This window comes from Nicotiana tomentosiformis, chromosome 8, assembly GCF_000390325.3.
Source record: "Nicotiana tomentosiformis chromosome 8, ASM39032v3, whole genome shotgun sequence".
Taxonomy (NCBI): Eukaryota; Viridiplantae; Streptophyta; class Magnoliopsida; order Solanales; family Solanaceae; genus Nicotiana; species Nicotiana tomentosiformis.
This window is the reverse complement of record NC_090819.1, coordinates 3710469-3854647: the sequence shown is the minus strand read 5'-3', so window position 1 is coordinate 3854647 and position 144179 is coordinate 3710469. Positions and strand designations below refer to the sequence as shown.

Genomic DNA, 144179 nt, shown 5'->3' with positions numbered 1-144179 from the left:
TGATTGGTCGAAGATCACGGCATAAATTTCGGTGACTGGTCAAGGATCGTGATGTAAATCTCGAAACGGATCAAATCAGAAATGGTTAATTAGCTAATCATGAGATTTTCTTCTGTAATTAGAACTATACCATAAGTGGGATTCCTCTACTATATAAAGGGAGGTCCTAATCATTTGTAGACCACGGTTCACAGAGATAAAAGCAATATAATTTTCTTTCTCGTTTATACGATTGTTCATCAGCTTATTATATTTTAATTGTTCTTGCATCAACCAGTTTACTTTACTTTATAGTTTATTTCTGTTATTAATCCTCTTATTTATCAATTGGTATTAAGTGAAATCACGTGTTCTTAGAGCCATACTATAAGTTTAATTGTTATCCAATTTTAAGGGTAAATAGTTTGGCATCCACCGTGGGGCATAAGATAATAGTGATTGCTTAATACTGATTCTGATAACACACACTGCTTTATACTTGTTCTCGTAAGAAACTGTGTTTTCAAGATAAACATGTCAAACTCACAAGCAGCACCTACACATGGTGACAACAACCTCGGATTTCACGGGAAAAACGACAACATAGCCGCCCCAGGAATCGAGGTGCCTCAGGCCGACCTCGAGGGAGCACAAATTGCAAATCCCATCGATGTCAGTTCACATGTCTCCCTAAATGCAAATTTGGGCGTTGAGCCCGAAGATAGTATACGCAAGGAAGTTCGATCAGGTGGTCGAGGTACGTAGAGCGGAGAAGATGGTGGAGTTAGCCTCCAATTGATATTCGAAATGTTACATGCTCAACATGTCGCTATAGCACAACTACAAAATCAACACCGTACACTGAGTAGGATCGAACCAGAAGTCGTTCAAAGGACCGAGCCTGTGCCAGAAAAGTCGAATGCCAACGAATCAGGGACTGACCCCGGCATTATGAAAATGTTTGAGGAGCTCACTAAACGGATTAAATCGGGAGAAAAGAAAATCGAGGCAAATGACAAGAAAGTAGAGACATACAACTCTCGGGTACACCAAATACCGGGGGCACCGCCAATTCTAAAGGGTACGGATTCAAAGAAATTCGTACAAAATCCTTTCCCTCCAAGTACGGCACCGAAACCTATTCCAAAAAATTCCAAATGCCAGAAATTCCTATGTATAATGGGACCACTGACCCTAATGAGCATGTCACTTCTTATACATGTGCAATAAAAGGGAATGACTTGGAAGACGATGAGATTGAATCTGTTTTACTGAAAAATTTTGGAGAAACCTTGTCGAAAGGAGGAATGATATGGTACCACAATTTGCCGCCTAATTCCATCGATTCCTTCGCCATGCTTGCAGACTCTTTCATAAAGGCATATGCCGGAGCGATAAAGGTTGCAACTAGGAAGTCGGACCTCTTCAAGGTGAAACAAAAAGACAACGAAATGTTGAGGGAATTCATATCTCGGTTCCAGATGGAACGCATGGAACTACCATCGGTCACAGATGATTGGGCTGTTCAAGCCTTTACTCAGGGTTTGAACGAACGAAGTTCGATGGCATCACGACAACTAAAACAGAATTTGATTGAATATCCAGCGGTAACCTGGGACGATGTACATAATCGGTACCAGTAAAAAATCAGAGTCGAGGATGATCAATTGGGGACCCCTTCCGGTTCCGTTTATCCAAACATGCCCATTGCCAGAACTCAAAGTTATATCGATAGAGAACCCCGGTCGAACAGAGATCAGTATTAACCATACAACGCAGATCGTAGAAAAAGCGGCCCAGGACGCAATCCCATCCGAAATGATCGAAGGAACGATCGAGGACAGGGATCTCGAGGGCTCATGAGCAAAAGTGGCTTAGATAAATATGCCGATCCCACAGAAGCACCACGATTATCAGAATACAACTTTAGCATCGACGCATCAGGTATTGTGTCATCCATTAGGAGAATCAAAGATACTAGATGGCCCAGACTCCTACAAATCGATCCATCACAAAGAAACCCTAATCAAATATGCAAATACCATGGTACACATGGTCATAGAACTGAAGACTGCAGACAACTAAGGGAGGAGGTGGCCCGTCTATTCAACGAGGGTCACCTTCGAGAATTCTTGAGTGACCGAGCTTAGATCCATTTTAGAGACAAGGATGCAAACAGGAAAAACGAGCAGGAAGAACCACAGCACGTGATTCACATGATCGTTGGCGGGGTCGATATTCCACAAGGGCCCATGTTCAAACGTACTAAAGTATCAATCACCAAGGAAAAACGAACTCGAGACTATGTGCCAGAAGGCACTTTATCATTCAATGATGAGGAAGCAGAAGGGATCTCACAACCCCACAATGATGCTTTGGTAATCTCTATCCTTATGAATAAAATTAAGGTTAAATATGTTTTAATTGATCCAGGAAGATCGACCAATATTATTCAATAGAGGGTCGTAGAGCAGCTCGGCCTACAAGATTAGATCGTACCCGCACCTCGGATTCTCAATGGCTTCAACATGGCGAGTGAAACAACTAAGGGTGAAATCACCCTACTAGTAAATGTAGCCGGAACTATTCAAGAAACAAAGTTCCATGTGATCGAGGGCGATATGAGATACAACGCACTACTCGGAACACCCTGGATTCATAACATGAGGGCGGTCCCCTCAACCCTTCACCAAATGATGAAGTTCCCAACACCGGATGGAGTAAAAACGATGTATGGGGAACAACATGCTGCAAAAGAGATGTTTCTGATCGATAAAGTAATACCGGTATCAGCGCCTTCGTCAATAAAGGGATTGGAGTCCAAAGAAAAATAGGAAGCTAAATAGCAACCACAACCACCAGCCTCGACTCAGTCGGAGAAGCAGGGAAAGGACGAGGACGAGGATTGCTGGATCCTTCGATCCTTCATAATCCCCGAGGATTCCGACGCCACCAAATTGACTGTCGAGGAACTGGAGCAAGTCATGCTGATCGAGCATCTACCCGATCGAAAGGTATACCTGAGTACGGGGTTAACCCCCAAGCTCAGGGAAAATTTCATTAGATTTCTTATCGATAATATGGATTGTTTTGCTTGGTCCCACCTAGATATGACAGGGATCCAGCCGGAGATCACTACACATCGACTGAGCTTGGACCCTAAGTTTAGCTCGGTAAAACAAAAGAGAAGGCCTCAGTCCGAGGTAAAACATGCATTCATCAAGGATGAGGTAACCAAACTTCTCAAAATAGGATCCATTTGGGAGGTAAAATATCCCAAATGGTTAGCAAACGTAGTCGTAGTCCCTCAAAAGAGAAATAAACTTAGAATGTGCGTAGACTATAAAGATTTAAACAAAGCATGCCCTACTAAAGACTCTTTTCCTCTGCCGAATATCGATCACATGATCGATGCCATGATCGACCACCAGATCCTTAGTTTTCTCGATGCCTACTCCGGGTATAATCAAATACAAATGAACCCGGAGGATCAGGAAAAGACTTCGTTCATCACTAAGTACGATACCTATTGTTATAATGTAATGCCGTTTGGACTAAAAAATGCTGGTGCCACTTATCAATGCTTAGTAAATCGGATGTTCAAAGAACAAATAGGTAAATCAATGGAGGTTTATATTGATAATATGCTAGTTAAGTCCCTGCGAGCAGAGGACCATTTGACACATTTGTAGGAGACCTTCTATATACTAAGAAAATACAACATGAAGCTCAACCCGGAGAAATGTGCATTCGGGGTCGGCTCGGGCAAGTTTCTCGGCTTCATGGTATCAAATGGGGGAATCGAAATCAACCACGATAAGATCAAGGCAATCGAAGACATCACAGTCGTGGACAATGTTAAGTCCGTACAAGATTAACAGGGCGCATAGCCGGCCGATTCATCTCGAGGTCTTCATATAGAAGTCACAGGTTCTTCTCACTGCTCAAAAGGAAGAACAATTTTGCATGGACCCCGGAATGCCAACAAGCATTAGAAGAATTAAAGTGGGTACCACTCGAACCCGCCACTGCTTCATACCCTAAAAGCGGACGAGCGACTCTACTTGTACTTGACAGTCTCGGAAATCACGGTAAGTGGGGTCCTAGTTCGAGAAGGGCAAGGTATGCAATTCCCTGTTTACTAAGTTAGTCGAACTTTAGGTGAGGCCGAGACTCGGTATCCACACTTAGAAAAATTAGCGCTTTCCCTAATAAGCGCCTCTAGAAAATTAAAACCATATTTTCAGTGTCACCCCATCTGCGTGGTGACTACTTATCCTCTTCGCAATATTTTGCATAAGCGCAAACTTTCGGGCCGATTGGCCAAATGGGCCGTCGAGATTAGTGGGTACGATATCGAATATCAACCCCGAACGACCATCAACTCTTAAATCTTAGAGAACTTCGTGGCCGACTTTATGTCAGCCCTCGTACTCAAGGTTGAAAAGGAACTATTAATAAAGTTGGGTACATCATCGGGGGTGTGGACCCTCTTCACAGACTGTGCTTCGAACGTGAATGGGTCTGGGTTAGGCATTATTTTGAAGTCACCCACGGGTAATACAATTAGACAAGCTATCAAAACTGCCAAGTGAACTAACAATGAGGCCGAGTATGAGGCCATGATTGCAGGTCTCGAGCTAGCTAAAGGTTTGGGAGCAGAAATCATCGAGGCCAAATGTGACTCCCTGCTTGTGGTAAACCAAGTCAACAGAACCTTTGAGATTCGAGAAGATCGAATGTAGAGATACTTGAACAAACTACATGTGACTCTACATCGGTTTAAAGAATGGACCCTACAGCATGTGCCTCGAGAACAAAACATCGAGGCCGATGCCCTCACAAATTTGGAATCATCAGTTGAAGATGACGAGATTAGCTCAGGGACTATCGTGCAACTTTCAAGGTCAGTAATCAAAGAAGGCCACGCCGAAATCAAGTCCACAAGTCTCACCTGGATTGGAGGAACAAATATATCGAATACCTAAAGAACGGGAAGCTTCTATCAGATCCTAGGGAATCGAGGACTCTACATACGAAGACCGCATGATTCACATTGGACGAAGACGGAACACTGTATAGAAGGATGTTCGATGACCCATTGGCAATATGTTTAGGACCAGGAGATACCGACTACGTCCTACGAGAAATCCACGAGGGCACCTGTGGAAATCATTCCGGTGCCGAATCATTGGTTCACAAAGCAGGATACTATTGGGCCGATATGTAAAAGGATACAAAAGAGTTTGTTCGAAAGTGCGACAAATGTCAAAGATATGCGCCGATGATTCACCAACCCGGAGAGCAACTCCACTCAGTCTTATCCCCATGGCCATTCATGAAATGAGGAATGGATATCGTCGGCCCTCTACCATCGGCCCCAGGTAAAGCTAAATTTATTTTGTTTATGACTGACTATTTCTCTAAGTGGGTTGAAGCACATGCTTTCGAAAAAATTAGAGAGAAAGAAGTCATAGATTTCATCTGGGACCACATTATATGTCGATTCGGGATACCTGTCGAGATCGTATGCGACAATGGAAAGTAATTCGCTGACAGCAAAGTGACAAAGTTTCTCGAAGATCACAAAATAAAGAGGATCCTCTCAACGCCATATCATCATAGTGGGAACGGACAAGCTGAATCGACAAACAAGACCAACATTCAAAATCTAAAGAAAATATTGAACGACGGTGAAGGAAAATGGAGAGAAATATTGCCCGAAGTCTTTTAGACGTATCGAACAACGTCAAAATCCAGTACAGGGGCAACACCATTCTCTTTAGTATATGGTGCCGAAGCTCTGATCCCAGTTAAAGTCGAACAAACCTAGCATCAAGTTTTGATATGCAACAGAAGAGTCAAATCACGAGGCTATGAATACAAGCATCGAATTGCTAGATGAGAAACAAGAAGCCGCCTTCCTTCGGATGGCACAGAAACAATGGATCGAAAGGTACTACAATCGAAGAGCCAATCTTCGACACTTTAAAATCAGGGACTTGGTTCTGAGGAAGGTCACTGATCACGCCCAACTATGCCTAGTAAAAAGGACTAAGCAGTCGCTGCAAATATAACCCAGTTCAAGTCCGGAGTCGAATCCCACAGGGAATTAACGTATTTACTACAACTTTAAATAATGCTAATGATAAGCTCAGACAACTTCAGGATGCAAGAGTTTTATGAATAATCAGTGGAATTTAATTAGCTAAGGAAAAATGATAATAAAATTAGCAATAATCAAGACTAAAATTGAATTCAAGGGTAAAAGGATCTAGGGCTATTGATTTACCCAATTGCAGGATTAATTCTTAACTCTTTAGCTATAATCTCGCCGTAATACTCTATGAGGATTATGGGTTCCGGGCTACCATAATTACCTCTCGATCAATTACGATAATTTACTAGAAGTATTCTCTCGAACTACTCTAGTTAACAATTTATGCAACTCAGAATTATCCCACCAAAGCTTCGTTATTTCTAACCCCACTTTTAAATTCAAGTAATTAATCTCTTAACTTACCCAAAAGTGGTGTTGTTCAACAATAATCTAACCAAGTGTTCTTTCTCAAGCAACACAAGGTAACTAAACATGATTAATTGAAGGCCCTTCCAATTAACCACAATACAATACGTAGTTGAACAATCATAGAACAAACATGGCTCAATTATAATAAAATAGAGTCAAGACTTCATCCAACAATTGGTTCCATCAACCCTAGATAATATATTTAGCTACTCATACTAATGGGAAACAAATCACTAAAATAATTCATAATCAACAAATAGAAGTATGAAGAAGAAGATGAAAACTCTTAGGAAATTATCCATCTTCTCTCCCTCGTTCTTGCCTCTAAAATCTTCTAAAAACAGCTATCTCCCACTTCTGGGCGAGTTTAGGTTTCATATAGGTTTAGGTTAGTCGCCTGAAAAATTACATAATTAAACCTGCGTGTTTGGCTTTCGTCCGCCCGTCCGCGGCCGCAGATTCGACTGCGGATCTGGCCGCGGATTTCCACTGCCTCACTGCCTTGAGTTCGAGGACCAATTCGCGGCCCACTTCGCGGCCGCGCACCTGGAGGGGTCATCTCGCTTGCTTTTCTCGCTCCTTTTCGACCGGGCTAACCTTCGATTGGCCTTTCACACTCCATGTTGACTCCTAAACACCTGTTAGCTCCCTCCTAGCTCGGAGTAGCTCCTGCAAAGCATCAAATTCTTAATTAGAGTATTTTATTATCGTTTAGCATTCAAATATCAATAAAGTGCGGCTAAATTAGAGTGTAAGTAGTGTCTAAATTGCATAAATATAGCCTACTATCAACACCCCACACTTAACCCATTGCTCGTCCCTGAGCAATCAAACCACACTCTAAGAGGCCTAACTTCACTGAGCGACTTCCCTACTCGTCACACCAAGAATATTTCACATAAATTGAGGACATTAGTGCAACATCTACACCTCAAGAGTTGATTCCCTCTAGCCACGCAATATTCCTAACCGACTTACTTACTCTAATTCATAGGTCCAGACTTACCTTTTCTTCATGAATCAAGTGCCTGCTCACAATAAAAGAGACTCATTTCACAATCAGTAAAATTCACACATACTAAGGAACTTTAAAAGGAACAGAATTCACTCACCCTCAGAAATGACATTCTTGTGCCACAGAAAACGCACCATAGGCTTGCCCGTAGTGTACGACTCTACTAATTGAGCTCACTCAGTCTAGGATCAAGTAGGACTTTATTTGGATGTAATGTAGGCTACGGGTTGAGTAGGATATATTTAGTAACTACACCTCCCTAAGCACTTTAATATATTTATTTTACAATCAAGTCTACACCTAAGTTAAACCAATATTTTCATATTTAACACCACATATACCACCCCACACTTCTTCTTTGAGCACAATCACCTTGAAACCCACCAAAGAATTATTACTAATCAACATGATACACTATTAACAATATTTTTTTTTTCATAAGTGGCTTTTCTAACAAGATATACCTTTCTTCTCATTTCCCTAGTTCCACTCAAAAGCTCCACCAACTACCCCACACTTTATCATTTGTAAATTCATAGTATTTCAAGTGCTTACGAGAGGTAAAGGGTTCAAAAAGATGGTCAATTCAAACAAGGGATAGGGCTTGTAATGTGGTTGCCAAGGAAACAGAATTACAGGCCCAACGGGGTTAACTATGGTACATAGAAAATAGGTGGGTGGAGTATGTATATATATGGTTTAACAAAGAAATGCCTATATCACTTTCCAGACTAAACAAGACTACCATTTCGCTTTGCAGACACACGGGGTAAGTTCTAGGCGTTAAATGTCGTGCACAGAATATAACAAGCTTCAAACACACATGGCACATGACTCATTCCAGATTAGATCATCAAACACTCAGATCATGGTACTTAAGCCAAATTAAGAACATACATTTTAAGGCCTTTTTACAAGAGTCAACAAATGAGCCTAAGTGTCATACTAAAGCAGCCGCTATATTCAAGGCATAACGAAATTACGGGATCCTATTCTAATTCTGCCAATAGCCCATAAGTTCCTAACTAAAAATAAAAAGTTAACTACACCCGGTTCAAACATAACCTTTGGAAAAGAACCGTGGTTTGAAGAAAAACCAAGGGGAAATTGATACACTACTACAAAAGAAAAGTTTTTTTTCCCCGACTTTAGTCCCTCAAGAAACCCATCGAATGATATCCATCGTCGGACCAAGTCGAAATTGATTTATACAAATAAACTACGAAACTATCTACATACAACATACAATAAAGTATCCCCCACCCCATACATAAAAAGATGGCATGTCCCCATGTCATACAAAGTAAAGTAATGTGAGGTAAAGGAACTTTCCTGGTGGATCAGACTTGATCGGAGACAGTGCCAGGGTCGAGATGATATGCTCTCCCCAGCGCACACATCCAGTCCATGATTTACTTTTCTGACTTCGCATTTTGGGTGGCCAAAGTATCAACTCTGGTCCCCAATTCCGTGATGGAAGTGCGCAGTCCTACCATGTCTTGTTCTAGGGCTGTCATTCGCGTGCTCCGTCTGCCCTGGGATGGTCCTTCAGCCACTGCAGCTTATTTCTATGGGGGTGAGCCAGGTTCAACCTCCTCCTGCCCTTCATCGCCCTCTTCCGATGTATTAGAATTGTCACTATGAGTTGCCCCTGGTGCCACCAGGTCTTTCCCGATGTTCACTTTGTCTGCCCAGAACTTTGCTTCTTTCTTTACCATGCCATCCGCATTTGAATTCTCAGGCACCCTTGTTGCCTGGCACAATCTAGTGATCAAAGAGAGGAAAAAGAACCCATACCTCTTCTGTGGTGAACGGACGAACATCTCAGACTGAATAACCTTGGCCACATCAAAGTCGTGGCCATTCACGAAGCACCATATCAAGGCAGCTCTCGGACCATTTACCTCAGTGGTGTTGTGGGACGGAAGCAAGCTACTGTTGATTATGTACAACCAGCATTTTCCTTCAAAAGTGAGTGAGGAAGAGTGTAGTTTCGATCCCGGCACAACCCACACTACCTCTTTGTCTGGTGTACAGATAGTTCTGAAAAACATGTTCCATGTGATGGGTTCTCTCCTGTAAGTATCATAGAAATCCTCCTCCCCATTGAATTCAAGCAATCGATACACTCTCCTGATAGCTTCTATTGAGGCATCCACACTCGTGTGTCGCACAGTGCATATTCTATCCTCATGTTTGGGGCAGTTGGCATAGAACTCCCAAACAAGCATCAAGTTACCCTCCTCCGGCTCTTCGAAAAAGCTGTCCAATATGCGCCTGATCAACTCCCGATATATATTAGGGCACTCATCCTGGAGGGACGCCCTGTCAATACCCCTTTCTGGTACAGGTTTTTAGTGGCCTTCAAACTGAAACGGTCTTGGGCAGCTCTGGAGACAAACCTGGTATGATCAAACTGAGCTACACTGGCCGGTGCCCGTCCCCGAGATGAGCCTCCATGACCACTTGATGGGTCTACGGTAGCGCGTTTCTTCCTTGAAGGTTGCATGTTACCTGGACCGCCCCAAATCTGCGCCCCAATCCGCGGTCGCCGATTCTGGGAAGAGGGGCGCCAAAAATCCGCGCCCCAATCCGCGGTCCAATCCGTGGTCGCGGACGGGGGACAGAACACAGGCCAAAATCAGCGGCCATATTCGCGGTCCAATTCGCTGTCGTGGATCTCCGTCTCCAGCCAATTTTTGTCTTTGCCGTATTTTTATCTATTCTCGGGTTAATTTCGACCCCCGAATCCTTCCGATGCGCATAATATTTGCCCTGCACACTAGTAGATCGGTCAAAGTTGTTCAAAATCAATTACAACAACCAAAGTAAGAAATTAATGGTTTGCCTCCCAAAAAGCGCCTAAGTTAATGTCGGGGCCTGACGATTTACAACAAACCATGGGTTGCCTCCCAGGAAGCGCCTGATTTAATGCTGCGGCATGACGCAGTCTTTTATTATCACTCCTCGTTCGCGTACTGGGGCCTTCCAAAATTATCACCACTCTATCCCCTTTCTCTTCGACCATTCCAAGGTAATGTTTCAGCCTTTGCCCATTTACCGTGAACTTGTTTGTCCCATCTTCGGATTCAATCTCTACAGCTCCACTTGAGAGCACTTGCACCACTCTGAAGGGTCCTAACCATCGGGACTTCAACTTAACCGGAATCAATCTCAATCTCGAGTTGTATAACAACACTAGATCTCCGGGCTTGAAGTTCCGATCTAAGATGTGCTTATCATGGATCATTTTCATCTTTTCTTTGTATAATCTAGCATTCTCAAATGCATAGAACCTGAATTCCTCGAGCTCATGTAACTCACTGACTCTGCTAGTGCCTGCGGTCTCTATATCCATATTCAACTGTCGCAGTGCCCAAAGTGCTTTATGTTCGAGCTTTACCGGAAGGTGGCATGCCTTTCCAAACACCAACTTGTACGGTGACATACCAATTGAAGTTTTGAATGTTGTGCGGTATGCCCATAATGCATCATCCAGCTTCTTCGCCCAATCAGTCCTTGTTGCATTCACTATCTTTGTCAGGACACTTTTAGTTCTCTATTGGACACTTCAACTTGCCCGCTCGTCTGTGGGTGGTACGGTGTGGCTACTTTGTGGTGAACTCCATACTTTTCCAACAGACGTGCGAACGTTCTATTGCAAAAATGGATTCCACTATCACTGATTATAGCTCTGGGGGTGCCAAAACGTGTGAAGATGTTTTTCTTTAGGAAACTTGTTACCCCTTTTGCATCATTGGTTGGGAGAGCCACCGCTTCGACCTACTTAGAGATATAGTCAACCACTACCAATATATATTTGTTACCATATGAGCTGACGAACGGCCCCATAAAGTCGATCCCCCACTTGTCAAAAACCTCCACTTCTTGAATTGTGGTCATCGGCATCTCGTGACGGCGAGATATGTTGCCTGTCCTTTGGCATACTTTTGACCCAAGCATGGGCATCCTTGAACATGGTAGGCCAATATAATCCCGATTCCAACACTTTTGCTGTTGTTCGGATTCCTCCAAAGTGTCCACCATATAGTGAAGCATGGTAAGCCTGCAAAATAGAAGGTTGATCTTTCTCGGGGATACACCTCCGGATCATGTTATCTACACATATTTTAAACAATAGAGGTTCGTCCCAATAATAGGCTCGACAATCGCGGAAGAACTTTTTCTTTTGAATTGAGGAGAGTTCATAAGGTACAATACCGCTTGCTAAATAGTTAGCAATTTCAACATACCATGGCGTCTCCTCCATTGTCACAGCAAGTAACTGTTCATCCGGGAATGTCTCTGTTATGTCTTCAACCTCCATTATCTTTTCAGCTCCTTCCAATCTTGAGAGGTGGTCTTCCACTTAATTGTCCGTCCCCTTTCTGTCACGGATTTCCAGATCGAATTCTTGTAGCAACAGAACCCAGCGAATCAAGCGTGGCTTCGACTCCTTTTTTGAAATCAAGTACCTAATTGCTGCATTGTCAGTATAAACAATAACTTTTGAACCAATTAAGTACGACCTGAATTTGTCGAAGGCAAACACTACAACCAGCATTTCCTTTTCCGTTACAATGTAATTGAGCTGTGCACCGCTGAGTGTCCTGCTTGCATAGTAAATCGGGTGCATCATTTTGTCTTTGCGTTGCCCCAAGACTGCTCCTATAGCATAATCATTGGCGTCGCACATGAGCTCGAATAGTTGCTCCCAGTTAGGTGCCACTATGATGGGTGCAATCACCAATCTCTTCTTCAGCTCCTCAAAAACCAACCTGCAATCATTAGAAAGCACAAAGGGCTGATCCTTTTCAAGCAGCTTACATAAGGGGTTAGCAATTTTGGAAAAATCTTTAATGAATCGCCTATAGAACCCGACATACCCAAGGAAACTTCTCACTTCCTTTACCGAAGTGGGCGGTGGCAGCTTCTCAATCACATCAACCTTAGTATGGTCGACTTCAATGCCTTTGCTAGACACTCGATGCCCCAAGACTATTCCTTCCTGTACCATAAAATGGTACTTTTCCCAATTCAGCACCAGATTTGTCTCTACACATCTTTTGAGCACTCTTCTTAAGTTGTGAAGACAATCTTCAAATGAATCCCCCAACACGGAGAAATCATCCATAAACACCTCCATAATATCCTCCACTATGTCAGTGAAAATGGCTAACATGCACCGCTGGAATGTAGCCGGTGCATTGCAAAGTCCAAAGGGCATTCTCCGAAAGGCAAAGATGCCATATAGACAAGTGAAGGATGTTTTCTCTCTGTCTTCCAAGGCTATTGAGATCTGGTTATACCCCGAGTATCCATCCAAGAAACAAAAGTGGGACCGCCCAACTAACCTGTCCAATATTTGGTCAATGAAAGGCAATGGGAAATGGTTCTTTCGAGTGGATGTGTTCAATTTCCGATAGTCCATGTAAATCCGTCACCCCGTTACTGCATGAGTCGAGATCAACTCGTTATTCTCATTTTGTACGACTGTCATTCCTCCCTTTTTCGGCACACATTGGACAGGACTGACCCAGTTGCTGTCGGAGATGGGGAAGATGATACCCGCATCCAGCCACTTGATCACTTCCTTCTTTACTACTTCCTTCATATTCGGGTTCAACCGTCGTTGATGCTCCCTGGAAGGTTTGTGCCCCTCTTCCAAAAGAATCTTGTGCATGAAAAATGCTGGGCTGATACCCTTTATGTCTGCCATAATCCAACCAATAGCAGTCTTATATTCTTGCAATACCTGGAATAGTTACTCTACCTGCACAACTAGCAAACCAGATGATATAATAACAGGCAAAGTAGAATTAGGCCCCAAGAAAGCGTACTTGAGATGCGCTGGAAGCGATTTCAAGTTCAGCTGTGGTGGCTCCTCTATTGATGGTTTTGCAGGTGGTGTTGCTCTCTCTTCTAAGCGTATGGGCTCGAACTGAGGTTCCCTTCTCTAGAATCCTCGACCTTCGAGAGCCATGACCCACTCTGCCAACCCTTCACAGTCCATCTCTTCCAAATTTATCAAGCATGCTTCTAGTGGATCCTTGACATTTAGGGTCTCATCCTCTTCTTGCAGTATCACATCCACGACCTCCACTAGTGAGCAGTTTGCAAATTCACTGGGTCTCCTCATGGATTGTGGAACGTTGAATATTATTTCTTCATTGTTCAACCTCATTTTCAACTCTCCAGTCTCACAATCAATTAATGCTCTCCCAGTGGCTAACAATGGCCTTCCCAGAATGATGGGTATCTCTTCATCCACCTGATAGTTAAGAATAACAAAGTCTGCAGGAAATACAAATTTCCCCGCTTGCACAAGCACATTATCAAGAATTCCTGTCGGTCTTTTGACTGTGCGATCGGCCAGTTGCAGCAACATTGAGGTCGGTCTAGCTCTACCAATACCCAGTTTTGTATAGATTGCCAAGGGCATCAAGTTTATGCTGGCTCCCAAGTCACACAATGCTCCAATAGTGCATGGGATAATGAAGCTACCTGGATCAGACACCTTTTGGGCCATAAGTCTTGTCACTACCGCGCTGCAGGTCTGTGTCAGAGTTACAGTGGACAGGTCCTGGAAGTCAAATTTCCGCGACATCAGGTCCTTCATCATTTTTGCATACCCTGTCATTTCCCTCAAAGCATCCATCAATGGAATATTCAATTGAATCTATCGAAGCATTTCCATGAATTTCCTGTATTGATCATCTTTCTTTTGTCTTGCCAATCTCTGAGGGAATGGTGCAGGAGTCAACCTCTGTCCACTACTTGATGTCTTTTCTTTGTTGGAAGCTTCAGGCACAAGAGGTGCCACATGTTCTGAGACTTGTTCACCGTCCTTCTCCTTACCCTTGTCAACCTGTGCTTGTTCAATGACAGCCTCGGTGAGCTCTGCTGACTCATCTGCCTCTAATATAACTGGCGTAGTTGGCGTAATCTCTCTCGTAAATTGAGCAACTTCTTGCTCTCTGTCTAAATCTCTTCCATTCCTATGACTCACTGCCATTAGCTGATTTGGGTTCTGTTCCTTTGGGTTACTATTTGTATCTGCAGGCAATATTCCTTGGGGGCAATTGTTTAAGGCCATAGACAGTTGTCCCAGTTGAGTTTCAATGCCTTTGATTGCTGAATCATGTGCTGGTAACTTTTCTTGCATCTTACCATTTGTTCCAATGAGTTGTTGCAACATACCCCTGATTTCTACCATGTTGTTGTCCTGTTGTTGATGAGGTGGTTGGTTGGCCAACTGTTGCTGGTGCTGCTGATTATAGCCTTGCTGCCTTTGATAAGGCACAACTTGACCTTGTGGTCGTGCGCCTCCAGAATTGGGGTTGTGTTGTGGCAGGTTGGTTCTGTACTGCTGGTTTGGTGCTGGTCCCCATTGTTTCCCACCTTGCCTCTGACCTCCAAAATTATTGACATAATTCATGTCTTCTCTGAATCCCTGATTGTCATTCTCTCCACTCCACGAGCACACATATGACTAGTTCATGCAAGGAGTGCACAATCCTCCATCCATTGTATCAATAATGTGCACTTGCTTTGTACACATCTCATCAATTTTCTTTGTCAGTATGCTCATCTGAGTCATGAGAGTGTCTATGTTCTCTGCATGGGAATTGTTTGGGTCAAGAGCAACATAATGCACTATTGGTGTAAGTTTCGTACCTCTAGCCATCCAGCCTGAATTTTGAGCCATCTTGTCAAGAAGAATCTTGCACTCTGTGAATGTCTTGCTCAAAAATGCACCCACAGCTAAAGCATCTACATTAGCCTTCAAACTATCTGCTAAACCCATGTAGAATCTCTGTCCCAGCATCTGATCTGGAATGCCATGGTGTGGACACTTCACTAGCATACCATTGAACCTCTCCCAAGTTTCTTTCAAGGTCTCAGTTGGTTTCTGCCTGAACTGCAATATCTCATCAATCTGCCTTGCAGTCTTGTTGGGAGGATAAAACTTGTTTAAGAAATGTTTGACTAATTCTTCCCAAGTGGCAATGGAGTTTATTGGGAGCAAATTCATCCAAGTTTGAGCCTCTCCAGTCACAGAGAATGGAAATAGTAATAGCTTGATGGCTTTAGGAGTCACATTCGGTTGTCTTTGGGTCACACATATTGATAGGAAATTCTTCAAATGTTGTTGTGGGTCTTCAATGTATGACCCAGAGAACAATCCCTTATTTTGCAATAGATGCAGCATGTTGTTGGTGATCTGGAATGTCTCCGCTTGTATCTGAGGTATAGCAATGGCTGTGGTTAAGTTATCAGCAGTTGGTTGTGCCCAATCATAAAGAGAAGCTTCTGGCATAAGAGGTACCACCACTCCATTGTTTGGGTCAACCCGATTATTCTGATTGTTTTCGTTGACATCGTCCACGTTGTCCATTTCAATTTTGAGTGTGTGTTTTTGTTGTAACCGTTTGTTCTTCTTGTTGGCTTGATTTAATGGCCTGAATGCTTTCTCGGGATCTGAGAGTCCTTCAAAAAGTTCACCAGTCCTCAAAGAGCTTTTAGGCATACACCTGAGTCACAGGAGAATTCAAACATGAGAATTTCAATGGAAAAATTTAAACACTGTAAGAAATTGATCTAAACTAAGAATCCTAGCAATTATTCTAAGTTGTAATAAATAACACCGTTAGTTCCCCGAAAATGATGCCAAAATTTGATCACGCCCAACTATGCCTTGTAAAAAGGACTAAGCGATCGCTGCAAGTATAACCCGGTTCAAGTCCGGAGTCAAATCCTACAGGGAACTAACCTATTTACTACAACTTTAAATAATGCTAATGATAAGCTCAGACAACTTCCGAATGCAAGAGTTTTATGAATAATCAGTGGAATTTATTTAGCTAAGGAAAAATGACAATAAAATTAGCAATAATCAAGACTAAAATTGAATTCAAGGGTAAAAGGATCTAGGGCTATTGATTTCCCCAATTGCAGGATTAATTCTTAACTCTTTAGCTATAATCTCGCCGTAATACTCTATGAGGATTATGAGTTTCGGGCTACCGTAATTACCTCTCGATCAATTACGATAATTTACTAGAAGCATTCTCTCGAACTACTATAGTTAACAATTTATGCAACTCAGAATTATCCCACCAAAGCTTCGTTATTTCTAAACCCACTTTTAAATTTAAGTAATTAATCTCTTAACTTACCCAAAAGTGGTGTTGTTCAACAACAATCTAACCAAATGTTCTTTCTCAAGCAACACAAGGTAACTAAACACGATTAATCGAGGGCCCTTCCAATTAACCACAATACAATACGTAGTTGAACAATCATAGAACAAACACGGCTCAATTATAAAAAAATAGAGTCAAGACTTCATCCAACAATTGGCTCCATCAACCCTAGATAATAGATTTAGCTACTCATACTAATGGAAAACAAATCACTAAAATAATTCATAATCAACAAATAGAAGTATGAAGAAGAAGATGAAAACTCTTAGGAAATTATCTGTCTTCTCTCCCTCATTCTTGCCTCTAAAATCTTCTAAAAACAGCTATCTCCCACTTCTGGGCGAGTTTAGGTTTCATATAGGTTTAGGTTAGTCGCCTGAGAAATTTACATAATTAACCCTGCATGTTTGGCTTTCGTCCACTCGTCCGCGATCGCGGATTCGACCGAGGATCCGGTCACGGATTTCCACGGCCTCACTGCCTTGAGTTCGAGGACCAATTCGCGGCCTAGTTCGCGGACGCGCACCTGGAGGGGTCATCTCGCTTGCTTTTCTCGCTCCTTTTCGACCGGGCTAACCTTCGATTAGCCTTTCACACTCCATGTTGACTCCTAAACACTCGTTAGCTCCCTTCTAGCTCAGAGTAGCTCCTGCAAAGCATCAAATTCTTAATTAGAGCATTTTGTTATCTTTTAGCATTCAAATATCAATAAAGTGCGGCTAAATTAGAGTGTAAGTAGTATCTAAATTGCATAAATATAGCCTACTATCAGTCACCCTTAATACTCGAGACCCAAATGAAGGAAAACTTGGCCTGAACTAGGAGGGACCGTATCAGGTCCTCGATATCATCGGAAAGAGATCCTACAAACTTGGCACGATGAACGGCGAACAGTTACCAAACAATTGGAATATATCACTCCTTAAACGATATTACTGCTAAGGTACGACCTTCTCTATTGTCATTTATATTTCATACTAACCATTTACAGGTGTTTAATCAAAGACATCGAAGGATTCTTCAAACACAGTCCTTAGGTCTGAAAGCACGCATTGCACTCTTTTTCTATTAGGCCGTTTTGTCCCAAATGGGTTTTTCCGGTGAGGTTTTTAATGAGGCAACTATTGTTCGTGTAAACTTAGAGCAATTCAACAGTATCCGAGGCTCCTTTACAATCAACCTCGAATACTGGGAAAATACTTCGTGTCGACAGGGTCTCGATAAGCAAATTTTCTAAGGGTCAAATAGTTGAACGAACCATGCCCATGTAGATTACTCGAGCCCTAATGGCAAACATGTATGCATGATAATCTATTGAAAAAAGTATTTTTCCTTGCCAGATATTTCATGCAACCCTCGATCGAATTACTAAAACCTCGAGATCGTAAGACCTTAAAAAAGGCAACCCTCGATCTTATAGGCCACGGTCACTCCACTCGGGGACTGATACTTCGAACAAGTTCGAAGTATAACAGGGGAACAAGCCCTAAAGGCGAACCCCAAGATTAAGTCTACAGCCAAATTAACACGATTCGTAGACGTCTGATTTCCGTTATAAAACAGGCCTTCGAATATTTTCATAAACCGGTTAAAAAGGCTACCCTCGACTGAATTACTAAGGGTCTCAATAATATTGACCCTTGAACATAACGAGGGTACAAAGTCGTTCGAACTCTCGAACAAATTCTTTATTTCATGCTAAGGCACGACAGATTTTATATGATTAAACAATAAACTTTTCAAGCCGAAAAGAAGGAGAAAGCCATTCTTTTTACTATGGCCGTATCGGCCTAATTCAAGAGCCTAAAGGGCCATTTTATTTTTGAGTTCTAGAAATCATCCTCACTCAATTAGAACCTAAGGGTCACCCTACTCCGAGTTCGAGCAAGTACTCGCTCTATTATAAAAACTACACTAGTCCGACTTCAATCAAATTGCCTAAGCCTCGAACTTATGAACAAAATTTTCATAAGGCATGAATGAAACAAAATTTTCACAAGGCAGAAAATGAAATAAAGACAAGTCGGACAGAGATCTTTATATATATGAGAATATTTACAAGGTCTGATCAAGATCCTACACAAAAAATCAAAAGTAAAAAATCCTAAGGTTCCTAAGTTTCTCCGGGAGCAGCTTCTTCTTCATCGAGATCCCCCCTCTCGGACCCGCTCTTTCTCTCGGCGTCATCATCATCATCGGAGGAGGCCAGCGCTCTAGCATCGGCTTCATGCTCTCTAGCCTTTATTATCTCGTCGGTAAGATCGAAACCTCGAGCGTGGATATCCTCGAGGGTTTTCCTCCGAGATTGGCATTTGGCGAGTTCATCAATCCAATATGCTCGAGTTTGAGCGGTCTTAGCTGCCTCTCTTGCTTGGACTTGAGCGGCTTTTGCAGCGGCCCGGTAGACGGCCACGATCGCATCTGCCTCGGATTTAGCCTTTTCAGCTTCAGATTTGGCCTTTACAAGTTCGGAAGCCAAATGAGCTTCGAGCTCCCCTATTTTCTTTTCCTAATCCGAGATCTTCTCCTTCATGCTTCGAAGCTGACTTTTGGCCGATGACAATTGGGATAAAGTAGTCTCTTTTTCTGTAGCGAAGCGGTCCATGCCTTCTTTCCACTCCAAGATCTCCGCCTTCATCATATTGACCTCCTCGCGGAGCTGCTCGATCCTCTCAACCTTCTGCTGCGACTGTGAGATTAAAATATTACCACCGTTCCCGAATCGAGCCCATGAGCTTTTAAGATTTTCATTACCTACTCGATCAGGTCAGTCTGATCTTGGTGAGCTTTGGCCAACTCGGCTCGGAGGTCCTTGGTCTCCTCTTCTTTTTGCCCACAGAGAAGTCTAAGGGCATTTCTCTCCTCCGTGAGCCCTCGGAGGTCGGCCTCATACCGACTCACCTCAGCTCGAGATCGAGAAAATACTTCCCGGTGAAGCGCTGAGGCCTACGCATAAAGAAGAAAAGAAGTTAGTCAAGAAGAGAAAAATGAACACAAATGTAACACCAACAAGGGGAGTTAAGTCTTACCCGATTCAGAGCTTGCTGTGCTTCATTGAAAAGGCTCGATGTCTCGCTCGAGTCCTTCCTCGAGACCTCCAAGTCACTCAGGCCAGTAGCATCTTCAACCCCAGTAAAGTAATCACGGAAGGGATCTTCCCTTCCGTGGGCTCCTTTGATGGAGAGGGTCTTCAAGGCCCGAGCCTCTTGAATCATCTCCTCAGAAAACGAGGGGAGCAGCGGGGAGCCTCCAATTTCTATTGCCCCAAGTGGATCACTTGGTGAGTTCTCTCCATCTCGAGGGGCCTCGAGACCAGCCCCTACAGTCGTACCCATCGTTGGCTCATTATGATAGGAGGCATTTTCTATCCTCGATGACTCGGGGACTTTGCCCAAGTCTCTTCCTGAAACCCCCTCATCTCAAGACGAAGTCTCTGCAGTCTTCACCGATTCAGTGGATTTTGGGGCCTTGGTGCTCATTCCCACTCGGGCCACTAGCCCGGAGTCATCTTCTTCCTCTTCTTCATCGTCATCCCTTAGACGCCGAACAAAGTCTTCGGTCAGGAGGATTATGTTCCTCCTCGGCTTACGAGCCTTCTTCTTCTTAGGTTCTGGATCCTCGAAGGTTGAGATCTTTTTCCTCTTTTTATCCTTCGCCGGTTTCGGTGCCGGGATCGAAGTCTCCTCCTTATCAGATAAGGGCCTCATGACAGCATCCTTGCCAAGGCCTATATGAAAGAAATTAAGAGACGCTTTAACAAAATCATCAAAGACGTGGAAAATGGGCTTACCATGATTTTTGGCCTCCCACCAGCCCTTTGATAAATCGCGCCATGAGCACACGACATACGTAGAGGTCGAGGCCAGGTCCCGAACCCAGCTCTTGAGGTTGGGAATTGCACCAGGCATCCAAGCGATCGCTACATCACGAAAAAGGATATCAATGAGAAGAAGCAAAGGAGCAAAACAATAAATATGAGCTAACAGTGGGATTGTACTTACGCTTCATATTCCATTTCTCGAGAAATGGCATCTTCTTGACCGGGATTAGGTCGGAAGTCCTCACTCGAACGAACCGACCCATCCATCCTTGGTCCTTGTCCTCGTCTATGCTCGAGAACAACACTTTGGTAGCCCGGCATTGGAGTTTTATTAACCCGCCTTGATAGAGGCGGGGGTTGTATAACCTGATGAGGTGGTCAAGGGTAAAAGGCATCCCCTCGAATTTGCTCATGAAGAATCGGAGCAGAATAACAATTCTCCAAAATAAAGGACGGATTTGGCCTAGGGTTATTTGGTATTGACGGCAAAAATCAACGATGGCGGGGTTGAGGGAGCCCAGCGTGAAAGGGTAAGTATAAACACTTAGAAACCCTTCCACATGGGTGGTGATGTCCTCTTCGGGGGTCGGGATCACCACCTTTTTGCCCTCCTAGTTGCAGTCTTTCTTTACCTGCTTAAGGCATCCTTCGGTTATCGAGAATATATACCTCGACACTGGCTCGAATCGACCAGGAATCGATGAGACTTTATCAGTTTTAAAGTCGGAAGTGAGAACGCACCCCCCAGGAATACACTCCTCAGGGCGCGGCTCCACCGGTATTTTGTCGCCGGCCGGCCGCGATGAAGAAGTGTTTTTCTTTTGAGGAACAGTTTATGATGTTTTCGCCATTTGAATCTGAAGTTAAAAATAGATGGAGATGATAAGATTTGGTTTTCTAAGAAGAGGTTAGCAATGGGAATCGTAGATTTACAGATGAAGAACTTAGAAGATGTAAAAAGCTTTGGAAATTGGAAATTTGAAAGTAAAAGTTTGAAATGGTGAAGAGAGGAGCTATTTATAGATTTCACAACGACGGTTCAAAATTGGCGGTGGCCGACCATCGACTGACGCACATTTAATGCCTTGGTAACTGTACAGATGGGACGTTTTGGTCACTTCCATCGCTTGCGTCACGAGGATGACATCATGACAGGTCGAGATAGAAAAATCGAAGGCTCAATTTGTTTCTTATCATTACACTCCAAAACAACGAGGGGACTATCTGTATACGGTTAAAACCGGGCCCACCCGATTTTGCTATTTGACTGAGACTGGGAGATTGCATCGAAGGGCGGCCTCGTAACGGAACAGGCTAAATCACAAGGACTAGATACCAAGTTCAGAACCGAGGTACTTGTCGAGATCGAGGCTAGTAGCGATCGAAGCCAAATGAGGCAGACATCGAGCAAGATCGAAGATAGCATAATAATAGAAAGGCGAGATATCCGTGATTGGTCGAAGATCACAGCGTAAATCTCGGTGACTGGTCGAGGATCGTGGCATAAATTTTGGAACGGATCAAATCAGAAACTATTAATTAGCTAATCATGGAATTTCCTTCTGTAATTAGAACTACACCATAATTGGGATTCTTCTACTATATAAAGGGGGATCCTAATCATTTGTAGACCACGATTCACAGAGATAAAAGCAATATAATTTTCTCTCTCGTTTATACGATTGTTCATCAGCTTATTATATTTTTATTGTTCTTGCATCAACCAGTTCGAGGGTATCCAGACTCGAGGGCTGAGTTCCATTCTAACACTGATTTACTTTACTTTATAGTTCATTTCTGTTATTAATCCTCTTATTTGTCAATCGGTATTAAGTGAAATCATGTGTTCTTAGAGCCACACTATAAGTTTAATTGTTATCCAATTTTAATGGTAAACACCTTGTTCTTCTTATCTGTACTAGTCGTTAATACTCTGAAAAGCTACACAAATCTTTATTTTCTTGAAATCTTTCTGGAGATATACCAAACTGTGGCACGAGAAAACAATTATTCAGCCTCATCAGAGCATTCCAAATGTTCCAAGTAAGGTCCCATGACAATTACAGATAGTGAAGTACCAAAATAGCCCTCAAAGTGGATGGTCTTGAATTTTTGTCTCCACTTGCCCAGGCGAAGTGCACAAACAACCATTCTTAGGGATACTATTTAGGAATTATCCAATACTTATTTTATCCTGAAATTTTGAATAAAAATCTTAGTTTCAGGATAATTTAGGATATTTGTGTCCAAAAAAAATGAATTGAAAAATTGAAATTCATGATGCATTTGTTGGTATTCTGTATTCGAAATCAGAAAATTAGAGAAGTAAAGAAATATTAGTTCAATAAACAAAACATAAAATAATTTTCGAGCCCACAAGTTGCTTATGTGTCCTTAAGGAATTTAATCCCTTTATTGTTGCCCAAGGTTATTGATTACTTCCTCCCAAGATAGAACAGAAAAAGTATTCTGTAATACTGGCAATCGAAATTACAGAACTTCAGCGAACTCAACAAACAGAGCAAAACTAGACACTTTGTTTATTTGAAAAAACAATGCAACAATATAGAAAAGAGGGGAGTGGATGAAAAATGAGGCTAAGCTTCTAAATTTATAGACAATGAAAGGGTGAGATGAAGATGTGCAATTCAAAAGGTGTCTCTTCCATTTTTCATTTACATCCCTTAAAAAATCTAACAACATTGACTAATTCCTAAATATCAGCCATTTAAAGTGGCTACTTGGTGTCATTTCTAGCGCTCGCTCCATGGACAGAACTTCAAGTTTAAGAAGTGTTATCCCTTGCTTGTTCCAGGGCAATATTTTTAACTTTTAACCTTGAAATTCTATCCATATGATAAAAGTGGATCAAAAGTTAAAAAACCACTCCCAAAAAGTGTCATATTTCTGCAATTTTTGGATAAAAATTGAGAGCATAATGGGGTAATAACGTACATGATGATTTTGCATCACAAGGCAATGTATACTCATCTTCTTTAGCAACACAAGAGGAAACCTGCAGGAAATCGTTTAAATTAAAATTATTTTTAAATATAAAAATATATTATTATTTACGTTAAATAGAAGTGAAAAGGAAATTAATACCTTCCAAAGACTGTTCCTTCAAGTTTTATATTCTCCATTGTAACGTAGACGCCTGATTCGCTGCGCTGAATACCTCAAGAATGTTATTGTCCTTTTACATCCATCCAAAGACAAATAATGTCAAATCAACCCATTAGAACAAAAAAGAAAATTGAGTGAAGTACTAAGAATTGTTTGGTTCACACACTTTAGAATAATGGGTAAAATTCATAAATAGCTACTTTTCAGCCTATATAATTGAAAAATAACTACTTAATTATTTAAAATTTCAGGTCAATGATAGTTTTCAAAAAAAAAAATACAAGGCTGAAATGTGGCCAGTAAATGCTATTTCTACGGAATATAATAATTCCCTACATTATTTAAAAAGGCGAAAATACATCTCTCGCATCCAATGACGAAGCCACATGGTCACAAGGGTGGTCAGTTGACCACCCTTCGTCGAAAAATTACACTGTGTATATAGGTAAAATATTACGTTTTAGAGGTATATAATACTGAACACCCTTTGTCGGGATTTGTTTTTCACTTCTCTCAAATTTGAATACTCTTAGAAAAATTCCTAATTTCGCCACTGCTCGCATTCTATGTTTGGATCATGGGTAACTTAAGAAAAACTCACTAGCTCTGAGGCATTTGGCGGAGTCAAGAAGTTTACAAAAGGTACCAAATAAAAAAATAAATATATGAACAAAATAAGGAGAGTCAACTTATAATATACTCATAGCCTAAGGCCATCTCCAACCCTTGCCTCCATTTTTTTCTTCAAAATGGAGTAAAGTTAGTTCAACCATTACTCTATTTTTTACTCCAAAAAAGAATATTCTATTTTATATCCTTCTCTCTCTTCAATATTATATTATTATCTTTTATTTAAATTTTATTTTCTTATTTCTATTAAAGAAATTCCATCTTTTTATCTTTTTTACATATTCATCACATATAATTTATATCATTTCTTATATAACCATTTAATATAAAATTATTTTATACCATAAATTTTTAAATAATATAATTTATAAGCAAATATTATAGATTATATATATATTAACGGATAATTAACTTACAATTTTACATAAATATAATAAATGCACGAAAATTAGTTTATCAAAATTATACGTCAAAGTTAAGATGTAAAATTAATATTATAAAAATATTACATAAACATAATTAGATATATATAAAGAGATAAATTAAAAGGATTAAATAATAAAAATAATAATAAAGTAATAGGAAATAGTAATTGAGGAGATGAATAGTCTCACTTCAAATTTGGAGTGACACTATTCATCCCCATTTTGCAGCAAAAAATACAGCATCATTGGAGACCAATTACTCCAAAACTACTTGCATTATAGCAAATGCAGTTGGCGTTGGAGATGCTCTAAGGAATAGCTCCACCACTACATGGAGCATTACCCAAAAGTAATACTCCTCTATTTCAGTTCATGCGACTACTCTCTTTTTTTATAATGAATAGAATATTTTTATACTTAAAAATAATTTAACGTTAAACTTTAGTCTTCTCAATTTAAATATCTTCCAATAAAGTAAAAAAACCAACTTTATTTGTTGGTATTATTTATAATGCAAAGTCAAATATTTCTTTGTGGTCCCTTTTCCTTCTTTACTTCTTTGTCTTTTGTGAAAGACAAAGTATCCCTTATTGGTTGTGAAAAGTCTTTTCCTTCTCTTTATATTGAATTGCTCTTTGTTGGGCTTGTAAAGAGCTAGTAAAAGAAAGTGATCTCGCGCACATGAGAAATTGGTCCCGAAGGCAAAATAGGTCGATTTGCTCCCCTGCGCGCGAGGTATACGTGAGGCCTAATCCAAATCTGATTTTGCTAAAATTTATTTCTTCATTTTTTGAGCTTACCAGAAAAGTGTCCAAATACATGCTTACCAGAAATTGTCCAAATTCATTCTCTTTGAATTGAATTTTGTAACGTCTAATTTATTACTTTCTAACAGCTATAATTTAATTTGTTGTAACTGCTACTTGAATTCTTGTAACTTCTACTTGAATCTCTAACATCTTTTTTATTTTCATAACCCCCAATTTAATTCTCCTTCTTGTAACAGCTCTAGCATCTTATTTATATTAGGAGCTGTTTTGTGAAGTTTTTAAAACACAGAAAAACACCTTCATCTCTCTTTTTCTTCAACCGAATTCTAAGCAATTGTTTTGTGCAAATTCCAAACTTCCAGCCGTGAGAGCACGTGTTTGAAGGTGCTATGGAACTTTGGAGAGCGACCGGTATTAACAATTTGTACCCAGTCGGGCCGAAATTATTTTCAAGACAGTGGCTTGCCACGACACAGTATTTTTCGATAAGTTATTCTTGTTTCCGTCTTGTTCTTTGTCAATATTATCTACTCATTTTTCTTATATTATTTTCCAATAAGCCTTCATTACCTTGGAGATGACCATTGTCAAAAGTTCAAAACCCAAGCAGATGGCAAGAAGAGAGAAATGCTGTTGGGAAAATAAATATATCCCGTCTAGGAATAATATCCATGGCAAATAATAATAACACAAGAGAGTAACAATAACACCAAATCTTTTAACGGGATAAAATATAATACCCGAGTGAAGCAATATTACCACTATAATATTACAACTTAGTAGTGTCAAGAGACTACTACAACTTCGAAAGAAATAACACTCTTTATTTTAAAATACCTCACTACAATAATACTGTCACTCACTATTTATCTCACAGATAATAATCTGTGGATTACTCTCATTGCTTTACTTTTTCTTAGTTTCTCTTTGTTTTTGGTATGTTTTAAATGAGGCAACATCCTCCCCTATTTATAGTTGAACGAATGCTCACCAAAAATCTATTCTGTTGCCTACTTGCCAATTTGCAAGATTGTAAATTGGTTATAGCCGTCCAAGTTTATATCAGCCCACTCTTTTTTTATTTCAACCAATCAAATCTCTTTCTTTTCTAGCAGCCCACTCTTCTTTATTTCAACCAATCACATCTTTTTCTTTTTCCCCCTTTTTTTTTAAATATTTATTTTATTTAGGGAATGGTCCCACAAATCTCTCCCTTAATTTTGAATTTTCTTGGTCATTCCAAGTCTTGATCTCAGCCTCTGAAAATCTTCGAACTTGAGAGATTTTGTGAAGATATCTGCAGCCTGGTCATGAGACTTCACATATTTGAGCTTGACTTCCTTTTTGGCAATACATTCTCTGATGAAGTGATACCTTGTATCTATATGCTTGCTTCGATCATGATACACCGGATTTTTGGCGAGTGCCTGTGCAGATTTGTTATCAATACAAATCTTTGTAGCTTTAATTTATGACAAATTGAGCTCCTTCAATAATTTTTTTAGCCAAATAGCATGACAGGTACATGATGTTACTGATATATATTCGGCTTCACAAGTCGAGAGAGTAATAATTGATTGTTTCTTTGAACTCTAAGAAATAACATAATCACCCAAGAAAAATACAAAACCAGTTGTGCTTTTTCTATCATCAATAACTCCCGCATAATCACCATCACAAAATCCTATAAGTTTGAAATCACTAGAAGAAGAATAAAATAGCCCAAAGTCAATCGTACCTTTTAGGTAACGAAAAATTCTTCTAGTGACTTTCAAATGGGTGGAGGTAGGAGCTTCCATGAACCGACTTACTACTCCAACTGCAAAGAGTATATCTGGCCTGGTACAAGTCAAGTACCTCAAACATCCCACAAGACTTTTAAAAAATATGGGATCCACATTTTCTCCTTCATCAAACTTGGATAATTTTATCCCACTCTCCATCGGTGTGTTCACGGGGTTGCAATCGAGCATGTTGAACTTCTTCAAGATCTCATTCGTATAGCTTTCTTGAGAGATAAAAATTCCATCCTCTATCTGCTTCACTTCTAGGCCCAGATAGTATGACATGAGCCCTATGTCTGTCATCTCGAACTCTCGGGACATATCTTTCTTAAAAACTTCAAACAAACTTGGGTTATTACTCGTGAAAATAAGATCATCAACAAAAAGACAAACAAGTAAGATATCTCCATTAATATGAATTTTAAGGTAAAGAGCATATTCATGGAGACAACGAGTAAACCCATTGCCTTGAGAATACTTGTCGATACAACTATTCCATGCTCGTGGGGCTTGCTTTAATCCATATAAAGCTTTCTTCAACTGCAACACTTTATCTTCATGGATTTTTACCACGAAGCCCAATGATTGTTCAACATAGACTTCTTCTTCAAGATAGCCATTCAAAAAGGCTGACTTGACGTCTACTTGATGGATCATCCACTTCATTCGCGCTGCCAAAGAGATCAGCAAATAAATCATCTCCATGCGGGCAACAAGTGCATAAAATTCTTTATAGTCAATGCCTTGCCTTTGCTTGTAGCCTTTATCCATTAGTCGTGGCTTGTATCTCTCCACATCTCCATCAACATTCATCTTTGTCTTGTATACCCATTTTACTCCAATTGCACGATGACCCTTGGGAAGAGTTATTAACTCCCAAGTGTTGTTCTTCTCTATTGTCTCGATCTCCTCATACATGGCTTGTCTCCATGTTTTGTCTGTAATAGCTTCATCAAAGTTCATTGGTTCACTATCAGCAAAGAGACAATATAAAGAATCAAAATTAGTAACTTCTTCTGTGTCATCATAGAGCTCTTGAATACTCCTTGTCCTTTGCGGTTGCTCATTTGAACTTTGTTGAGAAGAAGGAGATGCAACATTGGTTGGAGAAGGAGGTGAAGTTATATCCTGCACAAGTTCCACGGTTTCTGGTTCTTCTTCATCGCCAAAGTATGGAAGAAAATCATATGAAGTTTCTTCTTGAGCTTCCCAATTCTATGCTAATTCTTCATCAAATTCAACATCACGACTCACCACCATTTTGTCGCTACTTGGGTTGTATAGCTTGTAGCCTTTTGAACTCGTATCATAGATAACAAACACATGCTTGACACTTCGATCGTCAAACTTCGCTCTCCCTTGATGTGGCACATGAGCATAGGCTATACTCCCAAAGATTTTCAAGTGCTTGACACTTGGATTTCTTCTACTCCATACTTCTTGAGGGGTTTGATCTCTAACATTCTTTGTTGGAGACCTGTTGTTCAAATAAACTGCACAAGATACAGCTTCTGCCCAAAATTTCTTGGGCATATTTTTAGCTTTTAACATACTTCTAGACATATTAAGAATCATTCGATTCTTTCTCTCTGTAACTCCATTTTGTTGGGGTGAATAAGGTACCGTTAGAGGGCGACGAATACCATGAGATTGAAAAAAATTATTAAATTCTTTTGAAGTGAATGACAAAAATTATTAAATTCTTTTGAAGTGAATTCGCCTCCTCTATCGGACCTTAAAGCTTTTATTTCATAGCCACTTTCTTTTTCTACAAGTACTTTTGAAAATTTTAAAAGCAACAAAAGCTTCAGATTTTTGGTTCAAGAAATAAACCCAAGTCTTTCTACTAAAGTCATCAATGAAGAGTAGAAAGTATTTACTTTTACCAAAGAAAGGTGGATTGATTGGCCCACACACATCAGTGTGAACAAGCTGGAGCGGTTTGGTTGATCTTGACATGGACTCCTTTGGAAAACTCCTCCTTGCATGTTTTCCAAGAAGACAAGCTTCACACAATTGATTGGGATGGTTGATTGATGGTATCCCATGCACCATGTTCTTTTCTCCCATTGATTTGAGCGCTTCAAAATTCAAGTAGCCAACACCATGATTCATTTTGTACATATTGGTTTTCAAACACTTTGCATCAATTATTTTAAGATTCAAAGAAAATAATCTATTATTTGCCATATGCACTTTAGCAATTAGAATTCCACCTGAATCTCTAAGCCAAAGATGCATATTTTTCATGTGGATGTCATATTCCTTTTCAAGAAGTTGGCCAAACTCAAAATAATACTTTTTAATTTTGGCACATAATAAACATCTTGAATTAGCTTGTGACTACCATCTTTACAGGAGATCAGAATCGTACATATCCCTTCGATTTGAATCTTTGAGGCATCTCCAAAGTACACATTACCTCTCACCATGTTATTGATCTCCACAAATTTCTCTTTGCATCCACACATATGATTGCTTGCTCCATTGTCCAAATACCACGAGCTGCAATCATCCTTGTCTTCTTCCTTGAGTGCCATCAACAACGTTGACTCATATTATTCTTTCTTGTCGTCAACAAGGTTAGCTTTTTCTTCAACATTGCTACGACATTCCCAAGAATAATGGCCAAATTTATGACAATTATAACACTTAATTTTTGATTTGTCATACCTTTGTCCATTATTTTCTTAGTAGTAGCCACGTCCTCTTCCTCCTCTATGTCCACGACCACGACATCTGAATGTCTGGTGGATTTTAACTTCATTGTTGAAATTGTTACCGTTACTTCTTCCTCTTTCATGACTGCCACTGTCTCGTCCCCGTCCATTACCTCGATAGCTATTTTCACCTTTATAATTCTTGAAGGATGCCTGAGTTTTAAGAAGTTGCTCCAATGACACTTCTTGTCTCCTTTTAATCTTTTCTTCGTGGGCATGTAAAGAACCCTCCAATTGCTCTACTATCATAGAGTCTAAATCTTTAGACTCCTCAATAGCACACACCACAAAATCAAATTTAGGTGTTAAAGTGCGAAGGATCTTTTATAGCACACGGACATCTTCTATGTCCTTCCCGTATTTTTTTAGTTGATTTACAACATCCTTCACTTTTGAACAATAATCCGAAATGCATTCAAATTCTTTCATTTTTAAAACTTCAAAATCAGCCCTTAGAGTTTGAAGTTTTACCTTTCTCACCTTGTCAACTGCTTGAAGAGAATTTTATAAAATCCCCCAAGCTTCCTTTGAGGTGGTAGCATCTGCCACCTTCTCAAACATGGCATCATCCAAACATTGGTGGATGAGCGTGAGGACTTGTTGATCCTTCTTCCGCGTCTTTGCCAAGACCTCTTTTTCATTTTGAGGCAGAGTTTCCTCATTATCGGGTTTTGCATACCCTCTGTCTACAATTTCCCATACATCTTGAGAGCCGAGAATGGCTTTCATACGTAGACACTATTTCTCATAATTATCTTTTGTGAGACGGGGGTACTGAAAAGATAGCGTACCATTATTTGCCATGGCTCTGATACCACGTTGTTGGGAAAATAAATATATCCCGTTCAGGAATAATATCCACGGCAAATAATAATAACACAAGAGAATAACGATAACACCAAATCTTTTAGCGGGATAAAATACAATACCCGAGCGGAGTAATATTACCACTATAATATTACAACTTAGTAGTGTCAAGAGACTACTACAACTTCGAAAGAAATAACACTCTTTATTTTAAAAAATCTTATTACAATAATATTGTCACTCACTATTTATCTCACAGATAACAATCTGTGGTTTACTCTCACTGCTTTGCTTTCTACTTAGCTTCTCTTTGTTTTTGGTGTGTTTTAAATGAGGCAACATCTTCCCCTATTTATAGTTGGACGAATGCTCACCAAAAATCTATTATGTTGCCTACTTGTCAATTTGCAAGATTGCAAATTGGTTACAACCGTCCAAGTTTACACCAACCCACTCTTTTTTATTTCAACCAATCAAATCTCTTTCTTTTCTAGCAACCCATTCTTCTTTATTTTAACCAATCACATCTCTTTCTTTTTTCTAATTGTTTATTTTATTTAGGGAATGGTCTCACAAATGCTCACTCGCATCATTCTTTTCCACAACTATTTGCAATGTCAAGAAAAAACTTATACAATTCACTGTACAATAATGTTGACAACAAACACCTTTGGGCATTCATAACAACCCTTCAGACGATGATAATTAGCAAAAATGGATGCGAAATTAAATATTCCTCCCTTCCATTTTATTATGTATATATATGTACTTTGACCTGGCATTAAATTTAATAAAAAAAATACTTTTTAAGTTTGTAATCTAAAATAAACCATAGTAACATCATATATCATGCAGGTCCACACATACACGAGATTTTTATAATTAGAGGTAAGTGTATGAGCAGGAGAAAGTTACCTTGAATATATATTTAACAACTTCAAAGTAGAGACCCTTATTGACATCCCCTCCAGTGAAGATAACGCCTTGAATATGATTAGATTAAGTTTCTGCACAGAGACATTGAATTAACATTTGCCACACTGCAAATGCAAAGATGACATATAATAGCCAAAGGCGAATGTAGCCTATCCGCTACGAGTTTATCTGAACTCATAACTTTCGATACATAGTGTACTAGATATATTATATATATGTAAAAACCTATTAAAATCTCAACAAGTATTAGATTTGAACGCATAATTTTAATAGTACAATGAGTTCAATATACTGAGAATCTCATAATTTTAACCCATTAAATTCTGAATCCGCCTCTAATAATAGCAAACTTTGTCAAGACGTTCTGATAACATCTAAATTTAGTACTACTAAATTCTGAATCCGTCTCTATATTTAGTACTACTAAATATAGAAAGATGTCATTATTCTTGAGACTGACTAAAAAGAAAAGTGTACTGTTACAAATTAGGACGGAAGGGGTACTTGATTGAGAATTTCAGGAGGCTCAGTATAGGTAAGCGGAATAACTCTAGCACCAGCCATTTCAGCAAACTTGACGTATGAAGCGGCGATGTAAGAGAAGTCGGTAGCGTTGCTGAGGCGGCCCCACGCGCCGTCGCCGGGAAGTCTAACAATTCCGATGACCGGCCGGTAATTTAGTGTAGGATTAGATGCAAGATAGCTAAGACAAGTCAATTGAGATTTTGCAGTTTGAATGATAATTGTAAATAGGGAAATTCAAAAGTAGGTTCCCATTTGGATTGAGAAGATAGTGAATGATGTTATTAGGAGGAAGAATTGGTTTTCTCCTTCCCTCAGCCTCTAAATAGGAAAAATATAGGATATATATATAAAAGAGGGACAAAGAGTGCTGACATGACTTCTCTCATAGACACGGAAATGTATTTATCTATTTTGTTAATTTTTTGGGTTTTTCCTCTCTCAACTCACAACAATATCCATTTTTAAATTCAAAAAATTAAGACCGGAAAGGAAAACCATTACTTTCAACCGTTACCACATTTCTTTACACCAACAGTTACAAACCTTCGCCTCTTCTCAATGAGATGTGCAGAAGTTGAAGAGTCACCTACCTAGGTAACGACAGGATTCTTCACATTATTTTATTACTATTATACAGTACTGCAAGATTTCGTTAAGGTTATATTGGGTTGTTATAATGGATCGAAAGACAATAATTATGTAATTTTCATGTTTCAGGCTCCTAAAATTTCCTTTGCAGATCGTTACTTGCATATCCAGTTCTACCTAATACAAATACTATATCTCTAAAAGATTCCAAATATTCCATTCATCCAAGGATATTATCCTTGCCACAAATCTATCTCTTGGTGACTTTATTGGAGGATATTATCATTGCCACAAATAGCCCAATAATGGTTGAGGCACTCTATATGGGGTGTGTTCCAGTACTCCAAGAGGATCATTATGTGGTTTTATTTATTGATTTTTTGAAAACGTTTTTCTCTTGATATCCCCATGTAAGTTTTCTTAATCTCAACAAAATCTTGAGTGCAATACCTCAAAAATGGTATGTGCACTAGGAGGCAAAAATTAAGTTCTTGAAAATAATAAAAAGGAGGCACTTTAAGGTAAACTTTCCTCCTACGAGATATATTGTTTTTCTTATTCATAATTTAATCATATTCCTCAAATTACCCGTAACAAAAAAAAGTTGTTTATTATTGATTCAACTCTTCTCATCTCATTTCCTTATACGTTGAAAAAGAAACATGTTTTATACATATATATAATGGCACAAAAACGATTAACTTCATCTATTGACAGATGCTTTTCAGCGGCGTATGAAATGCGTAGTTAATTTGTTATTTTAGATGAAGAGATATAATAGTAGAATATGAAGGAAAGAAGAATATGGCTAGTTGATTTGTGATTTTAGAGCTAAAATTATGGGTTTTGAGTTGCTGGGACTGAAATTGGAGGAAAAAACAACGTGTAAAGATATACAAAAGAAATTAGTTGAAACTAAGAAATTCAATACCATCAATGACATGATACATTTTAATTGATTTTTTGTTTTGTTTCCTTTCCTTTTTAGTTTTTCTTTTTAATAATTTGACAGAAAACAAAGACTGTCAGCCTTGCTTTAAAACAAAATTCTGAAATAGAGGACCTTAGAATAAGAAGAAGAAAAGCTGGAGGCATCTCATGTTTATCTCGGGGATTAGAGTTGTATTTACTCTTAAGCCACTGTTTAAAATATATTTACTTTTTAGTCAGTGCTTTACTAAATTTTACCCGCCCTGATGAAAATACCCAAGTGCTAGACATGGTGTCCTTAACTTCACAAGTGTTGTGTAAATATTAAGGACAAAATTTCCTGAATTAAGTAGCACCTTCTGTTTTACACTTTAGGACATCTTGTCCTTAACTTCATATGTGCAGTGTAAATGTTAAGGACATGGGTTCCTTAACGTTATGTGTGTTGTATAAATATTAAGGACATGGTATCCTTAACTTCATGAGTGCTGTATAAATATTAAGAACAAAGTGTCTTGTATGTGCACCTTCTGTTGTTAAACTTTAGGACATCATGTCCTTAACTTCATATGTGTAGTGTAAATGTCAAGGACATGTTGTCTTTAACTTCATGTGTGTAGTGTAAATGTTAAGGGCATAACGTTCTTAACTTCATGAGTGTTGTATAAATATTAAAGACATGGTTTCCTTAACTTCATGAGTGCTGTATAAATTTTAAGGACAAAGTGTCATGTATTTGCACCTTCTGTTGTTAAACTTTAGGACATCATGTCCTTAACTTCATGACTGTTGTGCAAAAATTAAGGAAAAAATGTCCTTAATATTTACACATCACTCATAAAATTAAGAATACCGTGTCCTTAATATTTACATAGCACTCATGAACAAAGGGTAAAATCGTCTTTTCATATTAATTTAATAGAGTTGTGGCTATTTTTGTCATTTCTACGTTTATCTCCCCAATATTTTGCAGTACTACTATCATTTCTCTTTTTCATAATTTTTATTTTTTGTTTTTATTCTCAAGGAGTACCGAGTTAGATGGGGATTTAATGTATTTGGTTCTTCGGCCAAGAATATTTACAGATCTTTGCCAATATGTATATAACAGGTTAATTATATTTACATATATATCTTTGTCGGATTTATTTTGGGCATATGGCTATTTAAGTTACTTTCTTGATTTATAAATGGGTTGTTTCAACTTTTATATATAACCTGGATTATAATTTCATATATTATCTCCGGCAAAATAAAAAATTTAATGAGAATTTAAAAGAATCCAAAAAGATGGTAGTCCCTTCAAAAGTTTTCCGGTGAGTAAAAATTGATCTTTCTACTAAAAAGTATGAGATTAGTCTTCGGTCATATTTTGATATTTTTGATGAACGCGTGAAGCGCGAACAATTACACTAATAATAAAATATATAGGGTCAACGGGAAGATTATGCATGTGAAATTAGCTTCTTTACATGCAGTAACAATGCGTAACAAATACGAATTGATAATTGAGAAAAATAATACATAAATATACTGTAACGTAACTAAGATGGATATTACTTAAATATACCCACGTTGAATTGTGATCCATACTTAAGGATACAATTTCATGAAAATATACATCATTTTGTCCCCAAATCGTAAGAGAACTATATCAAATTGGTCACCATTATTGCTGTTTCTTTCTTATTCTCCTTATTCTTTCTTTTTCTCTAGTGGCCAGATGTTGGAACCTCAGCAATTAAAATCCAGGACACAAGCCTGAAGTTTGAATTGTACAGTTTGGACTTCATTACTGTGTCCCTGTAAGTTTGAATTGGAAAACTGAGCTTAAGAATACAACATCCTGAAGTTTTGAACCAAAAAATTAAACTTAAGGATACAATATCGATTTTTTGAACTAAAGAACCTGAAATTAAGGACATAATTTCCTGAAGTTTTGAAATAAAATTGAACACAAGGACACAATATCTTGAAGTTTTGAAATGAAAAACTAAAGTATCCTAAATTTCGAGCAAGCGGAGAAGAAGAAGAAAAAATATTTGCCCATTAAATAATTTGTAATAGCTGGCTAAGACGTAAACACATGACCCTCGTTAAGAAAGTGTGAATGTCGAGTAGTAGGGTTGAAGGCTGACAAGTAGTCGAGAATTACTCCTAGTCTTTTTAGTAGTACTCGTACTATTCTTGTATTTTATTTATTGGATCTTTATTATTAAATGTTGTGTTGTTTGCTTTCGTTTTCCTATTACCGTGTTGTTGCTATTGATTATTGCTTTCTTTTAATTATTTTTTGAGTCGAGAACCTATCGGAAATAACCTCTCTATCTTCACAAGGTAGGTATAATGTTTGCGTATATATCACTCTCCCCAGACCCCCACTTGTGGGATTACACTGGGTTTGTTTGTTATTGTTGGCTAAAACGTAAACAACTATCCTAAAAGTGGCTATCTAGTGCCATTTCCATTTCCACCCCAAAAAGGCCATGTGTGCATATGACCCGAAGATTAGTTAAAAGTTGGGTGAAATTAAAAAATAGCCAGATTTACAAGTGGTAATTGAAAAATAGCCACAATTTCAAAAGTAATCGAAATTTAGCCACTTTTCATGTAAAGATAAATTTGAACGAAAACACTATTTAAAATCCGGAAAATATTCCAGCATAATATACTGGAGTTCGAATTTTTTACATGTGAACTTCTAACATAATATACTGATACTGGAACTCCATCATAATATACTGGAATTCCAGCATAATATATTGGTTCAGCATAATATACTGGAAGTTTATACACAGGTGCTTTAATCTCCAGTATATTATGTTGGAACTTTTTATGTGCTAGAGTTCCAGCATGAAGTTCATAAAATCTCCAGTATATTATGCTAAAATTTTTTGTGTTGCAGCAAAATAGTAACTATTTTTTAATAACTTTAAAAATACTGGCTATTTTTTAATTACCAGTCCGAAAACTGACTAGTACTTTCTATTTTTACGTTAAAGAAACCAAAGCCCAACTAAGACGCAAACGAGAGTCGGCATTTGCTAGCCATAGTCGTTTTACTGCTAAAACCCCTCTAATGGTAGAAACCCCTCTTCCCTCACTGCCCATCCATAGTTCACTGACACTGACCAAATAACCAGAACCCACAAATGATATTCGTCAGAAAATTCAATTCTTGGTACTTCTTACAAATTCTTCAACTCCATAAACCTCCCTTAAACCCTATAGCCTCAACAATATTGAACTCTTCAACCCCATATCAATCTGCACAATTTTCATCATCTCTTTTGAGACCCTTTTCCGTTTCAGCTCAGTCTCAACAGAAAGAATCAACCAATTCAGAAATTGTATCCAAAAAGAAACACAAAAAACCATTGGGTGTTTTCTTTCAAGAAGCTGTTGGACTCTTAGAAAAGTCTGAACAATCAGAAAAAAGTGAGGATGAAACTGAAACCGAAAGCGAAATCAAGGTGCTGAAGTGTAAATTAAGAAACTTGGAGGAAGAAGTGAGGATTTTGCTTGAGAAGAAGAAAAATGAAAAAGCTAATAGGAAGGAGGAGGATGATAAAATTGGTAATGGGGTGTGTGAAAATGAGGGAAAGAGGACAAATTTGCATGAATTATTTGTGAATGAGGAGGGTAAGAATGTAAAATCAAGTAAGTCAACGCCGTTGACTGTGGAGGCTAGAAGTGGTAATTGGGTGTGTGAAAATGAGGGAAAGAGCAAAACTTTACATGAATTATTTGTGAATGAGAAGGAGAATAAGAGTGTAAAATCAAGAAAGTCAACGCCGTTGACTATGGAGGATCATAATGTGTACAAAGAACTTTCACCTGATATGGTGATGTTTGTGACACATTTATACAATGAAGGGTACTTTAAAGATTCAAACTTTTTGCCTAGGAAGAGGTTTGACATTACTTGTTTTGAGAATAGCTATGCCCGCGATTTTGTAAAGTACGCAGCTGAGCAGTTTGGTAGAGATCACCAAGAGATTGCTAAGTAAGAATCAAACTTTAGTTACATTTACCCGTTTTTCCATATTGATTGCGATTAGTTTTCTGCCAGTTATGTTTGTTTATTGAAGTTTATCATTTTCTAATTTGTGTTTTTTTGATCAACCAAAATATTTCAAGAATAACATCTTTGACAGAATTCAGTTTGCTAATTAGTGGGGAAAACAATAGTTTTTGTAAACTGAAACATTGCTTATGTTGCAGTGTTTAGAAATATGTCATTCTTTCGGATATCTCAAGTGTAGGAAAATGTCGGCAGACTTCAGCACTTCTCATCATAAAATGCAAAGAGTCATAGATGTTTGCCGACTTAAGCGATACGATTAGTAGAACGTTTTATCCCTGCCCCAGCTTCTTCTACATGTGCGGAAAAGGAAAAGGAGAGAAAATGCTCTAAGAATCATCACATTGTCCAACATATAAGAATTCATCTTACGCAGCTGTCCTATATTGAACAGCTAAGAATGCCTCCCTTTATAGAGAAAATTGTCTAGCATAAATCTTTAGCAGATATAATAGCCTTAAGAATACAGAAGGCTTTAGGGGACAGTGTCTAGTGGAAGAATCATCTCTTCTCTCTGCTCAATTTACTTCACTGCTCTAATAATGCTAATTGCGTATGTTAGAATTCCTTACTCTGTATTATCCCCTACAAAATGCTGTTTTACAATGTACCGGAGGTCTCTTCAGTTATAAATGCTGACTCCTCCACCTTCCAAATCTTGCACTCATATTTTGATTCTTGTGTTCCTCACATGCTCTCTACGACAAATTGTATACACCTAATTCTCTGCCAATTGTTGAGAATAAACACAGTGGTTCAACATAGACCAATCTGTATTGCACTATGCTTTCCGTTGTAGGATTTCCAACTAGGACTACTTTCAAGGTAACCTTTTTAAAGCAAGCTATCAACATATGGAATTTGTGTTTCCAGTAAAATTCAAGGTGAAAAATCTTTTTAAGCTTTCTTCATGCTGAACTTTTCAATAAATGATCTGTTTACTATTAATTAAAAGTGAAAATTCCATTTCTGTACAATTACAAACTAAGCCGGTAAGCTCAGTGTTAGCCAGTTTAGACTAAGGATATCTAGGTGGGATTGAAGAGATCAGATTCTGATTACCTTATAGAACATGACAATGAGCAATTTCAAAGACAAATCTATCAATTCCAGGAGTGTAGGACTTATAAATTTTTTATTGTCATGGGATCTGGACTGGTTTCACTGAATTTTAATTTCAGATGTGCACATGTTTCCTTTTTAGTCCTTTTGTTTTTCTTTCCTTTTCTTGTCTAGTGGTTATTACTTAGTAGATAGTGACAAAAAGCTTGTTATCATAGTAATAGGGAGAAATAGGGAGAAAGGTAAGGAGGAGATTAATACATAAAGAAGAGTTATCAAAGGAAAAGTAATAATGAGACGATATCAAAATATAGATGTACAAGAATCAAATGAGACTTTAATTTGACAATTTGGTCTTAGGGCCTTGACCTTAACCTAGGCGAAGTGCTCGTTGGCCCCCACCAGTTTCATGTTCTTATTTCGTTTTTTATTTATTACCATCGCACTAACTATCCAGAAACAAAATATCAGGGGAAATGCTTGATGCAAGTGAATATAAACGGGGAAAGTTAGTGTACTGTTGGGGTGTTTTTTTTCTCACTTAACATGTGTGAGTGTTTTTCTTGTTTGATAAGTAACGTGTGTGAGAGTATGTTACACACATTATGGTCATTTTTCTTTTTGGTTCAAACTTCAAGAGGTATTGAGTTATGATGTTTGTTCAGACATTTTTCTTCTTTTGGTTTAAATACTACTTTATATCCCCTAGCTTTCTTCATTCAGATCCTTAATCTATTGATTTGGTTGTTCAGATGGTTGTCTGGCAGTGACTTGAAAAAGGTGGCCCTTTTTGGTTGCCCTTCCATTGCAAAGAAGACTGTTTTTTCTGCTAAGAGGTTGCGTACATATTTCAGAATTCAAGAAGACAATGTAACTCTCTTTTTCCTTGGATATTCTCAAAATTCTTCCCGCCTTCTTCCCTATTCCCCGTATGTGCTGAAATGTTACGTGCTTATTTCAGGTATGCAGCAAATGTGCCTTAAAAGCGTCATGCAAGTTTGTGAATCAGAGTGTGTGGAAAGGCGATATGACTAATTTACACTTGGCTGTTGTAATGAGGGTTATTACTTTGTATGCGTTGGAGTCAGTCCCACCGCAGTTAGTAATACCAGATGAAATAAAGGCTTCTGTCAGTCGATTGCTGAAGGACATTGTGAGACTTAGTCAAACTGTGTCTTAGCACTTCTTCAGAATCAGACGAGTTGATCAGCGTACAGGTAGTCTAATTGTTGATGATGTGCTATATCCTGGTCTTGCTAGTTCTATGCCTGGTCGCACTATATTATGTCGTGCTTATTTTACGAAGTGTAACAAAGTCAAATATTCTTGAAAAGCATGAATTTTCCTTGATCTAAGGGCCAACATTTTTAACAAGACTGCATTCAGCCTTACAGAAAATGTATTATGACGGTCAACTGAAAACCGAAGTGTAACGAAGTCAAATATTTGCGTTTGCAGGAAGTATATCAAAAGGTCTCTCATTGAATATACAATAGTAACAATTTTTCTTTTCAGGTCCCTTCTTGTTTTTTTTTCCATTAATGTGGTGCTTATGCTTTCCTCATTCGAGGGTCTATTAGAAACAACCTCTCTATCTCCACAAGGTAGGGGTAAGGTATGCGTACACACTACCCTCCCCAGACCCCACTATGTGGGATTATATGTTGTTGTAACAATTACTTATCTATTTTGAACCTGGAATAATTGCTTGAACGTTTGTAGATGCTTCACCATTGTGTTAATTTCTATTATAAGTAGTAGATGACAATTTGGCCTCTTTTTGCGTGATCAGCAATAGGAATAAACTGATGGAGAAAGCATGTCAATATTCCATGCCAAAACTAAGTGGCAGTTCCCTAATATATGAACGATTTATAAATACATTGTAAGTAAATAGAGTCCATCTCGAGGTTTTTGAGACAGAATAAACGGAGTGATTAGCATTAAACCTTCCTTTGTTAGAAATTTGTTTTACTTTTACAGGCTTACAATGGATCATTTTGATGAAAACATATACTGAGAAAACTGTCATGACTTTTTTTTATGTCCTTTTATTTTGTTTTGACGGTGTTATCCGGGCTATTTTGTACGCACCTCGACCATTCACCGCGTACCTGTTCTCTCCTGTCAATATAGGTACCTGGTAACTCTGTTTTTTCTCTATAAATGCTTAAAAGCTATACCTTCTGGGGAAACACTGAAAAAAACTTAGATTCTGCACTTTTGGTTGAAATCCAGTGACAAGAGGGATGCTTTTGGCTGCTGTCTGAACAAAGCGTAGCGGCTGGCATTTGAATATCAGCATGTTTGGATAGCTTGAATTGGCTGTCACTTTGCCATCTGCAGACAAGCATTCCACTCATTTGTTAGAGACGCGAAGGTAGTAATCGGGGAAGGAGAGACCCCCAATTACAGTAGAAGATATGCATCAACTGGCGTGGTTTAACGGTCAACGAAATGAGTGGAAATTATTGGTAATTTCTTCACATTTGTCTAAGCGTTGGTGAATAAAGTTAGCTAGTACTTATGCTATACTAGATAACAAGTACCTAGTGGAACACGACTGTCCAAGCTGGCAGAACACCACTATTATGTATATTTTGAAAAGAAAAAAAACTCGGGAGAAGATGTAATGGGGACAGAGAAATAGGACTATTTTGGCACATTTGAAAACTTAGTGAACTCAAAGGACATCAAACCTAATCAAGATTGTGTGCAGAGTCTTGTAAGCCTTTTCTTTAAATTGTCTTAAAGTAAAGCTAGTTTGTGAATTTGGTAATATATGAAAATTCCTACCACTAGACTCATTTGAAATCCAACTAATTTAAGCATCATTACTGCAACAAAAAAAAATGCAGTGATATGGATATGACTTATGATATAGAGAAAGGGTAGTCCGGTGCACTAAGTTTCCGCTATGCGCGGGATCCCGGGAAGGGCCGGATCACAAGGGTCTATAGTACGCATAGATTATTTACACGGCTTAAACCCGTGACCTCCTGGTCACATGGCAACAACTTTACCAGTTACGCCAACAGTTTTTCTTTTAACTATAATTTTCTACATAGAGAGTCCAACAATTTTTCTTTTAACTATAATTTTCTAAGCATCTTCTAAATATCTCTTACTACTAAATACTGCAACTTATCATACCCTTTGGATAGGTCTAATATATGTAAATTTTATTTTTTTAAAATAACAAATATTAATATTTGAATTCACACTGAAAAGTTAAATACGTTGATCATCCAACTTAGACTTCGGTTGTTCTTTCTGAAACAGTGGGAGTACATAAAATAAATTTAGATCAACGTTAAAATTTTGTATCATTTTCCACCAATCAGTTTTTACTTCATAAAGGCATGTGTGAGGAAAATAATAAGGTTCCTGATCTTTACTACAAAGAGATGCATTGAAATAACGTGTGATAATTGCAAAAAGAGAAAAGGGATTCAATTTTTTTTATAAATTTTAAACAATTATAAATTTGAAATAAGTGTTTCTTGTAAGGATGGATTTGTAATCTGAGAAAGTAAAGGTAATTACTTTTTTAAACTATACTCATTGTAAAACATTTTACCAATTAGTCTCCTTAATCCAAATTAAGCATGTTAATCGGGCCGGGCCAGCCCAATCACCGCCCGATTCGACCCGGTTCAGCCTGGTACGCTAGGGGGTGGGACGGGTTGGGGGGAGCCGGGTGGGAACGAACATATTTTGGTAACCGGTGCCCAGGAACCCGGTTAGCCCGGTTACCCTTTACTGGGTTTTTACCGGGCTACAACCCGGTCCAGCCCGGTTACCGTTGTAATTTTTTTTTAATTTTTTGACCGTTGCCAACAGTCAAATTCAAAAATGACCGTTGGGCAACGACCATTTTTTGCAAAAATGGCGGCCTACCCCCTTAAGAAAACAGCCCCCACCGCTAATAATTGATAAATTATAATTTTAACCTTTTAAAAACTATAAATAACCCCCCTTCTTCTTCATTTTTTTCTCACAATTTGCTCTCTTACTACTCTAATTCTCTCTCAATTCTCTCTTAACAATATTGCTTATTGCTCTAAAATTCTCAACTACTTATTATTTCAAGTTTCATCAAATATTTACTTTAGTCACTACAAAATTATAATGATCAAATATCAAATATTCAAGTGAAGTGTGGTATCAATATTCAATATCATCAAATATCAAGTATCAGTCTATCAACTGAAGTTTGATATCAAATTTAGTGCGGCATCCGGAATCCCGGTACACTCGTTCCATCTCTTTCTCTTCTTTGGTGTATATTTTTATTTTATTATTTAGAATTATTAATTTAGTTTTTTAATTTAATTTACATAATGGATATATTTAGAGCAGCCAAAAAAACGTGTACTGGTAGGGGTAGTAGTAGTAAGAGTAAAACTTCTAAAAAATCAAGAGGTGGTGCTAGTTCTTCTAGTAGCTTTACACATATTTATGAAAGTTCACCTAAAAATTTAAATGTAGATTATGAGCAACTTCAAGAAAATTATGGTATAGATGATAATTTAGATGATATTCAATCACCTGATAATCTTGAAACACCACCAGCTACACTTGGTAATGCTAGTCAAACTCAAAATACTAGGGGTGGAGGTCGTGGTAATACAGGTAGGCCTCCCCTCCCTATTAAGAGGAATCGAAGATTAAGAAGTAACTGTTGGAATTTTTTTGAAAGACTAGAAGAAGATAAAAATTATGTAAGATGTCAAATTTTTAAGAAAGTTTATAAACATGAGACCGGAGGTAAGGCAGGGGGAACGGGTCAACTTCGTAGGCACATGGTAGATAATCACCCTATTACATGGGGTGCTGATGAGGAAGGTGGGCAACAAAACTTAACCCGGGTTGTTACACCCTGTGCGTCCCATGGTGACGTAATGAATATGAGACTTGTTAATCATTATTTAAATAATTTTAAGGTCAAAATATTTCTATATATGATGTTTGGATAGAAAATATGAAGTTTGGGAAAAATCGGATTAAAGTTACGGAAAAACCGACTAAGGATTTGCCTTGTAATAGAGTTTTTTGAGAAATACATTTTGTGTGTTATATGAGATCTTTTTGGGACATATTATATACCAAATTGAAGGTCTTGGAATGTAGTTTCCAACGCTCTTAACCGTTTGTTCATACGATACCCGGATAAAAGGTTATAAGCGTTGGAAGAAGGACGGATGCTAGGGTGCCAAGTAGCACCTTTTGACTTTTCAAACAAAATGGATATTTATATCCTTATCTTGTTTCTTTCTTCAATTTTCCAGAACACATAACCAAATAAGACCCCTAAATTTACTCTTAAGCTCTCTGCAAGAGCTTTAAACAAGATTATCATCCCAGGCGCGGAATCAAGAAACGATAACATTAAAATGATCCCTACGACGTAAGTATCGCTATATCGCCTCTCTTTTTTTTTTTTTTGTAGTTTGAGTTTTGGAAGGTACTTCATAGTTAAGAAAACGTGTACTTTCTGTATTTAAGTGTTTAAATATCAAGGAAGGTTGATAAATTCGTTTTCTAATAGCTAGAACTCACGGGACGGTGATCAGAAGCCGTGAGTTCGAGTTATTCACTTGTAGCGGACTGTTTTGTGGATTGTTTTTTGTTGATATTGGGCTGCGTATTTTACTACTGTTTTGTGGAGTTTTGGAGGAGTAAGGTTGTGGAGAAACACCACATAAATTTAGGGTGGTGGGCTGGTCTTTCATCATAACATGTTCGGGCCGTTTGACACTACTACGGTGGTCGTTTTGTGTATGAAGAGATTGGGGTGTGTTGGGCTGTTTTGTAGTATTTTGTGGTGTATATAAAGTTGAAAAATAATTTATACATGTTGATATTGTTGTGTTTTGTGTTATCTTGAATTTGGAGGAAGTAAGGATTATAGGGAAGATGCTGCCCATTTTAATACAAAATAAGTTTGTCGTTCGTTGTGCGATAGTTGTACCTTTCGTAACTTAATGATAGTATTATTATTGTTGTTGTAGATTAAAGTACGAAGAGTCGAGTTCAACTTGGTGATTGGAAATATTATGATAAGGTATGTTAAGGCTATTCATTCTTTCCTTTTTGGCATGATCTATATGATGCAAGAAATGAGCAAGTACGCAACTTTCACAAATAATTCTATTCCTAGAAGTACTAGGGTTGCCTATGTTCTTGATTCCCCATATGCTCTAATATCATATCGTCTGTTCATGGGTCTTATGATATTCCGAGAGATCTTATAGATTTACTTCCTTATGCATTGCATTCATTTATACATGTATATTGACCCATGACCATATGGCATTATATACGCGTATATTATATAATATGGGATATGAAAAAGGTTATGGCGTTATATACGCACCACCACCTAATCAGCTGGTATACGTTGATGATTTCGCCCACAGTGGCTGAGATGATATGATGGGATGCCCTCAAAGGCTTGATGATATTATGTACGCATATACTTATGCATGGTATGACATTTATACGCACATGCATGACATTATAAATATTTTCATGATTCACATAGTTATTCAGACTTACAGGTTGAGTTCCTTACTCCATGTTTCTTTCATGCCTTACATACTCGGTACTTTATTTGTGCTGACGTCCCTTTTGTCTGGGGATGCTGCGTTTCATGCCCGCAGGTCCCGATAGACAGGTTGAGAGTTCTCCTAGTAGGTTATTAGCTCAGCGGAAGGCGTTTGTGCACTCCACTTGCTCCGGAGTTGCCTATTTGGTCAGTATGATTTGAATATGTATTGATTAGTTTGGCGGGGCCCGATATCGACCTTTATGATATTTATGTACTCTTAGAGGCTTGTAGACATATGACATGTATATGGATACTTGTATGGCCTTATCGGTCTATGTCTTGAGTATACAAATGATCATGTCGGCCTTATATGCCCGTATGTTACATGTATAAGTTTCTATATCATGTTGGGTCGTCCTACGTCTAGTATTCCCTTATGTTTTATTCTCGTTATCTCATGATGGCCCTTCTGGCCAACTTACCTATGATGGTATGATAAGAAGGATATGTTACATTGGTACTTGGTTGTGTAAGGCACCAGGTGCTCGTCGCGGCCCTGCTGTTTGGGTCGTGACAAAAGTGGTATCAGAGCAGTTCTGTCCTAGGGAGTCTACAAGTTGTGTCTAGTAGAGTCATGTTTATGGGTGTGTTGTGCACCACACTTATAAGCAGGAGACGACATGGCATTTAGGACTGTCACTCTTTCTTCTTACTCTAGATCGTGTGGTAGAGCTCAGTTGTAAAAAATTCAAATTCCTAAATTCTATTTTATTCGTTATACAACGACATCTACATCCAGAAAGACAATTGGTAAGAGATTGAATGCGGCTGTGGAAGAGTTGAGTCAGAAGAACTCGATTTTGCGTCATGCTTATGATGAGTAAATGTAAGGCATTCAGTAGATATATGTGTACTACGGCGTGTGAGCCTCTTGATAAGGAGCCCTAAGGCATAAATATCTATCTACCCCTATGGTAAAAAGCAACGAGAGAATCAGAAGGTAGATATAAGTTTCAACAAGTAAAAGAAGCTAGGTGAAGAAGGATACGAGGTACCCAGTTAGTGAAGATTATCTGTATTTACAATTCAGGCAGAGAAATATAAGCATTCTGAGTTACTTTCAACAATAACAAAGATATATTCACTTGACAACACCCATCTCAATTATGCCCTATGGGAGCTAACAAATATAATTTAAGAGAATGATGGGATATCAGGATCCAGCTGGGGTTAGAGTAACCCAAAATTGTGGATGGATTGTTATCATTAGCTCACATTTCTGAGGGATATTGCAAACGTGGTAATGGTTCTCCCTGTGAGACACCCAGATGGTGTACTCTAGAATAGTATAATCAGATATGAATACTAGAATGTTCAGAAATTTCAGAAGACTGGCATTGGAATCCTAGAAGGGATAAATAGTTACCTTTGTATGGCTCTCGTCCCTAGTAAAGAGAGAGTGTTAGGCGACCCGAAGAGTCAGTGAGTTGAATCAAGGGGGCTTAAAGTGAAAGAATCTTTTGAAGAAGTTTTTAGAATAAAATGATAGACAAAAATATTAGCAGGAGAATAAGAAGAGAGTAAATGAAGCATCAAGAGTAAGATGTGATAAATGGATGAAAACGGCAAATCAAAATATGACACGACGACAGAGTCTATAGTCAAGTGAAGGAAAAGATAAGAGGAGACATGCATGGAAACAATAGAAGAGTATAAGACATAAAGTCATATCCTCATTTCGAGAAATGAGTTGATGACTCTAATGTGATTACCAGAAGGAAAAGTTAGACCCCCAGAGTAATGGAAATTAGTATGGGCTAGTGAATAAGATAAATTGAACATGAATTCGAGACTGGAGGATTTGATAATAGTTGACATCGTGAGAATTTCAGAGATCGCGTTCCGGCGATAATTGAATGGACAATAGAAGAATAACCTTTAAAGTTCATTGAGGAAGACGCTTCTCTAAAACAAGCATTGTGAGCAGAGTTAAGCTTAAGGGACTAAGTGTGTCAGTTACACTAGGTGTCACCTTCGTCCGTAAGAAATTAAATTATTCATGGTACAGAAGGGTTACCACAAGGCAAGTAAGAGTCTGTGAAGATGTGAAAAGACGTCAAATATGAAGAGGTGAAACATTTATAGGTAAATCTTTATAGCATTAAATGTTAGTACTCCCCTAAAGGATGAAGATGGTGTGATATGGTATTAAGTCGGAGTTATGTGGTTCAGGTAACTATGGAATAGTAAAGGAAGAATGTGGTAGAAAGGCGAAAGAAATGAGATTGAATTTATTCAGATCCTATGGATATAATACGACACCAGAACATAATGTAAGCATGACGACGGGGAGAGGCAGTAAGGGTTCCATCACTAGATATTATTGATAAATAAGTGCAAGTGAACACTGGATACATAAGGAGCCAGTGTGCGGGGTAAGTTAAGACAAAATATATAACCTAAGAGAGATTACGCAAAATATATATATGAGAATGGACTAACGTGTAGTTAGTAGTTGATTCAAGAAAAGCCTAGCCATGGCTAAACAAGAGGATACAGACAAATCAGCAGGGTGTGCAAGATAAACATAGTGAAACCCAACGTAAGGAATTCAGTCTCGCAAATATGATGACATCGTAATCCTTGAGAAATATTCATATAGGAATTGGGGTTGTTAAAGGTACCGTATAAATGTTACGAAAAAAAAACTGTGCCACTGAGAAGACAGTCAAAAATTTCAATTCAGAATCAACCTTACGAGCACAAAGGCACGGAGGTAAGTAATTAAGGATAATTATAGGTGAGTAAGAACATCAAAAATTCTTTCGGGTATACGATATAATAAGCTCGCAGCTTTACAGAAGTTAAAGGGTCTCTCTTAAGTACTACAAAGAAAGACTAGCTGAGGGAATAAGGAAGAAGGCTTCAACTTAAGCATAGTGACATAAGGAAGAAATGGTCTTGTAACAACAGTCTCACAATAACATTGTATGCACTCCATAAGAAAGTGGCACCTATCGTGACTAATGAACGGGAAAAAAAATCAAAAGATGATATTTGAGATCATATGAGTTATAGGAAATTCCAGTATTTGTGGGCAATGAGATAAGCCATGTATTTATGCAACAAGTGGCAGAACGACCATGAAAAGTAATTGCTTATATTTAAAGACAACTAAGAAAGCACGAGAAGAATTATCTGACCCACGATTTAGAGTTAGCCGCGGTGATTCATGCACTAAAGATGTAGAGGCACTATTTGTGTCACGACCCAATTTCACCTATAGGTCGTGATGGCGTCGGACACCGCTGTCATAGTTGTTCCCCTCAATTAAATAGCAGAAGATAACATTTACCAAATACGTACTAATATCTTTAAAAAAAATTCAATACAGTGCAACCCATAATCATTCCAAAACCCGGTGTCACAAGTGCATGAGCATTTATTAGGGAATTAAAATAAAATACAACATCTGTCTAGAATACAAATTAGACAGGAAAATATAATAACTCTGAAGGAGACTCTATTAGCTGCGGATCGTAATATAGAATGCAGCTCACCTATGTCCCCACAATTATTAGCCACACCTCTGCGCCCACAAGGCCGCTATACATATATGTACCTACACAATAAAATATGCAGCAAGTGCAGTATGAGTACGAAAATAACGTGTACCCAGTAAGTATCAAGCCTAATCTCAAAGAGGTAGAGACGAGATGACCGACTATGACACTCACTATGGGTCAATAATATTAAATAATCATGAAAATAGAAATATTTATATCAGCGTGATTCACAGAGTTAACAATAATTTTATTGTACCAGTAGAAGTAATTAAATTCCTTCAATTCCAATAATTCTCAATATATTAATTAAATTCCTTCAATTCAAATAATTTCTAATCTATTAATTAAATCCTTCAATTTCAATAAAAATTTCAATTTATCAAATAGCTTTACAAGCTGCAATTCAATTTTTCAATTTTAATAAATTTTCAATTTATCAAATAGCTTTACAAGCTGTAATAAACTGTCCAAGTATCGTGTAATTATTATTATTATTAAGCACGATTTCTGCCGAGGTCGTACGACCCGATCCAGAGTTTCGTGTACACTGCCGAGGGACGTGCGGCACGATCCATAGATGCATCTATCTTGCCGAGGCGTTCGGCCCGCTCCACAAGAAAGGAGGACATTTTCTTATGTACCTCCGAAAGGAGAGTATATTCATTATAAGATAAATTCGGGAGGATGAACAATTTCTTGAAACAGTCAATTAATTTAAACAGAAAATTAAGCATATGAAATTTTCATCTTTATTATATTTCCTAACAATTCACAATTTATATATATATATATGAGATTTTCATCTTTATTATATTTACTAACAATTCACAATTTATATATCAAATAATTTAATTAAATAAAGAATACAATTTACACAAGTAATTCATGCTTTGTGTCCTAAACTACCCGGACTTTAGCATTAATAGTAGCTACGTACGGACTCTCGTCACCTCGTGCGTACGTAGCCACCACAATTAACAACCATTATTAATTTAATCACCTATGGGGTAATTTTCCCCTCACAAGATTAGACAAGAGACTTACCTCGCTCCGAAGTTCCATAGCCGGCTCCCAAGCCTTTCAAATAACTCGACCGATGCCCAACGCTCCAAAACTCGCTTTCACTTTATTAACATTCACAAGCTTTTAATCCTCCTCCTACATCGTAACATTGAGTAAAATACTCATACGCCACCAACAAATTGATATCTACAATTACAATCCCAATTACAATCAAAATATGACTCAAAAATATTTATCAATATCCATTTATGGCTCTCAAGTTGGCTACAAGCCTCCAGCTCAAATCGTCTAATAGGTTCACTTACTAGCACATTCAACTCCACTCTTATCATTCAATACCCATTTAAAGTCATCAATGATACTACATTAATTCTCCAACACCGCCAAATTACTGTTCATCGTCTTCCTTAACCAACATTTCCAAAACATTCAATTTGGTGATTACTTAGTTGAATACTTTCAACTAAGCTAGAATATGATTCCATAAGTTTATTTCATCCTTTAATTTCATTTCTAAGAACACTATTTATCTTTCCCTCATTTTCTCAAGAACACTATTCATGCCATGAACTAGAGTTTATGAAATCAATTATCCAATCATAACAACTTGAAACAACTATTAGAATTACTCTCATCGGCTCATAAGAAATGAGCTTGAAGTATTAGTATTACCTTCTTGAAGCTTTTCCTTGAAATTCCAATGTTTGGGAAATTTGGTGTTCTTGAACAACTTGAAAGATTTCTAGGGAAGTGTTAATAGGATGTTATTAACTTAAAATATCTAAAAAAAAACTCACCTTGTATTCTTAAGTAGTCCCCAAGGTCGAATCCACCATGAAAGAACCAATCCCTAGCTCAGGAAAATACCCCAAAATGGCTGCTGCCCGTGACTGCCTTATAAAGGCACAGGTGCTTCAGCGAGTTGTACCTTGCGCTGTGCAAGTTGTACCTCGTATTACAAGTTTTGCCCTGCTGGACACCATTTACTAAAACGTCCATAAGTCCTTGTAGAAATATCCAAATGACGAACGGTCGAAAGCGTTAGAAACTAGACTCGAAGATCTTTCATTTGATAGGTTGTCCACCATATAACTCCTTATATATATATATAGGCATGCTTATATATATATATATATATATATATATATATATATATAGGCATGCTCGTCCAAAGTTAGGTTTTTGTGTGTACTTATTTGAAACTTTAGTCTATCATGTAATTTCCAACTTGATTAAGACTTAGGGCTCTCCTTAGACCCTACATCACTTATAATATAACTCGTTCACTTATTAACATACGAACCTGCTAGAACCTTAGAATCCCAATTCCGGGGTCGTTTTCTCAAAGTGTTGACTGAAGTCAAATTTGCCCTTTTAAGGCTAACTTAAGAAACCTAGTGTTCCGATTTCAACTCAAACACTTCCAAATCCTGAACCAACCATCCCCGCAAGTCATAAATCATTAAAAACACATTCGGGGTATTTTATTTAGGGAAACAGGGTTCTAAAAGTCGAAACGACCGGTTGGGTCGTTACGTTCTCTCCCACTTAAATATACGTTCGTCCTCGAACGTGCTAAGGAGTATTCCGGAGTTATCCAAAATCATTTTTTAACACCTCGTGCACCTACCCGTGCTACCACACCCAGTTGAGCACATTAACTCGAGCCAATCTGAAAAGTCTCCCCTTTATTTAGGCAAATAAGCCTTAGAGCCCAATTTTAACATCCAGAATTCTCCACCATGTCTGTTTCCAACCTATGAATGTCGTATCTATCATTACACGATGCACCAATACAGGGTTGCATACCTTTGTTGAATTTAGACCATGCACTGCATCATTCACAAGACTATAATAACATCTTCCGATAACAATAGCTAAAATTCCACTAATCTGATATTCTCAACACACCTCATGATACATATAAGTCCTGTTCCAACTCTTGAAATGCTTCCACGATGGAAGAAATGTGTAGAAATTCATAACCAACTGCCGAGTCAACAATTATTGAGTTTCTCCTTCTGACAAAAATCATTGCCTCATTATAACCAAATAATGGTATTTGCTCTTTATTACACTTCATATAATCTGATCGCACTAATCCCGAATCCAATAATCTCGTCTCACCAAGTATAAGCTGCTCAGGCAATAAACTACCTCAGACACGATCAAAAAGCCTAATATGACACCACAATGAGCTAATAAGCTACGAACTCGATTACGATACATAAGAAACACGAACTCTGGAAAGGATTTCTCGACCCACGTGACTAATTAGACAACTGAAAAAGTGTTATGAACCTTCCTCAGAAAATGGGACACAAAACATACAAAATAGAATATAGGGGACTGTACTCAACATCACACTGTTGCGGCGTGCAACCCGATCCAAACAACATACCCGTGGCGGCGTGCCACCCGATCCAAACAACATACCCGTGGCGGCGTGCCACCCGATCCACACATAAAGAATCTATAAGGAAATACTTACCGAGCTAGAATGCTCATTACTACAAAATATCCGAATATCGGATACAAGCACGCTAAGTGCATAATACCATCCCTGGAAGGACCGATATCGACATACGCTACAAAACTCAAGCACAACTAAGGTGTGACATATAATCTGAATCCCGAGAGCCATCCTGCTCACATAACACCATCGCTCTGCGGAACCTCAACGCATAAGAAATTTATCAAGACGTTTCATAACTCACACGGCACAATATAGTATTACGTGAAATAACCGACGATGAAACGACATCCAATATCCGAATACTCCTCCATAGGGAGCTTTTATGCTGAAATGAACACATCCGGCCTGATATAGAGCCCGTATTCATATTTAAATCCATCCAAAGACCTCAAGACGATTCTGAGGTCTAGGCTAATAACCTTTCAAGGATCCATAATAACCCTTTTTCCCATAACACACAAGAATAACTGTCATAATCGGAACAAACTTTCACAGTCCACAACCAAATGAACCAAGCGCCCTCCAGGCATAAATTCTCGAATCAGCGATATTACCACAATATTCATACTTGGTTTCAATATTGACTCAATCAAGTGACTACACGTCACTCTTACATAATATTTCCGTGAGACATGCTCCCACGATCTTCCACACCAGGTAACAAGTCTGCACATTCATGCTACCGGTTACACAAAATGTTGTAAAGCATATCAAGAATCCACAAATCAATACACAAGGTCCCTTACACCTGACATCGACCTTAGATGATGCCAAAAATAATACCATCTTACTTTAAACATCTAAATCCCTTTCCTGCTCATCCGAGCTCATAACATCCTTGTCAACACCGAACCGAAATCTTAAATCCTCAACTTTCGAATCCCATGCTACTTAGTGCACTTAATCACGCCAATGCGCAGGAGTACATGAATTTCATCATAACTCTCGAACTACTTAATAGGGTAAACACTTCATTATATAGAAACCTTCTTCTTAACTCATTTCAAGAGAACCATTGCAACACGTGGCTAAATTCCCATATCCGTAGAAAATACCGGCCTTAGGTAGTGGTCTAAACCACCATAACTCTTCTGGGATCCCTCTACACATAACATGTCATAATACTTGAATTTCTCCATAATAAAATCAATTACGGCGGTCGTCAAGCCTCGCACGTACCGCCACAAATCACATGCATAATTCAATGCAATGAAGGAACTGATCATTGCCACTATTGTGCCGATTCAACCATTGTTAGTCGATCCGTTCTTTTTTCTCGATTTACTCTCAACTTGCCTTAGAAATAATAATAGCTCCATTCATTATATCACGAACTCAAATCTGCACTCATCCCAAGTGACCTTATTTCACGAGACCACGCTATTTCAAAACCCACTAATTATCTCATATCCCTTCTTGTGCGCACTTTTTACATCTTCAACTGGTACACCCATTCTGATACTTCTTTTATGAATCCAAAGTTATTTTCTTCCGTTTTTCCAATGCTACACCACAACCTAAAGATAATGTAGAGTACTCCAAGACTTGTTTAATAATCTGCTGCAAAAGCTCGATACTCAACCATACTACAGACTCGAGATCCTTAGACACCACACTTTAAATTTTTGAATCCACTAGGACCGTTATTGAGAGTCACTTGCTCTGACTTGTTCCCATACATGATCAACTCCAAGGCCTTGCTAGCATATGGACACTTTCTTAAGGAAACACCCGATTGTCTCACTCTCCCTGTGCATTACATCTACACGAAGCATAAACTCTGAGTCTTCCCACAAACCTGAATATGGATTGATAAGGCCAAATATGGCACACATTCCCCAACTCCTTTGCTCAAATTACCAGCGATGTTTTCTTTCCTTAGTCGTAATGACCCACCAATACACCGATAACCAGAAATCGCACAAGTTGACACTACAGAATCCAATCATAGACATTGGGTCTCTCCCACTTAGCTTGAAGCTACAATTACAAAATTCTGGAATCCACCGAGATTCTTTCTTCATCGTCGGCATAATCCTGCACACGCAACTTGCCAAATTTCTCGAAATTCTTCTATTAACCTTTAATAAACACTCTGAACCACTAGCCATATTTACATATTAAATCTCTTACCGGGTAGCCAGTAAAATTCTTCACAGAAGCTTCGTCAACACTACGCGACCGCTAACCTGCTCACATGAGATAAGCCACATGTGGAAATTACATGCTAACATATTCCAACGCCGTTGCATTGGTTGCAATTACTACGAAATCAATAGATCACCTTGAGTCCAAGCTCATTCACCAGTTGCACCAGTCCGTTTACTCCTCATGGTCGTCAACTAGAGGTGCGACAATACATTACAATCCAAAGTCATGTTGTATCATTCTTCATATCAAGCAACTCCCTCTTGTTGTATCCAATCTTCCTCAATATAGCAGTTAATATTACAACTTAAGTCCATAGACCTAGTCACTGTCCATTTTACATCCCAAATCACTCCAAATGTTCCTCAAGACATGTAATTATCCTACCACGTAACCCATGTGCTACCTTGCCACTCTCCCACTTTGGTCAACCATCTCCTTTAAGCAACTACCCTGCTTTTGTTTTCTTACACTTGGCATTTTCGGAACCTAACCACCGCAAGGCACCTTCCACATGTCCTTCCTCATCCTTCGCTGCCCAGTTGTTACCTTAACTCAAAATCCGTCTCTGTAGCACTTGAACCAATAGATCGTTACCAGCTTTAAACCTTTCTGACGATCATCCTTCTCGATACATCAATACTAGAAATGCTGCTTCGATCCTGAATCACTTCACACCGCGATCTCTAACGACTGCTTCCTCTATACCAATTCCTAACACCCTGTCGTGAAGGCAAGTTGAAGAAAATCATAACACTGGCGAACCTTAACGCATTTTACAAGGCGATGACACCACATCAAAATTGAGAACTCTACCACACTCAAAAATATCAAGTTTCGTTACTCCATCAACCCTAAACTTGAACATTCATAGTCCGATTGCCTTTTCTCCGCTGGAATTAAAACATGGAACCTCTGAATCATGTACTGAGAAAACCTTCTTTCAAGTCGTTTACTGCCCAGACACATAGACGGACATTTTTTTTTCCATTTCATAAACACTGTGCGATAACAACGCACGAATCGTCATAACAATCAATGCCCAATCTCAAAACCTTAAGTAGTACTGATACTTAATTTGAAATGACAGAGCGGCCTTTCGTAAGGCGATGACAATAGCCCAATTAATTACATAAGGAGAAGTATCATGTGCTACATTTGTAGTACCATTAAAAATTTCCTCAATCCCCAATATATAACAAGCTCTTCACATCGCATAAGATTAAGTAGGAAGGAAATGAAGGCATAAGCATCAAAGGAATCGAATCGCACGATGAGGAATCAAAAAGGGAAGTATTCCTAACAACCTTGTAGCCTCTCGAAGATAAGTACAAACGTCTCCGTACCGATCCGCGAGACTCTACTAGACTTGCTCATGACTTGTGAGACCTACGTGAACCTAGTGCTCTGATACCATGTTGTCACGACCCAATTTCACCTATATGTCGTGATGGCGTCGGACACCGCTGTCAGACAAGCCAACAATAAATACTAAATAAATTCTCATTTTAATATTTTTGAAGTCATAGTTGTTCCCCTCAATTAAATAGCAGAAGATAACATTTACCAAATACGTACTAATATCTTTAAAATTTTCCAATACAGTGCAACCCATAATCATTCCAAAACCCGGTGTCACAAGTGCATGAGCATTTATTAGGGAATTAAAATAAAATACAGCATCTGTCTAGAATACAAATTAGACAGGAAAATATAATAACTCTGAAGGAGACTCTATTAGCTGCGGATCGTAATATAGAATGCAGCTCACCTATGTCCCCACAATTATTAGCCACACCTCTGCACCCACAAGGCCGCTATACATATATGTACCTACACAATAAAATATGCAGCAAGTACAGTATGAGTACGAAAATAACGTGTACCCAGTAAGTATCAAGCCTAATCTCGAAGAGGTAGAGACGAGATGACCGACTATGACACTCACTATGGGTCAATAATATTAAATAATCATGAAAATAGAAATATTTATATCAGCGTGATTCATAGAGTTAACAATAATTTTATTGTACCAGCAGAGGTAATTAAATTCCTTCAATTCCAATAATTCTCAATATATTAATTAAATTCCTTCAATTCAAATAATTTCTAATCTATTAATTAAATCCTTCAATTTCAATAAAAAATTCCAATTTATCAAATAGCTTTACAAGCTGCAATTCAATTTTTCAATTTCAATAAATTTTCAATTTATCAAATAGCTTTACAAGCTGTAATAAACTGTCCAAGTATCGTGTAATTATTATTATTATTAAGCACTATTTCTGCCGAGGTCGTACGGCCCGATCCAGAGTTTCGTGTACACTGCAGAGGGACGTGCGGCACGATCCATAGATGCATCTATCTTGCCGAGGCGTTCGGCCCGCTCCACAAGAAAGGAGGACATTTTCTTATGTACCTCCGAAAGGAGAGTATATTCATTATAAGATAAATTCGGGAGGATGAACAATTTCTTGAAATAGTCAATTAATTTAAACAGAAAATTAAGCATATGAAATTTTCATCTTTATTATATTTCCTAACAATTCACAATTTATATATATATATATAATAATAATAATAATAATAATAATAATTCAATTAAATAAAGAATACAATTTACACAAGTAATTCATGCTTTGTGTCCTAAACTACCCGGACTTTAGCATTAATAGTAGCTACGCACGATCTCTCGTCACCTATGGGGTAATTTTCCCCTCACAAGATTAGACAAGAGACTTACCTCGCTCCGAAGTTCCATAGCCGGCTCCCAAGCCTTTCAAATAACTCGACCGATGCCCAACGCTCCAAAACTCGCTTTCACTTTATTAACATTCACAAGCTTTTAATCCTCCTCCTACATCGTAACATTGAGTAAAATACTCATACGCCACCAACAAATTGATATCTACAATTACAATCCCAATTACAATCAAAATATGACTCAAAAATATTTATCAATATCCATTTATGGCTCTCAAGTTGGCTACAAGCCTCCAGCTCAAATCGTCTAATAGGTTCACTTACTAGCACATTCAACTCCACTCTTATCATTCAATACCCATTTAAAGTCATCAATGATACTACATTAATTCTCCAACACCGCCAAATTACTGTTCATCGTCTTCCTTAACCAACATTTCCAAAACATTCAATTTGGTGATTACTTAGTTGAATACTTTCAACTAAGCTAGAATATGATTCCATAAGTTCATTGCATCCTTTAATTTCATTTCTAAGAACACTATTTATCTTTCCCTCATTTTCTCAAGAACACTATTCATGCCATGAACTAGAGTTTATGAAATCAATTATCCAACCATAACAACTTGAAACAACTATTAGAATTACTCTCATCGGCTCATAAGAAATGAGCTTGAAGTATTAGTATTACCTTCTTGAAGCTTTTCCTTGAAATTCCAATGTTTGGGAAATTTGGTGTTCTTGAACAACTTGAAAGATTTCTAGGGATTTCAAAGATTGAAGGATGTTAATACTAGTGTTAATAGGATGGTATTAACTTAAAATATCCAAAAAACTCACCTTGTATTCTTAAGTAGTCCCCAAGGTCGAATCCACCATGAAAGAACCAATCCCTAGCTCAGGAAAATACCCCAAAATGGCTGCTGCCCGTGACTGCCTTATAAAGGCACAGGTGCTTCAGCGAGTTGTACCTTGAGCTGTGCAGGTTGTACCTCGTATTACAAGTTTTGCCCTGCTGGACACCATTTACTAAAACGTCCATAAGTCCTTGTAGAAATATCCAAATGACGAACTGTCGAAAGCGTTAGAAACTAGACTCGAAGATCTTTCATTTGATAGGTTGTCTACCATATAAATCCTTATATATATATATATATATATATATAGGCATGCTCGTCCAAAGTTAGGTTTTTGTGTGTACGTATTTGGAACTTTAGTCTATCATGTAATTTCCAACTTGATTAAGACTTAGGGCTCTCCTTAGACCCTACATCACTTATAATATAACTCGTTCACTTATTAACATACGAACCTGCTAGAACCTTAAAATCCCAATTCCGGGGTCGTTTTCTCAAAGTGTTGATCGAAGTCAAATTTGCCCTTTTAAGGCTAACTTAAGGAACCAAGTGTTCCGATTTCAACCCAAACACTTCCAAATCCCGAACCAACCATCCCCGCAAGTCATAAATTATTAAAAACACATTCGGGGTATTTTATTTAGGGAAACGGGGTTCTAAAAGTCGAAACAACCGGTTGGGTCGTTACAATTTGTATGACATTCATGTTGATATCTATACAATTCATTAGAGCCTTCAATATATCTTCAATCAAAAGGAATTGAATTTACACCAAATGAGATGGTTAGAGCTATTGAACGACTATGGCGTTGATATTTTATACCATCCGGGGAAGGCGAATGTAGTAGCCGATGCCCTCAGCCGTATATCTATGGATAACCTGTCATATTTACAACCAGAGAAGTGTGGGATAGCCCATGAGATTCATCAGCTAGCTAGTCTTAGAGTTCAATTACTGGACTCAGGTGATACCGGAGTTACTATTCAAGACACGACAACATCCTCTTTAGTAACTGAAGTGAAGGAAAGCCAGTATGAGGATCATGTGCTAGCTCGTTACAGAGATACATCCCCTCAAAAGGAGAATACACCATTTGAGATTACAGGAGATGGAGTCTTCAGATATCAAGGTCGATTATGTGTTCTAATGTGGCAGGGTTGAACCAGCAGGTTATGGGAGAAGCTCACTATTCTTGTTATTCTATTTATCCAGGAGCGAGGAAGATGTATCATGATATCAGGGGAATATACTGGTGGGACGAAATGAAGAAGGATATAGCAGAGTTTGTTGCTCAGTGCCCTAATTGTCAGCAGGTTAAGGTTGAGCATCAGAAACCTTGTGGATTGTTACAGGCTATAGAGATTCTGACTTGGAAGTGGGAAGTGATTAATATGGATTTCATCATAGGCTTACCTCGTACCCAACGTAAGTTCGATGCTATATGGGTTATTATCGATAGACTTACAAAAGCAACTCATTTTCTATCTATCAGGACTATTTACTCAGCAGAGGATTATGCAAGGCTTTACATTAGGGAGATAGTACGACTTCATGGTATCCCTATATCTATTATCTTAGATAAAGGTGCTCAGTTTACAGCTAATTTCTGGAGGTCCTTCCAAAAAGGATTGGGGACTCAAGTAAGTCTTAGTACAATATTTCATCCCCAGACAGATGGTCAGGCTGAACGTACTATTCAGACACTGGAGGATATGCTACGGGCTTGTGTGATGGACTTCAGGGGTAGCTGGGATGATCATCTTCCACTTATTGAGTTTGCATATAATAATAGTTATCATTCCAGCATTCAGATGGCTCCATACAAAGCTCTTTACGGACGAAAGTGTAGGTCTCCTGTAGGATGGTTCGAGATTGGGGAAACAAAGTTAGTAGGACCATAGTTGGTACATCGGGCAGTTGAGAAGATTAAGCTTATAAGGGAAAGGCTATTAGCAGCACAGAGTCGTCAGAAGTCCTATGCAAATAATCGATGACGAGACTTGGAGTTTCAGGTAGACGACTGGGTATTCCTAAAGGTATCACCGATGAAAGGCGCTATAAGATTTGGTAAGAAAGGAAAGCTTATCCCTCGGTACATTGGACCTTATAAGATTATACGCAGAGTAGGCTAAATAACATATGAGTTGGACTTTCCTTCCAAATTGGAGTCTGTACATCCAGTATTTCATGTGTCTATACTCCGTAGGTGTATTGGAGATCCCTCTAAAGTCATTCCAACTGACGATGTTCAGGTTATAGAGCAGCTATCATATGAGGAATCTCTCATTGCTATACTAGATAGACAAGTTTGGAGATTAAGAACTAAGGATGTAGCTTCGGTTGAAGTACTTTGGATTAACAATAATGTGGAGGAGATGACTTGGGAAGCTGAAGAAGAAATGAAGACTAGGTATCCTCACTTGTTTCCACTTTCGGAGGAGGATCCGACTGAGACATCACAACCTTTAGGTTGTTAGCAATACCGTTATAGAGGAGACTCTGCCAAAATTTCTATAGATTTCTGGGAGTTTAACATTCGAGGACGAATGTTTCTAAGGGGGGAAGATTGTTACACCCTGTGCATCCCAAGGTGACGTAATGAATATGAGACTTGTTAATCATTATTTAAATTATTTTAAAGTCATAATATGGCTATATATGATGTTTGGATAGAAAATATGAAGTTTGGGGAAAATCGGATTAAAGTTGCGGAAAAACCGACTAAGGATTTGCCTTGTAATAGAGCTTTTTGAGAAATATATTTTGTGTGATATATGAGGTCTTTTTGGGACATATTATATACCAAATTGAAGGTCTTGGAATGTATTTTCCAACGCTCTTAACCGTTTGTTCATACAACACCCGGATAAAAGGTTATAAGCGCTGGAAGAAGGACGGATGCTAGGGTGCCAAGTAGCACCTTTTGACTTTTCAAACAAAATGGATATTTATATCCTTATCTCATTTCTTTATTTAATTTTCCAGAACACACAACCAAATAAGATCCCTAACTTTACTCTTAAGCTCTCTGCAAGAGCTTCAGACAAGATTATCATCCTGGGCACGGAATCAAGAAACGATAACATTAAAATGATCCCTACGACGTAAGTATCGCTATATCGCCCATCTTTTTCTTTGTAGTTTGAGTTTTGGAAGGTACTTCATAGTTAAGAAAATGTGTACTTTATGTATTTAAGTATTTAAATATCAAGGAAGGTTGATAAATTCATTTCCTAATAGCTAGAATTCACGAGACGGTGATCGAAAGCCGTGAGTTCGAGTTATTCACTTGTAGCGGACTATTTTGTGGATTGTTTTGTGTTGCTGTTGGGCTGCGTGTTTTACTAATATTTTGTAGAGTTTTGGAGGAGTAAGTTTGTGAGAAACACCACATAAATTCAGGGTGGTGGGCTGGTCTTTCGTCATAATATTTTTGGGCCGTTTGACACTACAACGATGGTCGTTTTGTGCATGAAGAGATTGGGGTGTGTTGGTCTATTTTGTAGTATTGTGTGGTGTATATAAGGTTGGAAAATAATGTATGCATGTTGATATTGTTGTGTTTGGTATTATCTTGAATTTGAAGGAAGTAAGGATTATAGGGGAAATGCTGCCCGTTTTAATATAAAATAAGTTTGTCGTTCGTTGTGCGATAGTTGCACCTTTCGTAACTTAATGATAGTATTATTATTGTTGTTGTAGATTAAGGTACGAAGAGGCGAGTTCAACTTGGTGATTGAAAATATTGTGATAAGGTATGTTAAGTCTATCCATTCTTTCCTTTTTGGCATGATCCATATGATGCAAGAAATGAGCAAGTACGCAACTTTCACAATTAATTATATTCCTAGAAGTACTATGGTTGCCTATATTCTTGATTCCCCACATGCCCTACTATCATATCATCTGTTCATAGGTCTTATGATATTTTGAGAGATCTTATAGATTTACTTCCTTATGCATTTCATTCATTTATACATGTACATTGACTCATGACCAGATGACGTTATATACGCGTATATTATATGTATATGGGATATGGAAAAGGTTATGGTATTATAAACGACCACCACCTGATCAGCTGGTATACGTTGATGATTTTGCCCACAGTGGCTGAGATGATATGACAGGATGCCCTCAGAGGCTTGATGATATTATGTACGCATATACTTATGCATGGTATGACATTTATACGCACATGCATGACATTATAAATATTTTCATGATTCACAGAGCTATTCAGACTTACAGGTTGAGTTCCTTATTCCATGTTTCTTTCATGCCTTACATACTCGGTATTTTATTTGTGCTGACGTCCCTTTTGCCTGGGTACTTTATTGTTTACCTTTTAGTTTTGCTGCTTCACCATATCTTGTTTCTTATATTCAAAGATTTTATAACCCTTTGTTTAAAGGTATTCCTAGAAGTACTTGTAGAGCTGATATCTTTAGGCTTTTTGGACAATATCAGACATATATCTGTTATCTGTTCGCCAGTCTTTCTTGTAAAGTTTCTCTTACTTCTGATATTGGTCGTGCTGTTAGTGGAAATGATTATTTGATTGTTACATGCCATTTGATATATGATAATTTTTGTATGCAAAAATGTATTATTGCTTTTAAATATGATGAAGATCAAAATCATACTAGTACATTTATAAGTAATACTATCTATGAAGTTGTTATATTTTATAATCTTTTAGAAAATATTTTGTGTATGTCATTTGATAATGTTTCTAACAACAATGCTGCTATTACAATATTAAAATTGTATCTACACCCACCACTTCCTGAAATATTTTATATTAGGTGTGCATGTCATATTTATAATTTAATTGTAAAGAGTGGCCTTGAATTATTTAGAGATGAGATCACTTTAGTTAGAAGAGGTGTTGGTGTAATTCAAGAAAATAATAGAAGTGATAGATTAAATGCATTTAAGGAAAAATGTATACAATATGGACTAAAACTAAGACTCATGCCTGAAAAAATAGTTACTAGGTGGAATTATACTTATTTATTCTTAAGATGTTATTATAAATATAAAATGCCTATAACTGAACTTGCTAATTCTCATTATACTGATCCTAACCGTTTGTTAACATCTAGAACTTGGGATGTCATTGAAGATGTTGTAAAATTTTTACAAAAATTTTATGTGGCTACACTTGAGTTTTCTGGAGCTTATTATCCTACTATTGCAAATGGTTTAGTTCATATTGCTCAAATTTCTCTTGTACTCCATAATTTAAAGAAGAAATAAGGATATACTTATGTTGTTGAATCTATGCTAGATAAATTTAAGAAATATTTTTATCAATTTCTCCCTATTTACCTAATTGGTGCTATTTTAAACCCTTCTATCAAAATGACCACTTGTCGCAAATTAATCACTGCTTTATATGTTTATATGGATATTGGACCAACTGAAAACCATGATATTAAAACTTGTATTTATGAGCTACACAAACATTTACAAACTTTATATAATTATTATGCTAACATTGTTGATGCTTCTGCTGTTGTAGATGCAAATATTCCTTCAAGTTCAGTTTTAACATCTGGGACCAGTGCTTTGGAGGATAATGATGGTGATGAAGATGATTTGATTTGGTCTACACTAGGAGAGCATCAACAAATTAGTAGCAGGAATATTGATGAACTCCAATTCTACTTGCAAAAGTCACTAGAGACCCGCACAAAGGAATTTCTACCGCTGGGTTGGTGGAGGAGCAACTCAAATCAATTTCATGTTCTTTCGGCCATGGCTCGAGATGTGCTAAATGTGCTGATTTCAACAATCGCATCAGAGAGCACATTTAGCCAAGCAAGGCATGAACTAGGAGATACCCATCATTCATTGGACAGCAACACTTTGAATATTCTAGTGTGCTTAAGAGATTGGATAAGATCAGAACGGCGAAATCAAGGGCGTGATGAGGTAGATGAAACGGAGGACCAAGAAATTAGAGATATAATGGTTTATGGTTCCGATTCAAGCAACGCCGGAAACCAAGAACCTCATGTTGACATGGATGAACTTACAAAAATGATGCAAAACATGTGATATACTCTTTCTTATTTTTATAATTATTGTAAACTTTTAATTTGCAAGTTCAAAAATAAAAAAATCAAAATAGAACTTGTAAATTAATTTGAAGTATTATTTATTATTGAATGAAAATATAAAACGAAAGCCTTCGGAGTTTGATTCTTAAATATTGCATGTTAATCTTATTAAATAATTTTTTGTAGCCACTTACTTTCAAATTTCAATTTTAAAATTTTAAAGTTCAAATTTCAAATTTAAAACTTTAAACTTTAAAGTTTAAAGTTTAATTCTAAGCCTTAAAAATTTGCAAACACTTAAGTATCAATAACATTGAATAAGAAAAATAAAATATACTAAAAAATAAAATAAAATAAGTAACTCGGCCTAGTCCAGACCCGTTAAGCCCGAACCTGAACGGGCCCTAATTAGACCGAAATTTTCCAACTCATTACCAGCCCATTTATCCAACCCACTTACCAGCCCGGAACAATAACTAGACATGCTGTTTTTTTTCATGTCCAGTCCGGACCAGCACGTCCGGTTAACACCTATAATCCAAATAAATAAATAAATAAATAAATAAATAATATATATATATATATATATATATATATATATATATATATATATATATATATATATATATATATATATATAATCTTCTGTATTTGACATCTCAAATTTATTCACGCTCCGTGTTTACACGTAAACACATTAGTTTATCATGGTTAAATGGTAAATTAATGTGATTATATACTCCTCCATCTCAATGTATCTGTCGTAATTTCTAAAAATAGTTGTCTCAAATTATTTGTCATTTTAGAAGTTCAAGACAAAATAAATTATATTTTTCCCATTTTACCTTAATATAATAATTGTTCTTGAAAATGGAGATAACACAAAAATAGAATAAATATTTAATTGAAAAAGATCGTATCTTAAGACATAAATAAGGGTAAAATAGTCTAAAATCCTTCATAATTAATATTTCTTAAGGGGCGTGTAAAAGAGGTACATGACAAATAATTTGAGACGGAAGAAATATCATATTAAGTTATCACAATTAGTAATGAATTTGGAAATTTCGAGCTTCATTGCCGTGCCTCTTCAGTAGTGATAGTCATAATTAGAGAGGTTTAGAATTAGCACGAGTTTCCCTAGGTGCGACTAATCTTGTTTCAATCGAGGAAAACGAAATATGAAAAGAATAACGAAAATATACATTAAATAACTATGGTGGAGCCAAAATTTAAAATACATGAAAAGAAAAAAAAACAAGAATGTCATGTCCGAGATTTAATTTAGTGTCATAAAGTAATTTTTGAATCACCTTTACTGTTAAATTAGAATATATTCTTATATTGAGAGAATTAACAACATATATACAATGAAAAAGTTTCGTTTTTGGCCTATATTACGTGCATTACAATTTTCCGACTAAAGGGACTAGAGCTAAACTTAACTCTGCCGTTGATTGCTTGTGTAAATTTTATATTATTTTTAGATTATTAATTTTACTTATTATAGATAATTATATTTATTTTTTTAAATACTTCTTCCGTTTTAGAGATGTTCAAAATCGAACCGTAACCGTTAATCGAACTGAACCACTAGATTATTGGCTTATTGATATTGAGTTATCGGGATAATGGATCGTGAACGGATTGAGATCTTATAATTAACAACTTAATAGTTTGGAGGTGGATTACTCAATTTTTTTATCGGATAAACTGTTAACCCGTTAAGAATTTTTATATTTACACTTTTACCTCCTTATGCATGACAATTTCGTTACGTAGCTGATTTCTTCTAGAGAAAGACATGACCTCTATGAATTGTATTTAGAAATGGGATCAACAGAAGCTACCAGAGTATTATCAGAAAATAAAATTTGAAAATGCCTTCAAGTTTTCGGTTATCACTTAATAAGTTGATAGACATACTCATTTCCATTTTATTGTTTCTTTTCAATGTTATAGCAAAGATGACCCTACAATTGAAGTTTTAGCAGCAAATTTAGCCTTCACGAGTAAGCCCCACATCTTTCCAGTGGTGTTCAAGAGTTTCAGATTCTACCTATATTTTTATTCAGACAGTGAACTATGTAGATTGGCCGTTTGGTATTCACAAGACTAGGATTGTTTAAAATTTTTTTATTTGGTTTAGCCGATAAACTGCCTGATAATCGTTAATCTGATACCAACCCGCCTGTTATCTTATTGAATGACTAGCGGATTTTATTACATTTATAATCCGATAACCGATAAGCTGAACCGTTAAGCGTAATTATCCGTCCAATCCGCCCGATAAGCACCCCTACTCCGTTCACTTTGAGATGATTTTAGCCACCAGGGAAATAATGGTAAGCCTAGGACGACGAATATAACTCAGGAGTGTCTATACAAAGGCCATCTCTTTTTCACTCAAAGAGGATTAGGTACTTGAATATTGCCTAATTGTTGGGGTCCATTTTATGGTATTGCTTCTATGAACCCTAGATGTTGTCAGAGTAAATGATCATCAACAAGGGCGTTATTACTATGAAATTCACAAATGAAGTAGTTAATGGTAGGGTTACCATTATCCTTTCCACTCTCCTCTGTCTCACTCAAGTGAATTGGTTTCAAGCGCATTCCGCCGGTGATTGAATTCTAAAGGTTCAAGGTGCACCCTCAGTATGGAGTTTTTTCTTTCTTTTATGAATGTTATAACTCCTAATTCTTTGGTAGCGGACCTCTTTGATAGTTCGACCATTATCCCCCGTCTAACTCAACTATTTGACTGTACGGCTATTGTGATGGGTCAGATAGTAAGAACTAGAAGATTCCAACTCTGGAAAGCGTAATTCTACAAGAAGACGAGATTAACCGGGATCAAAAGAAAGCTTCTTATCGAGAGAGTTTTGAACAGTAGATGTCTTTCACATCTAGGTATAACAATGAGTAATTTTTTAATTTCTAAATGGTAGTTCCAAAAAAACGCACTTCGATATCATAAATTTTTCACACCCCTTAAGAAATAATAACCGAAGTGCATAATTTATCATGATACCCATATTAATTGATGTATATTTTTAGTGGATTTGAGAATCTTATTTGAAATGAGTAATTAATATTGTAGGTATAACAAAAAAAAAAAAATTTCTTTTGATATGCTAAAAGTGATAAGTCAAAGTAAATTTTATATTTTTAGAATATTGAACAAGTAAAATAAAGCGGAAAAAGTAATTTGTAAGAAAATTTTACAACGAAGTTTGCACTTTTCGTTATTTTATCCTATTTTTATGATGGTACTATATTAAAAGATTCTGTCGTTAATATTGAGGAACTCTTTTGGCCTTTCTGTTTTAATTCGCCGAAAGTAGTGAAACACGTGAGAAGTTTGAGAAAATTTTGTCCGAAATGTAGCACTCACTCAAAAAAGAATGTTGTACTGACATCTTTCGAAGATTGAGTGGTTTACTTTTACTAAGTGCGCTTTAGAGCCCGTTTGGCCAAGGCGCAAAAAGTTGTTTATTTTAAAAAATACTTTTGTTTAAAAGTATTTTTTAACAAAGTATTTTTATAAAATAAAAGTTTGTATTTGACCAATTTATTTGAACAGTACGTTTTGCAAGCTCGTTATGTTTGGTCAATCTTTTCAAAAAATATTTTTAAGTATCAAATTATGAAAAATGACATTAAAGGTTCAATTTGTAATTAGTAATATTAAAAAATAAATTAAATTCTTATAAAAGAATTAATTAAAATATAAAACATAAAGTAAAAATATAATTAAAAATTCTAATCAATATAAAATATGTTATTCCAAAGCAATAACATTGAGTATACAGTATTACTTATTATTTACATGATAATTTAAATATATCAAAATATATTATTCAATATAAATTAATAATCTAATTTTATGAATAGGAGAAAAAGAATAAAAATATGATTGAAATAAAAAAGAGAAGAAATGTATGGTAGAAATAAAAAGGAAAAGGAAAAAAAAATTAAATTAATGAAGAATAATTTGAAAAATATAAATTTAAGTAAGGTTACTTTTGTCTTGAATAAATTAATTTTCTATCTCTCCTTTTACTTCTTGACAGAAGTGAGAATTTGTAGTTTCTATAGAAAATCAGAAAAAATGCTTTTAGTGCCGTTCAAAAGTACTTTTTTAAAAAGTACTTGTTTTAAAAAAAATAAATATATTTTTGACATTTAATAAGCTTGGCCAAACAAGCTCTTAGACTGTAATCCAAAATCCCACTAATTTAATTACTAGTGACAACTGACAACTAACTAACCACACCAATCTAGACATATATTCATTAACAAACAACACATTCTTTTTCCTGTTTAATTTTCTTACACTAATCGTATAAACTTCTTTTGCATAAACAGATTATTTAAAAGACAATTATAAATAATTGTGCATAGTAATATAATTAGTTATCTGAAGAAGAAAATCAATAACTTAGAGAAGGATGTAGCTTATTACTTATGGATTCACGTGAACATATTAGCTTTTGCCTAGATTTTATATTTGTACACTCAAACCTCTCTATAACAACTTTATTTGTTAGAATATTTTTTTGGCTGCTATAGTTGAATAATGTTATAGAGAATATATATTATAACATAACATAAGAATCAGTTCCGAGAAAAACTTAGCTTTTATAATGAATCACTATTATATAAGAATGCTGTTGTATTACAAAATCCATTAAAATATTTATAAATATTTGATAGTAAATCCAGCTTGAAGTCGCCGTAAAAGCTCATAAAAATTTCAAATTCTGAATCTATTTCTATAGATAACCTTTTATAACATGTTAAGTTATATATGTTAAAAGTATGAATTCTATTACACTATTTATGTATTTGAATTTAAGTTATATACATCGATAACTAAAGGCTTTTACATTGTCAATGTAATTTAATGTATAATAGTAGATTAATTGCCATTTTATTAGGTAATACAATGTTTATTACAAAAACTTATCTATCATTACCAAATAACTAATGAAGGGGAGCTCTGGAGCAACGATAAAGTTGTGTTCGTGTGACCTATAGGTCACGAGTTCGCGCCGTGAAATCAGCCATGAATGCTTGCATTACAGTAGACTGTCTATATCACACCTCTAGAGATGTGTCCCTTCCTCAGATCCTGCGTAAATGTGAGATACTTTGTGCATCAGACTGCCTTTTTTTTTTAACCTAATAACTGCGGCCCTTCCATGAATCTTGCGTAAATGCAGAATGCTTTGTGCATCAGACTGTCTTTTATTTTTTTTTACCTAATAATTGATGTGATTGTGTAAATATTTTTGTTTATAAAAGGTAAATCTTTTTCGTTTTTCTCATTGAGAGCTCACCATTTGTTAGCTTTTGCGTTGTAACTTCTTTCTCCATGTCTGCTAAAACAAGAACCAGCTGTAGCTGCTGGTTTTCTTGTCTGAGCTTAAACTTTATTCTTGTATTTTTTCCTCTAATAACATTATCTTATGAACACCAACAATTGACAAGCTGTAATTTGTTTGAAGGAAGCTGGATTTTTGACGACTTTTATCCACTTTATGATTCATTGCAGTGTCCATTCATAGACCCAGGTCTCAATTGCCTCAAAAATGGCAGAATCGATCAAGATTTCCTCAAGTACAGATGGCAGCCCACAGACTGTGACCTGTCCAGGTAACATCAATGGCTTCTCTTTTCCAGCTAAATTCAGTTTCACTCTGGATTACAACAATAATAATAGCATAATACATATAGGCGGAGTCAGTTCAAGCTTATGAGTTCGGGATTCTAATCGTTAAAAGTTGTTGGGTTCTAAATTAATCATTTATACATATTCAATGGATTTTATAAGACAAACACATGATTTGAATCAAAAGTTACTGGGTTCTGACGAACCCGGTCCCGACACTCTACCTCCGCCACTATTACATACATAGTATAATCTCAGTAGTGAAATCTGTAAATGATAGTGTGTATGCATACCTTACGCCTAACATGTGAAGGTACAGAGGCTGTTCAGTTTCGCTGTGGATTAACAATTGTTATTCATATGTTCCAATTTTAATGCACGGATATGGAACTTGTGATTTTAAATCAGCTAGGATATTTTTGTGGCTATAATAGCATGCCATTGAGAGATCGTTTGGTACGCGGACTAAATTATCTCAGAATTATAAATCTGTAATAAATTTATATTGTCAATCAAATAACCCTTAAGTGTACTATTTGATATTAAAGGAAAATATTGTTCAGAGGAAAAAAAAGTTTGTCTCATTATTCAAGACTCTAAAATGTAGAAACTACTTCGAATAGACTATTGGAGAAAAACATAAGCAAAGCAAGTTGTTTATCCCTTCTCAAATGAAAAATAATTTATCAAGAAAAATATTTTTCGTGTTTGGTTATTTTTGGGTTTTGCTTCGTACCAAACACATCCTAAGGTAAAATGAGAAATTTACATTTAAATTATTTACAACAACAACATACCCACTATTATCCACACCGTGGGGTATGAGTTACATTTAAATTATTTCTAAATACAAAAATATATATTTTTTTAGAAAGGATTAATAATAAAAAGATGCTACATAAAATGATCCTTAACCATAATTAATATTTAATACTAGTTGTTATCGATATTTTATGACGTCTGAGAATTGGGATATGTTAATTAGCCTCTTTTTTATTTTTTATTTTTATTTTTTATGTGTTTGTATAATGCACCCTTCCTCTATCAATCGTTCAGCTAAATCCTAATTTAATCAGATTTTGCTATTTAATTTAGGTTGTTTAGTATTTAAAGAGTTTTTTCACGGTCTGACTAGTATTACCTAACTGTCAATCTACTGCAATCTCATATTTTATTCTGGTATTGGAATTGATTATGCTTTGTTACATAGGTCTCCCTTGTTAAAGAAAAATTCCTATGTTTTCTAGGAGTTTTTTAGTCCGAGAGATATATATGCCAGTAAACTTTTAGTACTCTTACTTTTATTTTTTTATTTTTTTAAATATTCGATTATAATGAGCTTAAGTGCAGTAACATGGTCAGTGAGGATTCATCTGGCCAACCCCAACTTGCTTGAGAATGAGGCGTAGTGGTAATTGTTGTTATTTATGATAGAAAAGGAATTTTTTTCTGCTTCAAAATGAGTATCTATAGTTTGCCATTTCGATTACTAATTTATTATGATTGAAGACTTGTTTTAAGATGAATTATTTTGGATTAATGCATAGGTTCAATGGCGAAGATCTTCTGCAAAAATTCAGAGGCAAAAGTTTCATGTTTGTGGGTGATTCCTTGAGCAATAACCAGTGGCAATCACTAGCTTGCATGCTTCACGCTGCAGTTCCGAATTCTAATTACACATTTGACAGAACAAGAAATCGTTCCGTTCTCTCATTCCCGGTGAGTCAATTATTTGACAGGTTAAAGTTCATGACGGAAAAATCAATTGTTTCATTTTCATGTTACGATGAAAGCTTTCAAAACTTTCCTTGTGCCGAGGGTCTAGCGAAAACAACCTTTCCATCTTCTCAAGGTAGGTTAAGGCTGCGTATGCACTACCCTCCCCAGACTCCACTTGTGGGATTATATTGGGTTTGTTGTTGACGAAAGCTTTAAAAAATAAGTGTAAATTACTGCATTTTGTTGTGATTTAAATGATACAACCCCTCTTTCTCATAACACTAGCATGTTTTCAGATCTATCGTGTTAATAGCTAATGATCATGAATCCTGCTCGGAAGCCAATTGTTAGCGTCCTACTAAGCCTCTAGACAAATGCTGGCCGCATTTGGACATGCTATTCATCTTCAACTCAGTACAAAATGCATACCAGAACTTATTATGAATGTCTAACACGAGTTGTTTACTCTGTTCATGTAACGGAAAGACTGGAATTTGGAAGTGACTCGATATGTGATTGATCCTCAATTCTGGCATGCTTGCATATTTAATGGTTATGGCTAATGCTGAAATGTTAAAATGCCATCATTCTTTGAATTCTTAGCCAATGTAGAATGGTCTGTCATGATCAAATGAAGCATCAAATTCTGACTTGATTCTATACCTATAGCATCTCCTTGTTCTGCAACTTTCTTTAACTTTTAAAATGTATCCTTCTTTTCTTTCTCATGCTCTTTTTGGTGCATTTGGAAGGAGTTTGAGTTCACAGTCACATTCTTGAAAAATGGATTTCTCGTTGACCTAGTGATCGAGGAAGCAGGCCGAGTTCTCAAGCTCGACTCTCTCAGCAGGAGCGACCAGTGGAAAGGAGTCGATTTCTTAATCTTCAACAGCTACCATTGGTGGATACATACCGGCAGCCTACAAACGTGCGCTTCTTCATCAACATAATAGAAAACCAGACTTCATTATTTCTAATTGCAAGAAAAAAAAATCACATTTTCTTGATTTTCTTGCAGATGGGACTATTTTCAAGTTGGTGACAAAATCTACAAGGAGATGGACCATATGGAAGCATACAAGATTGCTTTGACTACTTGGGCCAATTGGGTTGATTCCAACATTGATCCTGCTGTGACTAAAGTGTTTTTCCAAGGAATTTCTGCTGTTCATTATCAGTAAGTTATCAGACAGATTTTCTTCTTCCCCCCTAAACATTTTAATCTCGACGAACCATCGGTTAGAGTTACTTGCAAGTATGAACACTCTATAACAGTAAAGTCACTTGACTATTTTCGTCACATTAAATTAACTGAACATTATGCACTATAACAGTGGTACTTCAACAACTACTATGCCTCAACCCTAAGCTACTTGCGGTTGGATGTAGGAACCTCGATATCATAAATGCTTTGTTTGGATCCATAATATTGCAGTACTCCCTACGCTATAATTATTTTTTGTCACATTAAGTAGCTGAACTCTACTCATTATAATAGTAAAGTCACAAAATATTAGTCCCTGTGTTTCAATTTAGATGACACACTTTTCTTATTAATCCGTTCCAAAAAGAATGACACATTCTACAATTGGAAATAATTCAACTTTAAACTCTTCATTTTACCTATTTTACCCTTAATGAGAAACTTTTATAACTATACAAATGTCATGACCCCACAAAGCTTTTACCCCTTAAGCTTTTAAGACCACAAGTTTCAAAAGTCTTTCTTTTTATTTTTCTTAAACTCCGTGTCGAGTCAAACTAACTCATCTAAATTGAAACGGAAGGAGTACCTATTATTACAGTAAAGTCACCTTGATATGTAGGCTTTGTTGGTATAGTGCGTCTTGTTTAATAACTTAACTGCTATAGTGGATAAAGTAAGCTACTTTAATATGACAAAAAATAGTTTTGCGAGTTTATTGTTATAGTTGGTAAAATTCAGTTACATTAATGTGACCACAGATATTGTGCTTTACAGGATAAATTGAAGTTAGCTTCCGGTTAATTGTGAAGGGGATAACTGGTAAAGTTACTGCCATATGACCAGGAGGTCACGGGCCATAGAGGCAACCTCTTGCAGAAATGCAGGGTAAAACTGCGTACAATAGACCCTTATAGTCCGGCCCTTCCTCAGACCCCGCACATAGCAGGAGCTTAGTGCATCGGGCTGCCCCTTCCGATTAACTGTCCACCTAGTCACATGCAAAAAAACACAGTAGGATCGCGTGACGCACATTAGTTCAGTGGCCATAATTGAAATTAACCTCTCCATTTAGTATGCTTACTTTGTAAAACTTAATCTAGACCAGTTAATTCAACTTGGTTACTGTTTCCTCCTTTCAGTGGCAAGGATTGGGATGAACCAATGGTGCAGGACTGCAGAGGACAAACAAAGCCAATAGAGGGGTCAAATTATCCAGGTGACAGATATCTAGGAGAGGCAGTGGTGAAGAATGTACTAAGTAACATGACAAAACCTGTCTATTTACTTGATATTACACTGCTTACACAACTGCGAAAAGATGGACATCCATCAAGATATGCCAATGGCGAAACCGATTGCAGTCACTGGTGTGTAGCTGGAGTTACAGATGCTTGGAATGAACTATTGTACACAATCTTGCTCCAGAAATAGTTTTTGAAGCTAGTGTATTCTTCTTTTCTTACCAAATCTCTCTCATATATAAATGAAAACTTATGGCTAAGGTGATTCTAAAGATCTATCGCAAACAACCTCTCTATCTTTACTAAAGTAAAGTAGGCGTAAGGTATGCGTACACAATACCCTCATACCCTACTTGTAGAATACGCTAGGTAGGGGAAAGGTTTGTTATTGTTGTTGTTGTTGTTGTTATGGCAAGGTGGCTTCCCTCTCCTGTATAAGAAGATTTTATCTTTTTTTGAGTAGTGCAGAGATATACTTCTATAAAGAGTGTCATCTGACGCTCCTTCGCCAAAAACATTCATTAAATACGTGTAAATAATATTTAAAGAAAAACAACATGCACACGTTTGTAGAAGATAGCACCATGAGAAATATTGTACAATAATCATCAATTTAGGATAAGAAGTAAAACTACAGAACTTCTCCGGTTCCATATTCGAACCCATATATTGGTTGAGTTGTGATAATAGGTCTACACAATTTGCGCAAAATCACACCATTATTGAAAGTACAGAGGGGGAGGGATGAATTGTAGTCCTTTTTAATTTTATGCTTTTCTAGTCTGATTATTTTACCAATCTAGTCAACTGAACCTTAGATAAATGTGCAAAATTTAAAGTGCAAAAAAAAATAATGACACAACGATATTTTTATACTAGTCGATTCAATATAAATCTTAATCTAATCCCCTTGAGTTGTAAGAGGGCGCTCTCCGTAAGCTCCTTGTTGTTTTGAGTACATAATTTGTTGACGAGTTTGTTACGCACATATTAATTATCAATTGATTTCAATATTTTTTTAACTCTTGATTTGTTTGATTGTAACTTATAATTTAACACTAAATAAGGTCACACTTTAATTTTTTTTCATTTTAATATTTTATTGAACTTTTCAATTCAAGTTCCACAATATTCTATTATTTTAAAATCTTCATATGATTTACTAAAAGAAAAAACTTTCTAATTTTTAAACTCTAGTTTTGAAGAATTATTATTCGTAGTAATCTTCTAATACTAATATTAGGTTAACCAAATCGTAGTCAAGAATTACTATCAAGTTACAAGACTAATATTTGTTATAGCAATAAAATCCAGAAATTTAATGAAAAATATCTCAAAAATAAAAATAAGCAGAGAAGATCTATTTTACCTAAACACACCTACCCTTAAACCAACCTGACCCGACCCAAATTTCTGCTCACTCTCAAAACGGACTTCACAAATGTGTGAACCACCCAAATCCCAAATCACGCAATCGGGCCATTCTTACCGGATCTTCCCGGTTCCCGGTCTCAACATCCGGTTCGTATTCTCTTCTCCGTTCTAATCCAATCCAAACCCTAACCCTGTTTTCTATCGGATCTTCTGATCGGATCTCTCTCTGAACAACGTCAACGAAAAGCTCTCCACTTTATAGGTTCGCATTTCAACCCGAATCCGTCTCAAGTAAATCAATTTGAGCTCAATTTGAAAATCTCGTTTAATTTTCACTCTTCACAAAAATAGATTTTTTGTGCATTTTTTACTGGGGCCGAATAAGTGGAATGGATGTAGAGGATTTTTATAGCCGATCCCAATTAGTTTGGGATTGAGGTGTAGGTGATTTACTGTATTAATTCGATTGACTTTTTAGGCAAAGTTGGGTTTTTAATGTCTTATTGTGTGGCTTTGTGCTTATTTAAATTGGTTTTTACAATTTTTTTTTAAAATTTGATTTGATTGGGAATTTGGATCATTTGGATGTTGTAAATGGCTCTAGTTATGAACTTAAATATGTGAGTATATGCATATACTTTGGTCAGTATAAAGTCACTGCTGCGAGTATCGTGGATCAACATTGTTGTGAATTTTGTGAACAATGTACGGTCCAGAGGCGGATCCAAGATTTAAACTTGATTGGTTCAACCTTTATTATGTCCTGACCACTGAATCCATTGCACCTTTAGATTTAGTGGTTCAGAACTTAATATTTGTTGAATTTTAGTGATTTTTTATATTATCTATGCTCTGGGTAAAAAGAAATTGGTTCAGCTGAACCCGTTGAGTCTATGTTGCAAGCCCCTACCGATGCTCTTTAGGGGAATGCCACTTCTATCAGACCCGTTTTCAGCCCAATAAACATGAGATTTCTTTTTTTTTTTTTTCCTCTTTTTTTCTTCTTGTCTTTGGCTTCTTTATATTAGAGCTTAGGCTGCAAAAGAACTTGCATATTTAGTGCTTTTGACTTCATGAGTTGTTTGTGCGTGGGTTATGGATACTTGAACTGTACAATCGGTGCTTCGGTGTCAATCAAGTATATCCTTCTTTGGCGCTTGTATAGGATACTTACCATTATTTTGCTCTCAATATTTTTTGTTTCATTATGAAAACGAATGTTCCTTCCAAAAGATATGAGTTATTATATCCACGCACAAGAAAAAGATCATAATCAGATAAATTGAGAGAGAGAGAGAGAGCATAAATCAGATAGACAAACTGACTCCAGTTGAAAGAGTTGTGATGAGTATTAGGCTGGTTGTCTTTTTCAAGATTGAGTACATAACATTTAAAGTAATGTCTTTTTTTTTTTAATAACAAGATGAAGATCTACAACATGTCTACAATGATTAGGATAGTATTATGAGGCTCAAAATTTGAGTTTACATCTTTTTCCTTTCTTCATATGCTGGATTTGGTTAATGATTTTGAAGTACAAACCTTTTTGACTTCCTTAAAGTTCTGCCATTGCATTTTACTTGGTTGCTGTTGTTCTGATAAAACAAAAAAGATCCTGATCAGAAACTTGGTTACTGTTATTTTGTCATTTAACAGCGTTTAGACCAAACCATTTCAGTGAAAACAGATTGGTTAATTTAGCTTCATCCATGCCATGGAAATTCCAGTTGAGACCCCAGCAAAGAAACCAAAGAGGTTGACATCCGTTGTGTGGAACCATTTTGAAAGAGTTAGAAAGGCAGATATCTGTTATGCTGTTTGTGTACATTGTAAAAAGAAGCTTAGTGGATCGAGTAACAGTGGAACAACTCATCTGAGGAATCATTTGTTGCGGTGTCTAAAAAGATCCAACTATGATGTTTCCCAAATACTTGCAGCAAAGAGAAAGAGAAAAGAAACTACTGTTGCAGTTGTCACTTATGAAGAAGGGCAAAGGAAAGAAGAAACCGTTAACCCTGTGACCTTTAAGTTTGATCAAGAAGTAAAGAAAGAGGAAGCTACCATGCCTATCAACCTTGGCAGTGTTAGATTTGATCAAGAGCGGAGCCGTCTGGATCTTGCCCGTATGATTATGGTACATGGTTATCCTTTAGCCATGGTTGACCATGTTGGATTCAAAATATTTGTCAAGAACTTACAGCCATTATTTGAGACTTTGACTAACAGTGCTGTTGAACTTGACTGTATGACAATTTATGCAAAAGAGAAACAGAAGGTGTATGAGGCGATCCATAACTTGCATGGAAGAATTACTCTCTCTGCTGATATCTGGACTTCATCTGAAAATGCACGGTATCTGTGTTTAACTGCTTTTTACATTGATGAAGACTGGAAACTGCAGAAGAAAATGCTGAATTTCATAACACTGGATCCTTCTCACACAGATGACATACTTTCAGAAGTTGTTATAAAAAGTTTGACAGACTGGGCCATTGATCGTAAGTTGTTTTCTATGACTTTCGATCATTGTACGGGCTATGATGAGATGATTTTTAGAATCAAGGACTGGCTTTCTCAAAACAGGCCTCTTTTAAAGAATGGTGAATTGTTTGACGTCCGTTGTGCAGTGCAGCTACTGAAATCAATCGTTTTTGATGTCATGGAAGCACTTCGAGTTGTGATCCACAAGGTTCGAGAAAGCATAAGGCATGTTAAGAGTTCACAATTAGCCCTAGGAAAATTCAATGAGATTGCTCAGCAAGTTGCGATTAGTGGTGAAAGGCCTTTGATTCTTGACTGTGGACAGCAGTGGAGTTCAACATACTTGATGCTTGAAGCTGCCTTAGATTATAGGGGAGCCTTCTGTCTACTAGAAGAGCACGACCCTTCCTACACTTTCGCTTTGTCTGAAACAGAGTGGGATCATGCTAGTGCTATTGCGGGCTATATAAAACTTTTTGTTGAAGTTACTAATGTTTTCACGGCAAATAAATGTTCAACTGCGAATCTATATTTCCCTGAAATATGTGATATTCACATCCAGTTGATTGATTGGTGTAAAAATCCTGATAATTTTCTTAGCGATATAGCGCTGAAGATGAAAGAAAAGTTTGATAAGTATTGGAGTAAGTGCAGTTTGACTTTGGCGATAGCAGCAATATTGGACCCCAGGTTCAAGATGAAGTTGGTGGAGTATTACTATCCTCAGATTTATGGTTCTGATGCCTCAAATCAGATAAAAGAAATATCTGATGCTATAAGGGAGCTTTCAAATGAGTATGCTATGGGCTCATCTTCGCTTGATCCAGATACAGCTGGTACTTCTGGCAGCTTAACCAGTATCTCTAGTGGTACAAGGGACAGACTTAGGGGTTTTGACAAATTTCTCCATGAAACTTCACAAAACCACAACATAACGTCAAATCTTGAGAAATACTTGGAAGAGCCGGTCTTTCCACGCAATTATGATTTCAGCATATTGAATTGGTGGAAAGTTCACACACCAAGGTACCCTACATTATCAATGATGGCACGTGATATCTTGGGAGTTCCTGCATCCACTCTTGGGCCAGAGGTGGCATTCAATAACAGAGGCAAGGTGCTTGACCAAGATCGCAGTTCACTGAATCCAGCTGCTAGAGAAGCCTTGGTTTGTGGTCAGGACTGGTTGCGCGTGGAAACTGAAGGTAGTTTCATCTGATTTACATTTTCTTCTGCCTATCGTTTTAGGTGCTAATATTCTTATGCTTTATTTTTAAATTGTTAATGGATGGTTGTACTTTACCAGAAACCAACTCACCTCACATCTATACTGCTGTGCCACTTTCTATGGAATCAAAGTAGGGCATGTGTGGTATGTTTCCTTATCTTCGCAAATTGTTTCCTATTCCAAGCCTTTCTTGTGTGTGTCGATCTTCTAATTTAGAGTTTATCCCTTTGCAAGGTTTGGTGATTGGAGGATAGTTCAATCAGGACACAAGTGTTTGATTTCTTTTGATGACTTTAAACTTAATATCCAATTTAGTGCATATTGAGTAGATCTTCTTAAATATGATTGTATTGCTTTAAGATCAACTTCTTTCGATTTTCTTGCCTTTTCTTCAATTGTAAATCAAGATATGTTATTCCGCCTTGGGGGTTTTCCCCTGCATAAACTGGAACTTTCACAAGTTATCTTAGGAGAGGAGTGTCGAGGGAAGATCAAGTTCAGATGGGAAGAAATTGACCTGTCCCTTTTAATAAGTTTTAGGCAAGTAAGAAAATTAATTGTTATTTGGTATGAAGGGTCAAAGGGACTTCAATATTCCATGTAAAGATGGTTTATTCGCGCTCCAATTCCAGGCATTAAAAATGAAGAATTACTTTACTGGTTTCTATACAATTAGCTGCATTTGTCTTCTTATTGGTTTGTTGGTCTTAGTACAAGTTTGCTGATTGTCAATTCAAGTTCGGCTACAAGTAAATACAAGTAAAGATTTACTTGTAGCTTTGTGTCACTGTCTTAAAAGTTCTGTTATGCTTTCAATCTAAAATCTCAACCATTCTATGCAGTGAAATTCTAAAATAGCTAAATTTTCAAGTGGTAATTGAAAAATAGCCACAGTTTCGGAAGTAATCGAAATTTAGCCACTTTTAATGTAAAGATAAATCTGAATGAAAACACTGTTCAAAATCTGAAAAATATTCTAGCATAATATACTGGACTTCCAGCATAATATATTGGGCCATCATAATATGCTGGAAGTTCATACACATGTGCTCCAATCTCCAGTATATTATGCTGGAACTTTCCGTGTGTTGGAGTTCCAGCATAGTATGTTGGAAGTTCATACACAGGTGCACCAATCTCCAGTATATTATGCTGGAATTTTCCGTGTTGCAGCAAAATAGTGGCTATTTTTTAATGACTTTGCAAACGCTGGTTATTTTTTAATTACCGGTCCGAAAATTGGCCAGACCGTGCTATTTTCATATATATCTTGGGTACAAGAAAACGATAAAAAAAACTTCTAAAAACTTAATAACCTTTGACATTTTTGCAAATAGATTCAACTTGATATCACTCAAACTGAGTAGAGATAATTGTGTTTCCTATTTCCTTTTAATTTTTATATATTCAATGAAATACTTTTTATTAGGACCACAAACTGCCTCGGCCCAACCTCGGTCAAGTCTCACGAGCCACAGGCGTACATGAGCCATGCTAAAAAGCCTCATTCTTAAATAGGCTAAAAGAATCTTTACTCAACCCAGTCTAGCCCAGCGGCTAAACCCATATTGACGGCTTTATCCAACACAATATACTAGAGTTTCACTAATAAAAGCTTATGGAAATTTTATCTAAATTTTATTTCTATATTAAGGAGTAGCTAAATGTTGGTTCGTTTTGAGATGATGGCTAACTTTTTATTAGCGGTATAAAAAGTAGTTATTTGTTTGCATTAGGGTAGGCCGTCTACATCACACCCTTGGGAGTGCGGCCCTTCCCGTACCCTTGTAGAACACGGAATACTTTGTGCACTGAGCTGTCATTTATAAATAGTGGCTATTTGCCCTATCTTTTACCTAGGATCCTTTGAAATTATGGGTCCAAAACTAAATGGTTATAATATTTCGTAGGATTTTTACATATATATATATATATATATATATTTATAGTACAAGTTAAAAAAGGTGTTCAATTAAACTCATATTCAAATCTATAGCCTATAAGTTCGCTCGTGGTTATAACTAGGGTGTCAATGGTTCGGTTCAGCCGACTATTTTATAAAATTTGTACCATACCAATTTTTCGGTTGTATAACTAAAATTAGACTTTTCGAAACCGTCCCAATCATGTTGGTTTCTCTTCGGTATCGGTACGGTTCGGTTAGTTTTCGGTATTTTTTTAAATATCATGTAAAATTCACCAATAGAAGTAGAATGCAATAGCATATGTTCTTTTGTAGGACTTAGCAAAACTCTCTAGACATTTTTACTGTTTAAAGGGTGATGAATTAAAAAAAATAAAAGATGGCTACAGTATAGATCCATTAACTATTCTACAACAACGTAAAAGAAACCAAGCAAAGGTAAAAAAATATATTAATCACACGAGTGGAAAGATATTAACCAAGTTGAGACTCAAGAATAAAGTATATAGAAGATTAAATATTCAAAAAGATAAATCTAAATTATATGAAAGGAAACATATTCAATACATTGTAGTTTGCTACTCATAATTACTAGAATACTTTGTATCTTACTAATGAAGATACTTGAAATAACTTAGTTTAAGTAGAAGTAGCATAATAGGTTTCAAGAATTATTATTTTGAGTTTAATTACTTGTTGGCTTGCAACAGTTTTCATAATTTCAAGACCCAAAGAAAAATTTAATACATTATTATTTTTAAACTTACTATATAAATATATTTTTCACATGAAAAATTTATTCGGTACGGTTCGATATTTTTTCATAAAATAAAAAACCTACCTTAATTATCGGTGCGGTTATAGATTTATATAAAAACCTACAATTTCTTTTAAAGAAACCTAAAAATCGGTTCATTGCGGTACGGTTCGATTTTCGAATATCCATTGACACCCCTAGTTATAACCTAGCACTCCTTGACTATTCAAGATTTGGAGTCAGTAAACCTTTAGTTCTACTTCATTTTACTGCCGCTAAATGCAAGTACAAAGCAATAAATCAATCACTTGCGAAAAGGAAAAAAATGATTGAGCTAGAAAAAGTTCAAAATTCCATATATCAGATTTAACGACAGATACAGGGAGCAGCCTATCCAAATCTTCCACATACAAAACACAAATATTATGAATTCATACAAAAAAAAAACAAGGAATAACGACCGAGGAAACTCTAGTCACTAACAATAATCTAAAACAAAAGAGAATTCTGGGTGCCAAAAATGAATAATGGCTAAAATAGCATACAAAATCCTTGAGATCAACAACTTCTTTATGCAGAGGTTTTCTTGTTTGGTTCAAATACATACTTGATCAGCGACTCTTTGATCGGTAGCAGCTCAGGGAACTCTTTCTTCAACTTTGATGCATCCATCTCGTTGTTACTGCGAGCTGCAACAATTACCTTGGCCTGCTCTTCCAATGTGAAGTTGGCCCAAGTAAATGCTGGATCGATATATTTCTTGTACATTTCCAAGATCTCATTATGGCTCACAACACCGGGGTTTGTGAAATTCCATATGCCCGTGAGGTTACGCTTTGCCATCTCAATTGAAATCGGAAGAAGCTCGTCTAGTATGGTCATACTGTTAGGAATATTGACCACCTTATTGTAGCGGCTAATCTTGGTAATGAAGTTGCGAGGGTTGTTGAGATCTGAAGATATTGGCATGCGAACTCTGAGTGTGCAAACGTTGTCATATTCTTTCAACAGCTCTTCAACCTAGTAGAAGGAAAAAAAGGAAAAACATATTAAGGTCTAATTCAGAAAAATGATGCTGTATTTGCGTTTCAGAGTCGTAAGGAGTGCTCTTACCATGGCCTTGGTCTTTGAATAGAAAGAACCAGCGAAATTGGGCGTATCTTCCTCCTTGAACCCAATACTGGAACCCTCTGGGTGCTTAGCATCATACTCGAATATGCAACCAGTGGCAAAATTCATCATCAGGAGACCGTGCTCTCTGCAAACATCTGCCAAGTTAAGAGTACCAGCAACATTTGTACGAATTGTTTCTGGTTTATGACTCTCACACCAATCAACATTGGGTCTACCAGTAACACCAGCAGCATTGAATACATGTGTCGGCTTGACAGCATTAATGTCTGCCAAAAGCTTTGAACGATCCTCCAAACGTCCCTTGCCATATTCATAAGGAATCCCCTGTTTCTCACATAATTTCCCTAGCAAACCGCCAATCCACCCAGTCCTACCATAGATCAAAAACTTAAAAGGGGATTTCTGAGGCATGTCGCTGCTCTTTGGAGCTGGAGCTACCGTTTTGGTTTCATTGGACTTTGCTGAGAATTCAGAAGATCCTGAATCATATTTTTCGGCTCCATCCAAATGTCTTTCTATTCCACCGGGCATCATCAGCATTCTAGGATGAGGAAGCAATGCTCCAGAGACATCCCCCCACCAATCGGGGTTTTTGGTATACCATTCAATAGTCTTTTTCAGACCCTCTTCCCACAAGGTCCTCTCTGACCAACCCAACTCTTTCAACTTCTGATCATCCAGAAAGTACCTCTGGTCGTTAAATGGCCTGTTCTCGACAAACTCAATGCTTTTGTCTGGATCCATGTTAAAGAGTTTGCATATATCTTTGGCAACATCGATCACTCTTCTCTCTTTTGTAGTTCCAATGTTATAAACATGACCGACCTCCCCTTTGTGTAGAATGACTTCAAAAGCCTCAGCAACATCCTCACAGTAAAGATAACTACGAACGTTACAACCATCTCCATGGATAGGAAGAGTCTTCCCCCTCATGGCTAAAAGTATAAATTTCGGGATTAGTTTCTCGGGGAATTGGTTAGGACCATATACATTGTTCCCCCTAGTGGTTATAACAGGTAAACCGTATGATCTACCGTAAGCCATAACAAGCATTTCAGCCCCAGCTTTTGTGGCCGAATATGGGTTAGTGGGAAGGAGTTGTGAGGCTTCGTGGTTTCCGACAACAGCATCCTCATCAGTCTCACCATAAACCTCATCTGTACTGACATGAATAAACCTTCTGATCTGACCAGTAACTTTGCAGGCCTCTAATAGTACGTGGGTACCGTAGATGTTGTTCTTAGTGAACTCAAAGCTATTACCGAAAGAGTTATCAACGTGGGTTTGAGCCGCAAAGTGCATTATAGTGTCAATGGACTCAGTGATGAGAAGGTAGTTAACAAGATCTGCACTGGCAATATCCCCCTTAACAAACTTGAAATTAGGGGAAGGACGGGAAGGAATAAGGTTCTTCAAGTTTGAACAATAATCAAGTTTGTCAAGCACAACGATCTTGTAGTCAGGGTAGCTCCGGACAAGCCTGTTGGCTACATGACATGCAATAAAACCGGCAGCTCCAGTAATGAGTATATTCTTAGGGGTGTATGTCGACATTTCGTTGCAGCTTCTACAAATGACAAATTCCAAATCAATGTTAAGATTTTATAGTAAACTCATATCAAGTAGTGAAAAGACTCATTTCATCAGATTGGACAACAGCAGACCTATTCTCAAAAAGAAAAACATAAAAACTGCTTCTTTAAGTCAACATTTGTGTAACAGCACAAAACACTGCAAAATGTCTGAGTCAACATCTATAAACTAACAAAAGCATTTCACAATCAACTCCTCGACGTCGGGGACAAAATCAACCTGCTTTCGCCAAGTCATTGAAAAGATTCCATCCTTCATTATTTGTACCTTCTTTTAAGGTGTGCATGGGACAAAAAGAAAGATATACCCAGCACAGGAAAAACAAAGAGATATCTCCTTTAACTAATCAATCAACTACCCCTCAGTCCAATGCTGGGTGGCCATTATGAATCCTCTATATATTCTACTCTATATTGTGCTCATTTTATTCAAAAAATCATCTTTTAAAAAAAATCGGGTTCTCCAAATCTAGAGATTCTCTAAATCTATCAACTACTCCTCAATCCAGTACTAATCAAGCCCGTAATATGAATTATCTATATATTCTACTCTATTCATGCTCATTTCATTCCCAAATTAGTCTTTTAAGGCAAATCGGGGTTCTTCAAAACTAGAGATTCTCTAAATCCTAATCACTCGATCTCGATGAATTATAACTATAAACAAGCAGGGGCGGATGTAGCTACCCAAGTACGGGTTCAACTGAACCCGGTAACTTTAATACGGAGCTTATATATATATATATATATATATATATATATATATATATATATAAGATCACCAAATTTCAATAAATACTACGTCTTGAACCCAATGAGTAATGAGTTCAATGGTAAGAATATAAAGATTGAACCCATCAAATTAAAATTCTGGATGCGCCTCGGTAAACAAGCTCCAAGTTGAAAATGAAACAAAAAGATCAACCCCGGATCATAAGATCCGACATGATTGGTAAACTTTTACAACAATAATGAGCAATTCAAATGCTTATCTCTATTAGATCTGAATGGATTGAGCAATGCTAAATTAAAAATGGATCAAAAAGTATCAAATCATAAACAGATCCAACCCATATACATATGTTATTTTAGTTATATGACCATTTTCACGGGAGATCAGTAAAATACAATACAACAATATAACAGGAGATCATTTTCTTCTATTAAAATTGTAATGATTTATCGAAGATCATTTATTCGACCGGTTCAAATTCCGATCAGGAATAAATTAAATTGGTAATTGTTGTAATAAATTTATAAAATAGAAATTAAAGCATGCAAAAATATTAGAGAAATTGGTGAAACTTACCAGTTCAAATTCAGATCAGGATCCACCCCAAATGAGGGGAAAAAAGAACTACGTCGTGTGCTTCGGTTTTAGAAAGAGAGATTTGAGATTCAGACAAGAAAGGCTGTACTCAAGCTGCTATTTATAGATTCACTGTACAAAGAAAATTTAAAAAATGTTTCCTTTTCAGATTTCAGCCAAAGAATAAAACAGAGAGGGGGAGTAAAAATTATGAAAGAGGGAACGGTAAATGGTAAAACGGGAAGGAAAATTACGTCACACGGGTAATTTCTCGGCTTCTCTTTGCTGCTGAGAAATAGGGAAAGATTGATGGATGGGTTTCATTCATTCCATATTTACCAACTACCGCTCAATGGGTCCCACTCATATAAAGCAAATGAAAATTGGAGTGCTTAAAAATGCCAGCTCGGAGCACAAAACATCTAATGTTCACGAAGAGTTTGGGGTCGCACTCCCAAAGTATGTGTTGATAGTCTATCCTAATAAAAGTATTAGTGATTGCTTTCACAACTCGAAACAGTGACTTATACGTCACACCGAGATAACTTTACCGTTACTCTAAAACTTCCCTTCAAAAATTAGAGTGTATGCTCAGTGAAAATATATTTTATCCGGTGTTTACACTAAATTAATAGACCTATCATATGTGTTTACACATAAATTTTTATTATTTAATCATGGTTAGTAATATATATTCTCACCTCGTTAAATTAAACCACGGTAAGTTAGCATGTTTTGGTGCAAACATCGGAACAAAAAGCAAAGATAAATGTTTATCGTAATTTTGTCTTATTCATAATGGCGACATTCGGGCAAGGTTTCATACCTAGGGTGTATATATATTCAGGGGCGGATCTATGTAGTTGATTTGGGGTGTCACGTCATTCAATTACTCGGATAAATTTATATATATATATTGGTATTTTAATTGAAAATATTAGATATATAATACTTGGCACCCGAAGTGTAAAATTGACTCCTGGTACCATGGCTAAATTACTGATTAATAATATATTACTTTCCATCAATATAAATATTAAATAATTATCTATCAAAGCTAGACAAATGAAAAGAAATTATCTAATTTTCCCACCGCTTCCGTTGGGGTATAACTCTTATCTCCTTGGTCAAATTCTACTCTATTAACTAGTGAGTCACACCCTAAGAGGTCATTTGATTTAGAGATAAGTTATGCAATGATAATTAGTGCAGAGATTAATAATGTAAATATTATAATGCACGTAACAAAAAAGATTTAGTGCAGGTATTAGTTTTTGTTGAATGGTTATTTGCTATATTACAAATTTATATATAATTATATATAACTTAAAATTCTGCTTTTAAACAACACAAAAGTTTGTTTAATTTTTTGAGGGTTACTTCTGTTATCTTTATATTTTTAATCCATGTATTACTAATAGTTGCATTTTTATTCTATATTTTTCTGCAGAAAATAAACACATAAATTCTCCCATAACTTATGTATATAGCAGCCAAACTATTATAAATCAATGCTGAACTTATGCCGGAGAAAAATATTCACATCCGCTGCATTTGTTAGTTTCTGAAATTATGCTCCATATCAGTTTCATTACATTGACTAATTATTTCTTCTTTCATTTTGTATGGAAACATTATTAGCATTTGAGAAATCGAACTGATAAGTGATGGTAGGCTATAATCACGTGTTTTAGTCGCTTATTGTACTCTAATTCACTGTACTTTACTTTTGTTGAACTTTAATTATGCGTGTTTTACACTTATTGTGTGTTTTATGCCCTGTAGGAGTGATTCCGAGCTATGTAGTTATTGTGGCAAGAATTCATGCTATTTTTGAGTTTTGAAATCTGAGTAAAAGCTCAAGGATTAAGTCGGGATCGAGTTCGGGGATCAACGGATGATAGTGGAACGAAACGAAGATTCGAGCTGGCATATTGCGCAGTGTCCAGTAAAATACACATAACTTTTCGCTCGGACATCCGTTTGGGTTTCACAATATATAGTTAGAAAGTTATTTAAAAGGGTTACAACTTTCATGTTTTATACTTTCCCAAATTCCCAACTTATACAACCCAGGTGCGCGGCCAAGTGCGCGATCGCACGCTGGGCGCGCACTTGGGACAGAATGGTGTGCAAAGTGCGCGACCAAGTGCGCGATCGCGCATGTCCTGTCCGGGAAAAGTCCTATTTCACTAAGAAAGGATAGTTTCGTCCGAAATTTGTTTTAGGGGTGGATTAAATACCCCAAAATACCATTTTTGACACACTTTTGACATACCTTAGACCTAGGGAAGCTTAGGAGAAGAAGGAGAAGCAAGAGCACACGGATTTCATCCTTCCTTCCTCACTCAAATCCAGGTTTGGATTGTATTTATATTTTCCTCTATTTTTATTTTATTTGTGAAGAACTCCTACATGTCTATGGATAGAACCTTTTAGGTTTTGATGGATTTGGTGTATTGATGGTTGTTTGTGGATTATAACTCTATTTTTATGTATTTGAATCGTTTTTGGAAGATTTAATTGTTGCATCTATGTTCACTTGTTCTTGTAATCGAGAAAGGAATAACTTGTGATATATTTGCACTATATTGTTGGTTGAGTTCATAGATTCTTCTAAGTAATCGAAAGAGGCTAGTTGAATCTTTGATTAAACCTAGTTAGGAGGATAATCGAAAGAGGTTCTCCTAAAGACCAATCCATTATGAATTCTTGCATATCTTCACCGAGCATAAATTGGTTCATATTGTGAGGTTGAGACTTAATCGAGAGAGAAATTTCTACTAAATAATTGTACTGATAATTAAGTGAATTCGAGAGACTCACTTGAACATTAGTAGTGAATTATCTAGAGTTAGATCCTGAACAATTATCTTGCACCTATCCTATCAACCCATATTTTCTCCCATTGATAACTTCCTTGCTTACCTTTGTTGAGATTGTCATTAGTCAATAGCTGTAGATTTTAGATTATTAATTATATAAACCTCAACTGTTGATCCTCCTGGATAGCAATCTAGCTACAAACTACGTTAATACTATTTAATTCCAATCCCTGTAGACACGATATTTTACTATACTATCTTTGACTAGCGAACACAATTTAAGTGTATATTTTGCGCTCGTCAAATTTTGGCGTCGTTGCCAGGGATTGACAATCAATAGTGTTTGAAATAGTTTGTAGTGCTAATTCAGGAATTAGCTTTTAATTTTATTTTTTCTTTTATTTTTAGTTTGTTTGGTTAACTTCTCTTCAAGATTTTTTTTGTTGAAGAAATCTTGAAGAGCATATTCTTGTTATTAAACTCAAAATAATGTGAATATGGAGTACAATCAACCTAAGAAAATAGTTGAAGAGTTAGCAGCTGGATATTATCAGTGGTGTGCTATATGTTTTAAATGCGGTGAAAATCATCTATGGGTTGATTGTCAAGCAGGTAGGTATTCTTCCTATGGTTCATCTTTTGAACACTCTCACTTTGTCTCTAGTCCGTACATGTATAAGGATTCATATGAGTTCAATTCTGACTCTGGTTGGGATGAATACCCTTATTATGACTGGAATGAAAGCAAAGCGAGACAACCACCTCAAGAGAAGAATGGTAGTTTAGAAGAGCTTATGTATAAGTTCATTAATAAGGTGGATGAGAGGTTAAAGGAAGAGAGGGTCACACATGATGTTGAAGCCTCTAACAACCTGACAATGCAAATGGATCAACTAATAAGTACACTTTCAGAAAGGTCATTGCATTCTGATGATGAATGTATGGAGGAGATACCCTGTGAGAATGAGCCTACCCGAAATGATGAACATTTACAGAGATAGTCTTTCACTCTACAAGAGGACTCTGTCTCAACTGAGATGATTGAAGATGAGGTTTTGGTTGATTGTGCATCAATAAAAGAAGAGTTCAAATCCCCTTCCTCCAATCCATATTTACATTTTTTAATAGAAGAGAATGAGGAACAAATGGTCTTAGATATACCAGAAGAATACTCAGATGACCTTTCTTCTTCATTTTCTTATTCTAACCTTGATCATGTGGATTTTATTTTTAGGAATTTACAGGAATATGCACAGATTGATCTTGTGAATGAATGCAGAAACAAGTTGAGGATAATCATACAAGAACAATCCACCGCTCAACATGAGGCCAAGAAAGAAAGAAAAGAGTGTGTCTTTCAAATATCCCTAAAGGACTTTGGCCTGATGAGCTCCATAAAGTATCCCGAGGAGCGAAATCGAAAAATACATTCAGAATTAGGGGTGGAGTTCACAAGTTCTGGGAAACGGAAAAAGTCCAGGGGAGTTTTCTTTACCTCTTGCTTTTTATTTGTATGTCATGGGGACATGCCACAATTTAAAGTATGGGTGGGGATGTACATATATAAATACCTATTTGTTTGTGTTTCTTGTGTGTGTTTCCGTTTCTTTTGATTGAAAATTTTAAAGTCGGAAAAAAATATATTTTCTTTTGATAATATAATAATTTCCCCTTAGTTTTTCTTTGTACCGTGGTTCTTTTTTAAGGGTTTTGTTTGAACCAGGTGTAGTTAATTTCTTTTAGGAGTAGGAATTCTTGTGCTGCAATTTAAAATAAAAGCAATATCTCTTAACTGTATTATGCCTTGAGAATAGTAACTGCTTTAGTTGTGACGCTTAGGGTCAGTTTTTGACTTTTGTAAAGTACCTTAAATTGTATGATTTTAACTTTTCTTAAATTCTTTGACTAGAGTGTCTTGATGAGTCCGATCCTAAGTGAGTATGTGCCATGTGTGGGTGGGGTTTTGTGTATTCTGTGCATTGCATTTGATGTCTAGAACTTGCCCAGTGTATTTGCAAAGCGAAATAGTAGTTTTGTTCTGTCTTGGAAGTGATTTAGGCATTTCTTTGTTGAGCCAGATATATGTGTTTACCCACCAAATTATTATATAACTTAGTTAACCCCTTTGAGCCTATAATCTTGTTTCTTTGGAAACCACATTACAAGGTAGTTTGGCTTTTGAGTGGAACTATTCAACTAAGGAGAAATGTGCACTATTTTGAAAAAGCAAGAGCCAGTTGAATTGAAAAAAAAAAAAAAGTGTATGATTGTAAAAAATATTCCTTGATAGTGGTTACTTGATGTAATTGTGCTTAAAGAAGTAGGGAGTTAATGTATATTGATATGAAGGTGGAGCTATAGTTTGACATAAGTGTAGAATTTTGAATGGTCAATTATATGTATTAAAGTGTTTAGTGTCACAACCTTAAATTCCCTCCGTAGGATGTCGTGATGGCACCAAGTCTCCAAGACTAGGTAAGCCTAACAATTCGCGGAATAACTAAATATAAATATGAAATCCAATCCTTAATAGCTGAAGTAAATAAGTACTGCAAATTAAACAAATTACAACTCCCAAAACCCGGTAGAAATAAGTCACAAGCTTCTAAGAATTTATTCTAAATTCTTCTATACATCAGAGTCTAAAGAGAATAAAGAAAATAACATAATAAAGATAGAAGGGGACTCTGGGGTCTGCGAATGCTGGCAGATATACCTTGAAGTCTCCGTGTACAGTCTAATTCACTGATGCCTCGTCTGATAAAAAGTACCTGGATCTACACAAAAAGATATGCAGAAGCGTAGTATGAGTACACCACAGCGGTACCCAGTAAGTGTCAAGCATAACCTCGGTAGAGTAGTGACGAGGTCAGGTCAGGCCCTACTGGAATAATAAAAGATAGGGTGTAAAGTTTAACAATATAATAATGATAATGACAATGGCTATGAATCTAGTAAGTAGTATGTACAATTTAACTACACATGGTAAGGACAAATAACACCTCGCGGAAGGAAAACAGAAATTTATAACTTTAAGGAAAACACCAAAATAACCAAAGGCAATGCAGCCATAAAGAAATATCAACAAGGGCACTCCTGAGGTACCGCCTCGTAGTCCCAAATCATAAATAAATTCACAATATCTCATTTTCTTATATCACCGCGGGAGCCTTCACATTTTAATTTTAAAGAAATCATTTTTCCTGAAATAGCATCCCGCGTTTTAGCCACCCTTATCACACTGCATGGTTTCTAATAGTTTTCCTACTAGCCACGCGTATCAAGCCACTCTTATCTCACTACATGCGTTTCAACACCCAGGCCTTATACCACCACATGCGTATCAATATCACAATATATCACAATTTGCACCTCAAGTGCCCAAATATTTTAACTTTGCCAAAATAAATCAACAACAATATTATTTCCGTAATAAGGAGCTCACGGCTCAATCTCAATGAATACAAAAATCTCACAAAATATTCGGAAGTGAATAACTCAACAAAAATAATATTTCACAAATTTAACATCTTGAATTAGCATCAAATTTTTAAATGTAAAATACTTCATTCTTAATAATATTTAAATTAAGAAAACCAATATTCAAATAATGCACAGAATAAAAGAAACAGAGTTTTAACTAAACAGGATAAACAATTAGCATGAACAAGTCAGATAACTTTAAAATACCGAAATATATTAATGATGATGAATATAACAAAATAAAATAATTTAATTAATATGCAACAGTGCTCTGCACAATTTAAAGATAATATCTTCCATATTTAGCCCGTGTACACACTCGTCACCTCGTGTTTATGACTTTTAATATATCAACATTTTCATATCAATACCAATCCTAGGGGGAATTTTTCCCACACAAGGTTAGACAAGTCACTTGCCTCAAACAACGCTCAATAAGTCAAGTAGTATGCCTGTAACGACCCGACTTGTCGTTTTAAGAAATTACGCCCCGTTCAGTGACTTAAAGTCTCGAGAAGTTTCGCAATATGTATTATGACCCGCGTGTGTGGTCGAGTTTGATTTTCGGAAGATTCGGAATTTAATTTAAAGAAAAATTCTCATTTTGAAGCTTAAATAGAAAGAGTTGATCGGGGAGTTGACTTTTGAGAAAACGACCCCATAATGGAATTTTGATGATGGCGATAGCTTCGTATGATGATTTCGGACTTAGCCGTATATTCGGATTTGGATTTGGAAGTCCGTAGGACAATTCGACACATTTTGGCGAAAGTTGGAAAATAGAAGATTTTGTAAAATCCTACCGACAGATGAATTTTTGATAACGAGGTCGGATTTCGATTTCGGAAATGCGAATAGCTCCATTACGTCAATTATGACTTGTGTGCAAAAGTTGAAGTCATTCCGGATTGATTTGATACGTTTCGGCGCAAAATATAGAAGTTGGAGGATTTGAAAACTTATAATTTGATTCGTGCGTGATTCGTAATTTCGGCATTGTTTGACGTGGTTTGAAGCCTCGACTAAGTTCATATTGTATTTTGGGACATGTTGGTATAATTGGTTGAGGTCCCGGGGGCCTCGAACGAGTTTTGGATGGTTAAACGGACCAAAATTATGCTTGAAGAAATTCTGGAATTTTTCCAGTTCTGGTACCATCGCACCTGCGATGGAAATGGTCGCAGGTGTGCGACTGCAAGAGCGACAAAATGGTCGCAGATGCGGCCTGGAGCGAGAAGGGCAAAGGTCGCAGGTGCGAAGCATTTTCCGCACCTGCGTGAGCGCAGAAGCGGAAGCTCTTCCGCAGGTGCAAGGGCAGTGGTCTGGGCATCACATAAGTGAGAATTTTCTCGCAAAAGCGAGCTCGCAGGTGCGACTAAAATGTCCGCAGGTGCGAAACTGGGCAGAAACATAACGATTGAACTTTGTCATTTTTGGCATTTCGTTTTGGAATTTTTGGTGCTCGGATTTGGGCGATTCTGGAGGGATTCTTCACAAGCTTGGTTGGGGTAAGTGTTCTATATACTAAAGTGATTATATTTCATGAATTTATGATTATATTCATCGTTTAATTCGGACTTAAATGGAAGAAATCAAGAATTTTTACAAAATCTTCCAAAAACGAAAATTTAAGATTCGGAGGTCGAGTTGTTATTGGAATTCGATAAAATTGGTATGATTGAACTCGTATCGAAATGGGTGTTCGGATTTCATGAAAATTATGTCGGGTTCCGAGGAGCGGGTCCCGCGTTGACTTTTTGAAATAAATTTTTAAGTCGACGTATTATTATCCGGAATTATTTTCGATGAATTTTAATGAAGTTATACAATTAATTTGGATAGATTTGAGCTGTCCGGAGGTCAATTCAAGTGAGAAGGCGATTTTGAAATATCGGCATAATTTCAAAGAGGTAAGTGTATTGCTTAACCTCGAGTGGGAGAATTACCCCTTAGGCATTGAGTCTTATGTGCCATTTGTGAAATGTGAAAAGCCGTGTACACGAGGTGACGAGTACGTACTCGGGCATATACGTGCAAAATTCATTGAATTAAAGTCTTAGGCATTATTGTGTAGTAAATTGGGAAATTGTGAAAAATTATTAAATCATCTGTTTGCCATGCCTAAATACTTATTGTTGAATTTGTTTTTATATGATAATTTGATGTGATTGTTACTTGATTATTTATGTAATTTCGTGAATTTGTTGGTTTAATAATTATTGGAATTTAGTTTCATTTTGGATTTTTCCTTCTGCAAACAATTAATTAAATGAGCTTAAGAAGAGGTGTTTATATAATTATTAAAAATTTGATTTTTATGTAGACTTTGCTTTATGTTGATAAATTTCTATCTCTATTGATTATTTTTGGGTGTTGTACGCATTGTGTGGAGCTTTTGGCTATTTGTTGTGAAATTAATTGACTTGGTTGTAGCTTTGGAATTTGGTTGTGTCCATTGGGCAAATTGTGATATGAATTAATTTTTGTTATATTGCTGTGATAAGTTTTCCGTAAAAATTATCGTGTTGTGTGAGTTGTTATTTTGGGGAGATAAGGGTGGCATTTCACCGTTGATATTATGTGGTTATAAGGGTGGCATTTCACTATTGTTATGTTGTTGGAATATTATCTGGGCGGAACGATAAGGGTGACTATATGAGCGATAAGGGTAGCAATAAGAGCGATAAGGGTGGCTATTGATATTGTCTGGGTGGAGCGATAAGGGTGGCTATAGGAGTAATAAGGGTGGCAATAGGAGCGATAAGGGTGGCTATAGGAGTGATAAGGGTGGCAATAGGAGCGATAAGGGTGGCTATTGTCAGGGACGATATGTGATGATGTGGGGTTGTGGTGTTGATGATTTTCATGTGATGTTGTGATTTTATTTTGTGTTTATTTTTATGCCTTGTGCAATTGGTCTTGTTGATAGTAAATTGATAACAATCTATTTTATGTTGAAATTAAAAATCTGTGGCTATTTCCAGGCGGATTATAAATTAAAATGTGGGCACAAGATGCCGTGAGTAAATAATGATGATATTTGGCACGTGAATTGTCCGTTCAGTTGTGATATGAAATGTGAGCACGAGGTGCTGTGATGAAATGGTAATGATATTTGGCACGTGAATTGTCCATACAGTTGTGAGATGAAATGAGGGCACGAGGTGCCGGAGAAATATGATGATTTAATTATGGGCACTAGGTGTCGTGGAAATATGAAAATGGGCTGAGACCTGTATTTTTATGATTATTAAATGAGGTGTCACATGGTAATTTTTTAATTGAAATAATTGTATTCAAAATATTTATTTGGAAGGATTTTTACTTAGAAAGTATTATATGAAAGAATTGTATTTGAAAGATATTTATTTGAGGAGATTATATTTGAAAAGATTTATTGAAAGAATTATATTCAAAATATTTATTTGGAAGAATTTTTACTTAGAAAGTATTATATGAAAGAATTGTATTTGAAAGATATTTATTTGAGGAGATTATATTTGAAAAGATTTATTGAAAGAATTATATTCAAAATATTTATTTGGAAGGATTTTTACTTAGAAAGTATTATATAAAAGAATTATATTTGAAAGATATTTATTTGAGAAATTATATTTGAAAAATAATTATTTGAGAAAATTATATTTGAAAGAGAGCTATCTGGAAGAATTATATGTGAAAGAAATTTATTTGAAGGACTTGATTTAATTGGGTGTAATTGTACATATTAATTGTTGAGCGATATTAATGGTATTCTTGTTGTCTGCTGTGCATATCATTGGTTGTTTCATGTTGCCCTATTGTTATTTGTTTCCTATTATTTTATATATTATATTGTGCAGGTTACTAGACTAGTGAGTTTCTTGACTGTACCTCGTCTCTACTCCATTGAGGTTAGTCTTGATACTTACTTGGTACCGACCGTGGCGTACTCATACTACACTTCTGTATATTTTTGTGCAGAGCCAGGTATTTAAGATAACAGACTTGAGCAGAGTTAAAGCGGAATCGTAAGGATTCAAGGTAGAGCTACTTGGTCGTCGCAGTCCCTTGGAGTTTTTTCATTTCATTGTACTGTTAACTTGTAATCAAACAGTATTGTATATTCAGTCCTCATGATCATTCTATGTATTCAGTTAGAGTTTGTGACTTAGTAATATCAGTCTTGGGAGGTTGTATATTCATATTTATTCCGCTGTTAGTTTTGGTTACTTATTTAATTCAAAAAAAAAATGACTTCAAATTGTAATAGAAATCGGCTTACCTAGTATTAGAGATTAGGTGCCATCACGATGCCTGTGGTGGAATTTTGGGTCGTGACAAGTTGGTATCAGAGCTCTATGTTCATAGGTTCTATGAGTCACGAACGAGTCGAGTAGAGTCTTGCGGATCGGTACAGAGACGTCTGTGCTTATCTTCGAGAGGCTACAGAACTGTTAGGAAATTTCTATTTCTTTCATTCCTGTCGTGCAGAATTTGTTGAATTTGGAATTTGAACCTTTGTATCTCCATTCTCTCACAGATGGTGATGACACGTGCTACTGGGTTAGCTGAGCAGGCATCCGCATATACTGCTAGGGCTACAAAAGGCCGGGGCCGAGGTAGAGGCCAAGGTAGAGGTCGAGGAAGGGCACATGCTGCGACTAGAGCACCTGTCAGAATAATAGTTGAGGAGCCACTAGTAGCTCCAGTTGGGGGACAGGTACCAGAAGCACCTGTTGTTACTCCCGGACTTCAGGAGACCTTAGCACAGTTCCTGAGTATGTTTGATACATTAACTCAGGCAGGATTGATCTCTGTTGCACCAAATATTTCGCAGATTGGGGGAGTAGCTCAGACTCCTACTACAACTCCAGAGCAGCAGGTTCACGTTGGTCATGTTTCGGGTGTAGTATTGGTATAACCTGTTATTCCGGTTCGGCCTGAGGTCAGGCCCGAGGCATCAGAAGAAGAACAAAAGAGACTTGACAGGTTTAAGAAATATGATCCACCAACTTTCAGTGGCATAGCTACAGAGGATGACCAAGGATTTCTGGAAAATTATCACCGTATTTTCCGCATCATGGGTATTGTGGAAGTAAGCGGAGTTGCCTTTACTACATTTCAACTGTCAGGCGCAGCGTATCGGTGGTGGCAAATCTATGAAGAAGGTAGACCAGCCAATGCAACACCACCAACTTGAACTCAATTTTCGGAAATGTTCTTGAAAGAGTTTGTTCCCCCAGACTCTCCGAGATGCGTGGCGCACGGAGTTTTAACTGTTGCTTCAGGGCACTATGACAGTGTTAGAATATGCTATCAGGTCAGTGAGTTAGCCCGACATGCACCTATCTTAGTTCCTACAATCAGAGAACGGGTCCGCAGATTCATTGAGGGGCTCGATTATGATATTAAAATATGTATGGATCGAGAATTGCAAACTGATACTCCATTTCAACAAGTAGTGGGAATTAAAAGAAAGATTGAGGGTGTTTTAGGCAAGGAAAGGGAGTCTAAGGAGGCCAAAAGGTCTCGAAGATCTGGAGGGTTCAGTGAATTTTACTCTTCAGCTAGGACCCTTTATAGCGGAAGCTCGAGCAGCCGGTTAGCTCAGTCTGCACATCAAGTTACTCGGGATGCTCCAATTTTCAGTGCACCACCGACACGAGATTCTTACAGTGGTTATTCCAGTTATCCGGCACAGACTAAGTACGAGCAGTCATGACCTCAGAAGGATTGTTATGAGTGTGGTGATACTAGGCATATCATGAGAGATTGTCCCAGACTTGGGAGGGGTGGATTTCATCAGAACACTCCAACTACAAGCTTTATTCCAGTTGATACTCCATGTGCACAGTCAGTTAGAGGTGGAGGACAGGCGGGTAGTAGGCGCCTAAGAGGTGGAGGCCCGACCCGTTGATTTAATCACTATGATTTGAAAAATGCTCGCTGTCCTATTACAGCTAGCTCCCAATGAGAAAAGATTCATTTTTAAGAAGTTCATTTGATGACTTAACAAGTCTCACCACCTTCTTTTGAACTATATCTATTTCTTTTAGCACTCTAGACACACTGACGGGAGCAAAACAATATAGAAGTCCCGCGGAGCTGATGACAACCAGATGGTGTCGTTACAGGTATGATCCTGATCTTTATTATAAAAGGATATTTTCCTTAATTTGATTCGGTTCTGAATATTGAGGTGAGTCCTTCTATTATGCTCCACTTATGGATGAGCTTCGTAAATTTGTGATCCACTTATATGTTTATCCTTGTTGGGAGATTTGAAGGTGTGAGCCCGTGTCTGTCATTTAGTTTTGTACAACATTGAGGGCTATAAGTCCAAAAATAAATTTTATTATTCGTTACAGTGGGTTTAATGTGTTTCGGAATAATTAATTCCAATTTTTATGAATTATATGCCCTACCGGTATGAGGGTTCATTATGTATTGTGAAAATTGTTTATGAAATTTATTGAAAAGAAGAAAAAAAGGAAATTGAAATTTCAGTGGCACAATGTGCAAAATATTTGTGATTCGGAGTTGAGGACGGGATCCTCGTATTTATTTTTTTATATGGTGTGAAATATTTAAACCGGACTGCAAGCCGCGATGGAAGTTATATAAGGACGAGGTCATTGTGGTGAAATGTTTATTAGTTTAAAATTCTCCTTTGTGAAATTTAATTTGTACAATAATATTAATAGGGAGTCATGCCTGTTAGGCTTATTTGATAATTCTTGTATATTTTTCTGTGCATATTCAGCCATTTTGGTGCTGTAACATTGAGTTTTAACCTATGAGATGAGTGCCCAGGTGGCATTAAATGTGACTCATTAATCCGAGTAAGTAATCATGAGGTATTCATGCATCACATTCCGTTGTCAGTGTTGTGAAAATTCAAAATGAGGTGGTGGTTAATATGAGATTAATTGATGATGTTGGAATTAATTATGAATAGCTTTTAAGACCAGAGATGTGGTGATGAGCATACATGTGATGTGTTTCATGTCCTGGTATCATTATGATAATGCAGTGCTTGTAATGCTGAGATTGGTGTTATTGATATATACCTTGTGGTATTATGTTGGGTTGTGGATATGTTGTTAGGAGTTGTTTTGGTGTTACTCTGGCAGGTGGATAGGCCCAGTTACAGGGGAGACTCTGCCGAAATTTCTGAAAAGTTTGGGAGTTAGTAAAATTTGAAGGATTGAGATTTGCAAAGGAAGAGATAAGTTATGTTATGTGTTTGAGGGCGAACGATCCTAAGCGGGGGAGAATGTAACACCCCAGAAATTCTTTTGAAGTACTTCAACACTATCAAGAAAAATTGATGTGTGCGTAGGCACGAGTTGCTATAACCACTTGAGACTAATACCGTGCGTTGTTGTGAAAAATCAGACCTTTTGAAATGTTGGAGTGTAAGAAATGGATCTTAAAGTTTATAAAAATGGATAAAAGAAATAAACTCAAATGAGATGATGTTGTCACGCTTATCTCAAATGCGGTAGCGTGGAATCAACCGTGAGTATATGTGTAAAAGTAAAATCATCAATTTGGTAACCTCAGAATAATTCTTAGAACGTTCGAGGACGAACGTTTGTTTAAGAGGCGGAGAATGTAACAACCCGACTTATAGTTTTAAGAAATTACGCCCCGTTCAGTGACTTAAAGTCTCGAGAAGTTTCACAATATGTATTATGACCCGCGTGTGTGGTCGAGTTTGGTTTTCGGAAGATTCGGAATTTAATTTAAAGAAAAATTCTCATTTTGAAGCTTAAATAGAAAGAGTTGATCGGGGAGTTGACTTTTGAGCAAACGACCCCATAATGGAATTTTGATGATGGCGATAGCTTCGTATGATGATTTCAGACTTAGCCATATATTCGGATTTGGATTTGGAAGTCCGTAGGACAATTCGACATATTTTGGCGAAAGTTGGAAAATAGAAGATTTTGTAAAATCCTACCGACAGATGAATTTTTGATAACGAGGTCGGATTTTGATTTCGGAAATGCGAATAGCTCCATTACGTCAATTATGACTTGTGTGCAAAAGTTGAAGTCATTCCGGATTGATTTGATACGTTTCGGCGCAAAATATAGAAGTTGGAGGATTTGAAAACTTATAATTTGATTCGTGCGCGATTCGTAATTTCGGCGTTGTTTGACGTGGTTTGAAGCCTCGACTAAGTTCGTATTGTATTTTGGGACATGTTGGTATAATTGGTTGAGGTCCCGGGGGCCTCGAACGAGTTTTGGATGGTTAAACGGACCAAAATTGTGCTTGAAGAAATTCTGGAATTTTTCCAGTTCTGGTACCATCGCACCTGCGATGGAAATGGGCGCAGGTGTGCGACCGCAAGAGCGACAAAATGGTCGTAGATGCGGCTTGGAGCGAGAAGGGCAAAGGTCGTAGGTGCGAAGCATTTTCCGCACCTGCGTGAGCGCAGAAGCTGAAGATCTTCCGCAAGTGCAAGGGCAGTGGTCTGGGCATCGCAGAAGCGAGAATTTTCTCGCAAAAGCGAGCTCGCAGGTACGACTAAAATGTCCGCAGGTGCGAAACTGGGTAGAAACATAAGGATTGAACTTAGTCATTTTTGGCATTTCGTTTTGGAATTTTTGGAGCTCGGATTTGGGCTATTCTGGAGGGATTCTGCACAAGCTTGGTTGGGGTAAGTGTTCTATATCCTAAAGTGATTATATTTCATGAATCTATAATTATATTCATCATTTAATTCGGATTTAAATGGAAGAAATCAAGTTTTTTACAAAATCTTCCAAAAACAAAAATTTAAGATTTGGAAGTCGAGTTGTTATTGGAATTCGATAAAATTGGTATGGTTGAACTCGTATCAGAACGGGTGTTCGGATTTCATGAAAATTAAGTCGGGTTCCGAGGGGCGAGTCCTGCGTTGACTTTTGTTGACTTTTTGGAATAAATTTTTGAGTCGACGTATTATTATCCGGAATTATTTCCGATGAATTTTAATGAAGTTATACAATTAATTTAGATAGATTTGAGCTGTCTGGAGGTCAATTCAAGCGAGAAAGTGATTTTGGAATATTGGCATAATTTCAAAGAGGTAAGTGTCTTGCTTAACCTCGAGTGGGGGAATTACCCCTTAGGCATTGAGTTTTATGTGCCATTTGTGAAATGTGAAAAGCCGTGTACACGAGGTGACGAGTACGTACTCGGGCATATACGTGTAAAATTTATTGAATTAAAGTCTTAGGCATTATTGTATAGTAAATTGGGAAATTGTGAAAAATTATTAAATCATATGTTTGCCATGCCTAAATACTTATTGTTGAATTTATTTTTATATGACAATTTGATGTGATTGTTACTTGATTATTTATGTAATTTCGTGAATTTGCTGGTTTGATAATTATTGGAATTTAATTTTATTTTAGATTTTTTCCTCTACAAACAATTAATTAAATGAGCTTAAGAAGAGGTGTTTATATAATTATTGAAAATTTGATTTTTATGAAGTCTTTTCTTTATGTTGAGAAATTTCTATCTCTATTGTTTTTGGGTGTTGTACGCATTGTGTGGAGCTTTTGGTTATTTATTGTGAAATTAATTGATTTGGTTATAGCTTTGGAATTTGGTTGTGTCCGTTGGGCAAATTGTGATATGAATTGATTTTTGTTATGTTGCTGTGATAAGTTTTCCGTGAAAATTGTTGTGTTGTGTGAGTTGTTATTTTGGGTAGATAAAAGGTGGCTATTGATATTGTCTGGGCGGAGCGATTAGGGTGGCTATAGGAGTGATAAGGGTGGCAGTAGGAGCGATAAGGGTGGCTATTGTCAAGGACGATATGTGATTGTATGGGGTTGTGGTGTTGATGATTTTTATGTGATGTTGTGATTTTTCTTGTGTTTATTTTTATGCCTTGTGCAATTGGTCTTGTTGATAGTAAATTGATAACAATCTGTTTTATGTTGAAATTGAGAACCTGTGGCTATTGCCATGCGGATTATAAATTGAAATGTGGGCACGAGATGCCGTGAGTAAATAATGATGATATTTGGCACGTGAATTGTCCGTGCAGTTGTGATATGAAATGTGGGCACGAGGTGCTGTGATAAAATGGTAATGATATTTGGCACGTGAATTGTCCGTGCAGTTGTGAGATGAAATTAGGGCATGAGTTGCCGAGGAAATATGATGATTTAATTATGGGTACTAGGTGCCGTGAAAATATAAAAATGGGCTGAGACCCGTATTTTTATGATTATGAAATGAGGTATCACATGATGACTTTTTAATTAAAAGAATTGTATTCAAAATATTTATTTGGAAGGATTTTTACTTAAAAAGTATTATATGAAATAATTGTATTTGAAAGATATTTATTTGAGGAGATTATATTTGAAAAGATTTATTGAAAGAATTATATTCAAAATATTTATTTGGAAGGATTTTTACTTAGAAAGTATTATATGAAAGAATTGTATTTGAAAGATATTTATTTGAGGAGATTATATTTGAAAAGATTTATTGAAAGAATTATATTCAAAATATTTATTTGGAAGGAGTTTTACTTAGAAAGTATTATATGAAAGAATTGTATTTGAAAGATATTTATTTGAGGAATTATATTTGAAAAATAATTATTTGAGAAAATTATATTTGAAAGAGAGTTATCTAGAAGAATTATATGTGAAAGACATTTATTTGAAGGACTTGATTTAATTTGGTATAATTGTACATATTAATTGTTGAGCGATATTAATGGTATTCTTGTTGTCTGATGTGCATATCATTGGTTGTTTCATGTTGCCCTATTGTTATTTGTTTCCTATTTTTTTGTATATTATATTGTACAAGTTATTAGACTAGTGAGTGTTTTGAATGTACCTCGTCTCTACTCCATTGAGGTTAGTCTTGATACTTACTGGGTACCGACCGTGGCGTACTCATACTACACTTCTGTATATTTTTGTGCAGAGCCAGGTATTGAAGATAACGGACTTGAGCAGAGTTAAAGCGGGATCGTAAGGATTCAAGGTAGAGATGCTTGGTCGTCGCAATCCCTTGGAGTCTTTTCATTTTATTGTACTGTTAACTTGTAATCAAACAGTATTGTATATTCGGTCCTCGTGATCATTCTATGTATTCAGTTAGAGTTCGTGACTTAGTACTACCAGTCTTGGGAGGTTGTATATTCATATTTATTCCGCTGTTAGTTTTGGTTACTTATTTAATTAAAAAAAATGGCTTCAAATTGTAATAGAAATCGGCTTACCTAGTCTTAGAGACTAGGTGCCATCACGACGCCTGTGGTGGGATTTTGGGTCGAGACAATGCCTTTTCCTCAATTTTTCGATTCCGACCGACTCGAATCTAATCATAATTAATTCGATTCAATCAATACAAATTATAGGAATAAATTCCATAAGAAAATACAAATTTATTAACAAAATCCAAAATTTAACCCAAAAATTGCCTGTGGGGCTCACGTTTCAGAATCCGACGAAACTCACAAAATTCGATAATCCATTCAATTACGAGTCCAACCATACTAGTTTCACTCAAATCCGACTCTGAATCGACATCGAAATCTCAAAAATCCGTTTTATGAGATTTCTACAATTTTCTCCAAATTTTCAACTCAAAACACTAATTAAATGATGAAAACAATGATATATTCGTGTATATTGACCAAATCCGAGTTATAATCACTTACCCCGATATTTTTCCTTGAAAATCTCTCAAAAATCGCCTCTCCCCAAGCTCCAATTTGTCAAAAATAAAAAATGGGACGAAGTCCCTTTTTTATAACTTAAAGTTTCTGTCCAGGCCTACCCCTGGTTTCTGCCCTCGATCTTGCCCTCGGTCGCTGCCCTCGATCCTGGCTTCGATCCTGGACTCGATCCTGGCCTCGATCCTGGTTTCGATCCTGCCCTCGATCCTGGCTTCGATCCTGCCCTCAATCCTGACATATGAAGGAAACCAGATACAAGCTTGTGAAAAATTCCAGTAGTTGTTTAATTCCAAAATTTTATCTGTTAGCCATCCAAAACTCACCCGAGGCCCTAGGGACCTCAACCAAATATATCAACAAGTCCTAAAATATCATATGAACTTAGTCGAAACCTCAAATCACATCAAATAATGCTAAAACCACGAATCATACCCTAATTCAAGCTTAATGAAACTTAAAAATTTCCAACTTTTACATTCGATGTCGAAACCAATCAAATCAATTCCGATTGACCTCAAATTTTGCACACAAGTCATAAATGACATAACGGAGTATGAAAATTTTCAGAACCGGATTCCGACCTTGATATCAAAAAGTCAACACCTCAGTCAAACTCCCCAAAAATTCAACTTTCGCCATTTCAAGCCAAATTCCACTATGGACTTCCAAATAATTTTCCGGACACGCTACTAAGTCCAAAATCACCATACGGAGCTATTGGAATTATCAAAACTCTATTCCGGGGTCGTTTATACATGATTCGACCGACATCTGGTCACTATTTCAACTTAAACTTTAAACCTTGAAACTAAGTGTTCCAATTCATTCCAAAACCTCACCGGACCCGAACTAATCACCCCGACAAGTCACATAACAACTATAAAGAATAAATTGAGTAGTAAATGGCGGAACAAGGTTGTAATACTCAAAACGACTGACCGGGTCGTTACATTCTCCCCCTCTTAAACAAACGTCTGTCCTCGAATGAGTTTAGAATTATACCTGGAGTCTCAAATAGGTGTGGATATTTGCTCCGCATCTCCCGCTCAGTCTCCCAAGTAGCTTTTCCGACTGGCTGGCCTCTCCACTGCACTTTCACTGAAGCTATGTTCTTTGATCTCAACTTTTGAGCCTGCCGGTCTAAAATGACCACCGGCTCCACATCATAAGTCAAATTACCATCCAACTACACTGTGCTGAAATCCAAAACATAAGATGGATCCCCGACATACTTTCAGAGCATAGATACATGAAATACTGGATGAGCGCTCGATAGACTAGGTGGCAATGCAAATTCATAAGCCACCTCTCCAATCTTCTTAAGCACCTCAAACGACCCAATATACTGAGGGCTCAACTTTCCCTTCTTCCCGAACCTCAACACACTTTTCATAGGCGAAATCTTGAGCAAAACCTTCTCCCCAACCATGTAAGCAACATCACTGACCTTCTGATCGGTATAATTTTTCTGTCTAGACTGTGCCGTGCAAAGCCACTCCTGAATAAATTTAACCTTCTCCAAAGCATCCTCTACCAAATCGGTACCCAATAGCCTAGTCTCCCTTGGCTCAAACTAACCCACCGGAGACCGACACTGTCTCCCATATAAAGCCTCATACGGAGCCATCTGAATGCTCGATTGGTAGCAGTTATTATAAACAAACTCTGCCAGTGGTAGAAATTGATCCCAAGAACCCCCAAAATCTATAAAACCAGTATGTAGTATATCTTCCAATATCTGAATAGTGCGCTCGGACTGTCCGTCCGTCTGAGGGTGAAATATTGTACTCAGCTGAACCTGTATACCTAATTCTCATTGTACTGCTCTCCAAAACTGTGATGTAAACTGTTTACCCCGGTCATAGATGATAGATACCGGTACGCCATGAAGCCTAACAATCTCGCGAATGTAAACGTGAGTCAGCTGCTCCGAAGAGTAAGTAGTAACCACAGGAATGAAATGAGCTGACTTGGTTAACCAGTCTACAATCACCCAAACAACATCAAACTTTCTCAAAGTCCGTGGGAGCCCAACTACGAAGTCCATGGTAATACGCTCCCACTTCCACTCCGGAATTTCAAGTCTCTAAAGCAATACACCCGGTCTCTGATGCTTGTAATTCACTTATTGACAATTTAAACACTGAGCTACAAACCCACTATCACGCCCCAATCCTGGGGAGGCATGACTGGCACCCGGTGCCGAGCTGGCCCGAGCGAACCACTCTGTAACTCATGATTGTTCGACCAAAACTAGAACATACATAGGTCGAGTTAAATGAACTCATTCCTTTTGTAACTATCATGGGCCTACATGGCCATCACTCATAATGTACAACTGTAAGTGGGAAAATACTGTATCGATGAACCATCTATCTTAAAACATGAATACATATGGGCTGTCAAGGCCTCTGACATACGGTACAAAAGGAACCTCTATCTACAAAGCCTCTAAGATTATTTGACATCAAATGGAACAGGGTACCGGCCTACCCATAAGTCTGTTGCAAAACTCTGACACGATTACTTATAGATTCGACTGCACTCCGAACGAGGTGGAGTCCTACCGATCCTTCGCTGAATGCTGACCTCGTCTACTATAAGGGATTGTCAAACTGATTATCTATACCTGCAGGCATAAATGCAGTGTCCCCAACAAAAGGACGTCAGTACGAATAATGTACTGAGTATGTAAGGCAGAACTGAAATATATCCATAAGTCAACATTAATTAAAGAGATATAAGAATCAACCTGAATCTCTGAAGTGCCACCGTATATGCATACTTAGTATACTTATATATATAATGCTTCTCTTTGAGACTATTATCCATATCGTATGATGCATGACTGCCCAACTGATCAGTGGTAACTGCCCGACCAGTTGTAGCGCGGTGGTAAATACATGACTGCCCGACCGGACATAGCTCGGTGGTAAATATGTAACTGCCCAACCGGCCGTAGCTCGGTAGTAAATGTGTAACTACCCAACCGGCCGTAGCTCGGTGGTAAATGTATAACTACCCAACCGGCCGTAGCTCGGTGGTAAATTCATGACTGCCCGACCGGCCATAGCTCAGTGGTAAATATGTAATTGCCCAATCGCCCGTAGCTCGGTGTAAATGCATGATTGCTCGACCAACAGTAGCTCGGTAATAAATGTGTAACTGCCCAACCGGCCATAGCTCGGTGGTAAATGCATGATGCATATAATACCATTATGAACATTAACATCTTTATCAAATACCTCAATAGAGACTTAGGAACATACTTAGACATGCTTGAATATCACTTTATAAGAATGAATAACATAGACATCCTTAACTGCTAAGAGTAGAACCATTTATGGAATAACATTACGTTTACGTATCGTTACTTAGATCATGTCAAAAGAAAGAAGGATTAGCCTTAACATACCTTAATTGCTCATAAGAGCTCGAGAAGGTCGTAGATGAAGAATTAGACTTGGATCAAATTCAAAAGAATTATCCTCAAGGTGTTGGCATGAATTCTCAACATGAAGGAATTAGCTATTAACTAAAGAGATGCTAAACGTTTTTGATTCATTCTTTATACACAAGTTCATTGCTGTTACAAGTTGTTGGAGAAATGGAACGAACACCTATTGAAATAAAATAAAAAGAAGTCTAGAATATATTTCATCTAATCACAATCACTTGATGAAATCTTCAAGTATAGAAAGTGTAAATGCTATATGTGCAGCTTTTGCCACCTAATAAGGTAAGTAAAGAGTCACCAATTTGCTGCCAAAATTCCATACTCCCACGTGGAGGTTGTCCCCTAGTACTTATCCAAAATTCTCACTTAATCCCCACAATTAATCAATTATTCACATAATTAAGAATTATCCTAAATTACTTAAAATACTATTATTAAAATATTAATAAATTATGGTACCATATAAAATAAATGCATACACTATTATTTCATTAAAACATTCATGTAAAAATACATATATTTTTTCAACTTCTAATTTTTCCTAATCTCATATAAAGAGTACAAATTTTCGTACGCTTAATTCTTAAAATGGTAAAAAAGATAACCTTCTTTTCTTGTGGAAAAAAAATAATTTCTATCTTTACTATAAAGAAAATCTCATAAACTTTCTCATATTATGTGTATAATTTAAAGCATATTCGAAAGTAGTAATATTAATAACTATATAAAATCATATTTTTCGAACCTTGTTTTTTTAACAAGAATGTTCCATTCAAAATACCATATCAAATGTATATAACGGTATCAAAGTTGTTAAACTTATGAGGTCTTACAATAACATAGTCACAAATCCTTTATAACCTCGTGAATAGTCTTAATCCCTTCAAGCTCATATGGATTACTACGACTCATCCTAGTATTAAAGTATGAGATGTAACACCCAACTATATCTTTCTTCATTCACCTCCACCAATAGTGCTGCCTCAAATCTTGATACATCTTCGCGACACCTGGATGAATGGAGTACCGCGAACTATGATCCTCCTGGAGAATCAACTCATGCAAACCATCTACATTAGGCACACATAGCCTACCTTGCATCCGTAATACACCGTCATCCTCAATAGTGACTTCCTTGGCATCACCGTGCTGAACCGTGTCCTTAAGGACAAGCAGATGAGGGTCATCATACTGACGTTCTCTGATACGATCATAAAGAGAAGACTGAGAAACCACACAAGCCAAAACTCGACTCAACTCGGAAACATCCAATCTAACAAACTGGTTGGCCAAGGACTGAACATCCAAGGCTAAAGGCCTCTCTGTTACCGGTAAATATGCTAAGCTGCCCAAGCTCTCCGCCTTACGACTCAAGGAATCAACCACCACATTGGCCTTTCCTGGATGATAGAGAATGGTGATATCATAATCCTTAAGCAACTCCAACCACCTCCGCTGACGCCAATTAAGATCCTTCTGTTTAAACAGATGCTGTAGACTCCGGTGATCGGTATAAGCCTCACAATGTACACCATACAAATAATGTCGCCAAAGCTTCAAGGCATGAACAATAGCTGCTAACTCAAGGTCATGGACCAGATAGTTCTTCTCATGTACCTTAAACTGTCTGGACGCATAGGCAATCACCCTACCGTCTTGTATCAACACTGTGCCGAGATCAATGCGCGACGCATCACAATACACAGTATAAGACCCTGAACCTATAGGCAATACCAATACTGGAGTTGTAGTCAAAGTTGTCTTGAGCTTTTGAAAGCTCTCCTCACATTCCTCGGTCCACCTGAACGGAGAACCCTTCCGGGTCAATTTGGTCATAGGTGTAGCAATACAAGAGAAACCCTCTACAAATCGGCGATAATACCCCGCCAAGCCAAGAAAACTCCGGATCTCAGTAGCTAATGACGGTCTGGGCCAACTCTGCACTGCTTTAATTTTCTTTGGATCTACCTGGATCCCCTTGTTCGTTACCACATGACCCAAAAATCCTACTAAATCAAGCCAGAATTCACACTTTGAAAATTTTGCATACAACTTCTTTTCTCTCAAAGTCTAAAGCACAGTCCTCAGGTGTTATTCATGATCTTTTCGGCTCCGGGAATACACCAGAATGTCGTCAATAAACACAATAACAAAATAATCTAGATAGGGCTGAAATAAACTGTCCATTAAGTGCATAAATGTTGCTGGGGCATTGGTCAGCCCAAATGACATTACAAGGCACTCATAATGACCATACCGAGTCCTGAAGGCAATCTTGGGGATATCTGGCTCACGAATCTTCAACTGATGATAACATGAACGTAAGTCGATCTTAGAGAACACTTTGCCACCCTGAAGCTGATCAAATAGGTCATCTATACATGGCAATGGATACCTGTTCTTCACTGTAACCTTGTTCAACTGGTGGTGATCAATACACATCCGCATTGAACCATTCTTCTTCTTCACAAACAAGACAGGAGCACCCCAAGGCGATACATTGGGCCGAACAAAACCTTTATCAAGCAGCTTCTATAACTACTCATTTAATTCCTTCAATTCTGCTGGGGCCATACGATATGATGGAATAAAAATGGGCTGAGTGTCCGGTAACAAATCAATACCAAAGTCAATATCCTTATCGGTGGCATACCCGGAAGATCCGCTGGAAATACATCAGGAAAATCCCTTACTATAGGAACTGACTCCACGGTAGAAGTATCAACACTAACATCTCTCACATAGGCCAGATACGCATCACACCCCTTCTCAACCATTCGTTTAACCTTAAGAAATGAAAAAACCCTGCTAGGAACATGATCCAATGTACCTCTCCACTCTAGCCGTGGTAGACCTGGCATAGCCAACGTCACCGTCTTGGCGTGACAATCAAGGATAGCATGATAGGGAGATAACCAGTCCATGCCCAAAATAATATCGAAATCCACCTTACTGAGCAATAATAAATTAGCCCTGGTCTCAAAACCACTGATAACAATCAAACACGACCGATACACGCAGTCAACAATAATAGATTCACCTACGGGTGTAGGTACATAAACAGAATAACTCAAAAAATTACGGGATACGCCCAAATACAGGGCAAAATAATATGACACTTAAGAATAAGTGGAGCCTGGATCAAATAAGATTGATGCATCTTTATGATAGACCGGAACAATACTTGTGATAACAGAATAGGATGTAATTGCCTCCGTCCTAGCAGGAAGGGCATAATATCTGGCCTGGCCTCCCCCTCTAGGGCGACCTCTACCTGTCCGACCTCCACGTCTAGCTGGCTGTGCAGGTAGGGTGGCAACTGGTGCAGTAATCATGGCCCGAGAAGCATGAGGGCCCTGTGGAATAGGTGGGGCCTGAGAAATCTATGGAGGTGTATCCCTCCTAAATCTGGGGCAATCCCTCATGATATGACGAGTGCCACCACACTAAAAATAAACCCTCGGAGGACGTGGCTGTTGGGACTGGCTCGGGCTTGATCGACTGGACTGCCCGCTGAAAGCACCCCGTACAGGAGGTACAATAGACATTGGCGGTGCATAATATGGAACCTGGGGTCTGGGAGTAGCCGGAATACCGCTAGAAGCTGGAAGTGCTAAATGAATAGGACGGCTCACATATCCTCTACCATGACGGGTTGCAGCTTGGGCACGAGAACTGTTATATGTGCCAGAATCCCGAGGTATCTTAGCTTCCCTCTCTTCTCTCTCTCGAGTCTGCATACCCTCCAATCTTCTAGCAATTGACACCACCTGTTGGTATGTGATGTCCATATCCAGTTCTTAGGCCATACTGAATATGATACTAGGGTGGAGCCCCTCAATAAATCGACGAACCTGCTCTCGAAAAGTAGCAACCAAGGCTGGTGCATGCCTAGCCAAATTACTGAACCGTATACTTTGACACGGTCATAGAACCCTGGTGCAACTGCTCAAGATCCGCATGCCATACATCTCTAAGGCTCTGAGGAACATACTCCCTCAAGAACATATCTGAAAATTGACTCCAAGTGAGTGAAGCTGCCTTAACCGGACTATCCAACTCGTATGCCTGCCACCACTAGTGGGCCGCTCCTCTAAGCTGGAATGTTGTGAAAGAAACCCCACTAAAATCCACAATACCCATAGTACGGAGGATACAATGACATTCCTCAAGAAAACCCTGAGCATCCTCTGAATCTAAACCGCTGAAAGTGGGAGGGTGGTATTTTTTGTACCTCTCGAGCCTGAGTTGCCCCCCTCTGAAACTGCTGCCCTAACCTCGGGCCGAACTAGGATAACTGGCTGCACTAATATAACCTCTGGGGTATGGTCAACCTGGGCCCGTGTCTCTAGGGTACGGGCGGCAGGAGTCTGTGCTCCTCCCCCGGCCTGAGATGTGACAGGAGCAAGTGGAATCAACCATGCCTGAGCTAGAGTGCCAAGCATGCTCAAGAACTGGGCAAGAGTCTCCTGAAGTGCAGGGGTAGCAACAGGCGTCTCAGGTGACTATTCTCCAACTTGGGCTACTGGTGGCTCTGCTGCAGCGGCTTGCGCAGGTGCTCTAGCTGCACCATGTGGCCTTCCTCGGCCTCTACCTCGGCCTCTGCCCCGGCCCCGGCCTCTTGCGGCTTAGGGTGTTCATCCATCGGTACCGTACGATATTTAGACATTTAGGTTCGGTATTTTTGGCATTCGGTTTCTTAAAATGCTATACCAGTACCGTACCTAATTAAATTCGGTATGGTTCGGTTTTTCTCCTTTCGGTTTCGGTTTATTCAGTTCGGTAACTTCGATTTATTCGATTTGAATACTAACTAGTGTATAAAGTCATAGACTGTAATATTCTTAATTAAAGTACTCAAAAGTACAAAACTAAAAATATTTGTTGTCAAAAGCTTTGTCCAAAATCAGCAAATATCAACCGAGAGAGAAAACTGTACATAAAGGAATAAATTTGATCATTAGAAATGTCTTGTTACTTGCTTAGAGTTAATTGATTAACTCAGAGAATAAAAAAAAAGTAAAACTTTAAATTTTTTATATTTATAATTAATAATATGTGTATTATGTAATATAATATATATTTCGGTACGCTATCGGTTTTTCAGTATTTCTTTTTAAAATACCAAATACCATTTTTTTTAAAACTTAAACCAAATACCATACCGAATACCAAAATATCGAATACCAAATACAAAAATTTTCGGTTTCGGTGCAGTAATTCGGTATTTACCAAATTATGCACAGCCCTTCTTGCGGCTCCAACAGGGGCACGAATGTCTGTTCATCAGATACAGTTGTGCGTGTCCTCACCATCCGTGAGAGAATAGAAAGACAATGGTTTAGAACTTTGAAGTCAGCAAATGCGCACGATAAGGAATCAAAGAAGTGAACATTTTCCTAATAGTTTCATAGCCTCCAGAAGATAAGTACAGACGTCTCCGTACCGATCCGCGAGACTCTACAAATTCTGCTTGTGACTCATAACACCTATGAACCTAGAACTCTGATTCTAACTTGTCACGACCCCAAATTTCCTCCATAGGATGTCGTGATGACACCTAGTATTTAAGACTAGGTAAGCCTAACAATTTGCGGAATAATTAAATATAAATCTGAAATCCAATCCTTAACGGCTGAAGTAAATAAGTACTGCAAATTAAATAAATTACAACTTTCAAAACCCGGTAGAAATAAGTCACAAGCTTCTAAGAATTTATTCTAAATGCCTCTATGCATGAGAGTCTAAAGAGAATAAGGAAAACAACATAATAAGGATAGAAAGGGACTCTGGGGTCTGCGGACGCTGACATATATACCTTGAAGTCTCTGTGTACAGTCTAATTCACCGATTCCTCGTCTGATAGGAAGTACCTGGATCTACATAAAAAGATATGCAGAAGCGTATTATGAGTACACTATATCGGTACCCAGTAAGTGCCAAGCCTAATCTCGGTAGAGTAGTGACGAGGTCAGGTCAAGTCCTACTGGAATAATAAAAGATAGGGTGTAAAGTTTAACAATATAATAATGATAATGACAATGGAGATGAATCTAGTAAGTAGTATGTCACAATTTAACTACACAGGATAAGGGCAAATAACACCTCGCGTAAGGAAAACAGAAATTTACAACTTTAAGGAAAATGCCAAAATAACCAAAGGCAATGCAGCCATAAAGAAATATCAACAAGGGCACTCCCGAGGTACCACCCCGTAGTCCCAAATCATAAATAAAATCACAATATCTCATTTTCTTATATCACCGTGGGAGCCTTCACATTTTAATTTTAAAAAAATTATTTTTTCCGAAATAGCATCCCGCATTTTAGCCAATCTTATCACACCGCATGGCTTCTAGTAGTTCCTCTACTAGCCACGCGTATCAAGCCACTCATATCTCACCGCATGCGTTTCAACACCCATACCTTATAACACTGCATGTATATCAATATCACAATATATCACAATTGGTACCTCAAGTGCCTAAATATTTCAACTTACCAAAATAAATCAACAACAACATTATTTCCACAATAAGGAGCTCACGGCTCAATCTCAATGAATACAAAAATCTCACAAAATGTTCGGAAGTGAATAACTCAACAAAAATAATATTTCACAAATTTAACATCTTGACTTAACATCAAATTTTTAAATGTAAAATACTTCATTCTTAATAATATTTAAATTAAGAAAACCAACCTTCAAATAATGCACAGAACAAAAGAAACAGAGTTTCAACTAAACAGGTAAAACACTTAGCAGGAGCAGGTCAGGCAAATTTAAAATACGAAAATATATTAATGATGATGAATATAACAGAATAAAATAATTTAATTAATATGCAATAATGCTCTACACAATTTAAAGACAATATCTTCCACATTTAGCTCATGTACACACTCGTCACCTCGTGTACACGACTTTTAACATATCAACATTTTCATATCAATACCAATCCTAAGGGAAATTTTTTTCACACAAGGTTAGACAAGTCACTTACCTCAAACAATGCTCAATCAGTCAAGTAGTATGCCTTTTACTCGATTTTCCGACTCCGATCAGCTCGAATCTAATCATAATTAATTCGATTCAATCAATACAAATTATAGGAATAAATTCCATAAAAAATACAAATTTTCTAACAAAATCCGAAATTTAACCCAAAAATTGCATGTGGGGCTTACGTCTCAGAATCCGACGAAACTCACAAAATGCGACAACTCATTCAATTACGAGTCCAACTATACTAGTTTCACTCAAATACGACTCTAAATCAACATCGAAATCTCAAAAATTCATTTTATGAGATTTCTACAATTTTCCACAATTTTCCATCTCAAAACACTAATTAAATGATGAAAACAATGATATATTCGTGTATATTGACCAAATCCGAGTTATAATCAGTTACCCTGATGTTTTTCCTTGAAAATCTCTTAAAAACCGCCTCTCCCCAAGCTCCAATTTGTCAAAAATAAAAAATGGGACGAAGTCCCTTTTTTATAATTTAAGTTTCTGTCCAGGCCTACCCCTGGTTTCTGCCCTCGATCTTGCCCTCGGTCGCTGCCCTCGATCCTGTCCTCGATCCTGGCTTCGATCCTGCCCTCGATTTTGGCTTCGATCCTGCCCTCGATCTTGACAGATGAAGGAAACCAGATACAAGCATTTGAAAAATTCCAGCAGTTGTTTAAGTCAAAAATTTGATCCGTTAGCCATCCGAAACTCACCCGAGGCCCTAAGGACCTCAACCAAATACACCAACAAGTCCTAAAATATCATACGAACTTAGCCGAAACCTCAAATCACATCAAACAACGCTAAAATCACGAATCATACCCCAATTCAAGCTTAATGAAACTTAAAAATTTCCAACTTTTACATTCGATGTCGAAACCAATCAAATCTATTCCGATTGACCTCAAATTTTACACACAAGTCATAAATGACATAACGGAGTATGAAAATTTTTAGAACTAGATTCCGACCCCGATATCAAAAAGTCAACTCGTCGGTCAAATTCCCCAAAAATTCAACTTTCGCCATTTCAAGCCAAATTCCACTATGAACTTTCAAATAATTTTTCGGACACGCTCCTAAGTCCAAAATTACCATACCGGGCTATTGAAATCATCAAAACTCTATTCCGGGGTCATTTACACATGAGTCGACATCCGGTTATAATTTTAACTTAAACTTTAAATCTTAGAACTAAGTGTTCCAATTCATTCCAAAACCTCACCGGACCCAAACTAATTACCCCGAAAAGTCACATAACAACTATAAGATCAATTAGTAGAGTAGTACACTACGTAAAAGCTTATGGTACATCTTTTGTTGCACATGAATATTGTTCTGAGAGTGAACGAATTCTTCCTATCTTGAGTTCTTAATTGTTCTTAAACTTTATTGTTTGTGGAAATACTCTCTATTCTTGTGTGAGCGCACTTGATTCATGAAGGAATGGTAATGTCATTGACCTATGTGTTAGAGTAAGTGAGCAAGTTGTGAAAAATGCGTGGTGATATTGAGTCAACTTTTGAGGCGAGGATGTTATGGTCTTGTGCTTAATCTATTCTAATATTCTTGGTGTGATGAGTTAGGAGAGTTGCTTAAAAAGGTCATGTCTAAGTGAAGTGTAGTTTTATTGCTCGAGGACGAGCAATGGTTTAAGTGTGGAGTATTGATGATAGGCTATAATCTCGTATTTTAGTCGCTTATTGCACTCTAATTCACTGCACTTTACTTATGTTGAGCTTTAACTAGGCGTGTTTTACACTTATTGTGTATTTTATGTCCTGTAGGAGTGATTCTGAGCTATGTAAATGTTGTGGCATGAATTCATAAGTCGGGATCGAGTTCGGGGATCAACGGATGATAGTGGAATGAAACGAAGAATCGAGCAGGCATATTGCGCAGTGTCCAGTAAAATGCATATACCTTTTCTCAAAACTCCATTTGGGCTTCACAATATATCGTTGAGCTATTTAAAAGGGCTAGAACTTTCATGTTTTACACTTTCCCAAATTCCCAACCTATAAAACCTAAGTGCGCGACCAATTACGTGATCGCGCACTGGGCGTGCACTTGGGGCAGAATGGTGTGCTAAATGCGTGACCAGGTGCGCGGTCGCACATGTCTTGTTCGAGAAAAGCCCTATTTTGCTAAGAAAGGGTAGTTTTATCCGGAATTTGTTTTTGGGCGGATTAAATACCCCAAAACACCATTTTTGACACACTTTTGACATACCTTAGACCTAGGGAAGCTTAGGAGAAGAATGAGAAGCAAGAGCACAAGGATTTCATCCTTCCTTTCTCACTCAAATCCAGGTTTGGATTGTATTTATGTTTTTCTCTATTTTTGTTTCATTTGTGAAGCACTCCTCCATGTCTATGGAGTAGAACCTTTTGGGTTTTGATGGATTTGGTGTATTGATGATTGTTTGTGGATTATAACTCTATATTTATGTATTTGAATCGTTTTTGGAAGATTTAATCGTTGCATTTATGTTCACTTGTTCTTGTCACCGAGAGAGGCATAACTTGTGATATATTTTCACTATATTATTGGTTGAGTTCATAAATTCTTCTAAGTAATCGAAAGAGGCTAGTTGAATCCTTGATTAAACCTAGTTATGAGTATAATCGAAAGAGGTTCTCCTAAAGACCAATCCATTACAAATTTTTGCATATCTTCACCGAGCATAAATTGGTTCATATTGTGAGGTTGAGACTTAATCGAGGGAGGAGTTTCTACTAAATAATTGTACTGATAATTAAGTGAATTCGAGAGACTCACTTGAACATTAGTAGTGAATTATCTAAAATTAGATCCTGAACAATTATCTTGCACCTATCCTATTAACCCATATTTTCTCCCATTGATAACTTTCTTGCTTACCTTTGTTGAGATTGTCATTAGTCAATAGCTGTTGAGATTGTCATTAGTCAATAGCTGTAGATTTTAGATTATTAATTATATAAACCTCAACTGTTGATCCTCCTAGATAACAATCAAGCTACAAACTACGATAATACTATTTAACTCCAATCCTTATGGACACGATATTTTACTATACTATCTTTGACCAGCGAGCACAATTTAAGTGTGTGTTTTGTGCTCGTCAATAAGTTATGCGTCTTTTGTTTTGATGATTTGACAAACTTCATGAGAGAACCAGATAAGGAACCTAATACAATTATTTCCCTTGCATTCAGAGTAACTAGGTAAATGCCTGGTTCAATTCTCAATGAAATCATATAAGAGAACATATATGTATCAGTTCCCCTGGTCGTCGTACAGTAAACTCTACAGATGTAAAAGTTGCTGCAGTGTACCATCTGGTAGGCTGCTGCACTGTACCATATAGCAGCAGTACAATAGCATATTTATAACTTGCTAAGGCCAAACTAAAGGACACTTTATTGCATCATCCTTGATGATATCACACACACATATTATCAACATGAGGCAAGTGATTTCATCTCTCCAACACTTGCAAATCAAAAGACAATATTTTCTCAAGTGCTAGCCGCCACCTCTCTCAAGAACAAAGTTGTTGCACCCTCAAGGACCTGATCCAAAAATTGAATATATCTTAAGTCCTTAGGTTTGTTGAGTCTTTGTTATTTTGATTTTCATTTGTAATCCTACACTACTTTCAAGAAGTGTCTTTGTAGGACAGATTTAAACTACTATTTAGTTTAGTTTCTTGACTAGAGTTAGTCAAGGTTTGTTGCTTTATAATAGAGTTATTGCAAAGGGCTTATAATAGAGTTATTGTAAGGGGTGAGAGATTAAGAGTTTAATTCCTAGATTGACTAGAGTTAGTCAATGTTTGTTGCTTTGTAATAGAGTTATTACAAAGGGCTTACAATAAAGTTATTGTAATGAGTGCAGGATTAAGAGTTTAATTCATAGATTGCAATAGGTTATAATCTAAAGTTTGCTCGGTTTAGTGGAGTTGAAATCCTACTAGGGTAGGTCGTGGTTTTTAATCCCTTGAGCAAGGAGTTTGCCACGTAAATATCACGTGTTCTTTATTTACTGCCGATTTACTGTGGGAACAGATAGAAAAGCTGGTTCCCTATACTGTTTGCTTTTACAGTCTGTTGCTTACAGTGAGAACTGATAGAGAACTTAGTTCTCTATACGATTTGGTGGACTCTATGTGAACTGCTCAATGGGAGAAAACCCAAGCTGACTTACCCAAGAGCATTTGGATGCAAAATGTTTTGTTCTCAACAATGGTGGTAAAGGGTCACATAGCAAAGAAGATGAAGATGGAGAATTTACAAATGCTCATGGTGAAGCTATAGATATTGCAAATGGAAAGACTAATTTGATGTGTCAAGTCAAGCAGAGCGATAAAGAAGATACAACAGAATTTCCAATAGGCACAGAGGAACTTGGTCACTTTATCACCTCGACTGAAGCTGAACATAGGGTTTCTGATGTTGCATTAGGTACTCCTGATGCAGAACAAAGAAGTGAAAGTCATAATTCTGTTGGTGTTAATGATGTTTCAAATATGGAGGAACTTGGTCCTTCAAATTCTGAAGTTTAAGTACTTCAAGGAGCTGCTGAAAAGATTTGAGATGGAGAATGCTAAGACCATTGATACACCTATTGCCACTACTACTCGTTTAGACATGGACGAACCTGGTTCTCCTGTCAATAAAATTATGTATAGGGGTATCATTGGATCTCTTCTATAGTTGACTGTTAGCAAACTTGATATTGTTTTTAGTGTTGGGTTGTGTTCTGGGTTCTAATCAAGCCCAAAAGAATCTCGCTTGAAGGCTGCCAAAAGAATTTTGAGGTCTCCTAAGGGAACTTAGGACCTGGTCCTCTTCTATCCTTCAGGAGATAATTTTGACTTGGTTGGATATGCTGATGCTGATCATGTTGGATATCTGGTGGATCAAAAGAGAACATCTGAAATGACACATTATATGGGGTCATGCTTGATCTCATAGGGTACAAAGAAATAAAACAATGTGGCTTTTTCTACTATTGAAGTTGAATATGTGGATGTTGCCTCTTGTTGTGCTCAACTAATGTAGATCAAGCAACAAACAGAATATTTGGGTATTTTTACAGATTGTATGCCATTGTTGTGTGATAATACAAGTGCTCTAAACATTGCAAAGAATCCGGTACAACACAAGGAGACAAAGCACATTGATGTGCGATAATAGTTTTCGAGGGACAATGTTGAAAAAAGGCTTATTTGTATGAAAGTTTGCAAGACGGAGGATCAGGTAGCATATATCTTCACTAAAGAACTGAGTAGAGAACACTTTGAAAGAGGTCATCTAGAGTTGGGGTTGATCAAGCTCAACTAAGGACCTGGTCCCTCGATGATTGGCTATGTAAAGAAGGAAATGTACAATGCTAAAAAGTATTTTTCTGGTAGCATCTAACTCAATTCTATACCGTTACAGGTATACACACATAACAGTTTCAGGGAAAAACAAATATGAATGTCATTGCACTTCTAGGAGTTTTTGCTCAAATTTTCAAAAACCGTCAAGGAACCTCGTTCTTGTGACTCAGGTTAGTAGTATCTTCAATACTTATATGCCTTTTTAAACTGCTGAAGTATCGTATCATTAATATATTCCATCCTCTCTCTTAAATTTATAACTCCAAAATGTTAAACCTTTCTGAACTAACCCATTGCCCCAAAAACTATTTCCTTCTCTCACACCCAACCAAAACCGATTATTTTCTTCAAAACCAAATCAACCTCATCTCGAAAAGAATCCTTCCCTCCAAATATGCTAGAAGTGAACCCAACTCTGTCACCTTCCAAAATTCTAACTCCATCTGAATCGAAATCCAAGAAGTCTTTGGTAGATTTTGATGGGACTTTAACTGAAAAGGAATAGGGTAGATCTAATATTCTAGAGAGTGAGGCTGAAATTATTGCTGGGTTTGTAGAAGCCTAAAAGGATGGAGGAATTAGTGAATGTGAAGGAAAAGAGGGAACTGAATGAGGGACCTGGTCCCTCAAATCCTTCTTAGGATGTTAATTCTGATGATGATCTTTTTCTCTTGAGTTATGTGCTTAAACGAACCTCCGATCCAGTAAAAAGGATTGATGAAAAGTATGCTGATTGATGATGAAGTGGTGTGACCTACTGATGTGGTGATTGTGGAAGAGAGAATGAAGTGGAAAAATCTTAACTTGTGAGAAAGAATTCAAAATAAAATGGAGAAAAGAAAGTTGGCTAGCAAATGATAAGGGTGAACAAATTGAGAAGAAGAAGAGGGAGACATGTTCGCTTAGGAAAAAAAGGTAGTGTGAGCGAGGAACCTGATTCCTTATAGAAGAAAAAGGTTGGGTTATCATGTTTAGAGAGGTAGAAGACTCTGAAGTCTCAAAAAGTATTGTTAGGCAGAGTGTTGACTGTGATATTGCTGAAAAATGGAGGAACTTCTTGACATTGTTGAGTTCCAAAAATAGAATCACCTCTTTGTTCCTCCAAGTCCCAACGTTTATGAAGAAGAAGTAAAAACTGCTATGTTGTATGTGATACTCTGATGCTATATGTGCATGGGACTGAGTTTATTCTTAATGAGGAGAAGCTTGGGGAGATTCTTGGTGATCTGATTGATGGTTCATGCTGCTCAGATAGGTAGAGAACTAGGTCCCCGTGGACACTTTGCAAAATAGAATGCTAAGTTGAAGGATGACAATGAAAGATTGAGGAAACATGTGGAGGACCTGAGATAGAAGATGATCATTGTTCAAAGGATTGTGAATGAACGAATGGACAAGATCATCAAGGCCTTAGCCCCTTACTTTTCTTCCTGCCCAATGATCCATATCTTTCACTCCTTCCAAAATCCCTCGAATTCATATCTTCTTTTGATCCCTATGTTTGATGATATTGATACTTTAGTTGTTTAAATTGTCATATTCTGTATTATTAAAACTACTGTGCTTTTATAATAATTACTCTACTATGGGCAATCACTCTATTTTGTGCAATGACATTCACTTGTTGTTCTTGTTATTGTTTATGTTGTGTTGCCCAAGTGGCATGAGTTAATATTACTGAACTTCTTTTTGGTTGTGCTTCCTCTGTTATTCTTTTCAATGATGCCAAAATGGGGAAATTACATAGGTGTCAGCACGGGGGAAGAACATAATCGAATTGATATGATGTGTTGTGCATGAAAGATAGGTGTTGTACATGAAAGATAGCTCTGCTTCGCAGGGGGGATGTTGCTGATAACATGTTGATTATAGGTTTGATCCGCATGGGAACATGTGAGGAATCTGCTTCTCAAGGGGAACATCAATTTTGGGTTTGTCATCATGAAAAAGGGGAAAATTGCTCTAAGTTACGATATTTCATGTTTTGATGATTTGTCAAACGTTCTCAAGGAACCAGGTATGGACCAGATGTGATCAGTACATGTAAAAAATCTGATTATTAGGGGAAATATTAATTCTGAGTTTGTCATCATCAAAAATAGAGAAATTAATAAGTTATACTATTTTGTATTTTGATGATTTGCAAAACAGTCTTGGGGAACCGGTTGTGATGAGCTCCTTTGTTCTAGTTCTCAGAGGGAATATGGTTGATTCGTAGAGGTGACAATGTGGAGATCTGGTTCTCAAGGGGAATATCAATTTTAAGTTTGTCATCATCAAAAAGGGGAAAATTGATAAGTTATGCGTCTTTTGTTTTGATGATTTGACAAACTTCATGAGAGAACCAGATAAGGAACCTAATACAATTATTTCCCTTGCATTAAGAGTAACTAGTTAGATGTCTGGTTCAATTCTCAATGAAATCAGATAAGGGAACATCAGAGGGAACATTTATGGATCAGTTCCCCTAGTCGTCGTACAGTCAACTTTATAGATGTAAAAGTTGTTGCACTGTACCGTCTGGCAGGCTGTTGCACTGTACCATCTGACAGCAGTACTACAACATAGTTGTAACTTGCTAAGGCCAAACTAAAGGACACTTTATTTCACCATCCTTGATGACATCACACACACATATTATCAACATGAGGCAAGGGATTTTATCTCTCCAACACTTGCAAATCAAAAGACAATATTCTCTCAAGTGCTAGCCACCACCTCTCTCAAGAACAAAGCTGCAGCAACCTCAAGGACCTGATCCAAAGATTGAAGATATCTTAAGTCCTTAGGTTTGTTGAGTCTTTGTTATTTTGTTCTTCATTTGTAATCCTCACTACTTTCAAGAAGTGTCTTTGTAGGACAGATTTAAACCACTATTTGGTTTAGTTTCTTGATTAGAGTTAGTCAAGGTTTATTGCTTTGTAATAGAGTTATTGTAAAGGGCTTACAATAGAGTTATTATAAGAGGTGAGTGATTAAGAATTTAATTCCTAGATTAACTAGAGTTAGTCAATATTTGTTACTTTGTAATAGAGTTATTACAAAGAGCTTACAATAGAGTTATTGTAAGGAGTGAGGGATTAAGAGTTTAATTCATATATTGCAATAGGTTGTAATATGAAATTTGCTCGGTTTAGTGGAGTTGAAATCCTACTAGGGTAGGTCGTGATTTTTAATCCCTTGAGCAAGGAGTTTTCCACGTAAATATCGTGTGTTCTTTATTATTGCTGATTTACTGTGGGAACAGATAGAGAAGCTGGTTCCCTATATTGTTTGGTTTTACAGTATGTTGCTTACTGTGAGAACTGATAGAAAACCTGGTTCTCTATACGATTTGGTGGACTCTAGTTTCTATCATGAACAATTGCTCTCTTTGAGATTTTTTTGGTACGGTATGATTATTTTTTAAAAATTTAAACATTATGTCTTACAAGTACTTTTTGGTGTAATTTTTTGACATTTTAGTGTCTGAATTTAAATCAAAGATCAGAAGGTTCGACCTTTGAGTTGAAAGTCATCATTCTATTTGAAGTGAAAAGAGTGTAATATTATTTAAGAGGCCCGCAATATAATATCACCAATATTAGCAACGTGTCTTTCCTAAAGTGATTGTCTTTTCTTTTTCTTTTTTATTTATTTTTAAAAAACCCATTTTACTACTTAAATTCAAATGTAACATGCTATTGTACATTACAACAGTAACATGCTACCATGTTACCTTAATGACAAAGAACTCAAATCCTAGATCGATTGTCATCACCTTCCCATTTTGCAATGAATACTTTAATTCATCTCCCAAAATTACATTATCGGAGTCTAGCCAGAATAATCATTAGTGGACATCGATCACTTTTCATCGGTTAGAGAGACTTTCTTTAATACATTAAGAAAAGATGTTCACAAAGGCCATAAACACTCCATCATAGGATTTTACATGCTGGTAAAGGAAAATCATCTCGATATATTTCCTCATATTTTTATGGCATTTACCAAATAAAGTAAAAACGATGAAAATCTAATGTCTATTTGGAATACCGAAGATTTCAGAAAAGGGAAACAAAGTACATAAGGGGTCAACAAACTTCCATTTTTAGAAGGATATACTCAAGACACACTCCAAGTCCAACATTTATTAAGCAACAATTAAAATAAATCAAGTCCAACCACTACTAAAAAAAAATAGGGATTAGTCACAGAATTTTTGTAGTTAAATAGAAAAATCCGTCGCTAATTTTATTTAGCGACAAATTAACACAGATTATTAGAAAATTTTATTAGTTACGAACGATTTAACGACATATTAGCATTAAAGTTTGTTGCTCTCAAACGCACACGCAAATATACGTGGTCGTACAAATAATAAAATGATAAGTCGAGTGCCGAACCCACAGAGACTTGTGTTAACTACCCACTAGTTTCACCAAGATTATTATTCAGTCAATCAGAGTTCAAAAGTGTGATTATACTAAGCAATAATTCTAACAAGTAACTAATTAATCAAGTAGCAAAGTAGTTGTTATGTATTCAGTAAAGACAATTATTCTAAGGTTGTAATCGATTCACCAATCCTATTATGTTCTAATTAACTCTTCCTTTCATACAATTCACTCATGGTTGCTAATTAATCGAACAATTGCTCTCGTAGTAATCTCCCGAATTACTACTTGCCTATTTAAAATAGATTAACGCCTATATTCCTATGAAATCAATCTATTAAGAACGCATTAAGATTACGATATTCAATTAAGCATGGTGACTAGATATATTCTTGTCCTAACCACAAATCCGCCCCCACTCAGAGTTAAAATTATGCCCTCTTCAATTCTTCTCTAATCTAGACGTAGCTTTCCTAAGCATATCATAGATAGTAAATAGAATCTTACTGTTGGCCAGACAATTACGCAATTAATCATAAAATTAAAGAAATAATCATATATTAGCAAATTGTAATCAAGGTTAAGTCAATGTCAAACAAAAATATTCATGGCTAAATCACAACCCCAGAACTTATGGGGTTTAGTCACTCATGATAAAGTTAAACAATTTCACAAGTGTTGAATAATTGAAAATACTAAGAAAGATGAAGAAAAACTGAGAATCCTTGCTCCCGAGTGTTCCGTGTATTATTCTCGCCTCCAAAAAATGTCTACCCCCTCCCCCCCCCCCAAAAAAAAGGTTTAGACCCCGTCTTATACATGTTGGGGGTGTGTAGGGTTGAAATCTCCAAGTCCCAGTTGACTTAGGACAAAATTCGCCCTTCAACGTCTCGCTTGGCGCCTGGTACCAACCTGGATATTGAACTTCTTAGCCTGCTGTCAATGGCGTTTTGGTTGATGCCTGGAGCGAACTTGGACACCAAACTCGTACTTCCTTCAAATTCTTTCATTTTTACTTTAATTTGTACGCCAATTCTCCAAATCACTTCCAATTGACTCCTACATATATAAATATCACGAATTAGAATAAATCATTACATTACACATACAAAACACACAAAATATGAGTAAAATGCGAGGCGATATGCATATAAATATAAATTCTTTATGCCGAATATCAAAGTTCGTAGCTAATTTCATTATTTTTTGTAGTGAATGGGGATTGACTACAAAAAGCGGGATCAAGAAGAAGATCAAACATATGCATAACTTCCTGAAGAACTCTTAGAGAAGAGAAACTCATTCTTTGTACCAAAAGAGAGACATTAAGAACCTATTGCATAAAGAGTGAGAGAAAATCAATGTAGTGTGAGATCTTATTAAGTTGTTGGGTAAATTTCACAAATGGTCATATAACTATGACTTTTTTTTCACCAAAGTCGTATAACTTTGTTTCTCACACAAAAATCATACAACTATGACTTTTTTTACATAAATGTCATATAAATTTTTTTCTCATACAAAAATTATAAAACTTTCACTAACTCACACAAAAATCATAGTGGTCGAAAAATAAATTTTCGGTAGTATTTTCTTATTTTAAGTTTTTTTTTTCATTCTAATAAATAATTATCTAATTAAAATAGGAGAAATATGAGTATATTTTTATCAGTTCCCAAAAATAATAGTCGATAAAATAATTTTTTTTTTATATATGTGTATTATATACATATAATATAAACATTCTATATATATATTTTGGCTAGCAAATGCAATTAGTTTCGGCCGGTCGATTAATTTTATATTTTTCTCTTAAAATAGGAATGACCCAACCCAATACCCCTATACGTAAGTTAAAATAATACTAAAAGTGAATTCTTCCCCCATAAGAAATTTAGTTCGTAATGCATGAGATTCTAACAAAACAATAAGGAAATAAAAGTTATAATTAGAGATTACTTGAAATAAAAATGTTATCGATTTAAATAAATATCTTGAAAAGAAAAATAAAAGATAGAAGTATCATATTTTGAAGGATTTACTATTCACTTTTAGTATTACTTTAATTTTTATATATGAGTATTGGGTCGGGTGGGCCAGGTCGGGTTGGCTCATCCCTATTTTAATTGGATTATTTAGACTAAAAATAAGAAAATAAATAACCACAAAACAAGAAAATACTACTGAAAAGTTATATTTTTCAATCACTATAATTTTTGAGTGAGTTAGTAAAAGCTTTATGATTTTTGTATGAGAAAATATAGTTATATGACTTTGGTGAAAAAAAGTCATAGTTATATGATTTTTGTGTGAGAAAATAAAGTTATATGACTTTAGTAAAAAAATATTATATTGCCATTTGTGAAATTTACCCCGTTATTGGTGAGCAAGTGAAAAAGCTATCTTGCTTTCCCTTTAATTTGTTGGTGCGCTTCAAACTTGTTTGACCAAAAAATATAGACTTTTGATTAAACTAATTAATATTGTATGACGAAGGGCTAAACCTAGTTAATGATAATAACTTCAGATCTATAATCGATTAACAACAATCACGCAAGAGCAGCATTGAGAGAAGATTAAATGTGATGTACATTCAATATTTCAAGATCATTAATGATGGGGGAATATCAAGCATTAAATAGCGATAAATGGCATTAAAGTAAATAAGGAGAATGATTCACCCAATATTGAATGAGGTGGATGATTCTTCTTTCTGGCAATGGTGAATGATAGACAAATAATAGAATATTGGGACCCTTCTCGGATCTAATGAAAAAGTGTGGAATAGTAGGCAATCGAATCTCTTTAGAAAGGTAGTGATTGTCTTTTATCTCGAAAGAAAGTCTGCTTTTTCAAGAATGTTCTTATCAGAGAATATTACACATCCCTCTCCCCCTATCTCTTTTTCTATCTTATATGGGACATTTTTCAGTCAACCCTAAAAGTACATATACCAAGAATATTTAATAGAATATTCTCCTGAATATTCTATTACAAAAACTAGTCGTTAGCTCTCGACCTCGGCCTTTATTGACTACTCGGCTACGAGCCCCGTTATCTACTAATCGACCTCGACCATGTCGCTTTCTACGATACCGTTTTATGTCAAATCTTAATGAAAGTAGATTTTGACCCATACAGTTAGTCCCTCCGCTTATTGATGTCGGCCTTGGGCGACGTCGATCAGCGGACTCTGTCTGTCAGGCTTGAGAAGTTTTATGCCAGCAGGTTGAGTAGTTGTGCTTCAGACGGGATGGGAATGTGGCCTTTTGTGATCCACAACCTAGGGTCACGTCGTCCCATCATGATGTCATGTCATCTTGCATCATCATGACGCGTTTTCCCGATACCCTGTGTCTTTTTATGTGCCTCTGCCGCTTCGATTTTTGAGCTGGGCTACTGTGGTTTGCTCCCTCGGTATTGATGCCCTAACTCTTATAAATGGGGATATTCGGTTCTTAGGTTCACTCTTTGCTTTCTAAAAATTGTATTTTCATACCCTCTTCTTCCTCAACCAGAGTCTCTGGTTCCTTGACCTTACTTCATACTCCTGCCTTCACCGATTTCGGTGGTTCTTACTACTCGACTCTTCTGCATTTGCACCCACTCTATTCATAAACCAAAAATGGTTCATGTGTCTTCCAATTCTGGGGGGATGCCTAATCCTGCTCCTTTGACAGTGTACATGGCTCCCCATGACGGTGGGGTTGCCATCGCTGTAAAAGATAAAAGCTTTCCTACGATGGAGGAAATAATTCCCCATAGCGATAAAGCTAGAACTGACTTCTTAAAGCTACCCGAGGATGACCCTGAAGCCGTAGAGTCTGAAATGGACGCGACTGCCCTTTCTAATTTCAGGGCGAAGTTCAAAATTTCAGTCCACATCGATCTGGTCCCGGCTGGACGCGATGTGGTGCAAATTTATCGCCCTGGATAATGTGCGTTCTATGCATATCCATTATACGTGGGATATTCTTTTCCCATTCTCCCATTGGTAGAGGAGTTTTGCCGCTACTACGGCATTTGCCCGGCTCAGTTTTCTCCTTATATCTACAAGCTCATCCTCATGCTGTCAAAGTACGTAGAATTGGCTGGCCGCAGGGTCTCTCTTCGCCACCTGATGCACCTTTTCACGTTGAGTTTTTATAGAGGGACGATGTTGCACCTTCGTCACCGTGGAGGCAAAGGTTTGGTAGTAAAGATGGACGATAAAACGAATCGTCAATTCTGGTTTAATTACTTCTTTATCAAGACTGAGGACGTGGTGGCGAACACGAACGGATTTCCTGAGGCATGGAATTATGCTTGTAAGTATTTTCACCAAGTGCTCATTTTGCTTGTTCTGGTCGTAGTCTAACCATTTTGTCTTTTTCTCCTTCAGGTGAGACCAAGCCCCCTCCATTGGTCGCGGATATTCACGAATGGGTTAGCCAGATCTTGCCCCGCACTGTGGGGATTCGTTGGTGGCCAGCCCTTTTCCAGAGATTCGGGCCCAAGCTTTCAGCGACCTATGAGTTTGTTCGTTCATATAGTGACTTTTTACTTATATTGTACTGTCCTTAAGGTAGTGTGTTCGTTATGGCTTTGATAGTTGTCGTTCTAATCACTTTTGCAGGAGGGTCTTCGAAGAGGCGAAAAGCTCCTGCTCCGGCATTCCATAAGAGGAAAGCCGTTTCTATTCTTGTTACTGCGGTGAGACCTGCTCGGTCATCGACTAATGCAACGGATGTATCAACTTTACCTCTACGTCATCTAGTTGACGAGGATGATGAGGAAGGATCATCGCCGACTGATGATAATCTGCTTCGCCGCAAGATGCAATCTGTCGGTATCGGCGAAGGAGGTGTTCGCGTGGGAAGTTCGGTGATGGATAGTTTCGTCATCTGAGAAACGACTACTATAAATCTCAGAGTTGGTGCCGAGCAGCCGTCCGCGATCCCACCGCAGTCGGGGGCCAAGGGATGTACTTTGCTCCTTGAGGTCAGAACGGGTTTTGAAGGGTCATCGGCGCGGATACCCGACGTCTGACAAGGGGGTAAGACATCGATCTCTTCACCGACCGAGGGTCCTTCCTCTCAGGTTGACAACAAGGGAAAATGTGTTGCCGAAGAGGATTATGAGACGGGCTTTGATATGGACACTGAGGAAGTTAGGATGATGGGGGAAGGACTTATCCGGCTTGAGGTGAGGTTGGAAGGGAGCACGCGGACCATTGCGATCCCTTTGGACCGGGACCTATTAGTTGATACAGAGGACGTGGTCCTTTCTCTTGGTCCACTCTGTTCCGATGTGCAGGGTAAGACCCTCGAAAAGCTAAAGGATTCCACTTTATCGAAGAGCATAGCTGGCCTTGCTCTTAGGGTATGTTTGGTATTCTGTTTCCTTATTCGTTTTTATGTTGATTTTGACTTTGTTCTTACCCGCTCTAGCTTTCTTTTTAGACCGTGATCTTAGAGATTGAAAGTTCCCGCCGAGAGGAGAGGCATAAGGTTATTTTCCAAAAGATGGAGTGGAAATATCGCGAATATCGTGATAAGCACCGTGATCTTTGTCGGCGAGTTGGTAGTAGTAGCAACTTTCAGGCCCTCCGAAACGAGCTAAAGGAGAAGGATGCCGAATTGGTGAAGGTCATCGGAAAATGTAGTGAGCTCGAGGGGGCGTTTAAGGACAAAAAGGAGGAGCTCGAAGTATGTAAGGTGGTTGAGGCCCAGTATGCCGACATTCAGTCCCAAGTGGTTTCGCTGCGTGCCGAGCTGGACGAGTGTCAACTTCGAGCGACCGTTTTGAGTGGCAAGGTCGCCGAGAAGGTAGCGGATTTATAGAGGGCGGAGTCGGCCCAGTTATCAGTTGTGCGTAGAGCTGTAGATTTGGAGCACGCGATCCATGTTATTCGTTCCGAAAGGGATTGCGCCATGGAGACGACTAGGCTCAGAGAAGAGCGGCTAGATGAGCATATTGGGGAGTTAGAAAAAGAGACTGCAGACCTTAGTGATCGAGTTGTTGCCCTTGAGGCCGAGGAGGCACAGTTATTGGCGCAACCGTCCTCCTCCCGTACTGCTTTTCCTGATATTCCTCGGGATCTGTATGAGGAATGGATTCACGCCAAGGCCCAATTGGACATATTCAGGGATCTGATGAGGACGGGGGCTATTTCGGAAGACGACTTAGCGAATGCATGCGCTAAGGCACGTGAAGCTCAGTTTGCTTGTGGCCCCGCCACACCACAAACTGGTGATGCTGAGGAAGACGTGGAAGGGATTGAGCATGATTCCTGGTACGACGATGAGTTTCCTGGCGGTGAAGGTGGAGAAATGAGTGGAGATGGTGCTGCTGAGTTAAGTAGTACATAGTTGTTTTTCTTTCTTTTGCTTGTAATTCTTGTACATACTTTTGCTGGCATCTGTTTTAGCTTATGTAAGGAATATATTTGAAGTAAGAAGTTCGTTTTAACTATAAAAATTTGGTTTTGGCCATGGTCGTGGATTAGCAGGTGTTAATTCGAACGAGGTCGAACGTAACCTGTACTGAGTTGGTTCGAGTGAGGTCAAATATGAAGCTCGAATGCGAGTTAATTCGAACGAGGTCGAATGTGAGTTAATTCGAACGGGGTCGAATGTAGTTTAATTTGAACGAGGTCGAATGTGAGTTAATTTGAACGACGTAGAATGTAGTTTAATTAAACGAGGTCGAATGTGAGTTAATTCAAACGAGGTCGAATGTGATTTAATTCGAACGAGGTCAAATGTGAGTTAATTCGAATGAGGTCGAATGTAGTTTAATTCGAACGAGGTCGAATGTGAGTTAATTTGAACGAGGTCGAATGTAGTTTAATTCGAACGAGGTCGAATGTGAGTTAATTCAAACGAGGTCGAATGTAGTTTATTTAATTGTGGCCGGGGGCCGGGTTGATATTGAGGCGATTTTGTTCTGGCGAGAACATGGGTAGACTTCATACATTTGTGTTTTTCTCATACTTGGAGAAATTTACATGTTTTCGGCCTGGCATTCTAGTCCCAGTCTATCTAGTCCCTTCATTGGGTGACCTGGAGACGTGTTGAGAGGTTGGACAATGAACTAACCGTCTGGTGTCTCTTTCCGTTCGCATTTCGACTCGGAAGTATCCCCCTTGTTGCCTCGTGAAAAACCTCCTCGAGAAAACCCGATTAGGACAAAACTCAAGTGAGGGAAAAAGAGTGCAACTTGGAGGACACTTTTTCTTAAAAGTTGAAATACTTGAGGTGGGTGACGTTCCAGTTGTTTGGCAGTTGTTTTCCTTCCATTGTTTCTAGTTGAAATGACCCTTTATTTGCTGCTGCCATGATTTTGTATGGGCCATCCCAATTCGTCCCTAGTTTGCCTTCCCGCGGGTCTTTACTTGCTTGTGTTTTGGCCTTGAGCACGTAGTCCCCGACTCTGAGTAGTCTGATCTTGGCTTTTTTGTTATAATAGTGTTTTGCCTGCTATTTTTGGGCGACCATCCTTATGTAGGCCATATCTCTTCGTTTTTCGACTTCGTCGAGCTCTAGCCTTCTGCTTTCATCATTTATCGGCCCGCTCTCATGGGAGTATCGCAAACTGGGCTCTCCAAATTCGACCGGTATTACCGCATTAGTCCCAGAGACTAAAGAGTATGGTGTCTCTCATGTACTCATCTTTGGCATTGTGCGATAGGCCCAATGTACTTTTGGTAACAGCTCCGGCCATAATCCCTTTGTGTCCTCAAGCTTTTTCTTCATGATATTTAGTATTGATTTATTGGAGGATTTTGCTTGCCCGTTACCCGCGGGGTGGTATGGTGTGGAGAGTATTATTTTGATATGCCACTTCTCGAAAAATTCGGCGACCTTTTTTCCAGTAAATTGGGGCCAGTTATCTCAACGGATCTCTTTGGGGAGGCCGAAGAGGCACACAATGTTTTTCCATATGAAGGTGATCACTTCCCGTTCTCGTATTTGGGCGAAAGCTCCTGCTTCTACCCACTTTGAAAAATTGTCAGTTAAAACCAAAAGAAATCGTACGTTACCTCTCCCCGCAGGGAGGGGGCCGACGATGTCCATTCCCAATTTGATGAAAAGCCAAGGGGAGGTGACCGAGTGGAGATGCTCGCCCGCTTAATGGATCATTGGGGCGTATTTTTGGCATTGTTTGCATTTTTTTACGAAGTCTGCGGTTTCTTTTTTCATGGTAGGCCAGTAGTAACCTGCCCGTATGAGACATCTGACCAAAGCTCGAATGCCTGAGTGATCTCCGCAGTGGCCTTCATGGACTTCTTCTAGTATGCGCCGCATCTGATTCGGGCCTAAGCATTTCGCTAGGGGCTAGCCGCTTGCATCCGGAGCTTATTGGCTTCCTTTTTATCATCTGGAGTTCTCCATCCTGCAAGTATATAACAATACAGTTGCGCCAGTCCTAGGTTAGATTTATGGTCCTTACCTCGATTTGATCTATCGATGAGTGGAGGAGGGTGACCACGTTTTCTTCTCCGGTTATGCTTTTAGTTGTTGCCGCTAATTTGGCGAGGCCGTCTACTTCCATGTTTTGTGCTTAAGGGATTTGGTCGAATTGGTACTCATCAAACTATGCAATAGTCTGCAAATCTCGGCCTGGTATTTTTGTAACCTTTGCTCTTTGATCTGGAAAGTTCATGTGACTTGGTTGACGATGAGTTGAGAGTCGCAACGTAGGATGACCCACCTCGCCCCGTACTTGAGTGCTAGCCTTAAATCTGCAATCACGGCCTCATACTTGGCCTCATTGTTAGTCATGTATGGGCATCTTATGGACTGGCGAACCACTTCGTCTGTCGGGACTTCGAGTATAAGTCCCAGTCCAACCCCTGATGCATTGGAGGCGCCGTCGGTGTACAAAATCCATAGATCTTATGTTCACGGAGAAGCGTGGGCGGCTTCTTTTTCGACTTCAGGCATTATTTTTGCGACGAAGTCGACGAGGACTTGTGATTTTATCACCGTCCGCGGTTGATATGTGATATCATGCTCGCTCAGTTCTATGGCCCACTTAGTTAATCTTCCCGATAGCTCGGGCTTATTCAAGATGCTTCTCAAGGGGAAAGTTGTGATTACTGAGATCGGATGGCATTGGAAGTAGGATCTAAGCTTTCGTGAAGCTATGACCAATGCTAAGGCCAGTTTTTTGAGGTAGGGATACCTCGTCTCAGCGTCGACTAGGGTTTTGCTAATGTAATAGATAGGAGATTGCGTACCTTTGTTTTCTCGGACTAGGACTGCACTCACCGCTACTTCGGATATGGCGAGGCAGACGAGCAGACGTTCCCCTTGTTCTGATTTGGCAAGCAACAGTGGCGATGATAGGTAGGCTTTTAACTCTTTTAGGGCTTGAACGCACTCAGATTTCCATAGGAGGCCATTGTCCTTCTTGAGCACGCCGAAAAACTTGTGACATCGATCAGATGATCATGATATGAATCTCGACAAGGCGGCGATGTGGCCAGTCAGCTTCTAAACTTGTTTCTTGCTGGTTAAGTGTTTTGGTATTCCCTCAATGGCTTTGAATTGGTCGGGATTGACCTCGATGCCTCTTTGTGATACTAGGAAGCCCAGGAATTTTCCTGAAGTTACGCCGAACGCACATTTCTCAGGGTTTAGTTTCATCCCATATCGCCTAAGTATGTCGAAGGCCTCTTTCAGGTGGTCGATGTGATCTTCTTTCTTTTTGGACTTGACCAGCATGTCATCTATGTAGACTTCCATGGTCTTGCCAAGTTGGTCTTTGAACATTTTGGTCACCAACCTTTGGTATGTCGCCCCCGCATTTTTCAGTCCAAAGGGCATCACCCTGTAGCAGTACGTTCCTTAGTGGGTGATGAAGGTGGTCTTCTTCTAGTCCCCCTCTTCCATAAGGATCTGATTGTAGCCTGAGTAGGCGTTTAAGAAGCTCAGCAGTTCATGTCCGTCTTTGCGTCAATGAGCTGGTCAATGTGAGGTAGCGAGAATGAATCTTTGGGACATGCTTTGTTCAAATCCGTGAAGTCTACGCACATCCGCCACTTTTCGTTCTTCGTTTTTACCATGACCACATTGGCAACCCATTGGGGATATTTTGATTCCCTGATGGACTCATTTTCTAATAATTTTTGACCTCCTCGTGGACTGCATCGTTTATTGCGGAATTGAACTTTCGCCTAACCTGCCTTACCGGGGGGTAGAATAGGTTGACGTTCAACTTGTGTGTGGCGACATCCTTCGGGATACCTGGCATATCTGCATGGGAAAAATTAAATAAGTTCGCATTAGCAGTTAAGAATTGACGGAATTTACCTGGTTCTTGAAGCTTGCGGCCGACGTAGGCTTTCTTGCTGTGGTCGTTTTCATCAAGTTGGACGTGGTCGAGGTCTTCTACGGTTGATCCCACATCATCCATTATTTCAGGATCTCTGATGATGTCCGCCTTTTCATCACAGCTCGACCTCGACATAGTTAATTGCTATGCATTTTCTCCTTTGCCCTTCATTTGTTGGGTATATGTACAATCCTGGGCGATGCGATAGCTTTCTCGAGATGTGCGTTGTTCTCCTCGTATGCTGAATACTCCCTATGGGGTTGCAAATTTGATAACTTAGTACAAGTTTGAAGGGATAGCCCTCATGGCGTGTATCCAAGGTCGACCTATTATGGCGTTGTACGCCGTATCCCGGTCCATGATGTGGAATGTGATTTTCAGAATGATGCCGCCGGCTAGGATGGGGAGTGTGATTTCCCCGGATGTTCGTTCAACTGCATTGTTAAAACCTATTAGCGTGATGCAGCGCAGTACTATCTTATCCTCGAGTTTTATTTGTGCAAGTACTCGAGGATGGATAATGTACGCGCCGCTCCCATCGTCCACCATATTGCGTCTTACATCTGTATCTAATATTCGTAAAGTGATAACAAGGGCATCATAGTGAGGGAAAACCAAATCGTGGGTATCTGACTTATCAAAGATGATACTTTCTTCGAGTTCATCATACCGTTCATGAGAGATTGAATGTTTGAGCTTGTGGGTTGTGGCGAAATTTATGCTGTTGATCGAAATGTCATCGCCGCCCCCGATGATCATTTGAATGGTGCGAGTCGGTGAGGGCAATTTCAGTGCTCCTTGATGTTGTTCACGTCCTCGGGAAAAGTGGGTCCTTCCTCGGTCGCTCAATAATTCTTTGAGGTGTCCTTGATGAAGCATGTTCAAGACCTCCTGTCTTAGGGCGATGCAGTCCTCAGTTTTGTGACCTCGCTCTTGGTGAAACTCGTAGAGGGCGTCTGATTTTCTAGTGCTTGAATCTGACCTCATCTTTTGTGGCCACTTTACTTTTGGTCCGAGCTTCTCCAATGAATAGACTATTTCTGAGGGTGACACACAAAAATTGTGAGCGGATAGTAAAGGGGGCATACCTCTCTCGTTCTGGTGAGTCCCTATCCTTGGTCTAGATGGCCCCTCTTCGTGGAGGGCGAGGAGCTTGATGGAGCTTCTGACATATAGCTGATGCCTTTCTCGGTTGGATCGTGGAGCTGCAAGATCTTTTCTGGTCGCCCTCGAGCCATTCCTGTTCAGCCCGTTCTGGAAAGCTGCTACAGCTATTCCTTCCGATACATTCGGTAAGGTCATCCTTACTCTATTGAAACGAGCGAGGAAGTCCCTCAATCCCTCTCCGGGTGATTGTTTGATGGCAAATATATCGTTTACTCTTGCCTCCGCCTTTTTAGCCCCAGCATAGGCTATCACGAACTTGTCGGCCATCTCTTCGAATGTTTCAATGGAGCGCGCGGGCAGCTGTGAATACCAAGTCACTGCTCCTCTGGTAAGGGTCTCGCCGAACTTTTTCAACAAGATGGAGGAGACTTGTTCTTTGGCGAGATCATTGCCCTTTAACGCAGTGACATAGTGAGTTACATGATCTTCGGGGTCAGTCGTACCGTCATAAATTTTCAGATAAGGTGGCATCTTGAACGACTTGGGTATGGCATGTGGGGCGACTTCATCACTGTAGGGTTGCTCGACGAACCGACTAGCGTCTCTTTTTGGCAAGAGTTTTGGGGCACCCGGTATTTTGTCGACTCTTTCTTGGTGTTCTCTCATTTGATCCCGAAGCATTTTGTTTTCATTTTCCATTTCTTCCATTTTTGTCAGAATGGTCGTGAAGGTGTCATTACCTGCATTATTAATATTGTGAGTGATACCTGTTACTGAAGGGGGAAGACCGTACTGCTTGGTCGTTGCTGGTGCAATGCAAGTCCTTGCATTTTCTCTAACTGCCTCTTGAGTGGGCTTGTTGAGGATGCCGGTCAACGTATTTGCCAGCCAAGCTTCGAGTAGCTTCTTCACTGCTGGTGGCGCTTCTTCCATTGTGGACGTGGAAGCTCCTTTACCGCGGGATGTTGTGATACTGCCGTGAGGGAGGGGTGATTCACTTTGTCGGGGAGAGGTGTTAGGCATTATGCCTTCGCCTTCTGTTTCGGAGACCTCATTGATGGTGTTTAAGAGGTTGGTAGTGAGATCGGCCACTGCCTTCATCCTTTCTTCTCCCTTACCTGCCATGCCAAATCTGGGTGTACAAGGAAGTAGGAGCTTCTCTTCTTTTTTGTGAACTGTGCCGGTTATAGATCTAGAAGAAACTAAAGATTTAACTAGGCATCCCCACAGACGGCGCCAAATTGTTTGACCAAAAAATATAAACTTTTGATTAAACTAATTAATATTGTATGATGAAGGGCTAAACCTAGTTAATGATAATAACTTCAGATCTATAATCGATTAACACCAATCACGCAAGAGCAGTGTTGAGAGAAGATTAAATGTGATATATATATATTCAATGTTTCAAGATCATTAATGACGGGGGAATATCAAGCATTAAATAACGATAAATTGCATTAAAGTAAATAAGGAGAATGATTCACCCAATATTGAATGAGGTAGATGATTCTTCTTTCTGACAATGGTGAATGATAGACAAATACTAGAATATTGGGACCCTTCTCAGATCTAATAAAAAAAATGTAGAATCGTAGGCAATCGAATCTCTTTAGAAAGGTATTAATTGTCTTTTATCTCGAAAGAAAGTCTGTTTTTTCAAGAATATTCTTATCAGAGAATATTACACATCCCTCTCCCCTATCTCTTTTTCTATCTTATATGGGACATTCCCCAATCAACCCTAAAAGTACAGACACGTCATTAGCTCTCGACCTCGACCTTTATTGACTACTCGGCTACGAGCCCCGTTATCTACTAATCGACCTCGACCATGTCGCTTTCTACGATACCGTTTCGTGTCAAATCTTAATGAAAGCCGATTTTGACCCATACAATAATATTAGACCAAAAGTTAACGGAGGGCAAATTTGATCAATTTCGGATAATCCAGATTTGCTTATTAGGTAACTGAAATCTATTTCATATACAAAAATTGGTAACATATCTAAGAAACGTCAAAACAAGTCCCTAAGGGTAGTTCTCCCAACAGCGTCTGCTTTTTCCTGAAACAATAATGCAAAAGAGCGTTAAAAAACATTGCATCAGAACAATGGATCAGAATTTTAAGACATGATACAAGTACAATTACAATATATCGAATAATAAATCAACTATATCGCAATCACAAACTAATTTCGATATACATTATATACAAGGATAATGCAAAGACTTTTATACTGTCAGTGTTTAACTTGCGATAGGAAGTTACTTATCATCTTCACCGGGTTATCAATTAACTATTTAACATAAAGATTTACTTATAATTACCTAATAAGCGATCGATTTTTTATGTAGGCATATAATTTACTCTTGTTTTTAAAAAATATTTAACAGTAAATTTGGTTGAACTCGAACACACAGGGTGCCCCTGCAAACATTATTCAAATACTACATCCACCTTTGCATCAAGAAATAAGTTTTCTATCTTTGATATATTTGTGTTTTAGCCATTTCTATGTTTTACCTGATAACCGCTGAATTGATCATTGTCAACATGATGCACTGGCCTTCCTCTTTCATCATAGAGGATGAGCCCACTGAATCTTGGAAGCTCACACTTTTCTCCCATTAGTATAGGCCTTTGCCACACATGCGAGTTCGAATTGTGGCTCTGCCAACGAAAAGAATCGCCTTCAAGTTGACCTCCAGCAACAGGTAATGAAGAAACTTTCTCCGTCTGACACTTGTCACCCATAAGTATAGGCCCTTGCCACACATGTGAAATGGAATTGTGGCTCTGATATCGGTCAGAATCGCCTTCAAGTTGACCTACAACAACGTGCAACGGGGAAACTCTCTCCAACTTTTCGCCCATAAGTACAGACCTTTGCCACACAGACGAATTCGAACTGTCGCTATGCCACCGGCAAGAATCACCTTCAAGTTGACCTCCAACAACAGATAACGGAGTAACACTCTTCGTCTGACACTTTTCACCCATAAGTACAGGCCTTTGCCACACAGGCGAATCCGAATTATGGCTTTGCCATCTGTAAGAATCGCCTTCAAGTTGATCTTCAGCAACAAGCAACGGAGAAATTCTCTCCGTATGACTCCTGCTTCTTTTCTCCTCCCACTTGCTCGCGCTGCTCCACCGTACCGAGCTCTTCAACACCTTTTTCACAGTAGTACTACTCAAACTCAGTAACTTTGGCTCGGACCATTCTATATCCATGCATGGTTCTTGACTTACTAACCCTTTTCTCCTATTTGCTGCCCTTCTTTTGATAAAAGCAGTAACTATGCAAACTCCAATGACTAAAGAACAAGTGCAAACTAAAAATGCAACAGATTCTTGAGTTGACAGTTTCCATTTGTCTTCCAAATTCCATAAAGCATCCATTGTTACTTTTCAAGAAATGTCCACAAATATTCAAGAATTTGCTATATATAACGAGTAAATGAAAAGAAAAGAGAATTGAGTTGGTGGATAATGTATTTGGAAAAAAAAGAGAGGTTGCTTTCTATAATTGGTATAAGTCCTCTTGTGAGATTCACCGACACCAGATGCTTTAATTTTGATTTCTATTTCGTGGTTCTCTTCTCCTTATTGTTTTAGCCATTTGCCGCTAGCATTTACTCACCGTTTCGGAGGGAATAAAAGCCCTTCACGAGATATATCATGTAGGAATTAAGGATTGCTCTTATTTATATGTTAGTGATATTCTGTTATTATACTTTTGTAATTTGCCACCATACTTTGCCCAAACACACACATACAAACAAAAGAGGAAAAAAAGATTTAAATTTTATACGTTTACATTATGAAAAAAATATTTTATATAATAAGATCACTTATAAGAAGCGTTTACATTTAGATTATTACTAGTATGATTTAACATATTGTAACAGGTTATTTACGACATTTTCTAGTTGATGATGAATGTTATTACATAGAGTTTACCTGCAATTACATTTTAAGTGAACTAAAAACACAATATGATTTTTTTCATAAAGTTTACTACAACTGCGTTTTAAGTGTACTAAATAAGCAATCAATACATAAAATATAAACTCTTTGAGATAATGCAATCTTTTAGTAAGTCTAAATAAGTTCACTTATATATCCTAACAAGTATGTTGTTAGCTTTTTGAATTTCTTAATAAATGATTTATTTCCAATATTTCTTATAAATGTATGAAGCGAAGATCTTCCCAATATATTTTATACATGTATATATGAGCAAGTGGAAATAGAAGTTCGAGCTTGCACAGATCTTTAAGCTGAAAAACTGGACAGCCCATGACTATAGTATGGTCGTAGATAAAAGTCCTTGAATATTGACAGTTGCAGGACTTGCACTCCACTCCATTTGTTATTTTAATGCCAAATAGTAAAAAATGAAAGACGTGTGCCCTATTAATTATGATAGATATGACTAGGGGAGTCTCGAATCAAAATGTTGCTTTTTTGGATTCAAAAGTACAAAAATAGTTTGAAAAATAACCGACGACAAATTTATATATAACGTATGTGTTCAATACGTTATACCTTAACGACACGTTTGTCCGTTAAGGTATAACACATGGGTTGCATGCGCTATATGTAAATTTTACTGGCCCACCAATAATTTATTTGAACGTTACTGACCCACAAATAATTGAGGGTATAGCGGATGCATAATACGTGATACACATATAGCGCGTATTATGCATGCAGTATACCCTCAATTATTGTAACTCCGGACTGATTTTTTGCTTATTTAAGGAATTTTAAAATTTCGGTAAAAATCCATTCAGGATCCTTCAGGTCTTCCGAAATATTTGTTAGCTTAACTTATTTTGCATTTTGTCATAATGTTCGAAGAGCGAAAAATTAGGGTTGCATTATATTAGGGGAGGGAGGTTGTGGTGGAGAATAACTCAGTATGCTATAGTTGTTCTCCATAGTGTATTGTTAAGTTGCCACTTACAATGGAGTATGATACTTGGTTTCGTTGTTATGTAAAAAATTAAGTGTGAGGAAACGTTCGGTTAATATTAAAGTAATCGGAAGATATGCGTATTCTGTTACTCCGCAAGGGGTTGCTTGTTATGCTGAGTTTAACATTGAAGACGATGAAACTCTGACATATATTTTGAGGACTCCGGATGAACACCGGGAACATCTTGTGATAAAAATCACTACAACATTATTCATATATAGCTATGAAGTATATCGTAGCTAAATACAAAAACTTCTGTAGCTAAACACTTTAGCTACAATATTTTTTCTCGTAGCCTGCGTAGCAAAATGTAGCGTAACTAAAAGTGTAATGACCCAACTTGTTATTTTGAGAATTAACGTTCCATTCAGTGACTTAAGGTCCCGAGCAACTTCGTAATATGTATTATGACTTGCACGTGCGGTCGAGTTTGGTTCCGGAAGATTCAGAATTTAATTGAAAGAACAATTCTTATTTTTGAAGTTTAAATGAAAAGAGTTGGCCGGAATTTGACTTTTGAGCAAACGACTCCGGAATGAGATTTTTATGGTCTCAATAGCTTTGCATGGTGATTTTGGACTTAGGCGTATGTCCGGATTTGGATTTGAAAGTCCGTAGGACAATTCGACGCATTTTGGCAAAAGTTGGAAAATGGAAGATTTTAAGAAAAATAATTGTTAACCGGGAGTTGACCTTGATGTATCGGGGTTGGACTTCAATTCCGGAAATTTGAGTAGCTTTGTTATGTTATTTACGACTTGTGTGCAAAATATTTGAGGTCATTCTGATCGATTTGGTATGTTTTGGCACAAGGCCTAACTTAGGACGAGAGTATCTACATATATATAAGGAGTTATGTGATGGACAACCTATCAGATGAAAGATCTTCGAGTCTAGTTTCTAACGCTTCAAACCGTTTGTAATTTGGACATTTCTACAAGAGGTTATGACCATATTACCAAAGGCTGGCAAAGGAGACTGCAGATGCGAAGCATCCGAGGCCGCATCCGAAAGAAGGGCTGGCAGTGAAGTGCTGCCATAGCATCGGGGGCAGCATCCGAAACCCAGAAATCTGGGCCTATAGATACAATTTAAGGGTTCATTTTTCCCACTTCATTTGGATGAATTTTGGAGCTCTTCTGCACTCACTCAAGACCACCAACTCCTCTCTTCTTCAAGGTAAGCAATCCCCATTATCTTGGTATGAACATCATTTATGTACTAGTATTGATGAAATCAACACATAAATACTTAGATCTTCAAGAAATTTTTTCAAGAACTCAAATGAGGGTTTTGCAAGATTTTTTAAAAAAAGGTAATCCTTCACCCTTAGACTTACATGTATGGATTTATTATGAGTATGTGAGCAAGAAATAAGTATTAACACTTATTGGATGGTGCTTGGAAGTTATAAATACTTAAACTAGATTATTGGGTATTGTAGAGATTTTTGTAATAAATTAATTAGCAACAATTGGGTGGATGTGAGTTCATTGATGATTTTTAATGGTACTAAAGAAGGTTGTTTGTAGACAAATGATAGTTTAGTATCTCTTGTTGGTGGTAAGGAGGGATTGTTGGATGAAGAAACACAATTACTAGAGGTAGTAAAATGCTATGTACTCTAGGTGTTAGATGAAATGCCTAAATGGCCAAAAATCTGGAAATTTATTACTAATATTGATGCAATTGTGTTGTATTGTTGTAGATTAAAATTTGTTTAGTGTGGAGGACCATCATAGTATTATTAAGGGGCGAATTTCAGATTTGAGCCGTCCGGAGGTGGCTTGACTCGCGAATATCATTTAAAGCATTGACTTAGCTTTGTCGAGGTAAGTATCTTGCCTAACCTTGAGTGGGGGAATTACCCCTTAGGCATTGAGTCTTATGTGGAAATTATGTAATTGAAAATCATGTACGCGAGGTGACGAGTACGTACTTGATTTATATGTGCAAATTACATTGGTTGAAATTCGTAGACGCCCTTATGTATTAAATTAAAAAATTATTGGAACATAGTAAATCCTTTATTTGTACTGCCTAAATCCTTGTTTGTTGAATTTATTTTTATATGATAGTTTGGTGTGATTGCCACTTTGATATTTATGTGAATCCCGTATTTTTTGTTGAGTTGATATTTCCTGGAGATAATTTCATTATGCATTATTCATTTGCAAATAATTTATTTGAAAAATAAATTAAAATGACGCATTAATCTATTTGCCAAAAATTTGGATTAAAGAAGGCGTTGTTCCTTGATGAATTACTTTCCAGCTCATGTTGTTGAAATTGGTATTGAGTTATAAAGGCCGTAAATCATACTGAGGCAAAGTGTTAAATTGTGAAATATTATTTTGTTGAGTTGTTCACTCCCGAATATTTTGTTAAGATTTTGTGCATATTTTGGTCGAGCCATGGGCTCCTTATTGTGGAAAATAATGTATTGTTGATTTCTGTGTCAAGTTGTAATATTTGAGCACTTGATGTGCAATTTGTGATATGTTGTGATAATTGAACGCTTGAGGTACAATTTATGAGATGTTGTGATATTGGCGCGTGATATTGTTGAGAGGTTTATTCGGGTATTTGCACGAGGTTTCTGCCGTGCTATTGTTACTATTGATATATGCACATGCGGCGTGACAAGGCGGGATATATGTGAGTTTGCGTATGTGGAAAGACAAGGTGGGAATATTATTATGCGCGTGCGGCGAGACAAGGCAGGCATTTACTTTATTATTGCGCACGTGGCAAGACAATGTGGGCTATGTCGGGGATTGATTTGTGATGACTTGTGATGGCCTGGGGGCATTGTTATTGTTGATATTTGTGTTGGGACTACGAGGCGGTACTTCAGGAGTGCTCTTTGTTGAAATTTATTTATGATTTGGGACTACGAGGCGGTACCTTGGGAGTGCCCTTTGTTGATATTTTTCTATGGTTGCACTTGCCTTTGGTTATTTTGTTTTTACGTGATATGTAAATTCTTGTGTTCTTCCGGGATGTATTATTTGAATTTATTATGCGTTTTGTATTCCTTGTTGTATTGTGTTGGCTTTGGCTCTTTGTAAAAGACTCTGAGGATTTGTGTTTACGGTTTTTACTAGTTTTCGAGATTTGAGTTGTTTCAAATAAAAGAAATTGTTATTATGTTTTAATTTAATAAATTTTACATCCAAATTAGTAGTCATTGAATGCTTCATTTTAATTGAAATGTTATTTTCTTCACCCAAACGAGTTCAAAAATAAACTCATTTCTTTGATGATTTCTTACTTGGTTTTAAAAACTGTAAACTTACTTTATTGAAAATAAATTGATCCTGCGGATCTTATATACATTGATATTTTGGTACGTGAGTTGTCCGTGCGGTTATGAAAGAAATATGGGCATGAGGTGCCGGAAAAATATGATGATTTTATTATTGAGTTGTTCGTGCGGTTATGGTAGAAATATGGGCACGAGGTGCCGTGAAAGTAAGAAAGTGGGCTGAGACTCGTAATTTTTATGATTGTGAAATGACGTGTCACATGGTGACTTTTACTTGAAAGAAGTATATTCGAAAGA

The 144179-nt window shown here is 37.6% G+C and overlaps 7 protein-coding genes, 2 long non-coding RNA genes and 1 other non-coding gene across 13 annotated transcripts in view; 4 read left to right on the top strand and 6 right to left on the bottom strand.

Annotated features, from left to right (window-relative positions):
* Positions 1–102, bottom strand: part of LOC138896756 (uncharacterized) — a 1558-nt gene extending 1456 nt beyond the window's left edge. The window contains exon 1 of the long non-coding RNA XR_011410168.1: positions 1–102. This exon is cut by the window's left edge and continues 941 nt beyond it. This is a non-coding gene — a long non-coding RNA (uncharacterized lncRNA).
* Positions 103–13479: 13377 nt separating this feature from the next.
* Positions 13480–14181, bottom strand: LOC138896834 (uncharacterized). The gene has a single exon (XM_070182189.1). It carries the CDS (start codon positions 14179–14181, stop codon positions 13480–13482), a length of 702 nt encoding a protein of 233 aa, XP_070038290.1.
* Positions 14182–15361: 1180 nt separating this feature from the next.
* On the top strand, positions 15362–15468 carry LOC117276208 (small nucleolar RNA R71). Its single transcript, XR_004506449.1, has one exon. It is a non-coding gene; the product is annotated as a small nucleolar RNA R71 (small nucleolar RNA).
* A 1430-nt stretch (positions 15469–16898) lies between these two features.
* LOC117276207 (uncharacterized) lies at positions 16899–32576 on the bottom strand. 2 transcript variants are annotated; one of them, XR_011410167.1, is made up of 5 exons: positions 32252–32576; positions 31727–31818; positions 23655–23745; positions 23505–23565; positions 16899–17378 (listed from the first exon to the last, which is right to left on the bottom strand). It is a non-coding gene; the product is annotated as an uncharacterized lncRNA (long non-coding RNA). The 2 variants fall into 2 exon arrangements; XR_004506448.2 differs by lacking the exon at positions 16899–17378 and having other exon boundaries at positions 23131–23565.
* A 4243-nt stretch (positions 32577–36819) lies between these two features.
* Positions 36820–41743, top strand: LOC104093903 (uncharacterized). 2 transcript variants are annotated; one of them, XR_685743.4, is made up of 4 exons: positions 36820–37796; positions 39689–39806; positions 39898–41072; positions 41175–41743. XR_685743.4 is itself a non-coding variant. In XM_009599733.4 (4 exons), the coding sequence occupies exons 1-3, from the start codon at positions 36943–36945 to the stop codon at positions 40114–40116; spliced, it is 1191 nt and encodes a 396-aa protein (XP_009598028.1). In that variant the 5' UTR covers positions 36820–36942; the 3' UTR covers positions 40117–40153; positions 41175–41743. The 2 variants fall into 2 exon arrangements, 1 of the variants encoding a protein (XP_009598028.1); XM_009599733.4 differs by having other exon boundaries at positions 39898–40153.
* Positions 41744–69669: 27926 nt separating this feature from the next.
* LOC104104004 (protein trichome birefringence-like 42) lies at positions 69670–74431 on the top strand. Its single transcript, XM_009611988.4, has 5 exons — positions 69670–69992; positions 71556–71727; positions 72480–72655; positions 72746–72904; positions 74074–74431. Exons 1-5 carry the CDS (start codon positions 69712–69714, stop codon positions 74363–74365), a joined length of 1080 nt encoding a protein of 359 aa, XP_009610283.1. The 5' UTR covers positions 69670–69711; the 3' UTR covers positions 74366–74431.
* Positions 74432–75594: 1163 nt separating this feature from the next.
* LOC104104003 (zinc finger BED domain-containing protein RICESLEEPER 1-like) lies at positions 75595–79930 on the top strand. 2 transcript variants are annotated; one of them, XM_009611987.4, is made up of 4 exons: positions 75595–75811; positions 77228–79235; positions 79337–79402; positions 79493–79930. In XM_009611987.4, the coding sequence occupies exons 2-3, from the start codon at positions 77264–77266 to the stop codon at positions 79390–79392; spliced, it is 2028 nt and encodes a 675-aa protein (XP_009610282.1). In that variant the 5' UTR covers positions 75595–75811; positions 77228–77263; the 3' UTR covers positions 79393–79402; positions 79493–79930. The 2 variants fall into 2 exon arrangements, with proteins under 2 accessions (XP_009610282.1, XP_009610280.1); XM_009611985.4 differs by having other exon boundaries at positions 77206–79235.
* Positions 79931–82268: 2338 nt separating this feature from the next.
* LOC104104002 (trifunctional UDP-glucose 4,6-dehydratase/UDP-4-keto-6-deoxy-D-glucose 3,5-epimerase/UDP-4-keto-L-rhamnose-reductase RHM1) lies at positions 82269–86246 on the bottom strand. Its single transcript, XM_009611984.4, has 3 exons — positions 85975–86246; positions 83053–84640; positions 82269–82959 (listed from the first exon to the last, which is right to left on the bottom strand). The coding sequence occupies exons 2-3, from the start codon at positions 84625–84627 to the stop codon at positions 82510–82512; spliced, it is 2025 nt and encodes a 674-aa protein (XP_009610279.1). The 5' UTR covers positions 84628–84640; positions 85975–86246; the 3' UTR covers positions 82269–82509.
* Positions 86247–134795: 48549 nt separating this feature from the next.
* On the bottom strand, positions 134796–136559 carry LOC138896833 (uncharacterized). The gene has a single exon (XM_070182182.1). It carries the CDS (start codon positions 136557–136559, stop codon positions 134796–134798), a length of 1764 nt encoding a protein of 587 aa, XP_070038283.1.
* A 689-nt stretch (positions 136560–137248) lies between these two features.
* On the bottom strand, positions 137249–139311 carry LOC104091564 (uncharacterized). Its single transcript, XM_009596932.4, has 2 exons — positions 138154–139311; positions 137249–137692 (listed from the first exon to the last, which is right to left on the bottom strand). Exons 1-2 carry the CDS (start codon positions 139030–139032, stop codon positions 137645–137647), a joined length of 927 nt encoding a protein of 308 aa, XP_009595227.1. The 5' UTR covers positions 139033–139311; the 3' UTR covers positions 137249–137644.
* Positions 139312–144179: the final 4868 nt, after the last annotated feature.

Bases quoted from the DNA above. Each gene is read 5' to 3' on its own strand.
- LOC138896834 (XM_070182189.1), bottom strand. From the start codon at position 14,181: ATGGATGCTTTGAGGGAAATGACAGGGTATGCAAAAATGATGAAGGAC.
- LOC104104003 (XM_009611987.4), top strand. From the start codon at position 77,264: ATGGAAATTCCAGTTGAGACCCCAGCAAAGAAACCAAAGAGGTTGACA. The intron at 79,236-79,336 runs GTAGTTTCATCT...GTACTTTACCAG, and splicing joins GTTGCGCGTGGAAACTGAAG to AAACCAACTCACCTCACATC.
- LOC138896833 (XM_070182182.1), bottom strand. From the start codon at position 136,559: ATGGAAGAAGCGCCACCAGCAGTGAAGAAGCTACTCGAAGCTTGGCTG.
- LOC104093903 (XM_009599733.4), top strand. From the start codon at position 36,943: ATGATATTCGTCAGAAAATTCAATTCTTGGTACTTCTTACAAATTCTT. The intron at 37,797-39,688 runs GTAAGAATCAAA...TTGGTTGTTCAG, and splicing joins GATCACCAAGAGATTGCTAA to ATGGTTGTCTGGCAGTGACT. The intron at 39,807-39,897 runs GTAACTCTCTTT...TGCTTATTTCAG, and splicing joins TCAGAATTCAAGAAGACAAT to GTATGCAGCAAATGTGCCTT.
- LOC104104002 (XM_009611984.4), bottom strand. From the start codon at position 84,627: ATGTCGACATACACCCCTAAGAATATACTCATTACTGGAGCTGCCGGT. The intron at 82,960-83,052 runs GTAAGAGCACTC...TCCTTCTACTAG, and splicing joins ATTCAAAGACCAAGGCCATG to GTTGAAGAGCTGTTGAAAGA.
- LOC104104004 (XM_009611988.4), top strand. From the start codon at position 69,712: ATGTCTGCTAAAACAAGAACCAGCTGTAGCTGCTGGTTTTCTTGTCTG. The intron at 69,993-71,555 runs GTAACATCAATG...ATTAATGCATAG, and splicing joins ACAGACTGTGACCTGTCCAG to GTTCAATGGCGAAGATCTTC. The intron at 72,905-74,073 runs GTAAGTTATCAG...TCCTCCTTTCAG, and splicing joins ATTTCTGCTGTTCATTATCA to TGGCAAGGATTGGGATGAAC.
- LOC104091564 (XM_009596932.4), bottom strand. From the start codon at position 139,032: ATGGATGCTTTATGGAATTTGGAAGACAAATGGAAACTGTCAACTCAA. The intron at 137,693-138,153 runs GTAAAACATAGA...TTATTGTTTCAG, and splicing joins ATCAATTCAGCGGTTATCAG to GAAAAAGCAGACGCTGTTGG.